The 115,861-nt window shown below is 41.6% G+C and overlaps 1 protein-coding gene across 5 annotated transcripts; it reads right to left on the reverse strand.

The window, feature by feature from the left end:
* Window positions 1-2,358: 2,358 nt before the first annotated feature.
* On the reverse strand, window positions 2,359-103,947 carry LOC105495929 (zinc finger protein 107). 5 transcript variants are annotated; one of them, XM_011765850.2, is made up of 13 exons: window positions 103,923-103,947; window positions 94,146-94,265; window positions 93,097-93,166; window positions 88,333-88,449; window positions 87,588-87,934; window positions 82,627-82,746; window positions 78,535-79,014; window positions 78,290-78,384; window positions 60,611-60,753; window positions 50,790-51,079; window positions 26,355-26,481; window positions 25,777-25,872; window positions 2,359-12,694 (listed from the first exon to the last, which is right to left on the reverse strand). In XM_011765850.2, exons 10-13 carry the CDS (start codon window positions 50,790-50,792, stop codon window positions 10,359-10,361), a joined length of 2,562 nt encoding a protein of 853 aa, XP_011764152.2. In that variant the 5' UTR covers window positions 50,793-51,079; window positions 60,611-60,753; window positions 78,290-78,384; window positions 78,535-79,014; window positions 82,627-82,746; window positions 87,588-87,934; window positions 88,333-88,449; window positions 93,097-93,166; window positions 94,146-94,265; window positions 103,923-103,947; the 3' UTR covers window positions 2,359-10,358. The 5 variants fall into 5 exon arrangements, with proteins under 5 accessions (XP_011764152.2, XP_070951330.1, XP_070951329.1 ...); XM_071095229.1 differs by having other exon boundaries at window positions 78,290-78,396; XM_071095228.1 differs by having other exon boundaries at window positions 78,290-79,014.
* Between the last annotated feature and the right edge of the window lie 11,914 nt (window positions 103,948-115,861).

Consider the following 115,861-nt stretch of genomic DNA (forward strand, 5'->3'; position numbering starts at 1 on the left):
ATGGGATGGCTGGGTCAAATGGTATTTCTAGTTCTAGATCCTTGAGGAATCGCCACACTGTTTTCCACAATGGTTGAACTAGTTTACAATCCCATCAACAGTGTAAAAGTGTTCCTATTTCTCCACATCCTCTCCAGCACCTGTTGTTTCCTGATTTTTTAATGATTGCCATTCTAACTGGTGTGAGATGGTACCTCATTGTGGTTTTGATTTGCATTTCTCTGATGGCGAGTGATGATGAGCATTTTTTCAAGTGTCTGTCAGCTGTATGAATGTCTTCTTTTGAGAAGTGTCTGTTCATATCCTTTGCCCACTTTTTGATGGGGTTGTTTGTTTTTTTCTTGTAAATTTGATTGAGTTCTTTATAGGTTCTGGATATTAGCCCTTTGTCAGATGAGTAGACTGCAAAAATTTTCTCCCATTCTGTAGGTTGCCTGTTCACTCTGATGGTACTTTCTTTTGCTGTGCAGAAGCTCTTTAGTTTAATTAGATCCCATTTGTCAATTTTGGCTTCTGTTGCCATTGCTTTTGGTGTTTTAGACATGAAGTCCTTGCCCATGTCTATGTCCTGAATGGTATTCCCTAGGTTTTCTTCTAGGGTTTTTATGGTTTTAGGTCTAACATTTAAGTCTCTAATCCATCTTGAATTAATTTTCATATAAGGAGTAAGGATCCAGTTTCAGCTTTCTACTTATGGTTAGCCAATTTTTCCAGCACCATTTATTAAATAGGGAACCCTTTCCCCATTTCTTGTTTTTGTCAGATTTGTCAAAGATCAGATGGTTGTAGATGTGTGGTATTATTTCTGAGGGCTCTGTTCTGTTCCATTGGTCTATATCTCTGTTTTGGTACCAGTACCATGCTGTTTTGGTTACTGTAGCCTTGTAGTATAGTTTGAAGTCAGGTAGCGTGGTGCCTCCAGCTTTGTTCTTTTGGCTTAGGATTGTCTTGGCAATGCAGGCTCTTTATTGGTTCCATATGAACTTTAAAGCAGTTTTTTCCAATTCTGTGAAGAAAGTCATTGGTAGCTTAATGGGGATGGCATTGAATCTATAACTTACCTTGGGCAGTATGCCCATTTTCACAATATTGAGTCTTCCTATCCATGAGCATAGTATGTTCTTCCATTTGTTTGTGTCCTCTTTTATTTTGCTGAGCAGTGGTTTGTAGTTCTCCTTGAAGAGGTCCTTCACATCCCTTGTAAGTTGGATTCCTAGGTATTTTATTCTCTTTGAAGCTATTGTGAATGGGAGTTCATTCATGATTTGGCTCTCTGTTTGTCTGTTACTGGTGTATAAGAATGCTTGTGATTTTTGCACATTAATTTTGTATCCTGAGACTTTGCTGAAGTTGCTTATCAACTTAAGATTTTTGGCTGAGATGATGGGATTTTCTAAATATACAATCTTGTCATCTGCAGACAGGGACAATTTGACTTCCTCTTTTCCCAATTGAATACCCTTTATTTCTTTCTTCTGCCTGATTGCCCTGGCCAGAACTTCCAACACTATGTTGAATAGGAGTGGTGAGAGAGGGTCTCCCTCTCTTATGCCAGTTTTCATGGGGAATGCTTCCAGTTTTTGCCCATTCAGTATATTGGCTGTGGATTTGTCATAAATAGCTCTTATTATTTTGAGATATGTTCCATCAGTACCAAATTTATTGAGAGTTTTTAGCATGAAGGGCTGTTGAATTTTGTCAAAGGCCTTTTCTGCATCTATTGAGATAATCATGTGGTTTTGTCTTTGGTTCTGTTTATGTGTTGGATTACGTTTATTGATTGGCATATTGAACCAGCCTTGCATCCCAGGGATGAAGCCCACTTGATCATGGTGGATAAGGTTTGTGATGTGCTGCTGTATTCGGTTTGCCAGTATTTTATTGAGGATTTTTGCATTGATGTTCATCAGGGATATTGTTCTAAACTTCTCTTTTTTTGTTGTGTCTCTGCCAGGCTTTGGTATCAGGATGATTCTGGCCTCATAAAATGAGTTAGAGAGGATTCCCTCTTTTTCTATTGATTGGAATAGTTTCAGAAGGAGTGGTAGCAACACCTCCTTGTACCTCCGGTAGAATTTGGCCATGAATCCATCTGGTCCTGGACTTTTTTGGTTGGTAGGCTATTAATTATTGCCTCAATTTCAGAGCCTGTTAATGGTCTATTCGGGGACTCAACTTCTTCCTTGTTTAGTCTTGGGAGAGTGTAAGTGTTCAGGAATTTATCCATTTCTTCTAGGTTTTCTAGTTTATTTGTGTAGATGTGTTTATAGTATTCTCTGATGGTAATTTGTATTTCCATGGGGTTGGTGGTGATATCCCCATTATCTTTTTTTATGGCATCTATTTGATTCTTCTCTCTTTTCTTCTGCATTAGTCTTGTTAGCAGGTCTATCAATTTTGTTGATCTTTTCAAAAAACCAGCTTCTGGTTTCATTGAATTTTTTGAAGGGTTTTTTGTGTCTCTATCTCCTTCAGTTCTACTCTGATCTTAGTTATTTATTGCCTTCTGCTAGCTTTTGAATGTGTTTGCTCTTGCTTCTCTAGTTTTTAATTGTGATGTTAGGGTGTCAATTTTAGATCTTTCCTGCTTTCTCTTGTGGGCATTTAGTGCTATAAATTTCCCTCTACACACTGCTTTAAATGTGTCCCAGAGATTCTGGTATGTTGAACTTTTATCTCTTTATCTTGTTGAATTGCTCTGGCTAGGACTTCCAAAACTATGTTGAATAGGAGTGTTTAGAGTGGATATTCTCATTTTTATTCTTATGAAGAATGTATACAGCTTTCACCTCTTCAGTATGATGTTGGCTGAGAATTTGTCATAGATGGCTCTTATTATTGTGAGATATGTTTCTTCAATGCCTAGTTTGCTGAGGATTTTTTTTAACAAATATTGGATTTTCTTGAGTGCTTTTTCTGCATCTATTGTTATAATGATCTGATCTTATGAGTTTAATTATCTTTACATGGTGAATCACACTTATTGACTTGCATATGATGAAACATCTTCGCAGTCATAAAATAATACTCACATGATTGTGGAAAAATAACTTTTTGATTTGCTTATGAACTCAGCTTGCTAATATTTCAGGAAGGATTTTTGTTTCAATGTTCACCAGGAATATTGGACTGTAGATTTTTTTGTTGTGTCTTAGACTTTCGTATCAAGATGATACTGATTTCATATAACAAGTTAGGAAGGAAACCCATTTTCATTTTTGGAATACATTCAGTAGAACTAGTACCAGATAATATTTGTATTTGTGGTAAAATTAGGCTGCAAATTCATCTGATCCAGGGCTTGTTACATTTTGTAGGGTTTTTATTACAAATTCAATTTTATTATACATTTAATACATTTTTGCTTTGTTCAAGACTTCTCTTTTTTCCTGATCCAATCATGGGTAGTTGTGTGTATTGACACATACGCCAATGGAGCAGAAAAGTGAGACCAGAAGTATATTCATGTATTTAGAGATAACTAATTATAGATGTAGGTGAACATTTCGTAGGGAAAAAATAGTATCTTCAACAAATGGTGTCAAGAAAACTTTACATCCACATGCAGAGAAATGATACCATATTACACCATATATAAAAATCAACTCAAAATAAATTAGATACTTAAACATAAGGCTTGAAACTCTGAAACTACTACGAGAAATATAGAGTGAATCCCTATAACATTGGTCTAGGCAGTGACTTTAGCTTAACCTCAAAATCTCAGGGAATCAAAGAAAAAATAGATGAGTCGGACCACTTCAAATTAAAAAGCTGCTGCACAGAATCTGATATGACCAACAGGATAAGACAACTAAAAAACAGGAGAAAATGCTTGCAAGTCACATGTGACAAGGGGTTAATATAAAAAAAAATAAAAAGCTCAAATGACTATACAATAAAAGACAAATAACCATTAAAAATGAGCAAAAGGCTTAAATATTGTTCAAGAAAAGACAGACATATGGCCAAGAGACATATAAAAAATGCTAAGTATCAATTATCAGAGAAAAGAAACCAAAACCCTATGAGATATCAAGTCAGTCCTGTGAGAATTACTTTATTACAAAGATAATAGGTTGTGAAGAAAACGGAATATGCTTGCACACTGGTTTGAATGTGAATGAGGACAGTCATTATAAAAAACTAAATAAGATTTCTCAAAAAATTTAAAATTAAACTACCATATAATACAGCAATTTCAGTCAGGCACAGTGGCTCATGCCTGTAATCCTAGTACTTTGGGAGACTGAGGGGGGTGGATCACGAGGTCAGGAGATCGAGACCATCCTGGCCATCATGGTGAAACCCTGTCTCTACTAAAAATACAAAAATTAGTTGGGCACGGTGGTGCATGCCTGCAATCCCAGCTACTCGGGAGGCTGAGGCAGGAGAATCACTTGAACCCAGGAGGTGGAGGTTGCAATGAGCCAAGATCGCGCCACTGCACTCCAGCCTGGCAACAGACCTAGACTCTTTTGAAAAAAACAAAACAAAAAAAACACCAATTTCACTATTGTTTATATATCCAAAACAAATGAAATCAGAATGAAGAAATAATTGCACTTCTATACGGCTTGCAACACTCTTCACAATTTCCAAAATATGGAATCAACAGTTCAACATTTAACGAGTAAAGACAATGTGGTACATACTATGGAATAAATCCTATTCATCTTTAAAAAAGAAAATTCTATTTTTTCAATCACATAAATTAAACTGGAGGACATAATATTTGTTGAAATGAGCCAAGTACAGAAAGATTATCATTTCATGATTTCACTTAGACATGGATTCTAAAAAACGTAATCTCGGCCGAGTGCGGTGGCTCATGCCTGTAATCGTAGCACTTTGGGAAGCCAAGGGGTTGGATTGCCTAAGCTCAGGAGTTCGAGACCAGTCTGGGCAACGTGGCAAATCCCTGTCTCTACTAAGAATACAAAAAATTAGCCAGGGGTGGTCGTGAACACCTGTAATCTCAACTACTCAGGAGGCTGAGGCAGGAGAATCACTTGAACCTGGGAGGCAGAGGTTGCAGTGACCCGAGATCGCACCACTGCACTCTAGCCTGGGTGACAGAGTGAGACTCTGTCTCATAAATACATAAACAAAATGTAATCTCATTGAAGTAGAGAGTAAAATGGTGACCACCAGAGGCCAAGGTATTTAGAAAAAAGGGGCGGGGGGGGTGGAAAGATGTCAAAGAATACGTAACTATAGTTGGATAGAAAGAAGTTCAGGAGGTTTTTTTTACAGCATGGTGACTATAGATTATAATAATATATTAGTATTTTTGGAAAATGCTGGCAATGTCATGTGCTCTCACCACAAAAATGTTAACTCTGTGAGGTAAAGCTTTAATGACCTAAAATTAGGCATTTGACAATGTATATATACTTCCAAACATAATGTTTTACAGAACAAATACACATGTATTTATTGCAGACGGTAATGGCATGAAAGACACTGAGAGTGTTTCTTATAGGTCTCATGATTAACTACTATGTTAACACAGTAAACAAGCTTGCATGCAAAATAACAGAAAACGTTTTAATCCAAAAGCTGCCATGATCTCCAAAAGTTTTCCAATAGAAAGTGGAAAGTAGAAAAGAGAAAGAAGTTGGCTAGTTAGGTGACTAACAATAAAAACTGCAGACTAAACTTCACTCATTAAAATAATTATATAAAATAAGAGAAATTTTTCTGAATTGTACTATCAATATAGAAAAGACGTAGTATTCCAAATATTGAATCAACAAAGGTCGTTATTTTGCAACCTTGAATATTCACACTTTAAAACATAAGATTCTGCAAAAAAAAAAAAGTATGCTATGCTGTATCATAGAAAATTAAATTTAAAATTCTTCACTTACCATTAGCTCTCTCAAAAATTTAATTTCTAAGATATATTTTCTAGCAAACAATATGTGCCACACTTTATGTAAGAATTTAATAAGATTTTCCTTTTAAAAACAGAGAAAAACAACGCTGATTTAATCCTCTCACCTGTGGACAGGGTATGCCTTTTATTTTAACTAATCTGAAAATTATGTTGATAAGCAAACTCTCTAGTTATAACCAATTTTTCAGTGCATTAAAAAATACCAATTTTCTCATCAAAACCTACAAAGTACCATGTGAATTGACATGGCATGAAGACAACAGTGAGAAAACTGTGGCAGTAACACAGAAAAAGAAGGATTGTGTTGAATACATGGAAGACACATAATAAGATAAACAAAACTGAAGATAATTAGGAAATTAAAAAAAAAAAAACCAGAATTTCTCTTTAAATTCAGCAAGATTCAGCTTTGCAGCCTGAAAAAAAAAGTTCTCTCCACATGAAAAATCAATGTTATTTCTTCACTATTAATATTTTCCATCTCTGACTTGTAGTTACAAACTAACACCAGTAGAAATACATATGGCTCATTATGGAGCACCTGTTACACAATAAGCAATGTCATGTTTGTTTGCTGCATTTATATATAAAAGCACTTTCATGACTTATGAAGTCGAAATTTCAAGTTCTTACCTGAACAAACTGGCTCAATAAATAAATTTACGTATGTCAATTATAATAAGACAAAAGAACACTAACTAAAGTAGGCTTATATAGGATTCTCCAGTGGAAAGAAGAAATAGAATGTTCTAACTAAATAAAATGTAATACACAAATTCTGGAAACACATCTAGAAGTTATTTTGTGTACACTGCTAAACTATAAAAAATCATTCTTATAATCCAAGACCAGCTCATATGATGAATATCTGATAAATTATAAAAGAGAAAAGCATAAGTAACAAGAAAATTATAGGTGTAGCATGAGTATCAGGCAAGTATAAACAAAAACTTTGCATGGGGAGATTCTAAATCATAAGCCAGATTTTACAGAAATGAATTCAATGCAAAGCAGAGGATACAGATTTGCTTCCAGCATTTTTGAGGTTTTCAGTTGTCTAGTAAATTAGTCATCTTTTAAAAATTATTAGTTTTGGCCTGTAATCCCAGCACTTTGGGTGGCCGAGGCATGCGGATCACGAGACCAGGAGATTGAGACCATCCTGGCTAACGCGGTGAAACCCCGTCTCTACTAAAAATACAAAAAAATTAGCTGGGCGTGGTGCCAGGCGCCTGTAGTCCCAGCTACTAGGGAGGCTGAGGCAGGAGAATGGCCTGAACCTGGGAAGCGGAGCTTGCAGTGAGCCGAGATCACGCCACTACACTCCAGCCTGGGCAACAGAGCAAGACTCCAGCTCAAAAAAAAAAAAAAAAATTATTAGTTTTGTTCCAATATTGCTCTTTTCTTCTGAAAATAGGTACAAGCTAATACACAAACACACTCATTTGCTCCATAATTTTCTTATACCTAAGGTTTTAGAGTAATATATGTGTATAGTTAAGTGTATGTAAATCAAAACTAAAATCCTGTATGTTTGCAGGCAGAGAGGTCACATGTTCAAAGAAAAATATATAACATTTTTAAATGTTTATTCAGAACTCAGAATTTCCTCATGATTTATTTATACTTGTATGTAATTTTATTACAACCATAAAATGACTCTGTAGTCAGTAACAATTGTACATTCTAAAGTATCTGAAAGTGTAGAATTGGTTTGTAATACAAAGGAGAAATACTGGAGTTGATCGTCTTTTGCCCTGAAGTGATTAATACATAAAATTATATGCCTGTATCAAAATATGCCATACATGGCATAAAGATATACATACACTATGTATCCACAAAAATTAAGAGAAATAAGTTTAAATTTTAAAAACAATAAAAATATAAACTATGGGAACAATATTCTTTATTAGTAATTTAAAGCCATTAGCAAAAATAATTACTAGAGATGTTAGCCCATTATGTTATCAAGTAGTATATTGTTACCCTCTTTTACCTAAACCCTTGAGTAATGCAGGACAGGTAAAGTCAGTGGCATGAAAACACTTCATTGAATGCACAATAGTTTTAACATGTTAAAAAAAAAAAAAGTTTAATAAAAAAACTAAGTTCATGCATAATCAAAAAATTTTTCACACACAATTTTATCACATAAAAGTGGTTAGTAAAATGATGTACTACTAATTAACTTTAACATTAAAAATTTTTTACCATAATGCAGAAGAATATTGCTCTGAACACCTACTTCATGGATCACTCAGTATTATAAGTTAAACACAAAAAGCTTCTTCACTCAGGTTTTCATCACGCATCTTACATTTTAATGTCCTTATTCTTTCATAGAAAGTGTCGTAAATAATACCCACCTAACAGAAATGATTTATCATATCTTTGATGCATGAAAAATTAATCACATGCTTTCATGTGTGAATAGGAATGAAGAGCATGAAGTAATTTGAGAGTTGAATTACATCATTTGCTTTTCAAAAACTAATTTTTCAAGAAAAAATATAATTTGAATGTAATAATAAATCTACAAAAAAATTCTACTTTTAAAGTTATATACAAATTATTTACCAACTTTAGCTTTAAATTATTTTCTATACTCAGCATTCTGATTTAGTGCAATGTCTGAAGTGTCAATACCTTAGATATTTCTACTGTGAATTCTCTGATATTTACATAGACTTAATTTTGGATTAAATTATTTTTATATTTACTGCACTTGCAAAAATATATTTTAGTATGAGGCCTCTGGTATTTTCTAAGCTGCAGTTTTTTAAAAACGTTTTTCCAAATGCATTACATTTACAGTGTTTTTCTCCAACATAAATTTTCTGGTGAACAAAGTTTGAGCAACTGCTTCAGGGTTTTCCTCTAGTACAAAATGGGTACAACAATATCTGTGATACAAGTAAAGGTACTAAAACCCTCTCGTATTTGTAACGCTTGTCTTCAAAATGAATACTAATGAATACTTTTGTTTTGTTTTTGAGACAAAGTTTTTGCTCTTGTTGCCTTGGCTGGAGTGTAGTGGTGTGACTTCAGCTCACTGCAACCTTTGCCTCCCAGGTTTGAGCAATTCTGCTTCAGCCTCCCAAGTAGCTGGGATTACAGGGGCGTGCCACCATATGCAGCTAATTTTTGTAAAATTTTTAATGGAGATGGGGTTTTGCTATGTTGGCCAGGCTGGTCTCAAACTCCTGCCCTCGTGATCCACCCACCTCGGCCTCCCAAAGTGCTGGCATTACAGATGTGAGCCAGCATACCTGGCTCCTCTTCTTCACTTTAAAGGCTTATATTTTCTGAAAGATCTCTTGACAAAAATTGCATTTGTAATGTTTTTATTAAGTACTCTCTAATGTTGAGTAACATGTGAGCAGATAATAATGGCTTTTCCACATTCCTTGTATTTGTACAATCTTTCAGAAGCATAAATGATTTCCTGTGCAATAAGGGGTGAGCATTTATTAAAAGTGTCACCACATTCTTCACACTTCTGGGAGTTTTCTTCAGTATGGATTATCTTACCTACAATCAAGTGTGACAACCATTTAAAGGCTTTGTGACATTTTTCACATTTCTAGGATTTTTCATCAGTATGATTTATGTTAGGAAGTTTGAGGTGTTGTCAAAATTATTGTCACATCATTCAGGTTTGTAAAGTTTTCAGTATTATGTTTAGTGAGGTTTGAGGATTGGTTTAAAGTGTTGCACATTATTCACATTTGCAGGGTTTCTCTCAAAGTATAAATTGTCTTATGTGTAGCAAGGTGTGAGGACCAGTTAAGGCATTGCCACATTTTTTACATTTGTAGGATTTCTCTCCAGTATAAATACTCTTACATGTAGTTAAGAGTTGAGAATCAGTTAAAAGCTTTGCCACAGACTTCACATTTGTAGGGTTTCTTTCTAGTATGAATTTTCTTATCTGCAGTAAGGGTTAAGGAAGGTTAAAAGCTTTGCAACATTCTTCACAACTGTAGACTTTCTCTCCAGTATGAATTTCTGTACGGTAAGGTATGAGGATTGGTTAAAAGCTTTGCCACATTCTTCCCAATTATAGAGTGCCTCTCCAGTATAAATTTTCTTAAGTGTAGAAAGGTGTGAGGACTGATTAAAGGCATTGTCACATTCTTCTCATTTGTATGGCTTCTCTCCAGTATGAATTACCTTATGTTTAGTAAAAGTGAGGACCAGTTAAAGGCTTTGCCACATTTTACACATTTGCAGGATTCTCTCTAGTACGAATTTTCTCACGTTCAGTAAGGTTTGAAGATTAGTTAAAAGCTTTTCCACATTCTTTACATTTGTAGGATTTCTCACCAGTATAAAATATCTTCTGTGTGTAGAAAAGGTTGAAGACTTGTTAAAGGCTTTAACACATTCTTCACATTTGTGGAGATTCTCTCCAGTATGAATTTTCTTATGTGTAGTAAGTTTTTAGGATCAATTAAGTTTTGCCACATTCTTCACATTTGTAGGGCTTCTCTCCAGTATGAATTTTCTTATGTGTAGTAAGATTTGAGGATAGGTTGAAAGCTTTGCCATAATCTCCACATTTGTAGGGTTTCTCTCCAGTATGAATTATCTTATGTATATTAAGAGATGAGAACTGGTTAAAGGATTTGCCACATTCTTCACATTTGTAGGGTTTCTCTGAAGTATGAATTTTCTTATGTGTAGTAAGGTTTGAGGATTGGTTAAAAGCTTTGCCACATTCTTCACATTTATAGGGTTTCTCTCCAGTATGAATTTTCTTATGTGCAGTAAGGGTTGAGGATAGGTTAAAAGCTTTGCCACATTCTTTACATTTGTACGGTTTCTCTCCAGTATGAATTATCTTATGTCTATTAAGGGTTGAGGAGCAGTTAAAGGCTTTGCCACATTCTGCACATTGGTAAGGTTTCTCTCCCGTATGAATTCTCTTATGTATAGTTAGGTTTGAGTATCGGTTATAAGCTTTTCCACATTCTTCACATTTGTGGGGTTTCTCTCCAGTATAAATTATCTTATGGTTAGTAATGTTTGAGAATAGGTTAAAAGCTTTTCCATGTTCTTCAAATTTGCAGAGGTTCTCTCCAGTATGAATTATCTTTTGTGTAGTAAGGTGTGAGGACTGGTTAAAAACTTTGCCATGTTCTTCACATCTGTAGGGTTTCTCTCCAGTATGAATAATTTTATGGATAGTAAGGTGTGAGGACTGTTTAAAGGGCTTGCCAAATTCTTCACATTTGTTGAGTTTCTCTTTAGTATGAATTACCTTATGTCTAGTAAGTTGATAGGACTGATTAAAGGCTTTTCCACATTCTTCACATTTATAGGGTTTTTCTCCAGTATGAATTCTCTTATGTTTAGTAAGGGTTGAGAATCGGTTAAAAGCTTTGCCACATTCTTCACATTTGTAGGGTTTCTCTCCTGTATGAATTTTCTTATGTTCAGTAAGGTTTGAAGACTGGCTAAAAGCTCTGCCACATTCTTCACATTTGTAGGGTTTCTCTCCAGTATGAATTTTCTTATGTCTAGTAAGGGTTGAGGATCGATTAAAAGCTTTTCCACATTCTTCACATTTGTATGGTTTCTCTCCAGTATAAATTTTCCTATGGTTAATTAGGTTTGAGTGTTGGTTAAAAGCTTTGCCACATTCTTCACATTTATAGGATTTCTCTGCAGTATGAATTTTCTTATGTTCAGTAAGGTTTGAAGATTGGTTAAAAGCTTTGCCACATTCTTTACATTTGTAGGGTTTCTCTCCAGTATGAATTATCTTATGTCTAGTAAGAGTTGAGAACTGGTTAAAGACTTTCCCACATTCTTCACATTTGTAGGGTTTCCCTTCCATTAGAATTTTCTTATGTGCAGTAAGTTTTAAGGACTGGTTAAAAGCTTTGTCACATTCTTCACATTTGTCGGGTTTCTCTCCAGTATGAATTTTCTCCTGTTTATTAAGGTTTGAGGATATGTTAAACCCTCTGCCACATTCTTTACATTTGAAGGGTTTCTCCCCAGCATGAATTCTCTTATGGTTAGTAAGATTTGAGAATAGGTTAAAAGCTTTTCCACATTCTTCACATTTATAGAGGTTCTCGCCAGTGTGAAGTATCTTTTGTGTGGTAAGGTGTGAGGACTGGCTAAAGACTTTGTCACATTCTTCACATTTGTAAGGTTTTTCTCCAGTATTAATTATTTTATGTATAGTAAGGTGTGAGGCCTGTTTAAAGGCCTTGCCACATTCTTCATATTTGCTGGGTTTCTCTTCAGTATGAATTATCTTATGCCTAGTAAGTTGTGAGGACTGGTTAAAGGCTTTGCCACATTCTTCATATATGTAGGGTTTTTCTCCAGTATGAATTCTCTTATGTTTAGTAAGAGTTGAGAACCAGTTAAAGGCTTTTCCACATTCTTCACATTTGTAGGAATTCACTCTAGTATGAATTCTTCTATGCTGAGTTAGTTGTGAAAGAATGCAAAATAATTTGCCACATTCTTTACATTTGAAGTGCTTGTTTCCTGTATGTCTTCTCTTATATCTATTTGAATTTGAAAATTTATCAAAGACTTTCATATATTTATTACATTGGAATATTTTGCTTGGGGTAGCTGTCAAACATTGTTTAACTGTATTATGACCTCCTTTGTGCCCCATACACTCATCCACATGTTTATAGCCTTTTCTTAACTGTAAATTCTCATATTCACATCTTCCATATCTTCTCAGTGTCACTTTTTGGAAAGAATCTTTTATGTTCTGCTCTGGCCAAAGGTCTTGGGCAAAATGGAAAGACATTACTGAAAGAAATCAAAATAAGAAATTACTGCACTTGCTAGACTCATAAATATACTTTACAAATCTAATCTATAAAATTGTACAAACTACATAAGCAAGATTGCATAGTAAAATACCACAGGCTCTAATTTCTTCATAGACACATAAATGTAACAAAAACATAATGACCAAAATACATTTGTGGAAAATGTATACATGAGTTCGGTGTGCAGTGCCCCAGGTGAGCACAATGCAAAGAGCCACAGAGAAGACACAAGTCTGTTTTATTTACCAACAAAGTTCTTTCTGTTCCCCAATATAACACAGTGCCTTTAGAAGTAAATTGCCTACTCCTAGTTTTTCTTTTTTAAAGAAAAGAAAAATAATAACAAACATATACATCTTCATTTCTGGCTTCTACATGCCTTCGCAGACATTGGTTTCTGTCTCCCATGACATAGAAGGCTGAAAGAAATGGTGGTATGCTTTGGAATGACATTTTGAGTCTGCTGAGATCAAAGGTAAATGTTACAGCAGTGAAGAGACTGCAGTACTACAGACAGGTAACAGTTGTAGCAAGTGATTACTGACTATCAAGAAGAAACATGAACAAACTCTTTTAACTGAAAAAAAAAAAGCTAGAAAATTTCAGACAAGACACATCCTAAGAACATGTCTGAAAGACTCTCAGAATCACTATTCGAGACAAATGGTTTCTAACTATGCCAGGACAAAGCTACATTATAAAGATTGTGACAAACAACTTGTTTTTAATTTACAAATTTCAATTAAAGATTACAATGTACAAAAAATATTAGGGCAATACAGCCCCACAAAAATTATGCAATTTTCAGAAAGCAACCATTAAAAACTAAAAATATACAAATTAATTTTTAAAATTTAAAATAAATTGAATAATACTCCGTGAGTGAATAGGAATACAAACTATGGAAAATCAGAAAAATGAGAACACCAACAAAACTATTAAAAATAGCAAAAAACAAATTGTGGAGGTAAAAATACAAAAAAACCAAAAATATCAAAGAAAAATTAATGTAAAAATAAAGACAACAAACTAGAATACACACAAAGACGTATATAAACATATATAAGCAAAATTTCAAAAGTAACAGACAAGAGAATCTTGGGAACCGCAAGATGAAAGTGATATGTCATTTATAATAATAGTCTTATAAGATAGCCAGTGAATCAGGCCAGAAGGGAAGTGTGATACAGTCAAAGTGCTGAAAACAATAGCTGTCAAGTGAGAAGAACACTTGACAGAAGTGTTCTTCTGACAGAAGAACAACTGTCCTGCCAAATAAAAGAAAAACGCCTTCCAAAATAACAAAATTCGGCTAGGTGTGATGACTCATGTCTGTAATCCCAGCACATTGGGAGACCAAGGTGAGTGGATCACTTGCGGTCAGGAGTTCGAGATCAGCCTGATCAACATGGTAAAACCTCATCTGTATTAAAAATATAAAAAATAATTAGTGAGGCATGGTGGTACACTCCTGTAATCCCAGTTACTTGGGAAGAGACAGAAGAATCGCTTGAACCCAGGAGGTGGAGGTTGCAGTGAGCCGAGGTAACACCACTACACTCTAGCCTGGGCAACAAGAGTGAAACTCCATCTCAAAATAAATAAATAAATAACAAAATTCTGAAAATGTATTTTGGTGCTGCCTATGCCCTACATATCGAAGATGCTGAAAGGAGTTCCTTCCACTGAAAATAACATGATACAAGAAAACGGCACATAATCATGAAAATACATGACTTTTGGCCAGGTACGGTGGCTCATGCCTGTAAACCCAGCACTTTGGGAGGCTGAGGAGAGCAGATCACAAGGCCAAGAGATTGAGACCATCCTGGCAAACATGGTGAAACACTGTCTCTACTAAAAATACAAAAATTAGCTGGGTGTGATGGTGCATTCCTGTAATCCCAGCTACTCAGGAGGCTGAAGCTGGAGAATCACTTGAACCCGAGAAATAGAGGTTGCAGTGGGCCAAGATCACACCACTGCACTCTAGCCTGGCGACAGAGTAAGACTCCATCTAAAAAAAATAAATAAATAACTTTCTGGGAAAGATATGCACATACACGAAAACAGAATTTCACAGCATTATCATAATGGTGCATAAAGCATTTTTAATTATTCTCTAAAATGTGAAAGATAAAAAAGCACAGAAATTATTATAAACACCTGCTAATGAATATACAACATATAAAGATATAATTAACAACATCAATGACAAAGTTGAGGGCAGATGTAATGAATAAGAATTTTCATATGCAAATAAAGTTGATTTTTTACTAGATTATAATATACTGTTTTATCTTGTAGAGGTTTTATGTAATCCCCAAGGAACCACAAAGAATATATCTGTGTAGATACACAAAACCAAGTAAGAAAGAAATAAAAGCATATAAATACAAAAATCAAAAGACACAAAGGAAGAAGGAAAGAGAGAAAACAAGGGACAAGGATACAAGAATCAAATTAAACAATAAGGTTACCAAGTCTTTCTGTTTCAGAAGATTATTTAAATATACACATAACCTTATTTAAATATCTACATATTAAATCAAGAGACAAACATTTGGCCAGGCATGGTGGCTCACACCTTTAATCCCAGCACTTTGGGAGCTGAGGCAGGTGGATCAACTGAAGTCAGGAGTTCAAGACCAGCCTGGCCAACATGGTAAAACCCGATTCAACTGAAAATACAAAAATTAGCTGGGCATAGTGGCGGGTGCCTGTAATCCCAGCTACTCAGAAAGCTAAGACAGGAGAATTGCTTGAACCTCAGAGGCAGAGGTTGCAGTGAGCCAAGATCATACCACAGCACTTTAGCCTGGGCAACAAGAGCAAAACTCCATTTCCCAAATAAATAAATAAATAAATAAAGACATACATTCAATAATGGGATTAAAAATTTTTGAAAACCAAGATCCAACTTGATTTTCTACAAGAGTCAGCTGAGACCTAATTATAAAACAAGACTGAAAGTGGCATGATGGATGTATATATTCTACACAAATATTAACAAAATGAGAAAAGATGTCCAAAAAATTACACAAGCTACATCTTAAGTCAAAAACTGTCATATTTTATAAAATGTACTTTAAGTCAAAACTCCAAAGAGAAACATTAAACAATAATAGATTCATTTACCAGGAACCTATGACAAATTTGTATATACAATGTATGTTGTGTGTGTGTGTATCTCACATTATGGTTTCAAACACATAAAGCAAATATTAACAGAATAAAAGAAACACATAGAGAGCAACATAATTATAGTAGGATATTTCAATACCCCACTTTCTGTAATAAAAATAAAGACAGAATATAAGGGAAAAGAGGACTCAAAGGTAGTAAAAAACAGATATATTTAACAGAAACATAGAGAACACTTCTCAAGAACATTAGGATGTCACACTTTTCAATAGCTTATAGAACATTCTCCTTGACAGACCACCTGGTAGGCCAAATAAGAAGTCTTAACAAATTTTATAAAACTGAATTTTTATGGATTACTTTCTATGACAAAAATGAAATGAGAATATAAAACAATAATAGAAAAAAACTGAAAAACTGGCTGGGCGCAGTAGCTCACGACTATAAGGGAGGCCAAGGCGGGAGGATCACGAGGTCAGAAGATTGAGACCATCCTGGCTAACACGGTGAAACCCCGTCTCTACTAAAAATACAAAAAAAAAAAAAAAAAAAAATAGCTGGGCATGGTGGTGGGCGCCTGTAGTCCCAGCTGCTCGGGAGGCTGAGGCAGGAGAATCACTTTAACCTGGGAGGTGGAGGATGCAGTGAGCCAAGATCACACCACTGCACTCCAGCCTGGGTGACAGAGTGAGACTGTGTCTAAAAAAAAGAAATTGAAAACTTTTACAAATACATAGACATTAAACAACACACTCTTGAGTATGCTCTTGTTCAAGGGCTGAAATAATTAATATTGTGAAGATATCCATACTGCTCAAAGTAATCTACTAATTTAATGCAATGTTTTTTAAAATTTCTCATCACATTTTTGAAGAAATAGAAACAGGAACCACAAAAGTATATAAAATCTCAAGAGACAATAAAGTACCCAAGAATCTTCCCCCCCCAAAAAAAAAGAAAAAAAAAAAGCAATGTTAAAGGCATTACAGTTCTTGAATTCAAAACACATTACAAAGCTACAGAATTAAAACAATTTGGTAGGAGCATAAAGGTAAAAAAAGGTTGACTAATAAAGTAGAATGCAGTACATATATAAACTTACACATATATGATCATTTGCATACCAATAATTATTGTAGCATTGTCACTGAAAGCACATAAGTAAAAACAATGCAAATTTCTGTCACCAAATCACTCAGTAGATATAATTTGAAATACAGAAATATTGGAATATCACCCAGGATTGAAAAAGCAGGAAATATTTTAACAACTATAAAGACAAAGCTAGAAGACATTATGCAAAATGAAATGGGCCAGCCACAAAAAGATGGAGATTATATGATATATATAAAGCAGTTACACTCTTAGAATCAGAAAACAGAGTGGTGTTTGTGAAGTGTGACAAAAATGGGAAAAACTGGTAGTTGTTTAATATGTATTGAGCTTTAGTTGTGCAAGATAAAAACATTCTAGGGATATGTTGCATAACACTGTCAATATAATTAAGATGACTAAATTGAATATTTAAAAATACTTGATTATAAATTTTGTTATGTGTTTTTGACAAGTAAAAATAAACAATCATACCTAAAAAAGATAGAGTTATGACAGTTTTCAAATTATCTTTCAATCCAAACGTTTCCTCCCACACAAAAATACGGATTCAAATATAACTAAATGTTGAAATTAGGAGAATTTTTATGACTGCTCACTTAGACAAAATTAAACAACCATTCACAACAAACCTGTACCAGAAAAATACAAGTCATTAAAAAAACAGGGATAATATTTATAAAGACAGATAATTATATTGGCAGTAGACAATGAATATGGCTAATTTATAGTTGATTTTGCTCCACACTGTCTTAAACTGCAGAGTTAAATATTGTCATATACAATTAAAATATAAACTAAAACATCAAAATACAATTAACTGGTGTGAGATGGCACATCCTAAAATATACAACACAAAAATATTAAATTGCAAAACAAAATTACATGGAATGTAAAACTTATCAAACGCCATCAAGTATGTCAATATATTCAAGAAAGAAATATTGGAAGAAGAATATAGGAAAAAAGTAATAAAAAGGTTACCTGAAGACATAAAAGGCAGAGAACTTCCCAAATTTTGATGTAATAAAAAATTTTAACCAGTAAGACTTGATTCAAAATTATTTTACTTCAAAGAAAAAAATATAAATAAAGACTTTCCAAAATAAGAGGTCGGCTGGGTGCGGTGGCTCACACCTATAATCCTAGCAGTCTGGGAGGCTGAGGCAGGCGAATAACCTGAGGTCAGGAGAGTTCGAGACCAGCCTGACCAACATGGAGAAACTCCATCTCTACTAAAAATATAAAATTAGCTGGATGTGGTGGCACATGCCTGTAATCCCAGCTACTCAGGAGGCTGAGGCAGGAGAATCGCTTGAACCCGGGAGGTGGAGTTTGTGGTGAGCCGAGATCGTGCCATTGCACTTCAGCCTGAACAAGAGTGAAACTTTGTCTCAACAACAACAAAAAAAGCACATGAAAAATGAAATATTAATCTGTTAATAAATATACAATATAAAATAATTTGTAATATCAACAACTGAAAAATACAGAGGTATAGTTTTTGTACTTAATTGAAGTTGTTATGAGATTAAAAACATTGGCCGGGTACAGTGGCTCATGCTTGTAATCCCAGCACTTCGGGAGGCTGAGGTAGGTGGATCATGAGGTCAGGAGTTAAGACTAACTTGGCCAAGATGGTGAAACCCTGTCTCTACTAAAACTACAAAAATTACAGCGAGCCTGTAATCCCAGCTACTTGGGAGGCTGAGGCAGGAGAATCACTTGAACCTGGGAAGCAGAGGTTGCAGTGAGCCAAGATCACGCCACTGCACTCCAGCCTGTGTGACAGAGCGAGATTCCGTCTCAAAAAAACAAAAACAATTGTTTTAACTTTAAGATGTTTTATGTAATCTCCATTTTTCATGACCATTATGAAAATAATATATATAGAATGTATGAAAAAAATTTTAAAAATAAAGCATGTCACTACACAATTAAAATTTAAATTGAAGAAAACAGAAGAAAAAACATATCTAAAGGAAACACATAAAACAATAACAATAAAACTGATAACAGTAACTTCATTTATTTAAACAATCATTTTAAATATAAATTAACTAAACAACTTAATAAAAAGAAATGTAATCCCAGTATTTTAGGAGTCCAAGGTGGGCTGAACACTTGATTCTACGATTGCAAGACCAGCGTAGGCAACATAACAAAACCCTGTCTCTACAAAAAATACAAAACTCTAGCTGAGTGTGATGGTAGTCACTTGTAGTGGAGCTACTTGAGAGGCTGAAATAAGAGGATTATCTGAGTTTGGGAGGTTGAGGCTGCAGTGAGTTGTGATTACAACATTATGAGCCAGCCTGATTGACAGAGTGAAACCCCATCTTAAATATAAGTGAATAAGTAAATACATTTAAAAAAAGAAAAAAAGAAAAAGCCTGAATGACTTAAGAAAAAAGCATACAATATGCTGCCTATACGAGACTAATTTTAGGCCTGGCACAGTGGCTAACACTTGTAATCCCAGCACTTTGGGAGGCAAAGACCAGCCTGGCTAACATGGTAAAACCCTGTCTCTACTAGAAAAAAAAAAAAATACAAAAATTAGCCAAGCATGGTGACACACTCCTGTAATCCCAGCTACTCAGGAGACTGAGGCAGGAGATCCCCCGAACCTGGGAGGCAGAGGTTGCAGTGAGCCAGCCTGGGTGACAGGGCAAGACTGCATCTCAAAAAGAAATAAAAATGAAACTCATATTAGCATTGAGTCAAATAGGTTGAAAATATCAGAATGGGGAAAATATCTTTATTCTATACAAATAGTAACTACAATTGGGTGAGGTAGTCATAATTATATTAGACATAATATGCTTTAAGTGAAGACTAGCATGAGACGAAGATTGATATATAATAGTATAATGAGTTAATCCACCAGGAACATGTAACTATTATATTTATCTATATGTATACGTATATATAACAGTAAGGCTTCAAAATATATAAAGAAAATATTTACGGGCCGGGCACGGTGGCTCAAGCCTGTAATCCCAGCACTTTGGGAGGCCGAGACGGGCGGATCACGAGGTCAGGAGATCGAGACCATCCTGGCAAACACGGTGAAACCCCGTCTCTATTAAATACAAAAAAACTAGCCGGGCGAGGTGGCGGGCGCCTGTAGTCCCAGCTACTTGGGAGGCTGAGGCAGGAGAATGGCGTGAACCCGGGAGGCGGAGCTTGCAGTGAGCTGAGATCCGGCCACTGCACTCCAGCCTGGGTGACAGAGCGAGACTCCGTCTCAAAAAAAAAAAAAAAAAAAAAAGAAAATATTTACAAAAGTGAAGCAAGAAATACATAGCCACATAATAATTGTAGACATCAAGACCCCATTTTCAATAATAAATAGTTCAGATAAAAGATCAATAAGAAAACAGCAAACTTAGAAAACATTATAGACTGTATTAATTTTTTTACATATAGAAGAATACCTGAGAGCGGATAATTTATAAAGAAAAAAATGGCCAGGCGTGGTGGCTCACACCTGTAATCCCAACACTTTGGGAGGCAAAGGCAGGTGGATCACCTGAGGTCAGGAGTTCGAGACCAGCCTGGCCAAGATGACAAAACCCTGTCTCTAATAAAAATACAAAAATTAGCCAGGCGTGGTAGCAGGCACCTATAATCCCAGCTACTCCAGAGGCTGAGGCAGGAGAATCACTTGAACCCAGGAGGTGGAGGTTGCAGTGAGCTGGGATCACACCATTTCACTCCAGCCTAGGCAACAGAGGAAGACTCAGTCTCCAAAAAAAAAAAGGTTTACTTGGCTTAGTTTGACAGACTGCACCTGTACAAGAAATGCATGACAGCATCTGCTTCCAGTGAGGGTCTCAGGAAGCTTACGATCATGGTGGAAGGCAAAAAGTAACTGAACATATCACATGGTCATAGACAGAGGAAGTATGAGGTGAAGGAGCCAGTTTCTTTTAATGAACCAGCTCTCATTTGAATTAACAGAGTATAAACTTTTTGATTACCAAGAGGATGATGCTAAGCCATTCATGAGGAATTTGGCCCCATAGCCAAAACACTTACCACCAGGTTTCACACCCAACATTGAAGAGTACATTGCAGCATGAGGTTTGCAGAACATGGACATGCAAACCATATTACAGACTAACTAAGCTTAACAGACATGTACAAAACTTTTCAGTCAAAAGCAAGAGAATGTACACTTTTTTTTTTTTGAAACAGAGTCTCACTCTGTCGCCCAAGCTGGCGTGCGGTGGCGCGATCTTGGCTCACTGCAAGCTCCGCCTCCTGGGTTCACTCCATTCTCCTGCCTCAGCCTCCCAAGTAGCTGGGACTACAGGCGCCCACCACGATGCCCGGCTAATTTTGGTATTTTTAGTAGAGACGGGGTTTCACCATGTTAGCCAGGATGGTCTCGATCTCCTGACCTCATGATCCGCCTGCCTCGGTCTCCCAAAGTGCTGGGATTACAGGCGTGAGCCACCACACCTGGCCCAAAATGTACAATATTCTTATTTGCATCTGGTGTATTCTGTTAGGAATCATACCAAGTCTTATGAAATTTAAAAATACCAGTGAACTGCAGGGGCTCATGAGACCAAGGTGGGAGGATTACTGGGCCAGAAGTTTGAGACCAGCATGGACAACTTAATGAGGCCCTGTTCCAACAAATAATCAAAATATTATCCAGACATGGTGGTCCCATAGTATGTCTGTAGTCCCAGCTACTCAGGAAACTGAGGTGGAAGAATCACTTGAGCCCAGGAAGCTGAGGCTGCAGTAAGCCAGCCATGCCACTGCACTCTAGCATGGGTGACAGAGTAAGATCCTGTCTCAAAACAATGACACTTCAATAGATTTAAAACTGTATATTTTATATAATGGGTTTTTACAACAATATTTTAAAGAAAAACTGAAAAAAATATAGAATTATAAATCTTTTCAAAAATTGCCTCAAATCACAAAAGTGTTTCTCTCACACAAAGGAAATATAAATTCATCATTAAACACACAGTGAAAAAAGATGATTTCCATGACTACTTAGACAAAACAACCATTTAAAATCAGCTAAGAAAGAATATAAACAAGATAAGCCATAACCAAAATTTGGGTCATATTTATAGATAAAACACACATATATAATCTGATTGTAATAGACATATGGCTAATTTTTTAAACCCCATATTGACTTAAAAGTGTACAAACAGAATTGCAAATTGTCTAAAATTATGTAAGTAAAACAAAACACCAATAATCTGATGTTAAGAAACCTACACTGAAAAACCACACTAATATGGAACTACAAAACAATAAGGGAAATGTTTATTCATGAAATCTTTTTTGCAACATTGATGTACCATTAAGAAAGAATTTGTCTAGATAACTGCAATATTTAACTGTGTACTCATGGAAGACAGGTATTTTGAATCAATGGCATGTGTCGTGTGGCAGTAAAAGTTCAGAGAAAATGCAGTATAATCATAAATAGAAAATGCTAATGAGAAAATTTTAATAAATGAGCATTTAAAAGGAAGTGGAGATAATTCTGATATTTAAAATATATGCTATTCTTACACAAAATAAAACTTCTGTAATCTGATTTTAGAAGCAAAGAATACCCTTACACTGCTAAATAAAGAGAAAATAAGAATGTGTATGTATATATTTGTGTATGTAATATATATTTATATGTGTAAGTGTGTGTGTGTGTGCGCGCACAGAATATGGTTAGAGTCTCTAATATATAAAAGAAGTATTTGAGAATAAATTATGCTATTACTTAGATATAGGCTGAAGAAAGTGGGTGAAAATCCTATGATTTGTTTATACCAACAGCTCAAATTTGTAAGTAACTATTTTAGTAAATATGGAATGCCTACTAATTATCTAATTTACTTTAGGCATAACTTGTAAATTCTAGTATATTGCCCTAAATGTCTGAATCTAAAGTTACAGACAAATTTAAAGTAGGAAATAAAAAACAAAAATGTATACAGAGAGTAACATCAGTAAGATGGAAAAATAAAAGGTGCCCTATTTTCTTATACCCCAACAGCAAAAACATTTATCAGCTATCTCTGACCAAAAAAAAAAATGTGTTTCTGAGAGAGCCAGGCATCATGTATCACACCTGTGATGACAGCTACATGGTATATTCAGGTTGAAGAATTGCTTCAGACCAGAATTTAAAGACCAGCCTCGGTTATAAAGCAAGAACCCATCTAAAAAATAAGTGCCTTTAAAAATAAACAAACAAACAAAACCAAAAAAATAGAAAATAAATAAATACATAAAAAATAAGTGCCTTTAAGAGAGCTCCGAGATGCAGGGAGGGACTTATGAAACTGCTAGAGCCAAAGATTGAGAAGTGTTCCTTTTCAGAAGGTGGGCCCTCATTCAGGAGGCAAACTACAAGATCCCTGTACTTGGCTACAGACCAGGAAATGGCCCTCCCAACTTAATCCGACTAAGAATTCTGAACTTACTCAGTCATCACCTCAAATTTCTCCTAGTCACATTCTGCGAGAGGTCTTGTCTTTCCAGAGGCCTGGAGGAGAACACCCCTTTGTAGCCATGCAGGCAGGCCTGCAGACCTTGGCCTTTACTGTGGTCCCTGAAACAGTTCAATGACTCAGTTCCAGCTCCCTGATCCACAGTTCATGGTCAGTTCTGCCTGTAGACATAGAAACCCACACAGTGGCTGGGCGTGGTGGCTCATGCCTATAATCCCAGCACTTTGGGAGGCAGAGACAGGTGGATCACCTAAGGTCAGGTGTTCGAGACCAGCCAGACCAACATGGTAAAACTCTGTCTCTACTAAAAATACAAAATTAGCCAGGCATGGTGGCAGGGGCCTGTAATCCCAGCTACTTGGGAGACTGAAGCACAAGAATCGCTTGAACCTGGGAGGCGGAGGTTGCAGTAAGCCGAGATCACGCCACTGCAGCCTGGGCAACAAAAGCGAAACTCCATCTCAAAAAAACAAACAAAAAACCCACACAGTGACCTGGAAAAATCCTCGCTGGTATTCAGTGAAAGCCATACTCATCCACATCCCGATATGAGGCCCAACATATGCAGACCCAACTGCAAAAACATGCCCTAATATCTGCCCTACAGAGCAACGTCCTGAAGGACATTCAGCCTATCCAAAACTAAAATGGGAATTAAAACTACCCAAGCTTCTAGTAACAAGCTAATAACGGTGGACCCTAGTGCAGACCCAGCATCCTTGTGACTAAGCTACAACCCCTCTCCACAACAAACCCAGAGGGCATCCCGTCACCTGGGGGCTCAACAAAAGAAGATCTTTACCTCCTAAAATTAGTTTATAAAAACTTAAAGAGGTTTTTGCTCTTTCAAATTCACAGACACCAGTGCAAAACTATATTGTACCTATTGTCAATGCTTTTATCATAGCACTGAAAGTATGTGGCAAAAGAATTAGTTTAAAAAAAAAAAAAAAAAGCAGCCACACACGGTGGCTCACGCCTGTAATCCCAGCACTTTGGGAGGCCAAGACGGGTGGATCATGAGGTCAGGAGATCGAGACCATCCTGGCCAACATGGTGAAACCCCATCTCTACTAAAAATACAAAAAAAAAAAAAAATTAGCTGGGCATGGTAGTGGGCACCTGTAGTCCCAGCTACTCAGGAGGCTGAGGCAGGAGAATGGTGTGAATCCAGGAGGCGGAGTTTGCAGTGAGCCGAGATAGTGCCACTGCACTCCAGCCTGGAAGACAGAGCAAGACTCTGTCTCAAAAATAAATAAATTAAAATAAAATAAAATAAAACAACATTGAAATTGAAGACAAGTAAAAAGTTGCTGTTTGCAGATCATATAATCTTACATATACAAAACCATAAACAGTATACATTAAAACCCATCAAAACTGATAAATATACTTAGTAAATTACCAAAATATAAAATTAACATACAAGTATAAATTATGGTTCCATCCACTCAAAACAAACTATCTGATAAAACAGAGGAAGAAAACAATGCTATTTATAATAGCATTAAAATAATATATTCTTGAGAACAAATTAAACCAAGGAGGTAAATAAAATTTACAATGAAAGAAATTAAAGACACAAATAAATTTTAAAATATTTTATGAATATGGATTGAAGCAGTAAATATTGGTAAAGTACCATGTTTTCCAAAGTGATCTATAGATTCAATAAACTCCCTATTGAAAGTCCAGTGGCATTATTTTTACAGTAATGAAAAATATAATTCTAAAATTTACATGAAACTACAATAAGCTTTGAAGAGCCAAAGCAATTTTGTGAAAAAAAGAAAAAAGCAGAAGAACATCATAGTTTACAATTTCAAACTATATTTCAAGACTATAGTAATAAAAACAGAATGGAATGTGCAGAAAAATGAACAAATAAATTTTTAAAAACCCAATGGAACAGAAACCACTACTCACACATTTCAGATATGATGCAAAAAATAACTTAAAAAACAGTTTAACATAGAAGTTTTCAAAATTATGCAGATATATGTGTCCCCCAAAACAAAAGAGTCAGATTGTGCAGTCTCTTATATGCCATGAAAAGAACTTTGGCTCTCACTGCGAACTTGAAGGAAGATCACTGAAGGGAAAGCAGAATCCTTAGAGAATTTAAAAGCATAAGACAGAAGACGCCCCTATGTAAGAGCAAAAGAAAAAAAAAAAAACACTCAGGGTTTCCAGAAAGTATTTCCTTTGGAATACAGCTACCCAAATCACATGTTAAGGACTGGCTTTTTCTTTGACCTTTGACCTTTAATCTTTGTCATCTGTTGTATTCACTTTCACTCTCACCTACCTGGGGGCCTGGCTACCATCTCATGTCTTTTTATATTCCAGGGCTCTTTTTTTTGCTCCAGACAGGTGATCAGATATGGCTTAGAGACAGCAATACCTGTTTTATTAAAAATAAATAACATGAATCTTAATCATATTCTCCAATTACCAATCCAGTAAGGTGCTCAGTAAAGAGGATGTAATAGAATAAATACTAATTTATAACATAAATTTCTAAATATTTAGAAAATATTTTAAATGTGTAGGTTTTAAATTTTACTATCTGGTACTATTGAATCAAAAATTGGTGTCGGAAATTAGATTTAAAGGCATGGACAACAATATTGCATGCCACTAAATTTCTGGAATTATCACTAATCTAGAGTGAAAAATACAGATTAGCTCACTAATGTGAAAAGCTCAGGTCAAAATGAAACATCTTGAAGGAATTATTTTCTACACAAATCTCAAAGATTTTCTTGAAAACAGAGATCTGAAACTCATTTATGCAAAGCATAAATTACCAGAAAACAGTCTACAAAAATAGAGAAATAAAACTTTAAGGGTATTTTAGGAATTGTGTATTGAAGTTATCCTCACCCAAAAAGACCAGGTTTCTGTAGTTCTCTAACAACACATTCCTATATAAATCCCGCTGTGCAGTATCCAGGCATTGCCACTCCTCCAGAGAGAATTCTATGGCCACATCTTTAAATGTCAATGGTTCCTGAAAAACACAAACACACACACACTTACCAAGTGGCCATGAGCTGTCACTGAATTTTTTTTAAATGTATAGGATAGCCGGGTATGGTGGTTCATGCCTGTAATCCCAGCACTTTGGGAGGGCAAGGTGGGCAAATCACGAGGTCAAGAAATCGAGACCATCCTGGCCAACATGGTGAAACTCCGTCTCTACTGAAAATATAAAAATTAGGCCGAGCATGGTGGCTCACGCCTGTAATCCCAGCACTTTAGGAGGCAGAGGCAGATCACCAGAAATTGGGAGTTCAAGACCAGCCTGATCAACATGGAGAAACCCCGTCTCTACTAAAAATACAAAATTAGCAGGGTGCGGTGGCGCATGCCTGTAATCCCAGCTACTCGGGAGGCTGAGGCAGGAGAATTGCTTGAACCGGGGAGGCAGAGGTTGCAGTGAGCTGAGATCACTCCACTGCACTCCAGTCTGGCAACAGAGTGAGACTCTGTCTCAAAAAATAAAAAAAATGTATAGAATTTAAAAAGTATGCTAAATACAGACAGATGAGAGGGCTACAGATAAGAACAGTTGAACATGGTTTAGAGAAATTTTCATTGTGTTTATATTTACTGTTTTGTGACTTGTGGGAAACTACTGGATCCGCAGGAATAGAAAACATGTTGTTAAACGGAATGTCTCTGCAAGCACTGGTTTTAATAAAAAATTTTAAAAATTAGGACTCTAAAATGCATACTTTTTTTTTCCCATTTATCTCCTTGTGGAATTCGGAAATTGTTATCACCCACTCTAGAAAGGCACCAGCCAAAACTCTGTTCTCTTCTTATCAGTTCTGTGAGGCAAGACTCCAGGGTGGGGCCAGACCTAAATAAGGCCTCCAAAAAGGGTGAATCTGAACAGAACTGGAGCTGGGAGTAAACCCTATATATTACTCTGCTCACCCCATCAACTGTATAAATATACTAATTAGCCATTTAAACAAATCTCCTAGGGTTTTCTAGGGTAATTTTAAGATAAATACGCATTCTTAGCAAAGTAAAAGAAATAAAAATATTTAAAACTCTTGGGTCCATAAACATTCATTCAAATGATGACCTCGGAAGTCACAACAATATAAAGAAAGTGGCCCAAATAAAGCCCACACGTTTTCCCACACATCTATTCACTTTGCCAACCATACGATGCTTAATTCAACCATGTATTCACTTGCTAGTCTAGACTAACTGTTCCTAGATGGTAGGGACCATGACTGCTTTATCTATTTTTCTAATGGCCATATGAAATGGTAGCAATTAGTTTATCTGCTTGAGTCTCCAGACCTCCTCCTTGTTTTTTACCCAACTACCAGGAAACTGGAAAACTCTCAACTAGATACCAACCAAAGACATCTCTTGTATGAGGGGAGGAGCAAACACAGGATGACTAATTTCTCTTACACTGAGACAGAGGCACAATTAACCACTTTTGTCAACCTGACACAATTCTGCTCTGGACATCCTCAAATATCTCAAAGATGCCTAGGTGATTGTAAGAGAGTTCCCAGTGACCCTGGGCTGATGGCCCAAGGATAAGGCAGGCAGGAGAGACTCAGGCTGATTCTAAATAGAAAATCGAACTGCCGCAGTGGAGCTCCAGATTACGGGTCCTGATTAGCTAGCTCTTGGGCAAAAGGAAAGACAAAAATACTCTACTCCAGTATTACATTTTATGGGTAGGTATAATTGTGATATAATGACTCTCAATACTTTGTGGCCTTCATCTCTCACCCCTAAGATGCTTGTTTACTCTTACAGAATCTGTCATCAGATTCTATTTACACCTGGACCCTCTCACATAACTGTAGCAAGTCACTGAACACGATCTGAAAAGTTTTAAGAGCAACACTCTCAAAGGGAAGCTTTAAGACGTCTATGTTGACATCTCACAATGCAGAAAATGCCTCCTGTTGGTTTCCTATACATTCTCAATCCAGAGTCTGGCCCTGTCTTGTAAATTCCAGGTAGAGGCCAGACCTTACAGATTCTAGGTGGGATCAGCCTGCTTCTGCATTCTTGGGTGTTACAGCAAGTAGAGTACAACCAAAGGAGAGATTGCCTCATAGGGGCTGCTCTAGCACATTCTAAATAATACGTCTACTTGAAAGGAAAAAGCTGAAGCTACATGAATATAAGTAGAGAATTTATTTGGGCCAAGACTGGGAATTGTAACCAGGGATCAAAGATTCAAGTTGCCAGGAATCTACACTTTGATTAGCGCAGTTACAAGTGGATTTGTAAAGGCAAAAAGAGAGGGACAGAGAGTGGGCTGATACAAAGTTGCCTGTCAGAAACTCTCATTTGTTTACAAAAAAAAAACATTGATTATCGATTGGATATACATTGTTAAGCTATAGGGTGTGGGTTACAGGATCCAGTGTGTCATTATTAATTTAAATTTATAGCTACTTGTGGCAATAGCAAGCAGTTTCAAGAGATAAATTCATAGCTCAAAGAACAGAGAAATACATAATTGTGGTATTATTTTAATGTATCTGAACCTTGTAACTAAAAGAATTTGCATTTCTCAAATAAAAGGTTTTCTTTTTTCCCAAATCTTAAGTCCCTGATTCAGAATTTGGAGCTGCAAATTTAGTTCCTAGGTGGGTGCAGTAGCAGTAGGTGTCATCCACACATTTGTGGGTATTTTAAGAAGAGGAAGAAGGGGTTGGGTGTGGTGGCTCATACCTGTAACCCCAGCACTTTGGGAGGCCGAGGTAGGCCGATCACCTGAGGTCACGAGTTTGAGACCAGCCTGGCCAACATGGTGAAACCCCCCCCTTCCACTAAACATACAAAAATTAGCTGGACGTCTTGGTGCACACTTGTAATCCCAGCTACTCAGGAGGCTGAGGCAGGAGAATCATTTGAACCCAGAAAGTGGAGGTTGCAGTGAGCCAAGATCATGCCATTGCACTCCAGCCTGGGCAACAGAGTGAGACTCCATCTCAAAAAAAAAAAAAAAGAAAAAAAAGAACAGGAGGAAGGGAAAAAAATGGAGATTATCATGTCTACTTAATGCACACACGTTACTCTGGGTTTCTGGGCCCCATGGTCTCTGAATTCAGCTTCTGGTCTAAAGATACAAGAGTCATTTAAAGAGGTAAAATGGTTAATTGCTGCCCTGTGAATTATGTAGAAATCTGGCCTAGCCTCTCTAGAGGTGACTGTAGAGGACTATAACACCAAATAGGCAGAGACACAATTCTGCCTGCATATTTAGGGGACAGCATGCATTTTGCAGCACAATCGTGAGTTGACTGAAAGCCTGAAAGGAAAAGCCTCCTCTAGGTTAAAGCTTGGTTGGCACCTTATATGTTTATATGATGTGTGGCAATTCTAGACAGTGTTTGGAAAATATAACTAAAAGAAAAATTTTGTCCAGCTCCAGAGTAACTCCACAATGACAGAACAGAAAGAAAACCATTTTATTACACAATTAAACCAGAATGTGACATGTATCACAGTCAATCTGCTTAAGAGATTGCAAAGACAGAAAGACAGTCACAATAATTAGTCCACAAGTAGAAAAATTTACAGCACATGTCATACATAGTTCACCCTAAATTCACCTGGTAATTGGGAAGGCCATCCATATATGCTAATTGGTTATAATCAATGACAAAATAAACTTTTCACATCTTCATGACAAGAGGTAATTCTGCAACTTAAAGCCAGGTGCCTCCTGCCTGCCATCTCCTGGTGGCTTGTGTCCTCTCTTGACTCCTACCATCTGCCACTGAGGCAGAGTCCATAGCACAGAGCTCACACCTGGCACCCTATATATAACCCCAACTGCCACAGCAGCACTTCAATGCCACATCAGAGAGTGAAGCCTGAGCTGCAGGAGGAAAGCCTGCAGGACTCCTGGGTAGAACTGCACCTTCACAATAATGGGAATAGGTGCAGTGTTTAAACCGCAGTTTTTTATTTATAATGGTGACACGGAAATCACTCTGCTAGATTTCCAGCAAGAGTCCATATAGAGATAGCTCCAAGAGTTCTCACTGTGACAGCCCACCTCATTCACAGACACCATGGGATAGTAATAGGGCTTCCAAAACAGACACCCAATGCATTCAAGAGAAAAACAACTAAAATGATTATATTGAGAGAAAAAAAAAAGATAAAAGCATCTTTAGAAAAAAACTCAGATTAGATGATTGAACAAGTCAGTCAGAAAATATTCCCCTAAAACACATTTCTCTGTAAAAACCCAAAGTGTACAGCTACCCTCAGTGTGAGAAACATGAGCATAAAGAATAAAGGCGGGCATATTCTCAGCAGAATTTTGTAAGTGTGTGTTACAGCATGGTCTGGATTGAAGACCCAAGCAGATTTTGTGTGAGCAACAAGGCTGTTTATTCACTTGGGTGCTAGTGGGCTGAGTCTGAAAAGGGAGTCAGCCCGGAGGCGTGAGGGAGAGCAGGTCTTTATAGGGCAAAGTGGCGGATGGAAAATTACAACACAGTTTTGGGACTTGTTGACTCAAGAAGTTGATCAACCAGTTGGGACAGGAACCCGCTGTTCTTCTTTTGTGGTTTTTGGTTGTTGCAGGTTTTCTGGTTCCAGGAAGTCTGGAGGCATATGTGCCGTTCACAGAGTTCTTAATGGCCCACTGTAATAATGGCCTGCTGGCAATAGTGCAGCCATATTTTTGGGATATGACATTCCTGTCTTTTTGTTTTAATAAGAAAAGAAGTGGACGCAGAGATGTTTCTCAGGGATTCTTCAAGCGGGACTTGGGGTGGCATGGACTCCTAATCGGGAGAGAGATCTTGGGGTTGAGGTGACATTCAGGGGCAGTTAGGAGTAGCATTTGCCGCATAGATTGACTGGTAACAGCTTGAATGAGATTTTGTAGGAACTGAGAGGCTAGTCAGAAGAGACAGGGTCTGAACAGGAGAAGGAGAATGATGGAAATGAGGAGCCAAGCTTTAGGGAGAAGCCACAATGCCCAGCTCCAAAGACTGGTGTTAAGAGTCTGAAAGACGTTGCCTGATTTTAGAAGATTTTTCATTTAACTGCTGGGCAGCATCTTGTACTAGTCCAGACTGGTTGGTGTAAAAACAACAATCTTCCCCTAAAAAGGTGCACAGACCACCTTTTTCGGCGGTTAGGAGGTCTAAGCCACAGTGGTTCTGGAAAGTTACTGCTGCTAAGGAGTCTATTGGGGATTGGAGAGTAAGGGTGGATTTTACTATGTCTCGGAGGCTGAGAGATCCTTTGAGAGTGCACAATAGTAGGACAGGGAGGGGACAAACCTGCTATTCCTGTTCCTGTGGCATTGGTAATTCCTAGTCCTATAAGCAAGGGTATTATCTGCACAGCCCTACACTGATGGACATGGGCTCTGACAGGGACTGGTAAGGTTTGGTTTCCAAGGGCAATGTCAATTTTGGGGCTTAGGAAGACTAGGGTACAGGTGCCTGTCCAGTTAGTGGGGAGGCAGACATAGGTTGAAGTTCCACACAAGAAGAATATGCCTTGGCTGGGTAGGCAGAACTGGCTGTGTATGTTAAAAAGGTGTGTGAATTTGTTGTTTTCATTTTCTAACACCCCTAGGGTACTTGCCAAGGTGGCCCCCGTGAGTGGCTGAAAAGGGATGTTTGGGATAAGCTGAGTGGCTCCCAGTTTTATTTTCCCATTGGAGGAAAAATCATTTTGTATCTACTAGAAGCCACTCAGAAGGGTAGCTGAAAGCGGGGAAAGGAGGCATTTGTCAGTGGTGGGAGTGCTGCTGCAGGGGGTCCAGGGGTGAATGGTCGGTCATGCAGTGTGTATGCCTGCCATTATAAAACCCGGATTGTTTGTTAAGCAGGGAGGTGCTGATGACTTCTGGGGGCTTTGAGAAGTGGACAGGCTGTTTGAATGTAGCCGTTTGGGAGACCTGGAAGTTAATGTAGTCAGATGGGGCTTGAAGCTGCGAGGTGTAGTTGCACTGATGGAACAGGAGGTGACCTAGGGGTAGGCCTGATGACAGGTTGTGTTGGATGCATAAAGGGGCTTGGAAAGTTAAGACAGTGTTTGTAGTCACAGGGCCGTGTATGGGTTTTTCATTTCTTGTGTAATGGGTGAGGCTGGACATGTAGGAGCCTAAAAGTTGAACTGCATGTCCTGTTGGGGTATTTTCGGTCATTTCATCGATGGAGAAGTCGGCCAATGACTGCATATTTAGGAGTTGGAAAGGGCTTTTTCCTTCATAACGAGGGTGGTAAGTTAAGTTAGTAACTACCCAGTTTTTTGTGGGAATGGGAGTGGCAACATAAGTGGTAGCTGATAGAGAAATGCAAAGCCAGCAGTCCTTTGCCAAAGAAGGCTTGGACTGGTTTAGCAGAAAGTGGGTTGAGAGTTTTCTAGAGGTAATTAGGCATTACTGGAAGTGGGCGTGCGGCCATGCGGGGCAGCCAAAGGAGCAGGAGGGATAGATAAAGTGAGTAGGAAGGTAAATAGAGGCGTTTCATCTGGGGAGAAGTCATACAGGGTGCCCTAAAAGATGAGACCATCTATCCGGTTAAAGAGAGAATCTAAGGTGGGAGTTTGGGGATGAAACCAGGACATGTCTTAGCAAATAGAGTGGAGGAAGAGGGTGAAGCAGCAGGGTGGACAGGAGCAGGACATTTAAGTTTCTTCAGGGATTCGGGTGAGTTTTAACGAGGTCGAGGAGAGTACTTGTAACTTCCAAGAGGAGGAAGAAGGGTCAGGCTGAGTGTCAGATGGACACAGCTTTACTCTGGAAGGATGAATCCACTGAGGAGGATCTTTGTAAGCGGACAGCTGTTGGGGTGCTATAAATGACCAGGAAGGGTCCTGTCCACCGAGGTTGTAGAGATCGGGGGGTTCAGCTCTTTATCAGGATGGGCTGTCCAGCCAGAGTGTCCTCATATGGCTGGGTATCTGGGGTGGGTTAGCACCTGATGGTTAGCAGCTTGACGAATTTCATTCCTAGCCTGTTGGAGGACTGGGTAAATAGTCCCCAAGAGGACTGGTGTCTGGGATGAGGTTGGGCCCGAGTAGAAAAGTACTACCATATAAGAGTTCGAATGGGCTATGCCCGGTAGGTTCATGGGCAGTGGCTCAGATCCGGAGGAGCACAAGTGGTAGGAGAACAGTCCAGTCCTTTCGGAGCTGGAGGGTGAGTTTTTAAGAGGCTGCTGGCTCTTTCAATCTTTCCTAAGGAATGAGGATGGTATGGGGTGTGGAGATTCCACTGGATGCCAAGGGCCTGGGAAACTGCCTGGGTGATTTGGCTAATGAAAGCTGGACCATTGTCAGACTGGATGGAAGTAGGGAAGCCGAAACAGAGAATAATATCTGTTAGAAGAGAAGTAATAACTGCTGCAGCCTTTTCAGATCCAGTAGGGAAAGCCATGACCCATCTGGCGAAGGTATCAACCCAAACTAGGAGGTACTTATATTTTTTGACATGAGGCATATGAGTGAAGTCAATTTGCCAATCTTGTGTAGTAGTAAACCCTCGGGCCCGATGTGTTGTGAAAGGAGGGGGCCTAAGAAAACCTTGGGGATTGGTGGAGTGGCAGATGGAACATTGAGAGGTGATTGCTTTAAGGATGGACTTCCACGATGAGAAATAAATAAGGGGCTCTAGGAGGTGAGCCAAAGGCTTGTACCCTACACGCAAGCAGTCATGGAGGGATGAGAGAATAGATTGCGCTTCTGAGGCAGGAAGAAGGAACTTTCTGTGATCTAAGAACCACTTGCCTTGTGAGTTGGAAAGGACAAGTAGAGCAGGCTTTCAGAACAAGAGTAGGTAGGGATGATAGATGAGAAAGAAACGTACTGGCCTTTTGGAGCACAGACTGGAACGTCTGCAGACACTGAGGCGTTTGCCACCTCTTTTGCTGTTTTATTGGCATGGGCATTTGCTTTAGCGACAGGGTCTGTCGGTTTTTGGTGTCCTCTGCAGTGGACACAACTCCAGCCTTGGCAGGCAGGAGAGTAGCCTTAAGGAGGAACTTTGTGATAAAGGCATTGATAATGGAAGACCCTTGTGTGGTTAGAAAACCTCTTTCCGCCCAGATGGCAGCATTGTGATGAAGGATGTGGAAAGCATACTTGGAATCAGTATAAATATTGATGAGGGGACATTCGGTACCCTTTAGAGTCTAAATGCTGAAGGAGTAGGAGGATATTCTGTTGGGAGGATTCCTAGGAGGGACTGCAGAGAAGATCATCAACATATCAGATGAGGTAGGAAAAGGAAGGCTGAAAAGAGAGTAGGTTGCAGGCAAGGGCTTGGCTAAAATAATGAGGGTTATCCCGGAAGCCCTGGGAAGAATGGTCCAGCTTAGTTGTTGGGACTGATGGGTGTCAGGGTCAGTCCAGGTGAAGGCAAAAAGAGGTTGAGAGGAGGGGTGTAGGGGAATGGTGTAGAAGGCATCTTTTAGGTTGAGAACGGAATAATAGGTAGTGGAGGGAGGTACTTTGGACAAGAGAGCATATGAGTTTGACACTATAGGATGGATGGAAAGTACAATCTGACTGATGAGACAAAGGTCTCGAACTAATCTGTAGGACTTGTCTGGTTTTTGAAAGGGAAGGATGGCAGAGTTAACAGGTACTAAGATGCCACGTTGTAAAAACCAGGTAAAAAGGCTTTAGGCCTTTTAGGGGTGGCATAGGGATAGGGTACTGGCATTGGGCAGGGTGAGAATGGTTTGGCTTCAAAGGGATGACGAGGTGGGAGTGATCTGTAGCAAGGGAGGGAGAGGTGATATCCCAGACCTTGGGGCTAAGGAAGGGAGACATTAGAGGAGCTTGTGGGGTTGGTGAGGGGTTGGGGAGAAGGCTGGCAAGGAGATGTGGCTGTAGCCCAGGAATAGTGAGGGAGGCAGACAGTTTTGTTAGGATGTCTCGGCTGAGCAGAGGGAATGGACAAGTGGGGATGACTAAGAAGGAGTGCAAAAAGGAGTGCTGACCTAGTTGACACCACACCATTGGAATCTGGAGAGGTCTGGAGGCTTTGCCGTCAATTCCCACAACAGCAGTCATGGAGGCTAAGGAGACAGGTCCTTGAAAGGAGGGAAGGGTGGAGTGGGTGGCCCCCATATCAATCAAAAAGGGGATGGACTTACTCTCCACCTTAAGAGTTACCTGAGGTCCATGATGGTCCGGGGGCCTTTGAGGTATTCGGGCAGTGTCATTCCTCAGCCACCAAGCCGATGACATCAGGGAAGGAGTCAGCCAGGGGGCTGTGGGGTTGAGCTCCAGGAGCTCTAGGGATGGCAGCTTGAGTTGGACAGTCTGACTTCCAGTGAGGGCCAGCACAAACAGGGCATGACTTAGGAGGTATCCCAGGCTGCAGGCATTCCTTGTCCCAGTGGCCATTTTTATGGCACTTGAAGCATGGCCCTGGAGGGGCTGCTGGGCGCTGCGATCTGGACACCTTGAAATCCCTACGGGCTATTGGTGTGGTTGGGGTTCATCTAACAGCGGAGGCAAGCATCTGTAATTCAGAAATACGCTGCCACCGGATAGCCTCTTCCCTGTTACTGAACACCTTAAAGGCAAGGTTAATTAAATCCTGTTGTGGGATTTGAGGGCCAGATTCTAATTTTTGAAGTTTTTTTTTAACATCGGGAGCTGACTGGGTAATAAAATGCACATTAAGAATAAGTTGGCCTTCTGGTCCTTCAGGGTCTAAAGCTGTATACTGTCTGAGAGTGGCAGTCAGACAGGCCATAAACTGGGCTGGATTTTCGTCCTTGCCATGAGTGGTTTAACTTATCATAATGACTGCCTTATATGCAGCTTTTTGGAGTCCCTCTACTAAGCAAGTGATCATATAATCTCGCCTGGCCATACCAGGAGATCCTGTTTGATAGTTCCACTGGGGCTCTTCATGGGGGACCTCCCTGGCATCTTCCTGGAGACCTAGTTCAAGGCGCCAGTGGTCATCTGCTTAGGACTGAGCTAGGGCCCAAACTCGCTCCCTTCAGGAGTGAGTGTAGAAGTGAGGATGACATTTAAGTCACTCCAGGTGAGGTTACAAGACTGAGTTAAATATTGAAATTCCTAGATATATTTAGTGGAGTCTGATGGAAAAGAACCTAAACACTGGCTGACCTGAGACAGGTCAGACAGGGAGAAAGAAACATGAACTCAGACTATTCCTTCAGCTCCAGCCACCTCTCAAAAGGGAAAGAGAGGGGTGGGAGGAGGGGGATTAGAAGTGGGACCAAATTGTAAGCCAGATCGGGTATGGGGCGGAGTGGGGACAGAAGGGATATAGGGAGGCGCAGTATGGGTAGAAGGGGGACTGGGGTCTGGAGAAGGGTTGGGACCAGAGTTGGACGGGCAGGAAGGAGAAATATCGGAAGGGTTTGTGGACAGGGAGGACTCGCTGTCGCCAGAGGGTGGTAGGAGAGCAGACAGGAAGGACAGAAGGAGAATTTGAGATGAATCACATTGGGAACAAGGGCTGGGGAGGGACAGAAGTGTAAAACACGCCTGGATGTATGGAACCTCAAACCATTTGCCCATTTTGTGACAAAAGTTGTCTAAGTCCTGCAAAATAGAGAAATTGAAAGTGCCGTTTTCCAGCCACTGAGAGCCACTGTCTAATTTATATTGGGGCCACGTCATATTACAGAAGAAAATGAGATGTTTAGGTTCCAGATCAGGTGAAAGACACAGGGGTTTTAGATTCTTAAGGACACAGGCCAAGGGAGGAGGAGGAGGAATGGAGGGCAGAAGGTTGCCCATGATGGACAGTGGAGGACTAAAGAAACAGAGAGACAGAGAGAGAGAAATTAGGAGGAGAGCAACCACAAGGACCTTCAGCAGGTGTCCCCAACTGGAGTCTTGAATTGTGCAGTGGATGAGTGACCAAGACGCACGTCCCTGTGGTTGACCACTCACCTAGGGAAGACTATCTTCCCGGAGATAATCCATGACCAATGTTAGATTTAGGAAACACAGACAGCGAGTGTCCTCTGCTCTCTCTTTTTTTTTTTTTTTTTTTTTTTTGAGACGGAGTCTCGCTCTGTCGCCCAGGCTGGAGTGCAGTGGCGCAATCTCGGCTCACTGCAAGCTCCGCCTCCCGGGTTCACGCCATTCTCCTGCCTCAGCCTCCCGAGTAGCTGGGACTACAGGCGCCCGCCCCTGCGCCCGGCTAATTTTTTCTATTTTTAGTAGAGACGGGGTTTCACCATGGTCTCGATCTCCCGACCTTGTGATCCGCCCACCTCGGCCTCCCAAAGTGCTGGGATTACAGGCGTGAGCCACCACGCCCGGCCCTCTGCTCTCTCTTTAAGAAAAGGAAAGTTTGAGAAAGGACAGAGGTCTCTTACCGATTCGAAGGCAGAGGCGGGGCTTTTACAGAGCCAGTCCAAGGTACCGAAGTCGCGACTGGGTCTCTTCAAGAAGTCAGGGGATGGGGTTAGGGGACACGACTCCCAAAGGAGTTCCCCTATCCCAGGTTTCGGCATCAAATGTGTGTTACAGCGCAGTCTGGATTGAAGAGACGACCCAAGCAGGCTTTATGTGAGCTCGCGCCCAAGTGAATAAATAGCCTCACTGCTCACACAAAGCCTGCCTGGGTCACCTCTTCAATCCAGACTACAACTTAACACAAAGTAAGGTTCCTCTTTCATTTCTGCTGCTCTCTTATCTTCTAGCCATTGAATGGGAGATCTATACTGGAATATGCCTGACAATTTCCACCAAAACATTTTGATGAACAATTGGAATAGGACTTTGTTAATATAGTGGAATATATTTGAGCTTGCATCATGGCTAACTGAAGAGCTATTACGGTTTTTGAGTGGCCACATCACCCTTGTTTATTTGTCTTGTAATAGCAGCATTCCAATTTAGTGAAACAAGAGATACTAAAATCATGCTTCCCTAATATTATCTCTACTGAATAAATCAGTAAGCATTCATATCCACTGTAATAATTTGGTAGTAAATTTTCTTTCATATTGGATAAAATATCTAAGCATAAATAATTTTAATGTACTAGTCATACTATACATAGGATTTTAAAATATTGTATGTAACCATAATTAAAACACTTTATATTTCAAAAGTATGAATAACAATATTAAAATGACTAAGGGATTCACTCAAAATAAATAAATTCATTCAAAATAAATAAATATTGAATATTTATTTTGAAATATTCATTCAAAATAAATATTCAATATTAAAATGACTAAGGGATTCATTCAAAATAAATACTAGTGTAGAAAATACTGTTTAATTGATATGAATGCAGTTTGTCTACAAATGCTACACCTAACTAGGCTAATTGTTCCGAAGTAATAAATAGAAACCAAACAACAACTACATACTCCACTGTTCAGTTCATACACTGAACCTCGCTTTTGCAATGGAAGTATTTCAGTCTGCAAATAATAGATAATTACCTTGGATAATCTGTTTTCTGTCAAAGGAATTTACTCAGCATTTTTTAGTCTTCGTCATTCTGTATTGCTAAATTTAATACTATCTTTGTGCTCAACTTTTGTGTGCTCTTAAAATGAGTTTTGATTTAAACAAATCTGTGTCTACTTTAAAAGATTAAAAATTTTACAAAAAATTGGCCAAAGCAAAAACAAAGCAATAAATCTGAGGTCTTAGAGACAATCCCAAATCAAGAACAATGACCAAAAATTTATTTAGCTATTAACATAATTTACGTATCTTTCAAAACAACAAAGACAAAAATCTACATATAATTTAAATCCTTTAAGAAAAAAGAGATTAGCAAAATATCCTCCGTTATTTTCACATGGGAGAATAAAGCCTCTTATTTTTAATTTTCTCCTACAACAGACAGGTCTCTGGACATGTTTTTGAATTCTTGGACAATTTTTTTTGTTTTTTTGGAGACGGAGTCTCGCTCTGTCGCCCAGGCTGGAGTGCAGTGGTGCGATCTCGGCTCACTGCAAGCTCCTCCTCCCGGGTTCACACCATTCTCCTGCCTCAGCCTCCCAAGCAGCTGGGACTACAGGTGCCCGCCACCACACCCGGCTAATTTTTTGTATTTTTAGTAGAGATGGGGTTTCACTGTGTTAGCCAGGACGGTCTTGATCTCCTGACCTCATGATCCACCTGCCTCAGCCTCCCAAAGTGCTTGGGATTACAGGCATGAGCCACCGTGCCCAGCTGAACTCTTGGACATCTTAATTTTGCACACTGTGTGCAACTGAAAGAATGTTAACAGAAAAAAAAAAAAAAAAAAAAAAAACGGAGAGAGAAAGGTGTTATAAAAAATCCAGCGAGGTGCGGTTGCTCATGCCTGTAAAACCAGCACTTTGGGAGGCCAACGTGGGTGGATCACCTAAGGTCACAAGTTTGAGACCAGACTGACCAATATGGCAAAACCCCGTCTCTACTAAAAATACAAAACTTTGCCAGGCATGGTGATGCATGCCTGTAATCCCAGCTACTTGGGAGGCTGAGGCAGGCGAATGGCTTGAACCTGGGAGGCAGAGGTTGCAGTGAGCCAAAATCATGCCACGGCACTCCAGCCTGGGCAACAAAAGTGAAACTCCACCTCAAAAAAAAAAAAAAAGAAAAATCTATGGGTTTGTTAATCAACAAAAATGACAAGAGAAATCTCAATCATTTTAGGAGTTTTTTTTGCCAAAGTTAAGGATATGTGCCCTGGAGACAAGTCTATGTCTTTCTTCCAAGATGATTTTGAGGGCTTCAAGTTTACAGGGAAAAGGGTGGGATACTGGTAAGTACACAATTTTCATGTAAGAAGAGGATAGAAAAATACAGTCATTCATGCCTTTGTCTGGCTCAGTGAATCTGCATTTTTTTTTTTTTAAACATCAGATGACATAGACAAATAGGGCAGAAGAAAAATGCAGGGAACCTGAATTTTTACATAAGATAACACAGACAAAATGGGGCAGAGGAACAGATAGGCATTTGAGTCTGATGGAAAGGGAAGTGACTGAACCTGTAAACTATGAATTTACATTTCTATGATAAAATTTTAACAGAAACACTTTGGGGTAAAGATCTGCAGCTCACTAGGAATTTTATTGTGGACACCTATCGGGGGAGGTATGCAGCTTTTCATTTTGTAGCCATCTTATTTAGGAACCAAAAGGGAAAGGCAGGTTTGTGTGACCCAGTTCTCAGATTAACTTTTCTGTTTGGCTTACTGAGTTTGGAGCCCAAGATTTAATTTGCTTTCACATGTGCACATGAATAAAGCAATTTCTTAAAGATGTATAGAGAGACTTAGATTCTGACACAATAATAGTGGGAGACTGCAACACCCCACAGACACTAATAAATCATTGAGGCAGAAAATTAACAAAGATATCAGGACCTAAATGCAACACTTGACCAAATAGTCCTAATAGACAGCTATATACATTTTTCTCATCACCACATGGCACATACTCTAAAACTGACCAATTTTTAATCAGAATAAAACAATTCTCAGCAAATCCAAACATCCCATAATTATACCAACCACACACTCAGATCACAGCCTGATGAAAATACAATGGAATACAAAGAAAACCACTTGAAACCATACAATTACATACAAATTAAAAAACCTGGGCCGGGCATGGTGGCTCACGCCTGTAATCCAGCACTTTGGGAGGCAGAGGCAGGCAGATCACTTGAGGTCAGGAGTTTGAGACCAGCCTGACCAACATGGTGAAATCCCACCTCTATTAAAAACAAAAAAATTAGCCAGGCATGGTGGTGGGAGGCTGAGGCAGAGAATCATTTGAGCCTGGGAGGCAGAGGTTGCAGTGAGTCGAGATCATGCCACTGCACTCCAGCCTGGGTGACAGAGTGAGACTCTGTCTCAAAGAACAAACAAACACCTGCACCTGAATGACTTTTGGGTAAATAATAAAATTAAGGGAGAAATCAAGAAGTTCTTAGGAACAAATGAGAACAAAGTACTGCAACACAGCTGACCTAGTGTTAAGAGGGAAATTTACAGCACCAAATGTTCACATTAAAAAGTTAAAAAGATCTCAATTTAACAAACTGACATTATAAATAAAAGAATGAGAGCAGCAAGAGGAAACCAACTTCTAAACTAGCAGAGGGCAAGAAATAACCAAAATCACATCTGTACCAAAGGAAATTTAGACATGAAAAACTATACAAAAGATCAAGAAACCTAGGAGTTAAATCTTTGAAAAAATTAATGAGTTAAATAAACCACTAGTTAGATTCATGAAGACAAGATCTAAATAAACACAATTAGAAATGACAAAAGAGGCATTACCACTGACCCCACAAAAATACAAATAACTGTTTAAGTCTGCTATGAACACCTCTATGCACACAAACTAGAAAATCTAAAAGAAATGGATCAATTCCTGAACAAATACATCCTCCCAAGACTGAGCAAACATAGAAATTGAATCCCTGAATAGACCAATAACAAGCTCCAAAACTGAATTACTAATAAATAGCCAAGCAACCGAAAAAAGACCGGGACCAGAGAGATTTACAGCTGAATTTTACCAGATGTACAAAGAAGAGCTGGTACCATTTCTCCTAAAACTATTCCAAAAAATTGAGAAGGCACTCTTCCCATCCCACTATATAAGAATAGTATCATATGATACCAAAACCTGACAGAGACATAACCAAAAAAGAAAATTTCAGGTCAATATCCTTGATGACCATTTATGCAAAAATCATCAGCAAAATACCGGGAAATTGAATCCAGCTAATCATAAAAGCTAATCCACTATGATCAAGTAGACTTTATCCCTGGCATATGAGGTTAGTTCAACATACACAAATCAATAAATGTGATTCATCACATAAACAGAAATACAGACAAAAACCACAAGATTATCTCAATAGATGCAGAAGAAGCTTTCAATAAAATTTAACATCCTTCGCATTAAAATAAGTAAAGGCCCTCAACAAAGTAGGCATTGAAGGTACATACTTCAAAATAATGAGTTATCTGTGAGGAACCCACAACCAACATACGGGATGGACAAAGCTGGAAGCATTTCTCCATGAAAACTGGCACAAGACAAGGATGCTTTCTCTCACCACTCCTATTCAACATAGAACTGGTAGTCCTCACTAGAGCAATGAGGCAAAAGACAAAAATAAAAGGCATCCAAATAGGAACCAAACAAGTCAAACTATCCCTGTTTGCAGACAACACATCAAGAAAAGCCTATAGTCCCCACAGAAAAGCTCCATAAACTGAAAAGTAACTGAAGCAAAATTTCAGAATACAAAATAAATGCACAAAAATAAGTAGCATCCCTCTACATCAACAACATCCAAGCCGAAAACCAAATCAAAAACACAATCTCATTCACAATTGCTACAAAAGAATAAAATATTTAGGAATACAGCTAACCAGGGAGGTGAAAGATCTCTACAATAACAATCAAAAACACTGCTTAAAGAAGTTAGATATGACACAAATAAATGGAAAGTCATTTTATGCTCATGGATAGAAAAGATCAAAATTATTAAAATGGCCATACTGCCCAAAGAAATGTACAGATCTAATACTACTCCCATCAAACTACCAAAAACATTCTTAGCAGAACTTTAAAAAAAAAAAAAAAAAAAAAGATTTTAAAATTTATATGGAACAACAAAGAGCTCGAATAGCCAAGGCAATTCTAAGCAAAAAGAACAAAGCTGGAGGCATTGCATTACCTGAATTCAAACTATACTTCAGGGCTACAGTAACCAAAGAAGCATGGTACTGGTTAAAAAAAAAAAAAAAAAAGACAAACCACCACAACAACAACAACAACAAAAACCAGACCAATAGACCAGGGCAACAGAATAGAGCCCAGAAATAATGCCACACATCTACAGCCATTTGGTCTTTTGACAAAGCTGACAAGAGGAATGCAGGAAGAATTCCGTATTTAATAAATGATGCTAGAATAACTAGCTAACACTATATAGAACATTGAAAGTGGATACCCTTCCTACACCATATATAAAAATCAACTCAAGATGAGTTACAGATTTAAATGTAAAACTTAAAATTATAAAATACCCTGAAAGATAACCTAGGAAATACCATTCTAACATACAAACTGACAGAGATTTCATGATGAAGATGTCAAAAGCAATTGCAACAAAAGCTAAAATTGACAAATAGGACCTAATTAAACTAGCTATTTCACAGCAGTGGAAACTATCAACAGACAACCTACAGAATAAAATAAAATATTTGCAAACTATGCTTCTGACAAAGGTCTAATATCCAGTATCTATAAGAAATTTAAAGAAATTTATAAGAAAAACACAACCTTATTAAAAAGTAGGCAAAAAAATATGAACAGACACTTTTCAAAAGAAGACATACATGTGGCTAAAAAGCAAATTTAAAAAATGCTCGGTCAGGCATGGTGGCTCATGCCTGTAATCCCAGCACTTTGGGAGGCCAAGGCGGGTAGATCACGAGGTCAGGAGTTCGAGACCAGCCTGACTAAGATGGTGAAACCCTGTCTCTCCTAAAAATACAAAAATTAGCCAGGCACGGTGGCAGGCACCTGTAATCCCAGCTACTCGGGAGGCTGAGGCAGGAGAATCACTTGAACTCAGGCAGGAGAGGTTGCAGTGAGCCGAGATCATGCCACTGCACTCCAGCCTGGGTGACAAAGTGAGACTCCATCTCAAATAAATAAATAAATACTCATCACTGGGCCAGGCGCGGTGGCTCAAGCCTGTAATCCCAGCACTTTGGGAGGCCGAGACGGGTGGATCACGAGGTCAGGAGATCGAGACCATCCTGGCTAACCCGGTGAAACCCCGTCTCTACTAAAAAATACAAAAAACTAGCCGGGCGAGGTGGCGGGCGCCTGTAGTCCCAGCTACTTGGGAGGCTGAGGCAGGAGAATGGCGTGAACCCGGGAGGCGGAGCTTGCAGTGAGCTGAGATCCGGCCACTGCACTCCAGCCTGGGCGACAGAGCGAGACTCTGTCTCAATAAATAAATAAATAAATAAATACTCATCACTAATCATTAGAGAAATGCAGAGAAAAACTGCAATGAGATACCATCTCACACCAGTCAGAATGGCTATTGTTAATAAGAGATGCTGGCAGGTTGAAGAGAAAAGGGAATGCTTATACACTGCCTGTGGGAGCGTAAATTAGTTCAACCATTGTGAAAAGCAGTGTGGTGATTCCTCACAGAACTAGAAACAGAATTATCATTTGACCCAGATACCTCATAATTGGGTTTATACCCAAAGAAATATAAATTATTCTGTCATAGAGACACATGCACATGCATGTTCACTGCAGCACTATTCACACAGCAAAGACATGGAATCAACCTAAATACCTATTAATGGTAGACTGGATAAAGAAAATATGGTATGGTAGGGCATGGTGACTCACACATGTAACCACAGCACTTTCATAAGCTGAGGCATGTGGATTTCCGGAACTCAAAAGTTCAAAACCAGACTGAGCAATGTGAAAGAACCACATCTTTACAAAAAACACAAAAAGAAAAATTAGCCGGGCATAACAGTACACACCTGTTGGTACACACTTGGGGGCTGAGGTAGGACTGCTTGAGCCAGGGAGGCTAAGGCTGCAGAGAACCAAGATCACACCACTGCACTTCAGCCTGTGCGACAGGATGAGACCCTGTCTCCAAAAATAATTATAATAAAAATAAAATACAACAAAATATTTAATACAAACAAAATATGATACATCAACATCATGGAATACCATGTGGCGATAAAAAAGAACAAGAGCATGTCCTTCGCAGCAACATGGATAGAGCTGGAGACCATTAGCCTTAGAAAACTAATGCAGAAACAGAAACCCAAATATATTTTCTCATGTATAAGAGCTAAATAATAAGAACATACGGACACAAAGAGGGGCACAACAGAGGCCTAGTTGAGGGTGGAAGGTGAAAGAACAAAAAGGGTCAAAAAAATACTTGTTTGGTGCTATGCTTAGTATTTCAGCGATAAAACAATCTGCATACCAAACCCCCACGACACAATTTTACCTATATAACAAACCTGCATGTGTACCCCAAAACAGAAATAAAAGTTAAAAGGAAAAAAATCCATGGGTGTGAGAGAATGCAATGTAGGTGGGAGGACTGGTTTGTGCTACAGAGAGTGGCCCAGATGGAGCTGTCCTCTGATTTATCTGTGTCCATGCAAGCAGATGAGATTATGAACAGGTGGTCCAGAACCCTTGGTTGGTAGAGAGAGCAGTTTGCTCTGCAGATTCAGTGTCTGGGAATAGCAATATGCCAGACTTGTAGACACTTTTGTGGGTTTTTGGCAAAAAACACTAGAATAAAAAAATGCTGTAGTGAAATAACTGAGGGCGGTGCCTAGTCCTGAGAGGAGGGTGGACACATCAATGTCTAGTGGGTATGTTTGTGAGTGGGTGGAAATTCTGGGATGGCAGCTGCAAGAAAAGTGGGTCTATAATCAGAGCACCTTTCCTCTAAGTTTTCAGTCCTCTCTCACCATGGCAGGAGACCTGGAATCACAGGACAATGGGCAGTGTGACAGTCTGTGTGCAGGAAAGTAGAGCATCCCATTCCCAGACACCCAGAGTTCCACTCCAGGCCAGGCCTGTTTGATATCTTTCTTCTGGCACCAAATCTGTAAAGTTTGCTTAATATCAAGCAATTCTCCAAAACTAACACATTGTTTAACATTTGAATTCCGACCCCAGAGTCAGCAGACCCTGATTCAGGGCTCAGTCCCACAACACTGTCCTCACTGCAGATGCCAAACACCATATGGGCCAATCTGTGCTTCTAAAACTACTGTTTGAAAATTTAGAACACCCATAAACTCCCTCCAGTTCAATAATTTGATAGAGCTATTCAAAGAACTCAGCAAACACTGTAGTTATGTTGACCAGTTTATTATACAAGATACAACCCAGGAAAATTTAAATGGAAAAAATGTACAGGACAAAGAAAAGAGGTAGAGAAAGATGAAGCACATAGATAATCCTGGTAAATAGCTGTGATTAATAAAATTCCCCATCCTTTGTGTTCTCCAGGAACAGTTTATGAAAAGAAACACCCTTCCCATTATGACTTCGATGGTGTTCTTTTTCTTAACTATTTAATAACCAAACACTCACTCTGCGTATTTTGTTCTTTTTCATATTAAAAAATTAGCTGAATTTTTCTTCAGTGGTCAAAATAAAATTCTTCTTAATCAAACTTCACTTATCTCCTTTCCACAGGCTCCTGAACTTTGAGCTACCCTCAGTCTGAGCCAACATACAACCCCATTTTTTGTCCCTCCTAAAAACTTGATGACTTCAGGATAAAACATTTTCTAATCTAGTATATGATTTTTTCACCTTTCATTTGCCATTCCCCTGTGATCTTCTTTCTAAACTTCTTTGCTCCTCCCTAAGAAAAAAAGTCTTCATCTGCATAAACTTTGCAATTCTTAAAGATCTTATAGTTGGTACTTCCTTCTGTTGCAATACTCCTTTAAAATTCAAAATTTTTTTAGAGAAACCTCATTCTGTTTTTACAAAGTAAAAAAAAAAAGTAAAATACTGCCTCAAAACGATAACAACTTCATCTTTAGTAAGACTCTCCCATTCCTCTTCCATCTTAATGTTAACTGCATCTGCCTGTGGGTCCCCCGATGTCCAGGGCTCTGTAGCTTCTCTCAGAATAAAGGCTTCTTCCATGGCTGGGGTGAGCAGGGGAGGCTTCCAAGAAAGAACTAACTGGGCTTTTAATAACCTCCCTTCCCTTTGCAGGCTCAATATTAGCCTTAGCTTGGAATCACTGGACACAAGCTTTAATTTCCATGTCAAGGTTATTCACTTGGGTTTTGAAACAGCTTTAAAAATTCAGCAAAATTATGCACAGTATTTATATATGGGAAGGAATTTATTATTATTATTATTTTGAGACAGAATCTTGCTCTGTTGCCCAGCCTGGAGTGCAGTGGTACACTCTTGGCTCACTGCAACCTCTGCCTCCCAGGTTCAAACGATTCTCCTGCCTCAGGCTAACGAGTAGCTAAGACTACAGGTGCCCTTCACCCATGAATGACTAACTTTTCAGTAGAGACAGGGCTTCACCATGTTGGCCAGTCTGGTCTTGAACTCCTGACCTCAGGTGATCTGCCCACCTCAGTTTCTCAAAGTGCTGGGATTACAGGCATGAGCCACTGCACCCAGCCAAGGGAAGGAAATTTTTTTTTTTTTTTTTTGAAACGGAGTCTCGCTGTGTCGCCCAGGCTGGAGTGCAGTGGCCGGATCTCAGCTCACTGCAAGCTCTGCCTCCCGGGTTCAGGCCATTCTCCTGCCTCAGCCTCCCGTGTAGCTGGGACCATAGGCGCCCGCCACCACGCCTGGCTAATTTTTTTTTGTATTTTTAGTAGAGATGGGGTTTCGCCATGTTAGCCAGGATGGTCTCGATCTCCTGACCTCGTGATCCACCCGTCTCGGCCTCCCAAAGTGCTGGGATTACAGGCGTGAGCCACTGCGCCCGGCCAAGGGAAGGAAATTTTAAGGTGCTTACATTTCATACCTCAATAAGAAATGCAAAAGTATTTATTCCTTTCAGATGATAAATGTATTATTTTATGATTTTCATTAAAAATTATGTAGTAATCAATTGGTCATATGGGAACACTTCTAGGAGGTACCAACTTTCATCTTATAAAATTTAGCATTAACCGGCTGGGTGCAGTGGCTCATGCCTGTAATCCCAACACTTTGGGAGACCAACACGGGCAGATCACTTGACGTCAGGAGTTCAAGGCCAGCCTGCCCAATATGGTGAAACCCTGTGTCTAATAAAACTACAAAAATTACCCGGGCATGGTGGCACATGCCGGTAATCCCAGCTACTGGGGAGGCTGAGGTAGGAGAATTGCTTGAGCCGGGAAGGCAGAAGTTGCAGTGAGCCGAGATCGCACCACTGCCCTTCAGCCTGGGCGACAGAGCAAGACTCTGTCTCAAAAATAAAATAAAATAAAAATGTAGCATTATCCTTACAAACCAAGATGACAGGATATAGCACAGAGGTATTCACTGTAACAAACATACCCTGCAAAAAGAGGAACTGCTGTTTTCATAAATCTATGTAATTCATCAATTATCTACCACATTTTCTTGTAAAAATGTATTCATTTTCTACAGCCAAAATGGAAGAGAGGTTTTTTTCCTTTTTGTTTCCCTGGTAGCACTCTAAAAACTAAGCCTTGGAATACTGTTGGACATCACACAGGCATAAAAAACACACCTGAGAAAATTCCTAAACGAAGTCTGGGAAAGAAAAAGGTAAATTAGAATTCTTAATAAATGGAATATATGATTAGATATTATTTTTTTCTGAAACTCACCTCTTTTATGCTCTTTGTAAATATTTTCTTACCTTTTAAATCCTACTAATAAAATGCAAGTTACAGTTATAAACTGAAATCAAAATAAGTGAACAAATCTTTTCAAGGTGACAAACCCAGGGAGTGGCGGTGCTGATTAAAAAACAGATGTGTCTGACTCATGTGTCAAGTCAGGCCACCCAATCACTAGAGAGATTCTCCCACCCCATCCTGCTCACTTAAGTGCTCAGTGACCACCATGCATTTCACTTTGCAAGTTCTTGTACCATCTCACTGGAGTCAAGTTTGAATTTTTTTTTTTTTGTCTTCTGGGATACCATTTTTTGTTTCACAAATCTTAAGAGAATCCAGGGGGCAGAAATTATTTCTGTGTTTTCCTCTCAATACCAGCATCTGATTGGCTGACCAGCAATATGCCTCAGAAATGGAAGCTGGGTTGAGCCAACACAATCTTAATGCCTCAAAGAGTTAGCTTTCCAAAGGAAGGAGATTCCTCTCAGCCCCGGGGCATCCACCTGCTCCCTTGAGAGGCTACACTCCAACCTCAGATTGTCCTATGTCTCCCATTCCCAGATACCCAGAGTTCCATTCCAGGCCAGGAGCTGAAATTTACCAGAGATTCTTGCATACACAGCCACAGTAGATATCTTGATTTATCCACAGTACTGAAATCCAGGACCAGGAGAAAACTGAAAGGTGGCTGAGGACACATCACCCCATAAAGTTTCCAAAGGGAACCCCTGACCCAAAAACATTCTGATAAGATCTCTGTGCCTAGGGACGACAAAAGGAAAATAGGCACAGACTTTTTTTTACAATACAGTGTCAGGGGATTATTTTTTGTTTTCTTCTCATTGGAAATATTTTCAAACAGCAAACAATTTTTTTAAAGTGTCACCCAATAATTTGTCAACAATGATTAATTAAAATACAGTATCTAAAATGTACACTAAAGGACAAATAGTTGATAATGTGAATTAGGGAGTGGAAGTTGGCATTTGGGAATGTCAGAAGAAACTGGAAATTTAGCATTTCACTGCAAGTCAGTTAGACTAAAAGAATGGGGAATAAGGAGTAGTCTTGAGACCCTGCTTGAGACACATGTGAAAGTTGCAGGGGAAAATCTGTCCCCTGTGGAGTGTGAAAATAATTAAATGGCAGACAATTAGACTGAGGTGGCTCTAGTCCCAGGGTTTTTACTTTTAAAAAAGTCTAACTCAAATGCATTCTTTTGTAAATTACTACATTGGGGAAAACAAAATTTAGGCTTAATCAACCATAAACTGCCAATTAAGCTCTGATTACGTGACCAGAAAATTTCCACCTTGATCTAAAACTAAGAAACTACATAACTCTCCCTAACCAATTATTGAATTTGCTTTCCTTTATCATGCACCTTATAGTAGTATTTTCTTAAGTCCCTCCCATGGAAAACAAACTACAAACCACAGCTGGGTGTTCTACAATTCTTGAATTACTCTTTGATTAAATTCTTCAATATTTTTGCGATGACTTCCACAGATTTTTAAGAGAAAAAAGATGGACTAGGAACTCCACAGACTAAAGCTTTTAAACATTCATGAACCCCGCATCCCGACTCAGGATTCTCTCCTGATGACCCCCCCGGCAACCCTGCACAATCGGGTAGAGATGCGGCGCTGCGGGTGCTGAGCCGCCCAGAGAGGGCTCCAGGCCAGGGCACAGTCACTGCGCAGGGAGAAAACAGAACGCCCAAGGCCCCGGCTGTCAGCCCAGCCGCCATCTTACGGCTGAAGGGGACTAAGGACCGAGCTGCGCCAAAGAGAACTCCGGGCCGCGGGAGACTGAGGGCCAAGCTGCGCCAAGAACTCGGGGCCGCGGATTTTGGAGGCCCGAGTCCAGCCACAGCCACTTCCGACCGGTTCCAACCAGCCCCTCCCCCTCTCTCGGGATGTCGGATCCAGCACTCTCACCATCTCTGGGTTTCCAGGGGGTCCCGGCGTCTTAGCTGTGGATCTCCCAATATCTGCAGGTCACAGGGACACTGAGGCTGGGCCTCTAGGAGCAGAGGACACTGAGCAGTGAAGAGAAAACCAGGAGCTCCGGCTGCTGGAGAGACAAAGGCCCCGCCAAATCCCGGAAGCCGTCCTGTCCACTCCAGTTGCGTGCCTGATTGGACGGTTCCCAGCCCAGCGATGCTGATTGGATAACGTTTGCTGCTCCGCTCCCTCAGGAGTGACAGAAGATACGCTCAGATGCTGGGCTGGAAGAAGATAAAGTGAAACCTAAGCTGCAGCCTTTTCAGGCAGGGCTTCCTCCCTGAGTTGAGCCAGGTCCACCAGAAGGCATTTGCATTTAATCTGCGTATAAAGTCATATGCATTTATGAATAATGTATTATGTGGCTATTCACACATGAAAATAATGTAACAATTATTTTAAAATTCCAGATTTTATGTCCTTTCTGAATTTGGTCCTTTGAGCAGGCCAATTGAGAGTTTAAAAAGGAGGCAATCCTCTGAAATAAAACGTGAGCCACATATGTATTCTGAATTTCCTAGCAAACTTTAAGAAGGAAGAAGAAACAGGTGGAATTCATTCTAACCATTTAATTAACCCACTATATCAAAAATATTATATTAATATCTGAGCAATATGTAATTATTAATGAAGTGTATATATTTTTGGAACTAAATCTTTAACTCTGTATTTTACCTTTCTAGCACATCGCAGTTCAGACTAGCCACATTCTGGACGCCCAGTAGCCATACATGGCCAATAGCTGTCACATTGAAGTGCAGCTTCGACAACAGGGGGTTGAAGGGCCTGAACATTCCTTTTCTGCCAGAGGTGAGGGAAGATATTGGCCTCTCCCGACCAATATCTCTCTTTAGTTCTGAGGTGGAACAGACCGTGGCCATAAAAAGAGCAGAGGGCAGCAGGTATAAAATAACCCAAGGCTGTTAAGAGTTAACGTAATTAATATGGATATAATTAAAACTACTAGATGTATGAAAAACAATTCTGCATAATATATAAACAAAGGCAAAATATGCTTTTAATGAAGAAAGTTAGAAACATTTTATCTAGTTTGAAATTACTTAATGATTGTTTCAAATTAAAAGAAAAAACCAAAAATATAATATTTGAAAAATTTATTATAACAGACTATAAAACATTTATGAAAATCTACAGTAGCCAAAAATGACACATTTGATGGATTTATTTATAAGGTTTTATTAAAATTAGCTTTAGTATTAATAATACACTAATACAAAAGTAAAAGTTGATTTTCTTTCGAACAAAAATTTTACATATCAATATGACATAGTAAAATATTTTTGTTCACCTTTTGAATAAAGTTTAAAATAAAGAAAGTAGAAAAGAGATAGAATTTTTCTCATGCTATCGTTCTCAGATTTTTTGACTGGAAAACTGAATTTCCTGTATCAAACAGTAAATGATTTTCTTTTTTAAATCTTTTAATTATCACTTTGGATAAATAAATGGCTATTATTTTATAGTGATCTGTGATCCTATATTTTAGTGAAGTGTTTTAACCCTATAACATATTTGACAGGCTTCCCAACATGAAATTTTGCTTAAAAAGTGTCTTTTTTTTAGACCCCGAACTTTTGGATGCTATAGAGTGTCAATGCAGCATGCAAAAGAGTGATAAACAGGCAGGGTGAGGTGGCTCATGCCTGTAATCCCAGCACTTTGGGAGGCCGAGGTGGGCAGATCACAAGGTCAAGAGATGGAGACCATCCTGGACAACATGATGAAACCCTGTCTCTACTAAAAATACAAAAATTAGCTGGGCATGGTGGTGAGTGCCTGTAATCTGAGCTACTCAGGAGCAAAACTTCGACTGAAAAAAAAAAAAGTTAACTTACCTGGAAGCATTATCAAAATAAAAATAATGTTTGCCAGGCTTGGTAGCTTATGCCTGCAATTCCAGCATTTTGGGAGGCAGAGGCGGATGAATCACCTGAGGTCAGGAATTCAAGACCAGCCTTGCTGACAGGGCAAAACGCTGTCTCTACTAAAAATACAAAAATTAAGCCAGACGTGGTGGTTGGTGCCTGTAATCCCTGCAACTCAGGAGGCTGAGGCAGAAGAATCTCTTGATCCCAGGAGGCAGACGTTCCAGTGAGCCGAGATTGTGACATTACTCTCCAGTCTGGGTAACAGAGGGAGATTCCGTCTTTTAAAAAAAAAAAAGTGTGTGTGTATATATATATATATGTGTGTGTGTGTGTATATATATGTGTGTGTATATATATATTTGACCTCCTTAACTTATATTTTAATAAATGTTATTAATATTTATGTCAAAATTGTATGAAATTTCTAAAAATCAAATATATCTGAGTATATACTCATTCATAATTATGGTTATTATGATAAATTATTGTAGGCAACAGATATAATTAATTTCTTTTAATTTGTTTCTTTGCAAACATGTAAAGTCATTTCCACAGCTAATGGCTTAATTCTGATGTAGTTTCTAAAAACTTTAAAAGCATGAAAAATCCTAGAATACTGTGTCTTCAAGGAGGTTCATGAAAAGATGGAAAAGGCCCAGATGAGTTGAGTACAGATTTCTGATAACGTTAGAATTATATTGTTTGAATTAGGTAAAGATTGTGAGAATTCGGCCGGGCATGGTGGCTCACACCTGTAGTCCCAGCACCTTCGGAGGCCGAGGCAGGCAAATCACGAGGCCAGGAGTTCTAAACCAGCCTGGTCAACATGGTGAAACCCCGTCTCTACTGAAAATACAAAAAATTAGCTGGGCCTAGTGGTGGGCTCCTGTAATCCCAGCTACTCAGATGGCTGAGGCAGGAGAATTGCTTGAACCCAGGAGGCGGAGGTTGCAGTGAGCCGAGATGGCGCCTCTGCACTCCAGCCCAGGCGACAGAGTGAGACTCCATCTCAAAAAAAAAAAAACAAAAAAAAACCTGTGAGAATTCTAATGAAGAGACTAACACACAAAACTGCTAATTTAGGGAAAACATAAATTAATTGAACATCAGGTAAATACTCTGCCACATTTTTATGCTAAATCAGCTAGCACTAAAATTTTTGTTTTTACATTAGTTTTTTTTAAATTGTACTTTAAGTTCTGGGGTACATGTGCAGAATGTGCAGCTTTGTTACATAGTTATGCACATGCTATAGTGGTTTGCTGCACCCATCAGCACATCACCTACTATCCGTCCCCAGCCGTCCACCCCAAAACAGGCCCCAGTGTGTGATTTTCCCCTCCTTGCGTCCATATGTTCTCATTGTTCAGCTCCCACTTATGAGTGAGAACATGCGATGTTTGGTTTTCTGTTATTTTGTTGTTTGCTGAGAATGATGGTTTCCAGCTTCATCCATGTCCCTGCAAAGGACATGAACTCATCCTTTTTTATGGCTGCATAGTATCGCATGGTGTGTAAGTGCCACATTTTCTTTATCCAGTCTATCATTGGCAGACATTTGGGTTGGTTCCAAGTCTTTGCTATTGTGAATAGCGCCGCAATAAACATACATGTGCATGTGTCTTTATAGTAGCATGATTTATAATCCTTTGTGTATATACCCAGTAATGGGATTGCTGGGTCAAATGTTATTTCTAGTTCTAGATCCTTGAGGAATCGCCACACTGTCTTCCACAATGGTTGAACTAATTTACACTCCCACCAGCAGTATAAAAGTGTTCCTATTTCTCCACATCCTCTTCAGCATCTGTTGTTTCCGACTTTTTAATGGTCACCATTCTAACTGGCATGAGATGGTATCTCATTGTGGTTTTGATTTGCATTTCTCTAATGACCAGTGATGATAAGCATTTTTTATATGTTTATTGGCCACATAAATGTCTTCTTTTGAGGATTGTCTGTTTATATCCTTCACCCACTTTTTGATGGGGTTGTTTTCTTCTTGTAAATTTGTTTCAGTTCTTTGTAGATTCTGGATATTTGCCCTTTGTCAGATGGATAGATTGCAAAAATTTTGTCCCATTCTGTAGGTTGCCTGTTCACTCTGATGATAGTTTATTTTGCTGTTTAGAAGCTCTTTAGTTTAATTAGATCCCATTAGTCTATTTTGACTTTTGTTATCGTTGCTTTTGGCGTTTTAGACATGAAGTCCTTGCCTGTGCCTATGTCCTGAATGGTATTGCATAGGTTTTCTTCCAGGATTTTTATGGTTTTAGGTCTTACATTTAAGTCTTTAATCCATCTTGAGTTAATTTTTCTATAATGTATAAGGAGGGAGTCCAGTTTCAGTTTTCTGCATATGGCTAGTCAGTTTTCCCAGCACCATTTATTAAATAGGGAATCCTTTCCCCATTGCTTGTTTTTGTCAGGTTTGTCAAAGATCAGATGGTTGTAGATGTGTGGTGTTCTTTGTGAGGCTTCTGTTCTGTTACATTGGTCTATATATCTGTTTTGGTACCAGTACCATGCTGTTTTGGTTACTGTAGCCTTGTAGCATAGTTTGAAATCAGGTAATGTGATGCCTCCAGCTTTGCTCTTTTTTCTTAGGATTGTCTTGGCTATGCGGGCTCTTTTCTGGTTCCATATGAAGTTTAAAGTAGTTTTTTCCAATTCTGTGAAGAAATTCAATGATAGCTTGATGAGGATGGCATTGAATCAATAAATTACTTCTTCACGATATTGCTTCTTCCTATCCATGAGCATGGAATGTTTTTCCATTTCTTTGTGTCCTCTCTTACTTCCTTGAGCAGTGGTTTGTTGTTCTTCTTGAAAGGGCCTTCACATCTTTTGTAAGTTGTATTCCCAGGTATTTTATTCTCTTAGTAGCAATTGTGAATGGGAGTTCACTCATGATTTGGCTCTCTGTCTGTTATTGTTGTATAGGAATGCTTGTGATTTTTGCACATTGATTTTGTATCCTGAGACTTTGCTGAAGTTGCTTATCAGCTTAAGGAGATTTGGGGCTGAGACAATGGGGTTTTCTAAATATACAATCATGTCCTCTGCAAACAGAGACAATTTGACTTCCTCTTTTCCTAATTGAGTACCCTTTATTTCTTTCTTTTGCCTGATTGCCCTGGCCAGAACTTCCAATCCTATGTTGAATAGGAGTGGTGAGAGAGGGCATCTTTGTCTTGTGCCAGTTTTCAAAGGGAATGCTTCCAGTTTTTGCCCATTCAGTATGAGATTGGCTATGGATTTATCATAAATAGCTCTTATTATTTTAAGATACGTTTCATCAATACCTAGTTTATTGAGAGTTTTTAGCACGAAGGGGTGTTGAATTTTGTCGAAGGCCTTTTCTGCATCTATTGAGATAATCATGTGGTTTTTATCATTGGTTCTGTTCACGTGATGGATTACATTTATTGATTTGCATATGTTGAACCAGCCTTGCATCCCAGGGATGAAGCTGACTTGATCATGGTCAATAAGCTTTTTGATATACTGCTGGATTCGGTTTGCAAGTATTTTATTGAGGATTTTTGCATCAATGTTCATCAGGGATATTGGCCTGAAATTTTCTTATATGGTTGTGTCTCTACCAGGCTATTATTGAATTATTGCCTCAATTTCAGATCTTGTTATTGGTCTACTCAGGGATTCAACCTCTTCCTGGTTTAAACTTGGGAGAGTGTATGTGTCCAGTAATTTATCTATTTCTTCTAGATTTTCTAGTTTATTTGTGTAAAGGTGTTTCTAGTATTCTCTGATGGTAGTTTGCATTTCTGTGGGATCAGTTGTGATATCCCCTTTATCATTTTTTATTTCATCTATTCGATTCTTCTCTCTTTTCTTCTTTATTAGTCTAGCTAGCAGTCTGTCTATTTTGTTGATCTTTCCAAAAAACCAGCTCCTGGATTCATTGATTTTTTGAAGGGTTTTTTGTGTCTCTATCTCCTTCAGTTCTGCTCTGATCTTAGTTATTTCTTGTCTTCTGCTAGCTTTAGAATTTGTTTGCCCTTGCTTCTCTAGTTCTTTTAATTGTGATGTTAGGGTGTCAATTTTAGATCTTTCCTGCTTTCTCTTGTGGGCATTTGGTGCTATAAATTTCCCCCTACACACTGCTGTAAATGTGTCCCAGAGATTCTGGTACATTGTGTCTTTATTCTCATTGGTTTCAAAGAACATCTTTATTTCTGCCTTTATTTTGTTATTTACCCAGTAGTCATTCAGGAGCAGGTTGTTCAGTTTCCATGTAGTTGTGCGGTTTTGAGTCAGTTTCTTAATCTTGAGTTCTAATTTGATTGCACTGTGGTCTGAGAGACTGTTATGATTTCCATTCTTTTGTATTTGCTGAGGAGTGTTTTACTTCCAATAATGTGGTTGATTTTAGAATAAGTGTGATGAGGTGCTGAGAAGAATATATATTCTGTTGATTTAGGGTGGAGAGTTCTGTAGATGTCTTTTAGGTCCACTTGGTCCAGAGCTGAGTTCAAGGCCTGAATATCCTTGTTAATTTTCTGTCTCATTGATCTGTCTAATATTGACAGCGGAGTGTTAAAGTCTCCTACTATTATTGTGTGGGAGTCTAAATCTTTTTGTAGGTCTCTAAGAACTTGCTTTATGAATCTAGGTGCTCCTCTATTGGGTGCATATATATTTAGGATAGTTAGCTCTTCTTGATGCATCGATCCCTTACCATTATGTAATGCCCTTCTTTGTCTCTTTTGATCTTTGTTGGTTTCCAGTCTGTTTTATCAGAGATTAGGATTGCAACTCCTGCTTTTCTTTGCTTTCCATTTGCTTGGTAAATATTCCTCCATCTCTTTATTTTGAGTCTATGTGTGTCTTTGCATGTGAGATAGGTCTCCTGAATACAGCACACTGATGGGTCTTGACTCTTTATCCAATTTGCCAGTCTGTGTCTTTTAATTGGGGCATTTAGCCCATTTACATTTAAGGTTAATATTGTTATATGTGAATTTGATCCTGTCATCATGATGCTAGCTGATTATTTTGCCCATTAGTTGATGCAATTTCTTCATAGTGTTGATGGTCTTTACAATTTGGTATGTTTTTGCAGAGGCTGGTGCCAGTTGTTTCTTTCCATGTTTAGTGCTTCCTTCAGGAGCTCTCATAAGGGAGGCCTGGTGGTGACAAAATCTCTCAGCATTTGCTTGTCTGTACATGTATTGTATTGTATTTCTCCTTCACTTATGAAGCTTAGTTTGGCTGGATATGAAATTCTGGGTTGAAAATTCTTTTCTTTAAGAATGTTGAATATTGACCCCCTTTCTCTTTTGGCTTATAGGGTTTCTGCCAAGAGATCTGCTGTTAGTCTGATGGGCTTCCCTTTGTGGGTAACCCGACGTTTCTCTCTGGCTGCCCTTAACATTTTTTCCTTCATTTCAACATTGGTGTATCTGACAATTATGTGTCTTCAGGTTGCTCTTCTCGAAGAGTGTCTTTGTGGTGTTTTCCATATTTCCTGAATTTAAATGTTCGCCTGTCTTGCTAGGTTGAGGAAGTTCTGGATAATCTCCTGAAAAGTGTTTTCCAACTTGGTTCCATTCTCCCCGTTGCTTTCAGGTACACCAATCAAATGTAGATTTGGTGTTTTCACATGGTCCCATATTTGTTGGAGGCATTGTTCACTCCTTTTTATTCTTTTTTCTCTAATCTTGTCTGCTTGTTTTATTTCAGTAAGTTGATCTTCAATCTCTGGTACCCTCTCTTCTGACTTATTGATTCAGCGATTGATACTTGTGTATGCTTCATGAAGTTCTTGTGCTGTGTTTTTCAGCTCCATCAGGTCATTTATGTTCTTCTCTAAACTGGTTATTCTAGTTAGCAAATTGTCTAACCTTTTTTCAAGGTTCTTAACTTCCTTGAATTGGGTTAGAACATGCTCCTTTAGCTCAAAGGAATTTGTTATTACCCACCTTCTGAAGCCTGCTTCTGTCAATTCATCAAACTCATTCTCTGTCCAGTTTTGTTCCCTTGCTGGCAAGCAGTTGTGATCCTTTGGAGGAGAAGAGGCATTGTGGTTTTTGGAATTTTCAGTCTTATTGCGCTGGTTTCTCCCCATCTTTGTGGATTTATCTACCTTTGGTCTTTGATGTTAGTGACCTTCGGATGGGGTCTCTGAGTGGGCGTGCTAATCCTTTCTGTTTGATAGTTTTCCTTCTAACAGTCAGGGCCCTCTGCTGCAAGTCTGCTGGAGTTTGCTGGAGGTCCACTCCAGACCCTGTTTGCCTGGGTTTCACCAGAGGAGGCTACAGAACAGCAAAGATTACTGCTTGTTTTTTCCTCTGGAAGTGCCAGAGGGGCACCTGCCAGATGCCAGCCAGAGCTCTCCTGTTTGAGGTGTCTGTCGGCCCTCACTGGGAGGTGTCTCCCAGTCAGGATACATGGTGATCAGGGACCCACTTGAAGAGGCAGTCTGACCCTTAGCGGAGCTGAAACGCTGAGCTGAGAGGTCTGCTGCACTCTTCAAAGCCGTCAGGCAGGAACGTTTAAGTCCGCTGAAGCTGCACTAAAATTTTTTAGATGTGCCATTTGAATAAACTCTGTAGTCCAAGTCAAATTACCTATAAGAACCCCTCATTTATCTGTGCTATGCTCCTAATTTGGAGACACAAACTTGGTACTTAAGAGGACATAAATTTAATGTTAAGTGTGGACCCATGAAGAACCTAGACAGCCAATAGCCACTTGTTCATTCCTGAGTTCCTAAAGCTTCCATTATTAAAAAGCTGTGCATTCCATTATCACTATGGAAGAGATAAAATAATCTGCATAAAATAAAAATTAGGCCAGGTGCAGTGACTCCCGCCTGTATTCCCAGTACTTTGGGAGGCTGAGGCAGGTGGATCACTTGAGGTCGGGAGTCCGAGACCAGCCTGGCCAACATGGTGAAACCCCATCTCTACTAAAAATACAAAATTAGCCAGGTGTAGTGGCACATGCCTGTAATCCCAGTTATTCGGGAGGCTGAGGCAGAAGAATCGCTTGAACCCGGGAGGTGGATGTTACAGTGAGCCAAGATCACACCGTTGCATTCCAGCCTGGGCAACAAGAGCGAAACTCCATCTCAAAAAAAAAAAAAGGAAAAAAAAAAAAAGAAAATAGTCACATCATCTACATGTTGAGGCCACAGATATGTATATGTATTGATATGTATCAATAACCCTTGTTGGCAGAAACACATCACCTGTGTGCTGGTCTCTGTGATAAGTCCCTCTTTATCTGTGGGTATGGCCCAAGTAGAAAAAGCAAGCCAAATCACCTGGTGCAGGGCCCAGAGATATGTCACAATATCTTCTATAGGCACAGGTAACAGAGGAGAGTCACATCAAATAGTTGATGGACCCAGAGATATGTCACAATGCCCCTGTAATCAGGGTCCAGGTAAGAGACTCAAATCACCTTTGTTCTGGGCTCCACAATATGTCACAATGCTTTCTCCATAACTGTCATACAAAGAGGAGACCCCGGCTCTTACCTAACTCACGAAGCCTTGCTATGACAGTATCTCTTACATTGGCAGGTTTCTAGGAAGAGGGTCATCATCTCTCCTGTGAGCTGGACCAAGATATATATCATAATCCCGCCTATGGGTAGAGAGCAAGCAGGAGAGTCACATCACCTGGGTGCTGGGCAAGGGATATGTTAAAATCTTCCCTGAGGACAGGAACCAGGCAGGAGAGTCACATTACCTGGGTGCTCAGGGAGGGATCTTATTTGACAATCCACTCCTGAAAACAAGGCACAGAATGCATAGTCACATCACATGGGTTCTGGGCCCAGTAATATCTTACGATGCTCAGTATGAGTGATGACCTCTCAGGAGAGGCAGATTACCTTAATGGTGGACCAAGCGATACGTCACAATCTTCTTTGTGGGCAGGATGCAGGAAGAACAAAAGTCACATCTTCTAGGTGATGGATGCAGGGAGATGTAAACAGTCCCTCTGTGGGCAGGGCCAAGGTAGAAACCTCCAATTCTATAAATGTAGAGCCCAGTGATTTGTCACAATACTAAACACATGCAAAGCCTAGGCAAATAGGAGAGTCATATCACTTAGCTGCTGGGTCAAGTAATATGTCCCATCCTCCCTTTTGGCATGGCCCAGGCAGCAGAAGAAAGTGACATCACCTATGTAATGAATAAAGAGATATGTCATAATACACCTGTGGACAGGGCCAAGGCAGGAGTCACATCACTTAGGTGTTGGTCCCAGCCATATGTCAAAATACACAAAGTATGCTGGACCCAGGTAGGAGAAGAGAGTCATGTCACCTAGGTTCTGTGCCCAGGCAGAGCCCAAGCAGTAGAAGAGAATTACATCACCTAGATACTGGGTCAAGAAATATGTCACGGTACTTTCTGAGGGAAACAGTGAGGCAGGAGATTCACATCACCTAGGTGAGGGGCCCAGAGATATATCACAATGACTTTTGTTAGTAGGACTCAGGAAAAAAAAAGTTATATAACATAGGTGCTGGGCCAAATGATATGTCACAGTTCTAACCATAGATAGATCCCAGTAAGAAGAGAGTCAAATCATCCATAAGATGGCCCCAAGGTAAGTCAAAATTACCTCTGTGGGCAGGGACCAAGCAGAAGAATCACATCACCTGCGTACTGGTGATAAGTCACCTTATTTTGTAGGCATGGCCCAGGTAAGAGAAGAGAGTCACATCACCTAGGTTCTCAGCCCAAAAATATGTCACAATCTCTTTTATGAGCAAACTCAAGGTAAGAGAGGGGAATGACATCAAATAGTTGTGGACATGCCACAATGCCACCTGTGGGCAAGGTTTACATGGAGACTCACATCACCTTGGTGCTAGGTTCAGCAATATGTCACAATACCTTTTGAGGGCAGGGCTGAGCAAAATTCAGCTCTTTTTTTTTTTTTTTGAGATAGAGTCTTGCTCTGTTGCCCAGGCTAAAGTGCAGTGGCGTGATCTCGGCTCATGCAAGCTCCACCTCCCAGGTTCAAGCAATTCTCCTGCCTCAGCCTCCCAAGTAGCTGAGATTGCGGGCACCTGCCACCATGCCTGGCTAATTTTTGTATTTTTGTAATTTGTAATTTTGTATTTTTAGTAGAGACAGGTTTTCACCACCTTGGCCAGGCTGGTCTCGAACTCCTGACCTCATGATCCACCCCCCCCACTTGGACTCCCAAAATGCTGGGATTACAGGCATGGGTCACCATGCCCAGCCAGTAATGTCAGCTTTTTGTTGGGCCTAGCAATATGACACAATCTCCTCTATTGGCAGGACCTAGGAAGACAAAAAGAGTCTCATCAACTAAGCACTGGGACCAGTGAAAGATCACAATCCCCTCTGCTATCAGGAAGAAGGCACAGAGACACAACACCTGGGTAATGGGTACAGAGATACATCACAATGCCCTCTGTAGGAAGAGGCCAGCAGCAACATAACACTAGTTATGGACCAAGCAGTATGTTACAATGGCCACAGTGGGCAGGGCATGGCAGAAAAGTCACATAACTTGGGTAAAGGGCCAAGTATATGTCACAACATTCTTCTGTGACCAGCACCAAGGCAGGAGAGGAGACTCAAATCCCCTGTGTGCAAAGCCCAGCGATGTTTCAAAATGCCTCCTGTGAGCAGCATCAATGCAGGAGAATAGTGTCACATTAAGTAGATGGCGGGTCCAGCCATATGTCACTATTCCATCTCCAGGCTGGGCCTAGGCAAAAGATTCAATCACTCAGGTGCTGAGCAGAGGTATATTTCACAATCACATCTGCAGGAAAGTCCAGGGATGAGACTAACAATTCCGCACATGTCCTGGTTGTAGGTGTGAGTATTAGCACCTTCTGTGCTTTTTGTCTAACTATATGAGATACAGTCTCATTGGTAAACTGTATCTGTGCATGAGAGCCTCAATCCTTTCTGCAGATTGTGTTGCTTTAGTGGAGTCACAGCCTCACAGGTGTGCTGAATTTGTTTCTGAGAGTACCAACTAACCTGGAGATCAGATCCAGGTATAAGAGGCAATTTTAAAACTTTTAACTGCTTAAGTGTCTGAAATTTAGAACCTCAATAATGGGCTGTGTTCATGTGAAGGATGACAAGTTTTACTGTCAACTTAGTTTGCATACCAGTATCACAATCTCACCTGTGTGCTGGGCCTTGTTAGGACACTCTCTGTTCCACTCGAGGGCTTTATATAATATACGTGAGAGTCACAATAACAATATGCTCTGAAACATTCATGCTGGTACAGATCAATGATTGTACCTGTGGTCCTAAGCCCAGGTATGAGAGTCAACATCTTTTCAATTGGCTGGGTAAAAATAACAGTCATCACCTGCCCATAAGGTAAGTTTAGAAATGAGTCACCATTCAAACTGTGGCCAGATGTTAACAAATGACAATCACAATTCCAATTGTGAACTACATCTCCGTGTAAGATTCAGGACCTCACCAGTAGGATCTGTCCATGTTTGAGGGTGACAATCCTTATGGTTGGTGGTGTGTGCATACGAGAAACACAATCTCACCTGTGTGCTGGGCTCTGGCATGTCACGCTCTACCACCCAAGGACTTTATGTGATATGCAAAAGAGCAGTAGTCTTGAATAACCTTCATACAAAGAGAAGACCCAGGATCTTACCCATTTTTCTAAGCTAGCTATGAGTAACAGTATCTCTCCTATTGGCTGATTTGAGGTATGAGAGTCATCATTGTACTTGTGAACTGGCCCCAGATATATGTCACAATCCCACCTGTAGGAAGTGGGCAAATAAGAGTGTCACATTATTTGGGTGCTAGGCTAGGGATATGTCACTATCTCCCCTGAGGACAAGGACCAAACCCAGAAAACATCATCCGGGTTTTTGGCCAGGGATATTTTGCAATCCCCTCCTGAAAGCAGGACACGGGCCAGCAGTGTCACATCACCTGGGTGCTGGGCCCAGTGATATTTCACAAAGCTCCCTGTGAAAAAGGCCAAGGCAGGAGAGACATACCACCTGGTTATTGGGTCTAGTGACATGTCACAATCTTTCTTGTGGACAAGGTACAGGCAGAAGAGGGGAGTCAGATCCTCTGGGTGATAGATGGAGAGACGTTTCACAAGGTTCTAGATCAGCAGAACACAGGCAGAAGTCTTTTGTTCCCCACATATTGGGTCCAGTGATGTGTCATAATTCCCAGTATATGCATTGCCTGGGGAAAAAGGCAAGTTATGGCACCTAGGTGCTGAGTACAGTGATATGTCACAATTTCCTCTTTTGGCAAGGTCCAAGCAGAGGAGTGGGGGTCACATCACCTGGGTGATGAATGAAAAGTTTTGTTATAATACCCCGGTGGGCAGAACCAATGCAAGAGAGTAGCATTACCTAGTTTGCAATCGAGCCCCTTGTCAAAATACATAATGTATGCAGGGACCAGCATACATTGCTCAGTTCAGCAATTCATCGCAATTCTCTCATGAGCAGAGCCCAAGCAGTAGAGAAGAGTCACATCACCTATTTGCTGGGCCCAGAGATATTTAATAGTCTCTTCTGTGAGCAAAGTCCATGTAAGAGAAGAGAGTTACATCAAATAGTTGATGGGCCCAGAGATATGTCACAATGCCCCATGTTGGTAGTCTAGTAAGAAGACATATCATTTTGACGCTGAGCTAAGAAATATGTCACAATGTCTTCAAGGGAAGGTCTAAGGCAAAAGTGTCACATCACCTTCATTTTGAGCACAGCAGTAAGTCAAAATATCCCTTGTGAGCAGAACCTAAGAACAAGAAAAAAGTCACAATAGCTAGGTGCAGGGTGCAGCAATAGGTAAAAAGCCTCTTGTGAGCAGAAACCAGGCAGGAAAAGGGATTCAGAACACCTGAGTAATGAGTGCTAAGATATGTCACAATGCTCCCTATAAAAAGGTCCCAGGCAGGGAAGTAACATCACCTGGGTGTTGGATACTGCAATATGTAAAAATGGTCAATGTGGGCAGGGCACAGGCAGAAGAGTCACACAACCTGGGCTCGGAGGCCAAGCAATATGTCACAAATGTCCTCTCTCTGGGCAGCTCCAAGGCAGGAGTATAGATTATGTTGGGAGCAAGCCTCCCCAAAATCTGGCCATAAACTGGCCCTAAACAAAATCTCTGCAGCACTGTAACATGTTCATAATGACCCTAATGTCCACGCTGGAAGGTTGTGGGTTTACAGGAATGAGAGCAAGGAACACCTGGCCTGCCCAGGGCAGAAAACCACTTAAAGGCATTCTTAAGCCATAAATAATAGCATGACCGATCTATGCCTTAAGAACACGCTCCTGCTGCAGTTAACTAGCCCAACCTATTCCTTTAATTTGGCCCTTCTCTTCATTTCCCATAGGGACACTTTTAGTTAATCAAATATCTGTAGAAACAGTGCTAATGACTGACTTGCTGTTAATAAATATGTGGGTAAATATCTGTTCGGGGTTCTCAACTCTGAAGGCTATGAGACCCGATTTCCCACTTCACACCTCTATATTTCTGTTTGTGTGTCTTTAATTCCTCTAGCACTGCTGGGTTAGGGTCTCCCTGATTGAGCCGATCTCGGCAAGTGGCGTCCATCCGGGGGCTCGAATCCAGGCGAAGGGTCACTGGAGCGATGGTTGGAATGGAAAACTAGCTGGAAGGCACCCCAGTACTCTTAAAGCAATCCCCATGGTGAGTAAGAAGGGGAGCTCAGAAGCATCAGGGTAACAATGGGACAGGTGTGGGGTCTAGTTCGTACCACTTTGGAACTTTTTCAGTGATGATGAGGAATGAGAGTATAATGAAGTAACAAAAGAGGTTACGGACCAGGTTTATTTGCCAGCTAAAGCTAAAGCGGCAAAGGAGGGAGAGGTTCATCCCTACCCTTCTGCACCCCCTCATTATTTTGAAGAAAAAGACCCTCCAGATCTTCCTTTTCCAGAGGACACTGGGTGAAAAGTAGTTGCCCCAGTGACTGTTTGAGCAGTGCCTGGAGCGACCACTCTTAGTTCTATTCAGGCAGAAATTCAGCAAGCTAGACAAGAGGGTGATTTAGAGGCTTGAGCAGAGCCCAAGCGGTAGAGAAGAGTCACATCACCTATTTCAATAGGCGAATAGTGATGTAGAGAATACACACACCCCAGATCAACAGGGAAATATTATAGCTACTTTTGAGCCTTTTCCTTTCAAATTACTCAAAGAATTTAAACAAGCTAAAAATCAGTATGGACCGGGTTCTCCTTTTGTAATGGGACTGTTAAAGAATGTTGCTGTTTCCAGTCAGATGATTCCTACTGACTGGGACACTCTTATTCGAGCTTGTCTAACTCCTGCTCAGTTCTTACAATTTAAAACTTGGTGGGCAGATGATGCTTCCATTCAGGCTGCTCACAATGCCCAGGCCCAACCTCAAATTAATATAACTGCAGACCAACTTTTGAGGGTTGGTGGCTGGGTTGGTTAAGATGCACAACTGGTCATGCAGGATGATGCCATAGAACAGCTTAGAGGAGTGTGCATTAGAGCTTGGGAAAAAATCACTACAAGTGGAGAACAATACCCTTCCTTTAGTGCTATAAAACAGGGACCAAGAGAACTATATGTTGATTTTATAGCTTGGTTACAGGAGTCTCTTAAAAAAGATAATTGCAGATTCAGCTGCTCAGGATATAGTGTTGCAATTATTAGCTTTTGACAATGCTAATCCCGATTGCAGGCTGCTCTGTGACCTATTAGTGGGAAAGCACATTTAGTTGATTATATCAAGGCCTGTGATGGTATAGGAGCTGATCTGCATAAAGCTACCTTGTTGGAACAGGCAATGGCAGGACTGAGAGTGGATAAAGAAAATACTCCATTTCCTGGAGCTTGTTTTAACTGTGGGAAGCATGGTCATACTAAAAAAGAATGTAGAAAAAATCAGCGAGTCAGCCTGCCAGATAGGGGAAAAAAGAAAACTGCTGATCCTGAAATATGTCCAAAATATTAAAAAGGAAAACTTTGGGCTAATCAGTGTCACTCTAAGTTTGATAAAGAAGGGAACCCGATTTCGGGAAACGCCATTAGGGAACCATCCCAGGCCCCGTTCTAAACTGGGGCATTTCCAGCTCAGGCCATTCCCTCACCCCTGTACAATGTCTGTCCCCTGCCACAGCCGGTGGTGCTGCAGTATATTTATGCTGTACGAAAGCTGTGAGACTTCTGCCTGGGGAATCCCCACAAAAGGTCCCAACAAGGGTCTGTGGACCCTTGCCAGCAGGGACAATAGGATTACTTTTAGGAAGGTCTAGTTTAAGTTTAAAAGGCATACAAACACATACAGTGATTCAGATTACAATGGGGAAATTCAAATTGTTATATCTACTTCTGTTCCCTGGAAAGCAGAGACAGGAGAGCACATAGCACAGTTCCTGGTTGTGCCGTATGTGGGAATGGGAAAAAGTGAAATTAAATGAACAGGAGGATTTGGAAGCACAAATAAACAAGGCAAAACAGCTTATTGGGTAAATCAAATTACTGATAAACGTCCTACCTGTGAAATAACTATTCAAGGAAAGAAATTTAAAGGTTTGGTAGATACAGGAGTGGACATTTCAATCATTTCTCTACAGCACTGGCCGTCTGCATGGCCAATTCAACCCACTCAATTTAACATAGTTGGAGTTGGTAAAGCTGCTGAAGTATATCAAAGTAGTTATATTTTGCATTGTGAAGGGCCCGATGGACAACCTGGGACTATTCCACCAATGATAACTTCTGTACCTATAAATTTATGGGGAAGAGATTTATTACAACAATGGGAAGCACAAGTTCTAATTCCAGAAAAATTATATAGCCCTCAAAGTCAACATACAATGCATGAAATGGGGTATGTCCCTGGTGTGGGACTAGAAAAAAATTTGCAAGGTTTAAAAAGTTCCCACCAAAGATTAGGATATCATTTTTGATGGCAGCCATTGTTAAGCCTCCAGAATCTATACCTTTAAAATGGTTAACAGATAAGCCAATTTGGATAGAACAATGGCCACTAAGTAAAGAGAAACTGGAGGCTTTAGAGAAATTAGTTACTGAACAATTAGAAACTGGGCACATAGCTCCAACATTTTCCACTTGGAATTCTCCAGTTTTCCTAACTAAGAAAAAATCAGGTAAATGGAGAATGTTAACTGACATAAGAGCTATAAATTCAGTTATACAACCTATGGGAGCATTACAGCCAGGATTGCCTTCTCCTGCTATAATTCCAAAAAATTGACCTTTAATAGTCATAGATTTAAAAGACTGTTTCTTTACTATTCCCTTAGCTGAGCAAGACTGTGAACAGTTTGCATTTACAATTCCTGTGGTAAACAACCTGCAGCCTGCTAAGCATTTTCATTGTTTTACAGATGGGTCTAGTAATGGTAAGGCTTTTTATTCTGGCTCAAGAAGTAAAGTTTTCCAGTCACCCTATACTTCGGCTCAAAAGGTGGAACTTCTAGCTGTAATTGAGGTATTGACTGCTTTGGTATGCCTATTAATGTGATTTCTGATTCTTCATACGTGGTTCATTCCACACAGTTAATTGAAAATGCTCAGTTATGATTTCATACAGATAAACAACTGATGACTTTATTTATCCAATTGCAAACAGCAGTTAGAAGTAGAATGCACCCTTTTTGCATCACTCACATTAGGGCTCATACACCTCTTCCAGGACCTTTAACTGAAGGGACTCAAATGGCTGATCACCTAGTTGCTAATGCAACATCTAATGCTAGACACTTTCACAATTTAACCCATGTTAATTCCTCTGGTCTCAAACGCAGATAAGCATTACTTGGAAAGAAGCTAACGCTATTATCCAGTGATGGCCAACTTGCCAAATGGCACATTTCTCATCTTTTACAGGAGAAGTTAATCCTCGATGATTGGAACCTAACTCTCTTCAGCATATGGATGTCACACATGTTCCCTCGTTTGGGAGACTAGCTTATGTACATGTATGTGTGGACACCTTTTCTCACTTTGTCTGGGCTACATGCCAAACAGGAGAGTCTTCTGCCTGTGTTAAATGTCACCTTTTGCAGTGTTTTGTGGTGATGGGCATTCCAGCTTCTATTAAAACAGATAATGTCCCAGGCTATACTAGCCAAGCTGTAGCTACATTTTTCTCTATATGGAATATTAAACACATTACTGGTATCCCATACAATTCTCAAGGACAAGCCATAATGGAAAGAATGAATCTCTCCCTAAAACAGCAGTTGCAAAAGCAGAAAGGGGGAGACAGAATATGGAACCCCATAGATGCAACTGAACTAGCATTATTAACTTTAAATTTTTTGAGCCTGCCCAAAGGCCAGATGGTATCAGCAGCTGAACAGCGTCTAGAGAAACCACCTGCAAAGACAGAAAAGAACAACTGAAATGGTGGAGAGATCCAATAACAAAAAATTGAGAAATACGTAAAATAATAATTTGGGGTAGAGGTTATGCTTGTATTTCTCCAGGCAAAAATCAACAGCCAATTTGGATACCATCAAGACACCTCGTTGGCATCTTGAGCCACATTATCATGAGCCAGATGCCGAGGAAGAGACTCTGGGAGGATCCCAAGGACCCCCCAGTTGCAGCCATGTCGAGACTGACACTGAGGAGGACCCCAACTGTCATGAGCAATACCCATCAAACACAGCCACCCACCTGGGAACATATAAGGAAGCTGTCAGCCGGGCACGGTGACTAACACCTGTAATCCCAGCACTTTGGGAGGCCGAGGCAGGAGGATCACAAGGTCAGGAGATAGAAACCATTCCGGCTAACACGGTGAAACCTCATCTCTACTAAAAATACAAAAAATTAGCCAGGTGTGGTGGTGGGCACCTGTAGTACCAGCTACTCGGGAGGCTGAGGCAGGAGAATGGTGTGAACCTGGGAGGCGGAGCTTGCAGCGAGCCAAGATCGCACCACTGCACTCCAGCCTGGGTGACAGAGCGAGACTCTGTTTTAAAAAAAAAAAAAAAAAAAAAAGAAGCTGTCACAGATGGTGGAAGAAAACCTGAGGAAAGCAGGACAACCAGTCACAATGAATAATTTAATGGTGGCTATGATAGCAGTTATCACCGCTGCCATGAGTATTCCTTCAATAAGGGCTGACACAGAGAACAGTTACACTTATTGGGCATATTTATCAATCTTGGCTGACAATGATGCCTGGATGCAATCTATGACACATGCTTTCTGATCTCAGTATTTACCATAATAAATCTGTTCCTATAACTGAGGCATATCGCCCTCAAAAAAATATTTGTAAACAGGATTATATCCAGTTAGAAAAAATGAACGTACTTGTTTAGGAAGATTGCATTGCAGAACAGGCAGAGGTGCTGCACAACGATTCCTATGGAATCATTATTAATTGGTCCCCTAAGGGGATGTTTAGATTGAATTGCATCTCTCAGTCTGTGTGCCACGATAAGAAGTATGGCAAACGTTCCTATTATCTGGAACCATAGCAGTATAGTGGCACCTCAACCTCAAATGATATGGCCCACTCTAGGAGCTTAACATAAGGATTTAAAATTTAAAGAACAAATATTTAAAGCATCCCAGGGACACCTGATCTCAATGCCAGGAACTGGAGTGCTTAAAGGAGCTGAAAATGGATAAAAACATTTGGAAGCTCTGTGTTTTCAATGATGATTGTGCTTTTAATCTATGTTGCTTGTCTTTGTATAGTCTGCAGATGCAGATCCTGACTCCTGCAAGAAGCAGCTCACCATGACAAAGCTGCCTTGGCTTTTATCAATTTGCAAATCAAAGAAGGGGGACATATTGGGAGCAAGCCACCCAAAATCTGGTCATAAACGGGCCCCAAAATTGGTCATAAACAAAATCTCTGCAGCACTGTAACACGTTCATAATGGTCCTAACGCTCATGCTGGAAGGCTGTGAGTTTATGGGAATGAGGGCAAGGAACACCTGGCCTGCCCAGGATGGAAAACTGCTTAAAGGCATTCTTAAGCCATAAACAATAACATTAGCGATCTGTGCCTTAAGGACATGCTCCTGCTGCAGTTAGCTAGCCCAAACTATTCTTTTAATTTGGCCCATCCCTTCTTTTCCTATAAGGGATACTTTTAGTTAATCAAATATCTATAGAAACAATGCTAATGACTGGCTTGCTGTTAAAAAATACGTGGGTAAATCTCTGTTTGGGGCTCTCAGCTCTGAAGGCTGTGAGACCCCTGATTTCCCACTTCACACCTCTATATTTCTGTGTGTGTCTTTAATTCCTCTAGCACCACTGGGTTAGGGTCTCCCTGACTGAGCTGGTCTCAGCAGATCACATCACATAAGTTTTGGGCCCAAAGAAATATTAAAATTCCATTCATGGGCGTGCCCTAGGAAAGGAAGTAGGGTCACAGCCTCACACGTGTGCTGAATCTTGGTCTGAGGGTCACCAACTCACATGTGGACCAAATCCATGTATGAGAGTCAATTTTCATCTGGACATGGTGGTTCATGTCTATAATCTAAGCACTTTGAGAGGCCAAGGTGGGTGGATCATTTGAGGCCAGGAGTTTGAGACCAGCCTGCCCAACGTGGTAAACCTCCATCTCTACTAAAAATACAAAAGTTAGCCAGGTGTGGTGGTGTAAGCTTGTAATCACAGCTGCTTGGGTGGCTAAGGCACAAGAATCACTTGACCCTGGGAGGCAGAGTTTGCACTGAGCTGACACTGTGCCAATGCACTCCAGCCTGGATGAGAGAACAAGACTCTGTCTCAAAAAGAGAGAGACAGGAGTCAATTCTCCAGATTTTCACAGTTTCTGGGTGGAAAATTCAGAACCTCAAAAATGGGCTGTGTTCATGTGGAAGGATGCCAGTTTTTACAGGCTAGCTGCACATGAGTGTCACAATCTCAACTCTGTGCTGAGCTCTGTAAGAACACTCCCTTTATCACCCAAGAGCTTTATACAGAATGCACGAGAGTTGCAATTTGGTCTGATATCTTTGTACTGGCCCCATGATCATACCTGTGGCTCTAAGCCCATGTGTAAGAGTAAAGATTTCTAATCGGCTACTTTCTTTCTTTCTTTCTTTCTTTCTTTTCTTTCTTTCTTTCTTTCTTTCTTTCTTTCTTTCTTTCTTTCTTTCTTTCTTTCTTTCTTTCTTTCTTTCTTTCTTTCTCTTTCTTTCTTTCTTTCTTTCTTTCCTTCCTCTCTCTTTCTTCTTTCTTTCTTTTTTTTTTGGGTGGGGGGTGGTGGGGGATACAGTCTTACTCTATCACCCATGCTGGAGTGCATCTCAGCTCACTGCAACCTCTGTCTCCCGGATTCAAGCAATTCTCCTGCCTCAGCCTCCTGAGTAGCTGGGATTACAGGCACATGCCACTATGCCCAGCTAATTTTTGTGTTTTTAGTAGAGATGGGTTTTTGCCATGTTAGCCTGGCTGGTCTCAAACTCCTGACCTCTGGTGATCTGCCCACCTTGGTCTCTCAAAGTGCTGGGATTACAGGTGTGAGCCCCCACGTTCAGCCTAATTAGCTAGTTTCTGATAAAAGAGTTCACACTTACCTATGTCCTGGGTTTAAAAATAAGTTGCCATTTCAACTGTGGCTGGATGTTCACATGTGAGAGTCAAAAAATCCAGCTGCGTACTGCATCTATGTGTGAGATTCAAGACTTACCCAATTTGTTATTTTCATGTGTGAGGGTGACAATCCTAACATTCAGCTGGGTATGCATACAGAAAAGACAATCTCACCTGTGTGCTTGGCCCTGTGGTGACACTCTCTGTATCGCTGAAGGGCATTATGTGACATGTGAGAGTGGTAACCCCCTATAACTTTTTTTTGGGGGGGGTGGATGAAGTCTCGCTCTGTCACCTAGGCTAGAGTGCAGTGGCGTGATCTCGGCTCACTGCAATCTCCATCTCCCAGGTCCAACTGATTCTCCTGCCTCAGCTTCCCAAGTAGCTGGGACTACAGGCATGTGCTACCATGCCCAGCTAATTTTTGTATTTTTAGTAAGGACAAGGTTTCACCATTTTGGCCAGGATGGTTTTGATCTCTTGACCTCAGGTGATTGCCCGCATCGGTCTCCCAAAGTGCTGGGATTACAGGCGTGAGCCACTGCTCCCAGCTCCCATAACTTTTTTTTTTTTTCTTGAGATGGAGTCTCGCTCTGTCACCTAGGCGGAAGTGCAGTGGTGCAATCTTGGCTCACTGCAACCTCTGCCTCCCGGGTTCAAGCAGTTCTCTGCCTCAACCTCCCAAATACCTGGGATTACATGTGCCCTCCACCATGCCCAGCTAATTTTTGTATTTTTATTAGAGATGGGGCTTCACCATCTTGGCCAGGTTGGTCTTGAACTCCTGACCTCATGATCCACCCGCCTTGGCCCCCCAAGGTGCTGGGATTAGAGACCTGAGCCACCGCACTGGGCTGCCCATAACTTTTATATAAAGAGGAGACCCAGGGTCTTACCCGTTACACTAAGCCTCAGTACAAGAGACAGCATTGCTCATATTGGCCGGCTCAAGGAACAAAAGACATCGTCACACCTCTGAGCTTGGACAAGATATATATCAGAATCCCAGCTGTGGGTAGAGAGTAAGCAGGAGAGTAACTTTACCTGGGGACTGGGAAAAAGACGTGTTATAATATTCCCTGAGGACTGGCACCAGGAGAGTCACATCACCTGGGTACCAGGCCAGGGATATGTCACAATTCCTTCTGGAAATCAGGACAAAGAAAGCAGTGTCACAATACCTGCATGCTGGGCCCAATGATATGTCACATTGCTCCCTGTAGGCAATATCCAGGCAGGAAAGATACATTTTCCCAATCATGGACCCAGCAATATGTCACAATCTTCCTTGTGGGCAGGATGCAGGCAGAACAGGAGAGTCACATCTCAGTGACAGATGTGGGGATACTTTACAATGCCCCCCTGTTGGCAGGGCCAAGGCAGGAGTCTTAAATCCCACTCCTGTAGGGCTCAGCCATAGGTCTCAATACCCAATATATGCAAGGTGCAGGCAAATAAGACAGACACATCACCTAGGTGTTGGGTCAAGTGACACACTCCAATCCCCTTTTTTGTCAGGGCCTAGGCAGAAGGAAAGAGTCACATCACCTAGGTGATGAACAAAATAATATGTCATAATACCCTTGCAGGCAAAGTGCAGGCAAAAGAGTTGCATCACCTAGGCTTTGATCCCAGTCATATGTCACAATGTAAAATGTATGCCGAGCCTAGGCAGGAGAAGAGAGTCACATCACCTAGCCTCTTGGCCCAGTGATACATCACAATCCCTTGGACAGAGCCCAAGCTGTAGAAGAGAGTCACATCATCACCTAGGTGCTGGGTCCAGCAATATGTCACAATAAACCCTAAGGGGAGGGCCCAGGCAGGAGAGTCACATCACCTAGGTGAGAGGCCTAGAGGTATATCACACTGCATCCTGCATTAAGACTAAGGAAGAAGAAAAAGAAAGTCATAAAGCCTGTGGGATAGACCAAGTTATATTTCACAATCATCCTAGTGAATATGGTTGAGGCATGAGTGGACAGCCACATGATGTAGGTGCTGAGCCAAGTAATTTGTCACAATCCCCTCTGTGATTAGGGACCAGGCAAGAGAAAAAAGTCAAATCACCTGGGTGATGGGTGCAGAGACATGTCACAATATGCCCTGTAGGCAGGGCTCAGACAAGAGAGTAACATCACTTTGGTGTTGGATTCAGAAATATGTCACAATGCCCCATGTAAGCACGGCACAAGCAGGAGAGTCAGAAAAATTGAATGCGAGGCCTGCTAATATTTTATAATTTCCACTGTGGACAGGTTCAAAGAAGAAAAGGAGACTTACATAATCTAGGCTATAGGCCCAGTGATATATCATCATTACCTCTATTGACAGGAACCAGGCAAGAGTATCACATCACCTTTGTGCTAGGTGATTTGCTAGGTCACATCACCTAGGAGATGAACAGCAATATATTACTCTTTCTTCTCTGGGCATGGCCCAGGCAAGAGAGAAACATCACATTACTTAGGTACTGGGCCCAGAGATATATCACCATATTTCTTTTCTTTTTTTTTTTTTTTTTTTGAGATGGAGTCTCGCTCTGTCACCCAGACTGGAGTGCAGTGGCAAGATCTCGACTCACTGCAACCTCTGCCTTCCAGGTTCAAGCAAGTCTGCTGCCTCAGCCTCCTGAGTAGCTGGGAACACAGGCATATGACACCACACCTAGCTAATTTTTGTATTTTTAGTAGAGACGGGGTTTCGCCATGTTGGCCGGGGTGATCTCAATCTCCTGACCTTGTGATCCACCTGTCTCAGCCTCCCAAAGTGCTGGGATTACAGGCGTGAGCCACCACACCAGGCCAACACTATATTTCTTATAGGCAAAGACATGGTAAGCAGGGAGAGTCAAATCAAATAGTTGATGGTCCCAGAGATATGTCACAATGCCCCCATGTGGGCAGGGTTCAAACATGAGACACAGGTCACCTTGGTGCTGGTAACAGCAATATGTTACAATGCCTTCTGAGGGCAATGCTTAAGAAACAGAGTAACATTACCATCATGTTGGGCCCAGCATGATGTCACAATCTCCCCAATAAGCAAAACCTCAGAAGAGGAGAAGAGTCACATCAGCTAGGTACTGGACCAAGCCATATGTTACATTTTCCCCTGTGAGCCAGGACCAGGCAAAATAAGATAGTCGTATCATTTGGGTGATAGGCCCATGATATGTCACAATTTTTGTATAGGCAGGGCTTAGGCAAGAAAGTTAAATCAAATGGGCATAGGACCAAGTGATATGTTACAGTGCCTCCCGTGGGCAGTATCAAGGCATGAGAGGAGACACATGACCCGGGTGCAAGTCTCAATGAAGTCAAAATGCCCTCTGTGGGCAGTGCCATGGAAGAAAAATAGAGTCACATGACCTAGGTTCTGTTATATGTCACAATCTCATATGTGGGCTGGGTCAAAGCAGTAGAGTCAAATCACTCAGGTATTGGACTGGGGCCTATGTAGCAATAACACCTGCAGGAAGGTCCAGGGATGAGGTTTACAATTTCACACACCACAGTTCTATGTATAAGAGTTAACATCTCCTGTATGATGGGTCTAAGTGTACGAGTTACAGTTTCAATGGCTGACAGAATCCATGCTTGAGAACCCCATTTTGTCCTGTGCACTGTGTCTTTTTAGTGGAGACACAGCCTCACAGGTGTGCTGAATCTTAACCTGAGTGTCATAAACCCACCTGTGGAACAGATCCACATATGAGAGTCAATTTTCCAACTTTCAACCACCTCAAGGTGTGAGATTTAGGACCTCAACAGTGGGCTGTGTTCATGTGGGAGAAAGACAATCTTTACAGTCACCTAGTTGTGCATATGAGTGTCAAAATCTCACTTGCGTGCTGGGCCCTATTAGAATACTTTCTGTACCACCTGAGGGCTTTATACAACATGCATAAGAGTCAAATTTTGCTCTGATTCCTTCATGCTGAAAAGGACCCATGATTGTACCTGCGGCCCTAAGCCCAAGTATGAGAGTCAACATCTTTCCTATTGACTGTGTCCAGAAAGGAGAGTCCTCACCCGCTCATAAGCCTAAACCCAACTTATAGGCAGGTGAGGACTCTCCTATCTGGACACAGACAATAGGAAATGAGTACCCATTCCAATTGTGGCTTGTTTTCCAGATATGACAGTCACAATTCAAACTGTGGACTGTGTTCGTGTGTGAGTTTCAGGACCTCAGCAGTAGGCTGTGTTTATGTCTGAGGGTAAAAATTCCAATGGCTGGTGAAATGCACATATAATAACACAATCTCACTTGTGTTCTGGGATCTGCAATAACACTGTAGTACCCAAATGTTCTATATGATATAGGAGAGTGGTAACTTACTATGACCTTTCCACAAAGAGGAGACCCACGATCACACTCATTTCCCTAAGCCTAACTATAAGAGACGGTATTTCTCCTATTGGTTGGTTCGAGGTATAATAGTCATTATTGCACCTGTGGGCTGGAACAAGATATATGTCACAATCCCTCCTCTCCGTAAGAAGTGAGCAGGACAGCCGCATCACCTAGGTGCTAGGCCATGAATATTTCACAACCTTTCCTGAAAGCAGAGACCAGACAGGAGAGTCACATCATTTGTGTGTGTGGCAGAGAATATTTTAAAATCTCTTCTTGAAAGCAATGCAGAAGAAGCAGAATCATTTCATCTGGATGCTGGGCCCAGCAATATGTCACAGTGCTCCCTGTAGGAAAGGCCCGGGCAGAAGGGATACGTCTATCGGTTGCTGCATGCAGAAATATGTCACAATTTTTCTTGTTGGCAAAATGCAGGCAGAAATGAAGAGTCACAACTTTTAGGTGATGGACGCAATTTTTAGGGAATGGATGGATTTCACAAGGATCCCTGCAGGCAGGGTTCAGGCAGGAGACTCACATTCCCTAGGTTCTGGGTCTAGCAATATGTCATAGAACCAAAAATATGTGGGGCAAAGCAAAAAGAGGGGAGTTACATCATCTAGGATTTTGGTCCTCCAATATGTCACTGATATTGTTTGGCTCTGTATCCCCATCCAAGTCTCATCTTGAATTGTAATCTTTATAATTCCCACATGTAAAGGGAGGGACCAGGTGAGGGTAATTAAATCGGGGGGTGGTTTATTCCATGCTGTTCTCGTGATAGTGAGTTCTCACAAGATCTGATGGTTTTATAAGGGGCTCTTCCTTCTTTGCTTAGCATTTCTCCTTCGTACCACCTTGTAAAAAAGGTGCCTTGCTTTTCCTTTGCCTTCCACCATGATTGTAAGTTTCCTGAGGCCTCTCAAGTCATGCTGAACTGTAAGTCAATTAAACCTCTTTCCTTTATAAAGTACCTAGTTTTGGCAGTTATTTATAGCAGTATGAGAATGGACTAATAAAGTCAGTATCCTCTTTTGGCCATGCCCAGGCAAAAGAGAAGAGTCACATCTTCTAGGTGATGAACAAAAATATATGACAGAATGCCCTTGTATGTAGGCCCCATGCAGAAAATTCATAAAACCTAGGTGTCAGCCTCAGTCATATACCACAATATGCAATGTATGCAAGGTCCAGGCAGTAGAAGAGAGTCACATCACCTGGATCTGAGCCCAGCAATATGTCAAAATCTCTTATTGGACAAAGCTCAAACAATAGAAGAGAGTCACATTGCCTTGGTGGTATGTCTAATGATACATTACAATTCTTTCTTGGTCAAAGCCCAATCAGTAGAAGAGAGTCAATTCACATAGTTTTGGGTTCAGCAACATGTCACAATATCCTTTGAGGAGAGGGCTCATGCAGGAGAGTCACATCACCTGAGTGACAGGCCCAGAGATATGTCACAATTTACCCTTTGGGAAGGGCTCAGAAACAATGGGAGAGTCACATAACCTAGAGGCTGGGCCCAGCTATATGTCACAATCACCCCAGTTGGCAGAGCCCAGGCATAAGAGAAATGTCACGTCATGTAGTTGCTTACCTAAGAGATGTGTCACAATTTTCACTGTGAATAGGTCCCAAGAAGAAGAGTCACATTATCCAGGTAATGGATCCAGAGATATGTTACAATGCTCCCTGTGGGTAGAACTCAGAAAAAAAGGAAAATTACATAACATAAAGGCTGAGTTTAGCTATGTCAATTATCTCAGTGGGCAGGCCCAAGGCATGAGAGAAAAATCACATCATTAGTAAGTGCAGGGCCAGGTGAAATGTCACAATACTTACCATGTACAGGACGCAGAAAGAAGAGGAGGGTCACATCATTTAGGTGAAGGGCCCAGAGTTAAGTCACAGTGAGTTTTGTGGGGAAGGACCAGGCAAAAGAATCACGTCACCTCACTGCTGGGCCCAGCAATAAGTCACTTTCTCTTCTGTGAGCACCATCCAGGCAGAAGAGGGAGTCATATCACGTAGGTGCTGGGCCCAGAGTTATGTCCCCACTTGGCCTCCCAAAGCACTGGGATTTGCCTCTCTTACAGTCAAAGCCAAAGAAAGAGAAGAGAATAACCTCAAATAGTAAATGGGCCCAGAGATATGTCACAATAGCCCCTGTGGGCAGGGTCCAGGCAGGAGACTCACATCACCTTGGTGCTGGGCCCAGCAATATGTCACAATGAACTTCAGAGTTCAGGGCCAAGGCAAAAGTGTAGCTACAACTTAGTGTTAGGCCCAGTGATATGTCACAGTCTTCCCTGTTGGTAGAACCTAGGAAAAAGAGAAGAGTCACATCAGCTAGGTGCTGGGCCCAGCAGTAAGTCACAGTCTCCTCTGTAAGGACCAGGCAGGGGAAGAGAATCACATCGCCTGTGTGACAGATGCAGAGGTATGTAACATGATGCCTCCATTAAGCAGGGCTGAGGCAGGAAAGTTACATCATTTGGGTGTTGGATGTAGCAATATGTCCAATTTTTTTTTTTTTCTAAACAGAGCCTTGCTCTGTTGCCCAGGCTGGAGTGTGATGTCACGATCTCAACTCACTGCAACCTCCGCCTCATGGGTTCAAGCAATTCTCCTGCCTCAGCCTCTTGAGTAGCTGGGATTACAGGTGCATGCCAACACGCCCAGTTAATTTTTGTATTTTTAGTAGAGACGGAGTTTCACCATGTTGGCAAGGCTGGTCTCAAACTCCTGACCTTGTGATCCACCCACCTTGACCTCTCAAAGTGCTGGAATTACAGGCATGAGCCACCGCACCCAGCCAACATTTTACAATTTTCCTGGGAAGAGGGCACAGGCAGAAGCCATCTACTACCAAGATGCAGAACCCAGCAACATGTGGCAATGCCCCTGTTAGCAGTGCCAAAGCAGAAGGGGAGGCCCACATAACCTTGGTGCAAAGCCCAGCGATATAGCAAAATGCCCCTGTGGGCAACACCAAGGCAGTAGAATAACGTCACATCATGTAGTTTCTGGGTTAAGCAACATGTCTCAATTCCACCTGTTGTGCCCAGCTAGGAAAGTCAAATCACTCAGGTACTGGGCAAAGAAATGTTTTACAATCACATCTGCATAAAGGCCCAGGGACAAAATTAACAATTATGTACATGTCCCAGTCCTAGGTATTAGAGTCAACACCGCCTGTATGTAAGGTCCAAGTACATGAATCACAGTCTCAACAGGCAACTGGATCCATGCTTGGGAGCTACAATCCCTCAAGTCCACTGTATATTCTTCATAGAGTCACAGCCTCACAGGTTTGCTGAATCTTGGCCTGAGAGTCACAAACCCACCTGTGGACCAGATCCATGTATGGGAGTCCATTTTCCAACTTTTGACTGCCTCTGGGTATGAGATTCAGGACCCCAACATTGGCTGTATTTATGTGGTTAAATGACAATCTTTATTGTTGGCCGGGTGTGCATACAAGTGTCACAATTTTACTTGTGTACTGGACATTGTAGGGACCCTCTCTGTCTTACTGAGGGCATCACACAGTATGCATGAGAGTTGCAATCTGCTCTGAAACCTTTGTACTTGGATCCAGAGATATGTCACAATGCTCTAGGTTTATAACCGTATTTGGGCTTATAACCACTATCTTACCTGTGATTGTAAGCACAGATATGAGACTGAACATCTCTTAAAATGACTGGCTTTAGATAGGAGGGTCTTTACCTGCCTACAAGCTCAGTTTAGAAATTAGTAACCATGGGCTGGGCGTGGTGGTTCATGCCTGTAATGCCAGCTCTTTGGGAGGTCGAGGTGAGTGGATTGCCTGAGGTAAGGAGTTCGAGACCAGCCTGGCTGATATGATGGAACCCCATCTCCACTAAAAATATAAAAATTAGCCAGGTGTGGTGGCAGGCAGCTGTAATCCCAGCTACTGGTGAGGCTAAGGCAGGAAAATCCCTTGAACCTGGGAGGTGAAGGTTGCAGTGAGCCAAGATTGCGCCATTGCACTCCAGCCTGGGCGACAAGAGCGAAACTTTGTCTCAAAATAAAAAGAAGAAGAAAAAAAAAAAGAAATGAGTAACCATTCCAACTGTGGCCAGATGTTCAGATGTTCACATATGTAATCACAAATCTAATTGTGGACTGCATCCATAAGTTGGATTGAGGATGTCACCATTGGGCTCTCTTCATGTGTCAAGGTGACAATGCTAATAGTTGGCTGGGTGTGCACATGAGAAGAAAAATCTCCCCTGTGTGCTGGGCCTGAATTTACACTCTCTGTATCACCCAAGGGCTTTATACAATGTGGGAGAAAGTGGTAATTCTTTATGATCGTTGTACAAAGAGGAGACTCAGCATCTTACCTCTTTCCCTCAGCCTAGCTATAAGATAGAGTATTTATTTTTACTAACTAATTTGAGGAATGAGAGTCATCATCACACATAGAAGTTAGGCCAAGATATATGTCACAATGTCATTAGTTGGTAAGGATTGAGCAGGAGAGTCACATCAACCGGTGGCTGGGAGAGGAATATGTCACAATCTTCCATATGGGCAGAATGCAGGCTGAAGAGGGGAGTTACATCTCCTTGGTGACAGATGCAGATATATATTACAAGGCCCTGTGTGTGACGATGCAGGTATTTATCACAAGGCAGTGCCCAGGCAAGAACTTCCCATTCTGAAAGTTTTGGACCCAGCAATATGTCACAATATCCAAAGTATATGGATTTGAGAAAAAAAGAGAGTCAAATCTCAGAGGTGTTTGGTCCACTGATGTGAGGCCCAGGAAGAAGAGGAGAGTTACGTCACCTAGGTGATGAATAAAAAAAAAGTGTCATAATACCCCTATGGCCAGATCCCATGCAGAAGAGTCTCATTGGACCAAGCCATATGTCACAATACATAATATATACAGCACCCAGGCAGAAGATGAAAGTCACATCACCTAGGTGCTAGGCCCAGTGGTACATCACAGTCCCTTTCAGGGCATAGCTCAAGCAATAGAAAAGAGTCACATAAACTAGGTGCTGAGTTTGGCAATTTGTCACAATACCCTTTGAGGGTAGGCCCCAAGAAAAAAACTCACATCGCCTAAATAAGGGGGGCATAGATATGCCGCAATGTCCCCTGTGGGTATGGCTCATGAGGAAGTGAGTCATGTAAGTTTAGGGCTTGCCCAAACTAGATATTACAATCGCTCCAGTGGGCAGTGCTGAGAAATAAGAGGAGAATCATAAAAGGTAGGTGGTGGGCGGGCGCGGTGGCTCACGCCTATAATCCCAGCACTTTAGGAGGCCGAGGCAGGCGAATCACCTGAGGTCAGGAGTTTGAGACCAGCCTGACCAACATGGAGAAACCCCATCCCTACTAAAAATACAAAATTAACTGAGTGTGGTGGCGGGTGCCTGTAATCCCAGCTACTTGGGAGGCTGAGGCAGGAGAATCGCTTGAACCCAGGAGGCGGAGGTTGCAATGAGCCAAGATGACACCATTTTACTCCAGCCTAGAAATCAAGAGCAAAACTGCATCTCAAAAAAAAAAAAAAAAAAAAAAAGGTAGGTGCTGGGCCAAGCCATATGTCACAATCCCTGCTGTGGACAGGTCCCAGAAAGAAGAGAAGAGTCTCATTATCCAGGTAATTGGCCCAGAGACTTGTCACAATAACTCCTGTGGGCAGGGATCCGGCAGAAGAATCACATTACCTGTGTGCTGAGCCCAGGAATAAGTCATTCTCTCTTCTGTGGAAATTGCCCAGACAAGAATAACAAGTCATATCACCTAGGTACTATGACCAGAGATATGTCACAATCTTCCCTATGGGCAAATCCCAGGAAAGAGAAGAGAGACACATTAAATAGTTGATTGGCCCAGAGATATATCACAATGCCCCTGTGGGCAGGTTTCAGGCAGGAGACACATCACCTTGGTTCTGGGCTCAGCTATATGTCACAATGTCTTCTGACGGCAGGGCCAAGGCAAAAGAGTAATGTCACCTTGGTGCTGGGCACAGTGATATGTCACCATTTCCCTTATGGGCAGAACCTAGAAAAAAGAGGAGAGTCACATCAGCTGGATTCTGGGCGTAGCAATATGTCACAATACCTGCTGTGAGCAAAGACAGGTAGAAGAAGAGTGTGGCATCATGGAGCCTCCTGTAGGCAGGGTCATGGCAAGACAGTTACATTACCTGCATGCAAGGCCTAGTGATATGTAACAATGTCTACTTTGGGCAGTGCCAAAGCAGAAGAGAAGACTCATATCACCTGGGTGCAAGGCCCAGTGATATGTCACAATGCCCACTGTGGGCAGTACTGAGACAGAAGACTAGATCACATTACCTAGGTGCCGGGTCCAGCAGCATGGCACATTTTGAACTGTGAGCTAGACCCAGGCAAGAGAAATCACTTAAGACCTGGGTAGAGACTTATTTAACAATCACACCTGTAGGAAGGTACAGGGATGATATATTAACAAGCCCACACATGTCTGGGTTCTAGGTACGAAAGTCAACACCTCTTGTATGTTGGGTTTAAGTATATGAGTCACCATCTCAGCAGTGGACTGGATCAGTGCATGGGAGCCTCAATCTTTTCTGCAGACTGTCTCACCTTAGTAGTCATAGTCTCACAGGTTTGCTGAATCTTAGCCTGAGAGTCACCAAAACACCTGTGGACATGATCCACCTATGAGAGTCAATTTTCCAACTTTTGACTGCCTCCAGGTGTGAGATTCAGAATCTCAATAGTGGGCTGTGTTCATCGGAAATAACAATCTTTACTGTCAGCAGGATATGCATATGAGTGTAGGGTCAATCCTCTTGGGAGAGATTGACCCAACATACAAGATATGTTGACACCCCCACCTAGAACTGGGACATGTGCGGGATTGTAATCTTATTCCTGGACCTTCCTGCAAGTGTGATTGTGACATACACCTCTACCCAGCATGTAAGTGGTTTGCCTCTGCTGCCTGGAGTGAACTCACAGATAAAATTGTGACATATTGCTTGACCCTGCACCTAAGTGGTATGACTCTATTCTCAAGCCTTGGCACTGCCCACATGAAGAACTGTGACATATTGCTGGGTCTTGCACCCAAGTTATGTGAGTCTTTTCTTCTGCCTTGATGTTGTATACAGGGAGCATTATGACATATTGCTGCACCCTGTCTCAAGGATTTGTGGTTCTTCTGCCTGTGCCTTGCCCACATGGGCCAATGGGACATACTGCTGAGTCTAACACTTAGGTAATGTAACTCTCCTGCCTGGGCACTGCTTACAGGAAACATTGTGATATATTTGTGTACCTATCAACCAGGTTACATAAATCTCTTCTCCTTCCTGATTCCTGACGCTTAGGTAATAAAACTTCCCTGCCTGGGAACTTCTTACGGAGGACATTGTGATACATGTGTGTACCCATCAACCATGTTACATAAATCTCTTCTCCTTCCTGATTCCCGCTAACAGAGGGGATTGTGGCTCTTCTATTCTTTTTAGGTTCTGTCTTCAGGGAAAATTGTGACATATCACTGGGCCCAACACTAACACAATGTTACTCTTTTGCTTTGGCCCTGACCTCGAAAGGCATTCAGCCCTATTGCTGGGCCTAGCACCAAAATGATGTGCCTCTTTTGCCTGGAGACACATTGTGACATATCTCAAAGCTTATCAACTATTTGATGTGATCTCTATTCTTACTTGCACTTTGCTTATGAAAGATTGTGACATATCTCTGTCTCTGGGTCCCCTCCTTCTGGACAAACCCCCCCAGAAAAAAAAATATGACTTATTGCTGACCTCAGCACACAAGTGATGTAATTCTTCTGCCTGGTCCCTACCCATAGGGAGCATTGTGACATATTTTTTAATCTACAAATTTTTCATGCAACTTTTCTCTTTTACCTTAATCCTCCACATGGTCCCTGCCCACCCAGGGCATTGTAACATAGCTCTAGGCCCCTCATCTATTGGATGTGATGCTCTTTTCATACCTGGGCTTTGCCAAAAAGTGAGATTCTGATATATATGTGTGGGCTCAGCACCTAAATAATGTGACTCTCCTCCTTTGCCTGGGTCCTGTATTCATTGTGTGTTATGACATATGGCTGAGTCCAGTACCTACATGACGTGACTCTCCTGCCTGGGTTTTGCCCACAGGGTATTTTAAAATATCTTTTTCTTTATTACCTAGGTGATGTGACTCTCTTATTCCACCAGAGCCTTGCCAAATAGAAGGATTGTGACATATCACTGAACACAGCTCCTAGGTCATATGGCTCTCTCCTTTTGCCTGGGCCTCACATATTTTGGGTATTGTAACAAATTGCTGGGCCCCACCACTAGAAGATGGGAGGCTTGTGCATGGATCCTGCCTACATGGGGGCCTTTTGATATTTATCTGTATCTGTCACTTAGAAGATGTGACTTTCCTACCTGCACCGTGCCCACAAGGAAGATTGGGAACTATCACTAGGCCATGTGCCCAGGTTATGTAACTCTGCTGCCTGTGTTCTACTTTCAGGAAGAAATTGTCACAACCTCTTCTACAGGCAATGCCCAGGTAAGAGTAGAGAATTACATCAAATAGTTGACAGACCCAGAGATATGTCACAATGTCCCCTGTGGACAGAGTTCAGGAAAGAGATTCACATCATGTTGGTGCTGGGTCCAGCAATATGTCACAATGCCTTCTGAGGGCAAGGCCAAACCAAAGAGAAAAGAGTAATATCACTTTGGTGCTTGGCCCAGTGATATTTTACAACCCCCCCCCCATAAGCAGCGATCAGGCAGAATGAGAGTGTCATATCACCTGGGAGATGCACGTAGAGATATGTCACAATGCCCCCTATAGTCAAGGTCTAAGCAGGAGAGTTACATTACCTGGGTTTTGGACTAAATAATATGTTATAATGCCTTATGTGGGCGGGGCACAGGCAGGAGAATCACATACCTTGGGTGTGGAGCCTAGTGATATGTCACAGTGCCCCCTGTGGGCAGTGCCTAGGCAGGAGAGGAAATTCACATCACCTGGTTACCAGCCCAAGCAATTGGTCACGATATTTTTTTTTTTTTTGTGGCCAGGGTTCAGGCAGAATGAAGAGCTACATCTCCTAGGTGATAAACACAGAAACATGTCAAAAGGCCCCCTGTGGACAGGGCCCAAGCAGAAGCCTCCCACCACCTAGGTGTTGGGCTAAGAGATACATCACAGTACCCAGAATATGCTGAGCCCAGGAAAACAAGAAGAGTCATATTACCAAGGTGCTGGGTCCAGTTATATGTCACAATGCCCCCTTCTGGCAAAGCTCAGGCAGAAAAGGAGAGTCACATAACTTAGGCAATGAATAAAAAGATAATACCCCTAAGGGCAGGGCCCATCAAGGACAGTTGCATAACCTAAGTGTTGTACCTAACCCTATGTCTCAATACACAATGTATAAAGAACCCAGGTAGGAGGGGAGGGTCACATTGCCTAGGTGTTAAGCCCAGCAATACAACAAAATCCTTTTTTTAGGCAGAGCCCTAGCAGCAGAAAAGAGTCAGATCACCTAGGTACTAGGTCCAGCAATATGTCACAATATTCCTTGAGGAAAGAGCCGAGGTAAGATAGTAACATCATCTAGGTGAAAGGCCTAGCAATATTTCACAATCTTCTCTGGAGACAGAACCCAGAAATAAGAGGAGTCACATCAGCTAGGTGCTGGGCACAGTGAAATGTTATGTTGGGTATAACTACATGAGTCACAGTCTCAGTGGTGGACTGGATCCAAGCATGAGAGCCTCAATCCATCCTGTGGACTGTGTCTTCTTAGTAGAGAGATGGCCTCACAGGTTTGCTAAATGTTGGTTTGAGAGTCACAAACCCAAATGTGAACCCAATCTATATATGAGAGTCAATTTCCCCTCTTAACTGCCTTTGGGTGTGAGATTAAGAACCTCACCAGCAGACTGTGTTTATGTGGAAGGATAGAAGTTGATGCTATTGGCTGGGTATGCATGAGTGTCACAGTCTCAGCTGTGTGCAGTGCCCAGGCAGAAAAGAAGAGTCCAATTGCCTAGGTGTAGAAGTAGAGATTTTAATCTCTTTTATTAATGTCTTCTGATACTTCTATGGGCAAAGTCCATTGAGGAGAGCCACATAATCTATGTTTTGGACCCAGCCATATGTCACAATGCACAATGTATTCAGGGCCCAGGCAGAAGAGGGGAGTCAAATAACCTAGGTACTGGGCCCAGTGATACTGCAAAATACCTCCTTGGACAGGGCCTAAGCAAAGGAGGAGAGTCATATCACATCAGTGTGTGTGCAAAAATATGTCACAATACCCTCTGAGTGAATGGCTCAGTCATGAAATCCATGCCACCTAGGTGAGGGGTTCGATAATATGTTGCAATTTTTTCCGTGTGTAAGGCTTAGTAAGAAAAGAAGAGTCACATAACCTAGGGGCTGGGCCCAGCTTCATGTCACAATCACTCTATTTGGTAGAGCCAGAGAATGAGAGGAGTGTTACATCACACAGGTGCTGGGCTCAGCAATATGTCACAAATCCCGCTGTGGACAGGTCTCATGCAGAAAAGGAGAGTCACACCATCTAGCTGATAGGCCCAGAGATATGTCTTAATGACTCCTGTCAGCGAGAACCAGGCAGAAGAATCACATCACCTGTGTGCTGGTCATAAGTTACTCTCACTTCTGTCGGCACAGCTAGGCAAGAGAGGAGAGTTATATCACCTAAGTGAGGGGTCCATATATGTGTTCTAATTTTTTATTTGTGTAGGGCTCAGAAAAAAAAAAAGGAGAGTCACAAAACCAAGGGTTTGGGCCCAGTTATATGTCACAATCACCACAGTGGGCATAACCCCAGTATGAGAAGAAAGTTACCTCATGTAGGTGCTGGGTCTACCAATATGTCACAATCTTCACTGTGGACAGGTCCCAGGAAGAAAAGGAGTGTCATGTAATCTAGATCATGGGCCCAGAGATATGTCACAATATCTCCAGTGGGAAAAGCCTAGGCAAGAGAAGAGCACTCCATCAAATAGTTGATGCGTGTAGAGATACGTCACAGTGCTTCCTGCAGCCAGGATCCACGAAGGAGACTCACAGCACCTTGGTTCTGGGTCCACAATATGTCCCAATGCTTTCCTTTGGTAGGGCCAAGGCAGAAAACTTACATCACCTTTGTGTTCAGCTCAGCAATACGGCAAAATCTCTCCTGTGGACAGAACCTTGAAAAAAGAGAAGAGTCACATCAGCTAGTTGCTAGGCTAGTGATATGTCACAATCCCCACTGTGAACAGGGATAAAATAGGAGAAGAGAGTCATAACACCTGGGTGATTGGCATGGAGATATGTCACAATGTCCCCTATAGGTGGGACTCAGGCAGGAGAGTTAAATTGCCTTGATGTTGGACCCAGCAATATGCCCCAGTAACCCATGTGCTTGATGTTAGATCCAGCAATATGTCCCAATGACCCATGTGGGCAAGGCACAGGCTGGAGAGTCACACAACTTGGATGTGGGGGCCAGCAATATGTCACAATGCTGCCAGTGGGCCATGCTAAGAAAGGAGAGGAGACTCACATCACCTGGGTGCAAGGTCAAGCAACGTGTCACAATACTCACTGTGGGCAATACCAAGGCAGGAAAATAAAGTCACATCTCCCAGGTGCTGGGTTCAGCAATATGTCATAATACTGTCTGTGAACTGGGCCAAGGCAGGAGAGTCGAATCACTCAGGTGCTGGGGAGAGGCATATTTCACAATCACACTTGCAGAAAGATCAAGGGATTAGATTAACAATTCAATCTAGGTGATGAAAGAAAATTTATGCAATAACACTTCTGTGGGAAGAGGCCATTCAAAAGAGTCAGATCACTTCAGTGTTGACCCACCCAAATGTCACCATACACAATGTATCCAGGGTCCAGAAAGAGAGGAGAGTTACGTTACAAATTGCTGGGTCTAATGACAATTCTTTTTTCTTTTCTTTTTTTATTTATTTTTTTTGAACCAAGGCAGAGATTAATAGTCATATTGCATAGTTGATGGATGAAGAAACATGTCACAAGACCCCCTGTGGGCAGGACTCAGGCAGGAGCCTCCCATCCTTTAGGTGTTTTTCCCAGTAATATGTCACAATACACAAAATACAATAAACTGAGGCAAAAGAGGAGGGTCACATCACCTAGATGCTGGGTCCAATGATATGTCACAATCTCCAATTTTGGGAGAGCAAGGGTAGAATTGTCATATCACCTAGGTGATGAATGAAAAGACACATCATAATACCCCTGTGAGCAGGGGCCATGCAAAAGAGTCGAATCACCTAGGTGTTGGACCTAGTAGTATGTCACGATAACCAACAAATGTGGATCCCAGGAAGGAGAGAACAGGTACATACCTGAGTGCTTCACTAGCAATAAATCCCACTCTCTGCCTGGAAAGAGCTCTAGTAGTATAGGAGGGTTACATTGCCTAGGTGCTGGGTCAAGTCATATGTCACAATACCACCAGAGGTGGTGGCCCAGGTAGGAGTCACAATACCTAGGTGAGGGGTCCAGAAATATGTCCCAATTTTCCCCATGGGCAAGTTTTAGGGTAAAGGAGAGTAGCATAAACTATGAAATCAGGTCTTGGGCAAAGCAATATGTCACAACAACCACTGTGGACAGGTCCCAGGAAAAAGAGGAGTGTCACATTATCAAGGTGATAGCCCCAAGGTATGCAATACCTACACCTATCATGATGACCTCTGTGGGCAGGGACCAGACAGAAGTATCATATCATCTGTGTGTGTAGAGATAAGGTCACCTTCACTTCAGTGGGCATGTCCCAGGCAGGAGAGAACTAGGTGCTAAACCTAGAGATATGCCATAATCTTTCCTATGGGCAAATACCAGGTAAAAAAGGAGAGTCACACCAAATAGTAGATGGGCCCAGAGATATGTCACAATGCCTCATGTGACCAGGGTCAAGACAGAAGACTCATATCACCTTGGTGCTTGACCCAGCATTAGTTCACAATACCTTCTAAGGGCAAAGTAGAAGAGTAACGTCACTTTAGTGATGGGCCCAGCAATATGTCACAATCTCTTCTGAGGGCAGAAATTATGAAGAAGAGAAGAATCATCTCAACTAGTTGCTGAACCAAATAATATGGCACAATACTCCCCTGTGAGCTGAGATCAGGCAGAAAAGAAGTCACATAACCTGCATGATGAATGTAGAGATGTCACAATGCCCTCTCTAGGTAGAACCCAGGCAGGAGAGTTACATCACCTGAATGATGGACCCAGTCAAGTGTCGCAATGGCCCACGTGGGCAGAACACTGGCAAGACAGTCACATAAGCTGGCAGTGTGGCCCAGTAGTATGTCACAGTTCCCTCTGTGGGAAGCACCAAGGCAGGAGAGGCGAGTCGTCTTATCTAAGTGAAAGGCCCAGCAATATGTCACAATGCCTTCTGAAAGCAGGGCCAGTGCAGCAGAGTAATGTAACATTGGTGCTGGGCAAAATGATATGTCACCATCTTCCCTGTAGGCAGAACCCAGTAAGATGCAAATAACAAAATCACCTCAGCGCTGGGCCCAGTGATAGGTCACAATTACCCCTGTGAGTGGAAACCAGACAGGAGGAGAGTCACATCACCTTGGTGATGGCTGCAGTGGTATATCACAATGTTCTATGTAGCCAGGAATCAGGCAGGAGAGTAACATCACCTGGGTTCTGAACCCAGAAATACATCACAATTGCCCACGTGGGTAGGGGACAGGCACAAGAGTCACATAAAATCCATAACAATCCCATTTGTTGGTTGGGGCAGGCAAGAGTATTAAGTCACTCAAATGCTGAGCAGAGGCATACATCACAATCACACCTGCAGGAAGCTCCAGGAATAAGATTAACAATCTATCTTGCACATGCCCTAGTTCTAGGTATAAGAGGCACTGTCTCCTGAATGTTAAGTCTATGTGCATGAGCCACAGTCGCAATGGTGAACTGGATCTCTGCATGAGGGCCTCAATCCTTCCTATGGACTGTGTCTCTGTAGTGAAGTCACAGCCTTTATAGGTGTGCTGAACCTTGATTTGAGAGTCACCAGCCTACCTGTAGACCAGATCCACATATAAGTAAGAGTTCATTTTCCAACTTTTACCTGCCTCCTGGTGTGAGATTCAGAGCCTCCACAGTGGGCTATGTCTATGGGGAAGAATGACATCTTTTCTGTCAGCTGGGTATGAATACAAGTGTCACTATCTCATATATGTGCTGTTCCCTGTTATGACACACTCTGTACCACCCAAGAGCTTTATACAGTATGCATGAGAGTCACAATTTACTCTAGAATCTTCGTGCTGGTATGGAAACATTATTCTACCTGTGGCCCTAAGCCCAAGTATTAGAGTCAACATCTCCTTAATTGGCTGGGTCCAGATAGGAGAGTTTTTACCTGCCTACAAGCTGGGTTGATAAATGAGTCACCATCCAAACTGTGGCCAGATGTTCACATATGGCTGTCAGAATTCCAACTATGAACTGCATTCATGTGTGAGATTTAGGAACTCACCAGGAGGCTCTATGTGTGAGAGTGAAATGCCTAACAGTTGGAAGGGTGTCCATATGAGAAACAATATCTGTCTTGCGTCCTGGGCCCTGTAATGACACTCCCTGTACCACTGCAGGGCTTTACACCATATGTGAGAAAGTGATGATTTTCTATGAGCTCTGTACAAAGAGGACTAAGCCTAGCTGTAAGAGACCTGGGTGCAAGGTCAAGCAACGTGTCACAATACTCACTGTGGGCAATACCAAGGCAGGAAAATAATTTATTTCTTTTAATAAATTATTTTTATAAATTATTAATAAATTATTTAATTAAATAAATTATTTAATAATTTATTTCTTTTAAAAGAAATAAATAATAATTTTTTAAGTTCTTGGGTACACGTGCAGAGTGTGCAGTTTTGTTACATAGGTAAATGTTGTCATGGTGATTTGCTGCACTTATCGACCCATAACCTAGATATTAAGCCCAGCATCCATTAGCCATTTTTCCTGATTTTCTCCCTCCATCTGCTTCACCAGACAGGTTCTAGTGTGTGTTGTTCCCTACTGGTGTCTATGTGTTCACATGGCTCATTTCCCAGTTATAAATGAGAACACGTGGTGTTTGGTTTACTGTGCCTGTATTAGTTTGCTGGGGATAAGAGCTTCCAGCTCCATTTATGTCTCTGCAAAGAAAATGACCCTGTTCTTTTTCACGGCTGCATAGTATTCCATGGTGTATATGTACATTTTCTTTATCCAGTCTATCATTGATAGGCATTTGGATTGATTCCATGTTTTGCTATTGTGAATAGTGCTGCAATGAACATACACATGCATGTATCTTTGTAATAAAATAATTTATATTCCTTTGGGTATATACCCAGTAATGGGATTGTGGGGTCAAATGGTATTTCTGGTTCTAGGTCTTTAAGAAATTGTCAAAGTGTCTTCCACAATGATTGAACTAATTTACATTCCCACAGTGTAAAAACATTCCCATTTATCTGCAGCCTTGCTAACATCTGTTGTTTCTTGACTTTTTAATAAGTGCCATTCTGACTGGTGTGAGATGGCATCTCATTGTGGTTTGATTTGCATTTCTCTAATGATCAGTGATGTTAAGCTTTTTAAAAAATGTTTTTTGGCCACATAAATGTCTTCTTCTGAGAAGTCTCTGTTCATGTCCTTTGCCTAATTATTGATGGAGTTTCTTTTTTTAAAAAAAAAAGTGTTTAAGTTTCTTCTAGATTCTGGATATTAGACGGTCACATGGATAGATTACAAAACCCTTCTCCCATTCTGTAGGTTGCCTGTTCACCTGACAATAGTTCGTTTTTCTGTGCAGAAGCTCTTTAATTAGATCCCATTTGTCATTGTTTACTTTTGTTGAAATTGCTTTTGATGTTTTTGTCATAAAATCTTTGCCCATGTCTATGTCCTGAATGGTATTGCCTAGATTTTCTTCTAGGATTTTTATAGTTTTGGGTTTTACACTTAAGTCTTTAATCTATCTTGAGTTAATTTTTGTATAAGGTGTAAAGAAGGGGTCAAGTTTCAATTATATGCTTATGGCTAGCCAGTTCTCCCAGAACCACTTATTAAATAAGTAATCCTTTCCCCATTGCTTGTTTGTTTAAGTCTGTCAAAGATCAGATGGTTGTAATGTGCTGTCTTATTTCCGAGTTTTCTTTTCTGGTTTCATTGGCCTATGTGTCTGTGTTTCTACCACTACCATGCTGTTTTGGTTATGAGAGACAGTGTCTCTTTTATTGGCTGGTTCAAGGTAACAGAGTCATCACCGCAGCTGTGAACTGGGCCAAAGTGTATTTCACAGTCTTACCTGTGAATTGGGAGCATGCAGAAGGGTCACATCAGCTGGGTGCTAGGCCAGGAATATTTCACAATGCTCCCTTTGGGCAAGAACCAAGCAAGAGAGTAACATCACTCAGTTTCTGGGCCCAGCAAATTTTCTCTGTGGGCAGAGTGCAGGCTGAAGAGAAGAGCCATATTTCCTAGGTGATGGATGGAGAGATATGTCACAAGGTCCCCTGTGGTAAGGGCCCAGGCAATATCTTTCTATCTCCTAGGTTTTGGGCCCAGTGATATGTCACAAATACTCAAAATATGCAAGGCCAAGCCTAAAGAGGAAAGTCACATCACCTAAGTGCTGGGGCCAGCCACATATCACAATACATAATGTATTCAGGGCCCAGGCAAGAGGCAAGAATCACATCACCTAGGTGCTGGGCTCAGAAATACATCACAATTCTTAGGCAGACCCAAGTAGATGAGTAGGTTTATATCACCTATTGCTGGAACCAGCAATATGTCATAATACCTTTTGAGGAAGCGCCTTGGGCAGGAGAGTCACATTACCTTGGTGCGGGGCTCAGAGATACGTCACAATATTCCCTTTGGATAGGGCTTAGAAAGAAAAGTTACATAACCTAAAGATTATGCCCAGCTCTATGTCATCATCGGCCCAGAGGGCAGGGCTCAGGCGTGAGAGAAGAATCACATCACATAGCTGCTGGGCAAAGCAATGTGTGACAATCCCCAATGTGGTCAGGTTTAAGAAAAAAGAGGAGAGTCATATTATTTAGGTGATGAGCCCAGAGGTATATCACAATAATTCCTGTGGGCACAGGCCAGGCAGAAGAGTCACATCATGTGTTTGCTGGGCACAGTGATAAGTCACTTTCATTTCTGTAGGCATGGCACAGGCAGGAGAAGAGTGCCAACATCTCAGTGCTGGGCCTAGAGGTATATCACAACTTTTCTTATGGGCAAAGTTCAGGTAATAGAGGAGAGCCACATCAAAGAGGCAATGGGTCCTTAGGTATGTTACAATAGCTCCGAAACAGCATCCAGGGAGAAGGCTCACATCACCTTGGCACTGGGTCCAGCAATATGTCACAATGCTTTCTGAGGTCAAGGCCGAGACAAACGAGCAATGTCACTTTGATGTTGAGCCCAATGATATGTCACAATGTACTCTGTAGGCAGAATCTAGGAAGAAGAGGAGTCACATCAGTGAGGTGCTAGGCTCAGTGATATGTTACAATTCCACTTGTAAGTAGAAACCATGCAAATAAAGAGAGTCTCATTATCTGGGCCATGGGTGGAAAGATATGTCACAATGCCTTCTGTAGGCAGAGCACAGGCTGGGGGATTAAATCCCCCACAGGGGCCCGGTGGCCCCTGTGGGCAAGGCATAGAGAAGAGAGTCATATAACCTAAGTGTGAAGAACAGTCATATGTCAAAATTCTCCCTGTAGGCAAAACTAAGGCAAGAGAATAAATTCACATCGACTAAGTGCTGGGTGCAGCAATACATCACCATTCAATTTGTCGGCTGAGTCCAAGCAGGAGAGTAAAATTGCTCAAGTGCTAGGCTGAAGTGTATGTCACAATCGCAGCTGCAGAAAGGTCCAGGCATGAAATTAAGAATCCTGCACATGTCCAGGTTCCAGGAATGACAGGCACCACCTCCTGTATGTTGAGTCTAAGTGTATGACCCACAGTCTCAACACTTTACTGAATCCATCTACTAGAGTTTCAATCCCTCCTGCAGACTATGTCCTTTTAATGGAGTCAAAGCCTCACAGATATGCTTGATCTTGTTCTGAAGGTCACCTACCCACCTATGAACCAAAGCCATGTATGAGTTAATTTTTCAACTTCAACTTTTTTTAGATGTGAGATTCAGAACCTCAACAGTGGCCTGTGTTCATGTAGAAGAATGACAATTTTACTGTTGGCTGGGTGTATGTATAAGTATCATAATCTCACCTGTATTCCATGCTTTGTTAGGACACCCTCTGTAACACCTGAGGGCTTTATACAATATAAAGTCACAATCTGCTCTAAGACTTTTGTGTTTATATGAACCCATGATTCTACCGGTAGCCCAAAGCTCAAATAAGAGAGTAAACATCTCTCCAATTCAATGTGTCTACATAGAACAGATCTAACCTGCCAGAATTAGAAATGAGTTGCCATTTCAACTGTAGCTGGATGTTTACATGTGACAATCACAGTCCAAACTGTGAGCTGTGTCAACATGTGAGAATAAGGACCTCCCCAGTGGGCACTGTCTATGTGTGTGAGGGTGACAATATTAACAGTTTGTGGGGTGTACATATGAGAAACATAACCTCACTTATTTAGTGTGCCCTGTGATGACACTCTCTGTACCACTTGAGGGCTTTATATGATATGTAAGACTGGTAACTTTTTATGACCTTCATACAAAGAGGAGACTTATCATCTTACTTTATTTCCTAAGTCTAGCTATGTAAGACAGTATCTCTTCTATTGGCTGGTTTGAAGTATGAGAGTAATCAATACACCTGTGAGCTGGCTAAAATGTATGTCACAAACCCACTTGTGGGTTGTGAGAAGAATCATACCATGTAGGTTTTTGGCCAAGGATATGTCACAGTCTTCCCTTAGGGCAGAAATCAAGCAGGAGAGTCATATCACCTAGGTGCTCAGCCTGACAGATATGTTACAATCCTCTCCTGAAAGCAGAGCACACGCAGCAGTCATAGTGAAGTGGCTTCACTGTCTGGGGAAACACCCGAAGTTTGTTGTCCTGCTCTGAGAAGAGTAATGACTCGAACACACACACGGAATGAGTTTAAGGAGCAGAAAGTTAAATACACAAAAGACAGGAGAGAGGGAGAGAGCTTCCTCCGGTGGAGAAAGTGGGTCACCATAGCAGGTTTCCAGGTTTGGAGCAGAATGTGATCAATTTTATAGAGAGGCTTGAGGAGGTGGTGATTGATTTATATATGGCCCAGGAAATTGGTTTGACCAGGTGTGGCATTTACTTAGCACACGAGGAAACTGGCCCTCCCACACTAATCTTATTATGCAAATGTGGCCTCTACCTGGCCGGTACCATGACACCCACACACGGTGACAAAGTAAAGGGAGAGGGAATCACCATTTTGAGTGTACTTGGCTTTTAGTACAGCTGCCCGTATTTACATATGCAAACTTCCAGCTTGCTTATCTATGCTTGCAGTTTGACTTTTCAGGCTGCTTTCTTTTAGAAAAGAAATGGTTTTTTGGTTGCTTTTCATTGAAGGAAAATTCCCCCGAGAACTCTTGTACCCTTGTTAACTGCCTAAAATAATTTTTTTTAACTCCTATATTATTCACCCCTCAGAAGATGGTATTCTAACTGCTATTGGGGGTGTTGGACAATGAATCTTTCTGGCTACTTCCTGCTGAAAAGGGGTGTCGTGTGGGGGAACAGCAGCTGAGACTCCTCCTGAGGTTTATTTAAGTGTTCTCAGAAGAATGACATGTCCACAGGTGGTTCTGTTTGCAGCGCCATTTGGAGTTTTCTTCTAGGTAAAAAGAGACAAATTTTACAAGAAGTTTTAGAATATAGGGTTTTAACATGAGTATTAAAATTATTATTATTAGTGAGAGTATTATAGGTCATAACTATGACAGTAGAGTTTGATACCTGTTATTTCAATAGATTTGTAATAGGGGTAGGCCTCCACTAGATGTTGCTATACATTACCAGAAACATTAATATAAAAGTAACATTTGTCTTTGAGAAACACATACATTTATCCCCTTGGCTTGCCATCAGGAGATAATTTTAGGTTCAGGCAATTTTTTATAACTTGCAATATGATTGAGAGAAATACACTATTCAGTGGCTAAAGTAACTTGTGTTAATCTAGGCAATTTCTCTCCTTTATTAAGTTCATTCATGACTTCCACAGATTATCTTACAACATTCTTAAACTTTCTGACTTGTCTTAAATATCCTTCCTTTTAAAACCAGACTTTTTAGAGTAAGAATTTACCATACAAGCCTTGCTTATAAAATCTCTCTTATTTATAACCTTCTTTCCATAGCTTAGAGTGCATCATATTGCCAATCATTAATAAAAAGTCGTATCAAGCTCAGTGATAGTATAACTTTCCTGCTTATTTCTTGTCTGTAACTATTACCCTTGCTATGAGGATAATAATTAAGCAAAGCAACCTTGACTAAATTTTTTCTACAATTATTCAATTATTATTCCTTTTATAAAAATGAATATTAGGCAAAGTATTATGGCAATTCAAATTTTACAAGTAGAATTCCACACTGTGAGTGCCATAGTGTATAGTTCTACTACAAATAGAGTGAGTTTAGCAGCTCCCACAAGAGTGATGTAGTAGATAATTTTTATTTATAAATTTTATTCGTCAAGATATAGAATTTCCCTTTGGGGTTCTATGAAGTTATGAATGCAATCCTATGAATACTTAAAATTCTCTTGTAAATATGTGTTAAAAGAGAAGTTTTAATAGTTGATGGCAATCTTGGAGAGGAAAAATAGAAATGACAAAAAGTATCCGATGAGGTAGCAGTGAGTAAGATGAGTAGCCCTCAGTTACTTATCTTTTATGATTTTCAGCTTAAGATTTTCTGTTTCTTCACACTGATATTCAGGACATTCCTCTGGGCTTGTAAGGGGTTGCTCCCTCAGTTCTTCAGGCCTTGACTTGAGTGTGATGTATCCAAGAGTTGATATCTGTAATTTTTCTTTTTTTTTTCTGAGATGGAGTCTTGCTCTGTCACCCAGGCTGAAGTGTAGTGGTGTGATCTTGGCTCACTGCAACCTCAGCCTCCTGGGTTCAAGTGTTTCTCCTGCCTCAGCCTCCCGAGTAGCTGAAATCACAGCCCCGCACCATGCAGCCCAGCTAATTTTTGTATTTTTAGTAGAGACGAGGTTTCACCATGTTGGCCAGGCTGGTCTCAAACTCCTGGCCTCAGGTTATTCGCCCACCTTGGCCTCCCAAAGTGCTGGGATTACAGTTATGAACCACCACGCCCAGCAGATACCTGTAACTTTTATTGCCAAGGGAAGAGGGGGTTGAAAAAAGAACAGTGTAGGGCCCTTCCCAGCTTGGGCTTAAGGAAAGAGAGAGAGAGATGTGAGATTTACTAATAGCAAATATCCTGGGTTAAATAAAGGTGGTCCTATTTCTTGGGGTTAGGCTACTGCTAGTTGTGTTAATTTTTGTTGGAAGTGAGCTAGAGAGGTTATATACTTAACCAAATTAAGTTTTCTGTTTTAATAGAAAAATCATTGGTAAGAAAAGGCCATTTATAGAGCTTAGACCTAATTTTGTTTTTATTTGTTTGTTTGAGACAGAGTCCCGCTCCATCTCCCAGGCTGGAGTGTAGTGGCACGATCTTGGCTCACTGCAAGCTCCGCATCCTGGGTTCACGTCATTCTCCCACCTCAGCCTCCTGAGTAGCTGGAACTATAGGTGCCCACCACCATGCCCAGCTTATTTTGTTTCTGTATTTTTAATAGAGATGGAGTTTCAACGTATTAGCCAGGATGGTCTCGATCTCCTGACCTTGGGATCCACCTGCCTCAGGCTCCCAAAGTGCTAGGATTACAGGGCTGAGCCACCATGCCCGGCCTAGACCTAACTTGGAAGGCATATTTCTTATCCAAAGTAAGGCCATGGGAAGAGTGACAAGTTTTTTGAGGTGTCTCTTGATAATATTATTTGTTCTCTACCTTTACTGAGAATCGGGGTTTTTAAGCACAATGGAGACGATATTCTATGCTTAGCACATTTGAGACCCCCATGTGACAGCTGCCTTAAATGAGGGGCCATTGTCACTTTGAAGGTATTTAGGTAGACCAAAGCAGGGAGTTTGTTGGTTTGTTTTATCTTTTTCTGAGACAGAGTCTTGCTTTGTCACCCAGGTTGGAGTGCAGTGGTGCAATCTCAGCTCACTGCAACCTCTGCCTCCCAGGTTCAAGCAATTCTCCTGCCTCAGCCTCCTGAATAGCTACAGGTGTGCACCACCACGCCTAATTTTTTTGTATTTTTAGAAATGACGAGGTTTCACCATGTTGGCCAGGCTGGTCTCAAACTTCTGAACTCATGATCTGCTCGCCTCGGCCTCCCAAAGTGCTGGGACTACAGGCCTGAGCCACCGCGCCTGGCTGGAGTTATTTTATTAATTAACACTTTTGTTACCTTAGAGACCTTTGGGCATGGAAATGCTTCCACCCAGTTAGCAAAAGTATATACCCATAACAGAAGGTATTGGATACCCTTTGTCTTTGGCATGTGGGTGAAGTCTATCTGCCAGTCCTCCCCTGGATAGCTTCCTATTTGGGGGGTTTTAGGAGGAAGGAGCCACCTGTTCAGGGAATTATTTTTAAGACAGACTTCATGGGAATTAGCAACCTGTTTGACTGTTTTTAGTAAGTTCTCTCCTGAAAACAATTAAAGGAAGGAAGGTAATCCAAACAGTCATTTAAAAATATGATTAGTATGGCTACTGCTCTTGAAGACTCAAATGTGAGGCTTACTGGGGAGAGGATGAACCCCCCGCAATACACACATTGGTCATGCTTTAAACCAGTTTTCTTTCATGGAGGACCTAGTCATTACATGGGGCTGAGAGAGGTTTTGGAGCAACTGAAAATTTCAGGCCAGGGCACACCCTGGTGTTATCCAAAGGCTTCTGGACTAAAGCCAGCCTCTAACCACCCATCCAGGTGTTAGCAAAGAGAATCTCCAGCTATCCTGTTGCAAAATTTCTCCTTTTCTATCTGTAGTCACCATGTCTTTTATCTTTTCTGTGTATGCAATGTGCAGGAATTTTTACAATTCAGGGAAACAGTTCTGTTAGGAAACATCGGCAAATACCATAGTAACCCAATAAGCATCTCTCTCTACACATCCTCTGGTGAGCACATGGTATTTCTAAGCCAACAGCACCCCCTAGTGGAAATAGAAATTCTCTCCATGAGGCACATTGTCACTCTTCTGCAATACACTGTAGCTTCCCAATTCTCTTTTTGCACCACTAAAAATCAGGCTCTATGCCCTTCTGTGAGTGAGAGAATGCTGCCTTTAACAATTAAGAGTAAAATGTCCTCCATAGCCAAATTTTAGTTTGAATACTGTCCTATCAGCAGAAAAATGCCATCAGGTCCCTACTGTTCTTTAAGGCACCTATTCTGTCTTTAACTAAAATAGTACTTAATTAGTAAGGGGACTTTACATCCAAAAGCTAACCAGAATCATTTTCTAAGGGTAAATGATTTAGCATGGGGCATAAGAGTAGAATACAGAGTTCCATCTAGCACAATCCCTCCATTAAATGAGCCTTACCCAAAGGCAACTATTACATACTCTTTCCCGAAATCCATTTTTTGGGGTGGCACACAGATCACACAAGTCTAGAAAGTCAAAGGGAAATCACAAGTGGACAAATAAGGCTATGTGGGTAATTGTGGCTAAAACCATCACCTAGTTCATCTGGTTTCATGGCTTGGAGAGGTCACACCCACAACCATGAGTGACACATTTAACATGGTGCCAGGAACCAAGGAGAGAAAAGAGTAGAGGTGACACTCCAACTGTTTTCCCCTTCACCCTTGGTCATACCCAAAAAAAGGGAGACTAAAAGGACTCTTTTATTCTCACTTTTTCTAGATGGGCAACAGACCAACTTCAGCTTGCACCCTTCTAGAGTGCATTCTATAACACTGGAACTTCTTTAACCTTGGGACTTTGAAGAATAAAGCAACTCATTTTCTTTTGCACATGGGCATGGCATTTATACTAAACCTTTACAAGCGTTGTAAGATCAACCCAGCTTTTTAAAAAGTCATATCAGGCAGGCTTATAGAAAATTATTTACCAGAACTAGAAAAGCAAATTCCAGGGAAGCCATCTGAGAATCCCCCTTATTGAGAGCCACCTCAAGTTCTCTTAATACAAGACCTTAGCCAAATAAAGGAAGACATAGGCTGATTTTCTGATGACCCCCAGTAAGTATATAGAAGCTTTCCAAAATTTAACTCAGGTGTTTCACCTTACATGGAAGGATGTTACGCTGCTCCTAAACCAAACCCTAACTGCAGATGAAAAGCAGGCAGCTCTACAGGAAGCAGGGAATTTCAGAAATGAACAATATGTAGCCTACAATGCACTCAGGTATGAGAGGAGAGTCACATCACATAGGAGCTGGGCCAAGCAATATGTAGCAAATCTCCACTGCAGAAAAGTCTGAAAAAATGAAGGGTCACATCAACTAGGTGATGAAATCAGAAATATAGCAAAATGATTCCTGTGGGCAAAGACCGAGCAGAAGAAATTACACCATGTATGTGATAAGCTTAGTAATACATCACTCTCTCTTCCTTAGGCATGATTCAAGCAAAAGAAAAGTCACATTACCTAGCTGTTAGGCCCAGAGTTATGTCACAATCTCTATTATAACAGAAGCTCAGGTAAGAGTCATATCAAACAGATGACGGTCCCAGAGGTATGTCACAATGCCTCTTGTTAGCAGGGTACAGGCATACCAACTCACATCACCTCGGTGCTGAGTTCAGCAATATGTCACAATGCTTTCTGAGAGCAAGGCCAAAGCAAAAGGGCAACATCACCTTGTTGTTGGGCCCAGTGATATGTCACAATGTTCCTTGTGGGCAAAACCTAGAAAGAGGCACATCAGCTAGGTGCTGGGCCTAGCAATGTTTTGATACACCCTGTAAGGAGAAACCAGGCAGAAACAGTCTTATTACCTGTGTGATGAGCAGAAAGATATGTCACAATGCTCTCTGTAAGCAGGGCCTAGGCAAGAGTTATATCACCTGGGTGTGGACCCAGCAATATGTCACAACAGCCCATGTGGGCAAGGCACAGGCAGGAGAGCCACATAACCTGGGTGGTGGGTGCAGCAATATGTCACAGGGTTCCCTGTGGGCAGTGCCAAGGCAGGAGAATAGATTTACATTAGTTAGGTCCTGGGTTCAGCAATGTTTCAATCCAATCTGTGGACTGAGCCCAGGCAGAAGAGTTGAATCACTCAGGTGCTGGGCAGAGGCATATGTCACAATCACAGCTGCAGGAATGTTCATAAATGAGATTAACAATCCTGCACATGTCCAGATTCCAGGTATGAGAATCAACACCTCTTTTATGTTGGGCCTAAGTACATGATTCACAATCTCAACAGTGGACTAGATCCATGGGCAAGAGCCTCAATTCCTCTCACAGACTGTTTTCTTAGTGGAGTCACAGTCTTTCAGGTATAGTGAATCTTGGTCTGAGAGTCAATAACCCACCTGTGGACTGAAATAAACAATGTTCAACTTTTGGCACTTTTTTGATTGTGGGATTCAGAATCTCAACAATGGGTTGTGTTCATGTGGGAGGGTGACAATCATTACTGTTGGCTGGGTATGCTTATGAGTGTCACAATCTCACCTGTGTCCTGAGGTTTATTAGAACATTCTCTGTCCTACTTGAGGGCTATGTACTGGGAGTTACAATCTTGTCTGAGACCTTCATGCTGGTATGGACCCATAATTGTACCTGTGGCCCTAAGCCCAGGTATGAGAGTCAACATGTCTCCAACTGGCTGAGTCCAGATAGAAGATGCCTTACCTGCCTGTGAGCTGGGTTTAGAAATGTTTCACCATTTCAACTCTGGCTGAATGTTCACATATGACAGTCACAATTTCAACTATGGACTGTGTTTGAGATTAAGAACCTCATCAGTGAGCTCCATCCTTGTAGGAGGGTGACAATACTAAGGGTTTTTAGGTGAGCATATGAGAAACACAATGTTACCTGTGTGCTAGGCTCTGCAATGACACTTTCTGTACCATTCAAGACTTTTACACAATATGCAAGTGGCATTTATAATCTTTATAAAGAGGAGGCCCGTGAACTCACCTATTTGCCTAAGCCTTGCTAAGAGACACAGGATCTCTGCTATTGGCTGGTTTAAGGTATAAGACTTATTATGCCATCTGTGAGCTGGGCCAAGATAAATGTGACAATTACACCGGTGGATAGGGAATAAGTAGAGTCACATAACCTGTTTTTTTGGAGCCAGAAATATGCCATAATCTTCCTGGAGGCCAGGGACTAGGCATCACCTGTTTGCTGGGCCTGGGAATATATCACACTGCTTTCTGTCAGCCAGGCCCAGGCAGGAGAGACACATCACCTGGTTGCTAAGCCCAGTAATATGTCACAATTTTCTTTGTGGGCAAGGTGCAGGCAGAAGAGGAGAGACACATTTCCTAGGTGATGGATAAAGAGATATGTCACAAGGCCCCATGTGAGCAGGGCCCAGGTGGTACTCCCATTCCCTACATGTTGAGCCCAGCGATATGTCAGAATACCCAAATACACAGGGTCCAGACAATAGAAAAATGTCACATTAGCTAGGTACTGGCCCAGCGATACACCACAATTTTTTTATTTTTTGCCAGAACCTAAGCAGTAGAGGAGAGTCACATCACCTAGTTTCTGGGTCCAGTGATATGTCACAGGACATGGCCCAGGCAAAAAAGTAAAATTATTTATGTGAAAGACCCAGAGATATGCTACATTGTCCTCTGTGTGTAGGGCTAACAGAGAAGAAAAGTATTACATAACCTAGGTGCTCATGCCACCTGTTTCACAATCACCCCAAGTGGCAGGGCCCAGTCATGACGGTCACATCACATAGGTTCTGGACCAAGTGATATGTCACAATATTCTCTCTGTACAGTTTACAGGAAGACAGTCACATAATCTAGCTGATGGGCTTAGAGATATGTCAAAATAACCCCTGTGGGCAGGGACCAGACAGAAGGATTACCTCACCTGTGTGCTGGGTTTGGCAATAAGCCATCTTTCTTCTGTGGGTATGACCCTGTCAGAAGAGAGTCACATCACCTAGGTTTTGGTGCCAGAACTATGTCACATTTCTTCTTATGGGCAAAGCCCAGGTAAGATGGGAGAGTCACATCAAAGAGTTGATGAAGTCAGAAATATGTCACAATGCCCTCTGTGAGCAAGGCTCAGGCAGGAGACTCACATCACCCGGGTGCTGGGCCCAGCAATATGTCACAATGTCTTCTGAAAGTAGGGCAAAGGCAACATTAATGTCACCTTAGTGTAGCGCAAAGTGAAATGTCACATCTTCATGTGGGTGGGCCTTAGAAAGATGGGAAGAGTCCCATCAGCTAGGTGCTGTACCCAGCAATAGGCAAAAATATCCCATCTGAACAGAAACCAGACAGGAGTCATATTACCTGGGTGATGAGTGCAGAGACACATCACAATGCTCGCGTAGGCAAGGCCAAGGCTGAAGAGTTACATTACATGGATGTTACACTAAGCAGTATGTCACAATGGCCCAGGTGGGCAGGGAAAAAATAGGAGAATCACATAAGCTGAGTTTTGAGCCCAGGAACACCCCAGTGTCCCCTACAGGCAGAGACATTAAAGAAATGGTGACTTACATCACTTGGATGCAAGGCCCAGGGATATTCCACCATCTCCCCTGCGGGCAGCACCAAGGCAGGAGTATGGAGTCACATGTGCTGGGTTCAGTGATATGTCACAATTGCACCTATGGACTGGGCCCAGACTTGAGAGTCAAATCACTAAAGTACTGAGCAGAGACATATGCTACAATCACACCTGCAGGATGGTTTAGAGATTAGATTAACAATCTCACACATGTCCCAGTTCTAAATCTGAGAGTCAACACCTCCTGTATGTTGGATCTAATTACAAGAGTCACAATCTCAATGGTGCACTCAACTTGTTTATGAGAGTCTGAGGTTTTCCTTCAGACTATGTACCCTTACTGGAGTCACAAGACTCACAGATGTGCTAAATACTGTGAACTGAATCCACATATAAGAGTCAAGTTTCCAGGCTGGGGGTGGTGCCTCATGTCTATAATCCCAGCACTTTGGGAGGTCAAGGCAGGACTTGAGGCCAGGAGTTTGAGAGCAGTCTGGGCAACATGGTGAAACCGTGTCTGTAGTAAACATACAAAAATTAGCTGGGTGTGGTGGCACATGCCTGTAATTCCAGCCACTCAGGAGGTTGAGGCACGAGAATTGCTTGAACCCAGAAAGTGGAGGTTGCAGGAGCTGAGAGTGCACCACAGCACTCCAGCCTGTGTGTCAGAGTGAGTGAAACTCTTAAAAAAAAAAAAAAAAAAAAAAAAAAAAAGTCAAATTTCCAACTTTTGACTGTTTTCATGACAGAGACTCAGGACCTCAACAGTGTGCTGTGTTCATGTGTAAAGACAACAATTTTTACTGTTGGCTGGGTGTGTATATGAGTGTCACAATTTTGCCTGTGTTCTAGGCTCTCTCAGTACCACACGAGAGCTTTCTACAGTATTAACGAGAGTTGCAAACCACTCTATGACCTTCATGATGGTATACACCCATGATTGTACCTGTGTCTCTAAGCCCAGGTATGAGAGTCAGCATCTCTATCACTGGCTGGTTCCACATAAAAGAGGACAGGCATGGAGGCTCATGCCTGTAATCCCAGCACTTTGGGAGGCCGAGGCAGGTGGATCACTTGAGGTCGGGAGTCCGAGACCAGCCTGGCCAACACGGTGAAACCCCATCTCTACTAAAAATACAAAAATTAGCCCGGTGCGGTGGGGCACATCTGTAATCCCAGCTACCCAGGAAGCTGAGGCAGGAGAATCAATTAAAGCCGGGAGATGGAGGTTGCAGTGAGCCGTTATTGAACTACTATACATCAGCCTGGGTGACAGAGTGAGATTTTGTCTCCAAAAAAATAAAATAAATAAAATAAAAATGAAAAATAAGAGTCCTCACCTGCCTCGGAGCTAGATTAGAAATGAGTCACCACCCCAACTACAGCCAGATGTTCACAAATAACAGTCACAATTTCAACTCCATCCACATGTGAGATTCAAGACCTTACCAGTAGGCTCTGTCCATGTGTGAGGGCAAAATCCTAATGGCTGATAGAGTGTGCATATGAAAAACACAATCTCACCTGTGTCCTGGGTCCTGTGATGAGACTGTCTGTGCCACCTGAAAAAGTTATATATGTGAGAGACTGGTAATCCACTATGATATTCATACAGAGGAGATCCAGGATCTTACTCATTTCCCTAAGTCTAGCTTCAAGAAACAGTATCGGCCGGGCGCGGTGGCTCAAGCCTGTAATCCCAGCACTTTGGGAGGCCGAGACGGGCGGATCACGAGGTCAGGAGATCGAGACCATCCTGGCTAACACAGTGAAACCCCGTCTCTACTAAAAAAATACAAAAAACTAGCCGGGCGAGGTGGCGGGTGCCTGTAGTCCCAGCTACTCGGGAGGCTGAGGCAGGAGAATGGCGTAGACCCGGGAGGCGGAGCTTGCAGTGAGCTGAGATCCAGCCACTGTACTCCAGCCTGGGCGACAGAGCGAGACTCCATCTCCAAAAAAAAAAAAAAGAAAGAAACAGTATCTCTCCTATTGGCTGGTTTGAGGCATGAGAGTTATCATCTCACCCATGAGCTGAACAAGGATATATTTTACAATCCCACCTGTTGATAGAGAGTAAGCAGGAGCGTGACATCACCTGGGCACTAGGCCAGGAATATGTCACAATTTTCCCTGATGGCAGGAACCAGTCAGAAGAGTAACATCAGCTGGGTGATCAGCCAGGGATATGTTACAATCCTGTTCTGAAAGCAGGGCACAGGCAGCAGAGTCACAGCATCTGGGTGCTGAGCCCAGAGACATGTCACAATGCTCCCTGGGAGCAAGGCCCAGGAAAAGGAAGCACATCACCCTGTTGCCGAGTCAATGTTATTGTCACATTCTCCCCTGTGGGCCAGGTGCAGGCTGTAGAGGAGTCACATCTCCTTGGTGAGGAATACAGAGATATGTCACCAGGGTCTTGAGAGTCATAGGGCTAGAGCCCTGTTTGCAGGGCATAGGCAGGTACCTCCCAAATTCTACATGTTTGGCCCAGTGATATGTCACAGTACTCATATGTGGGACCCATGAAAGAGGAGAGTCACATCACCTAGGTGCTAGGTCCAGCGATACATCACCATCCTACATGTTGGCAGAGACCAGGCAGAAGGAGAAGGCCACATCACCTAAATCATGAATGTAAAAATATATCATAATACCCTTTGGGCAGGACCCATGCAGGAGAGTCACCTTGCTTAGGTATTGGACCCAGCCATATGTCACATGCAGTGTGACAGTAGGTAGCTAGTCTGGTATAAGCAGGGCAAGAAAGGGCGCCCCACTCCACACACACCAGAAATGTCAGGTGGCAATCAGGTAATGGCCAGGCAGTTAACTGTCTCGCTAAAGTAATAACTGGTGACAGCTGTTGCCAGGGAACAGCAGTCTCCTAATAGAAAACACCTAAAACTGGTCATCAGTAGCTTCCCAGTGAGATATCAGGAGTTGGGTGGGTTAGGAGAACTAATGCAAGACCCTAGAAGTATGCCAACACATAAAATCCCAAGAGAAGAGAGTCACATCATGACAGTAATGGCAACAGAGATATGACACACAATGACCCTGTAGGCAGGGCCGAGGCAGGAGAGTTACATCAACTGGGTGTTGGACCAAGTAAAATGTTACAACGGCGCCTGTGGGCAGGGCACAGGCAGGAGAGTCACATAACCCGGGTGTGCTGCCCAGCAATGTGTCACAATGTCCCCTATGGAAAGCACCAAGGCAGTAGAGGAGACTCACATCACTTGGGTGCAAGGTCCAGCAATCTGTCAAGATGCTCCTGTGGGAAGTACCAAGGAAAAAGAACAGAGTCACATCACCTAGGTTGGGGTTCAGCAGTATGTCACAATTTCCATCTGCGGGCTGGGTGCAGGCAAGAGTCTAATCATTCAGGTGCTGAGAAGAGGCATATGTCATAATCACACCTGCAAAAAGGTCTAGGGATGAGATTAACAATCTTGTACATGTCCTAGTTCTTGGTAAGAGTCAACATCCCCTGTATTTTCTTTCTAAGTATACAAGTCACAATATTAACAGTGGATAGATTCGTGCATGAGAGCCTTGATCTCCCCTGTGGACTGTGTACCTGTAGCAGAGTCACAGCCTCACAAATGTGCTAAATCTTGGTCCTGAGTCACTCATCATTCTGTGAATGGAATTTATGTAGGGGAGTCAATTTCCCAACTTTCCACCACCTTCAGATGTGATATTCAGAACCCGAGCAATGAACTGTGTTTATAAAAGATGACAAACTTTACAATTGGCTGGGTATGTATACAAGTAACACAATCTGACCTGTGTGCTGGGCCCTGTTAAAAACACACTCTGTACCACCCAAGGGCTTTAGAATGTGGCAATCTGTTGGCCAGGTGCGGTGGCTCACACCTGTAATCCCAGCACTTTGGGAGGCCAAGGCAGGTAGATCACGAGGTCAGGAGTTCAAGATCAGCCTGGCCAAGATGGTGAAAGTCCATCTTACTAAAAATACAAAAATTAGCTGGGTGTGGTGGTACACGCCTGTAGTCCCAGCTACTCAGGAGGCTGAGGCAGAAGAATTGCTTGAACCCAGGAGGCAGTGGTTTCAGTGAGCTGAGATGACACCACTATACTCCAGCCTCTCAAGAGAGAGACTGTCTCGAAAAAATAGTAATAACAAAACAAAAAAATAAATTTGGTATGAGACCTTCATGCTGGTATGGACCCATGATTGTACCTGTGGACCTAAGAGCAAGTAGAAGAGCTAACATTCCTTCAATTGGCTGGGTTCAGATATGAGAGTTCTCACCTACCTATGAGCTGGGTTTATAAATGAATCATCCTCTCAACTGCAGCAGGACGTTGATATATGACAATCACAATTTCAACTGTAGACCTCATACATGTGTGTAGTTTAGAACCTCATGAGTGGGCTCTTTCAATGTGTAAGGGTGACAATCCTAACAGTTGGCAGGGTGTGCATAGAAAAAACAATCTCACCTGTGTGCTGGGCCCTGTAATTACACTATCTGTAACACTTGAGGGCTTTATAAGGTATGTGAGTGAGTGGTAATTCTTTATGACCTTCATACAAAGAGGAGACCCAGAATTTTACCTATTACCCTAAGCCTAGCTACAAGAAACAGTATCTCTCCTATTGGCTGACTCAAGTTACAACACTTACTATTGCACCTTGATCTGGATCATAAAATATATCACAATATTCCCTGAGGGCAGGCACCAGGCAAGAGAGTCACATCACCTAGGTGCTCGGCCAGATATGCTACAATCCCTTCCTGAAAGCAGGGTACAAGCAGCAGAGTCAAATCATAAAAGTGCTGGGCCCAGCAATATGTCTCAATACCTTCTGTGGGCAGTGCCAAAGCAGGAGGATAGTCATATTACCAAGGTGCTGGGTCCAGTGATATGTCACAATCTCATTTGCAAGCTGGACTCAGGCAGGAGAGTCAAATCACTCAGGTACTGAGCAGAGGTGTATGTTAAAATCACACCTGCAGGAGGTCCAGGGACGAGACTATCAATCTCACACCTTTCCTGGTTCTTAGTATGAGAGTCACTGCTCACTGTAGGTTGGGTACAAGTGAAGTAAGAAATTAAGAAAATGACAAAATAATAGCATAAGTAATAATGGTAAAGATTAGAGTAATAGACAAATAATAATAGCTCATAGAATGAATTGTATTAACCAAGGCTGAAAAAAATTTACATAGCCCCCCACAAAGTTAAAGTTTAAAAAAAATATTAACTGCCTGTCCCAAAAAACATTAACCATATGTACGCTCCACATATTTTGTAGGGTCTATAAGCTCGTTCCTTTCTTAGCTGCAAGGTCACAAAACAAATAAGCATAAGCTACAAACCAAGTTTTCCCAAAGATGTAAGACATGCTGCAAAAATATCACAGCAGCCTTTGTTCTTGCTTCTGTTAGCCTGCTTCCTGCTTCACATAGTGCCCGCCTCAAAATACTTAAAAGCAACTGAGTTCTTTGTTCGGGGCTCAGACTTTCAGGACACATGTCCACTGAGCCAGTACACACCTTAAACACTTCCTGCCCTTCATTCGATCTCTCCAGTTCCTTAATTTCCCACAACATAAGTACACAAGTCACAATCTCAGTGGTGGACTAGATATGTGTTTGGGAGCCTAAATTTCTCCTGCAGACTTTGTCTCCTCCATGGATTCACAACATCACGGGTGTGCTAAATCTTGGTCTGAAAGTCAGCAACCCACCTGTGGACTGAATCCACGTATGAGATTCAGCCACGTATGCAGTCAATTTTCCAACTTTCGACTGACTTTGGGTGTGAGATTCAGAATCTCAACAGTGGACTGTGTTCATGTAGAATGACAACAATCTTTACTGTCTGTTGAATGTACATCTAAATGTCACAATGTCACCTGTGTGCTGAGCTCAGCACTCAGCACTATTCAAGTGTTTCATACAGTATGCATGAGTCACAGTCTTCTTTGCAACCTTTGTGATGATATAGACAAATGATCATACCAATGGTTCTAAGCCTGGATATGCAAGTAAATATGTCTCCAACTGGATAGATCTAGATTGGAGAGTCCTCACCTGCCTGTGTGCTGGGTTTAGAAATGAGTCATCATTGGCCGGGCGCCTGTAATCCCAGCACTTTGGGAGGCAGAGGCAGGTGGATCACAAGGTCAGGAGTTCGAGACAGCCTGGCCAACGTGGTGAAACGCCATCTCTACTAAAAATACAAAAATTAGCCAGGTGTGGTGACGCGCGCCTGTAGTCCCACCTACTCGGGAGGCTGAGTCAGGAGAATGGCGTGAACCCAGGAGGCAGTGCTTACAGTGAGCAGAGATCATGCCATTACACTCCAGCCTGGGCAACACAGCGAGACTCCATCTCAAAAAAAAAAAAGAAAAAGAAAAAGAAATGAGTCACCATCCCCAGCCAGGCGCGGTGGCTCACGCTGTAATCCCAGCACTTTGAGAGGCCGAGGTGGGTGGATCACGAGGTCAGGAGATGGAGACCATCTTGGCCAACATAGTGAAACCCCGTCTCTACTAAAACACACAAAATTAGCTGGGGGTGGTGGCACGTGCCTGTAATCCTAGCTACTTTGGAGGCTGAGGCAGGGGAATTGCTTGAACCCGGGAGGCGGAGGTTGTGGTGACTGAGATCGCGCCACTGCACTCCAGCCTGGGTGACAGAGCGAGACTCTGTCTCAAAAGAAAAAAGGAAGAAATGAGTCACCATCCCAACACAGTCTTCAGTTAAAATTGTTACTGTCTTGTGGCTGGATGTTCACATGTGACACTCACATTTCCAACTCTGGACTGCATCTATATTTTAGATTTGGGACCTCTCCAGTGGGTTTCATCAATGTGTTAGGGTGAGAATCCCAGTGGTTGGTGTGCATGTGAAAAGCACAATTTCATCTGTGCTTTGCACCTTTTGGTGACACTGTGTGGACTACCGGAGGGCTTTATATTATATGCAAGACAGTGGTAATCCTCTATGACCTTTGTGTGAAGAAGAGATTCAGAATGCTACCCAGTTTTTAAAGCCTACTTATGAAAGACAGTATCTCTTCTATTTGCCAGTTTGAGGTATGAGAGTCCTCATCATACCTGTCAAGTTTGCCAAGGTATATTCAAAATCCCACCTGTCCACGGAGAGCCAACAGAAGAGTCACATCACCTCAGTGATAGGCCAGGGATATGTCACAATCTTTCCAGAGGGCAGGGGTGAGGCAGGAGGGGTCACATTACCTGGGTGCTCAACCAGGGATATGTTACAATTTCCTCCTGAAAGCAAGTCATATGAAGCAGAGTCCCATCACCAGTGTGATTGGCTCAGGAGTATGTCACAATGCTCTCTGTTGGCAAGTCACAAGCAGGAGTGACACATACCTGGTTGCTGAGCCCAGTGATATGTGACAATTTTCCCTTTGGGCAGAGTGAAGGTAGAAAAGAAGAGTCACATCTCCCAGATGATTGATGCAAAATTATGTCACAGGGCAACTGTGAGCCAGGCCCAGGCAAGAGCCTCCAACTGCCTAGGTGTTAAGCTCAGCAGTACGTCACACTATCAAAAATTCTAAGTCCCAATCATAAGAGGAGAGTCACATCACCTAGGTGCTGGGTTCAGTGAAATGTCACAATCCCTTTTGGCAGGACAAAAGCAAAGAGTCACATCATGTAGGTGATGAATGGAAAGATATATTATAATCCTGAGGGCAAATGGGGCTGTGCTGGAGGGCAAAATCACCTAGGTGCTGGACCCAGAAATACGTCACAGTACACAATATATGCACGGCCCATGCAGAATAGGAGAGTCCTATTACCTAGGTGCTAGATATAGGCATATATCATAATATAGCCTGAGTGAAGGCCCAGAAAATAGAGGCACATCACCTAGGTGACGGGCCCAGAGATATGTCACAATGCCCATTGTGGATAGGGCTCAGAAAAAAAGAGGAGAGTCACATAACCTAAGGGCTGAGCCCAGCTGTATTTCACAATCACCTCCGTGGGCAAGGGTCAGGAAACAAAAAATTGTATCATTTAGGTGATGGGCTCAAAAATATGTCATAATTACTTCTTTGGGAAGAAATCAGAATAATTACATTTGTGTGCTGGTTCAGGCAATAAGTCACTCTCCATCTCTGGTCATGGCTCAGGCAGGAGAAGAGTCAAATCACCTAGGTGCCGGGCCCAAAGATATGTCAAAATCTCTTTTATTAAAAAATCTCAGATAAAAGTACAGTCGCATCAAATAGTTGATGGGCCCAGAGATAAGTCACGATGTCTTCTGTGGGTAAGTTTTAGTAGGAAGACTTAACATAACCTTGGTTTTGGGCCCAGCAGTATGTTATAATGTCTTCTGAGAGCAAGGCCAAGTCAAAAAAGTAATGCCACCTTGAAGTTGGGCCCAGCATTATGTTACAATCTTTTCTACAGGCAGAACCTAAGAAGAGAAAACTTACATTAGCTAGGTGCTGGACTTAGCAATACATCAAAATCCCCCCTGTGAGCAGAGACCTGGCAAGAAGAGAGTCAAATCACCAGAATGATGAGTGCAGAGATATTTCACAATGCCCCCTGGACTTAAGGCAGGACTCAAGCAGGAGAGTTACATCACCTGGGTGTTGGACCCAGCAATATGTCACAATAATCCATGTGGGCAGGGCACAGACAGGAGAGTCACAGAACCTGAGTGCAGAGATTAGTGATATGTTACAATGTGTTTTGGGGGCAGCCCCAAGGCAGGGGAATAGGCTCACATCACCTGGGTGCAATTCCCAGCAACATGTCACAATGCCCCCTATCGGCAGCACCAAGGCAGACAAATGGAGTCACATTACTTAAATGCTAGGTCCAGTGATGTCACAGTCCCATCTGTTGTCTGGTCCCAGGCAGAAGAGTCAAATCAGGTGATGGGCAGAGGCATATGTCACAGTTCCATCTGCACAAAGGTCCACAGATGAGATTAACACTCCCAGACACATCCCAGTTTTCAATACGAGAGTAAACACCACCTGTATGTTGAGACCAAGTACAGGAGTCACAGTGTCAGTAGTGAACTGTATCTGTGAATTCGTGCCTCAGTTTTTTTGTGCAGACTGTTTTAGTGGACTCACATGCTCACAAGTGTGCTGAATGTTGGTCTCAGGGACACCAACCCACCTATGGATAAAATCCATGCACGAAGCCGGGCGCGGTGGCTCAAGCCTGTAATCCCAGCACTTTGGGAGGCTGAGACGGGCGGATCACAAGGTCAGGAGATCGAGACCATCCTGGCTAACACGGTGAAACCCCGTCTCTACTAAAAAATACAAAAAACTAGCCGGGCGAGGTGGCAGGCGCCTGTGGTCCCAGCTACTCCGGAGGCTGAGGCAGGAGAATGGTGGGAACCCGGGAGGCGGAGCTTGCAGTGAGCTGAGATCCGGCCACTGCACTCCAGCCTGGGCAACAGAGCCAGACTCAGTCTCAAAAAAAAAAAAAAAAAAAAAAAAAAATCCATGCACGAGAGTCAATTTTCCAACTTCTGACTCTTTCTGGGTATCAGATTCCAAACCTCAACAGGGGGCTGCATTCATGTGTGAGGATAACAATCTTTACTGTTGGCTGGGTGTGCATACAAGTGTCATAATGTTGCCTCTGTGTGGGGCCATGTTAAGACACCCTCTGTATTATCTGAGGGTTTTATATGGTATGCATGAGAGTTGGAAATCCACTGAGACCTTCTTGCTGGTATAGACCCATGTTTGAACCTGTAGCACTAAGCCCAAGTATGACAGTCAACATCTCTCCAATTGGTTGGGTCCAGATATGAGAGGCCTTGCCTGCCTATGATCTAGAAATGAGTCACCATCCCAACTTTAGCCAGACGATTACATATGACAGTCACTATTCCAGCTATGGACTGTGCCCAGGTGTAAGATTAAGGACCTCACCAGTGGGTTCTTTCCATGTTTAAAGGGTGACAATCCTAGCACTTGGTGGAGAGTGCATACAAAAACCACAGTCTCATATTTTTGCTGGGCTCTGTGATAACATTCTCTGCATCAAATGAAGGTTTTATACAACATGCACAAGAGTGGTAATCCTCTATGACCTTAGTATAGAGAGAAGACCCAGAATCTTACCCATTTCCTTAAGGCTACCTAACATAAATGGTATCACTCTTATTGGCTGGCTCAAGATACGACAGTCCTCATTGCATATGTGAGCTGGGCTAAGATGTGTTTCACAATCCCATCCGTGAGCATGGAGCAAGCAGAGAGACACATCGACTGCCTCTCTGCCAGGGATATATCACAATCTTCCATGAAAGCATGGACCCAGCTGGAGAGTCCCATCTCCCAGGTGCCTGGCCAGAGATATGTTACGATACCCTTCTGAGAGCAGGGAACTGGCAAAAGAGTCAAATCCCCTGGGCACCAGGCCCAGCAATATATTCCAGTGCTCCCTGTGGGCAAGGCCAAATGAGAAGAGACACATCACCTGGTTTGCTGGGCCCTGTGATATATTGCAATTTTCCATTTGGGCAGGGTGCAAGAAAAAGAGGGAAATCACAGCCCCAAAGTGAAAGATGCAGACATATGTCACAAGGGCTACTGTAGACAGGGCCCAGAAAAGTCTCTCATCCCTTGGGTGTTGAGCTCAGCAGTACGTCACAATACCCAAAATATGCAGGCTCCAGGCAAAAAAAAAAAAAAAAAAAAAAAAAGCACCAAGGTGCTGGATCCAGTGCTATGTCACAATTCTCTTTTTGGTTAGGGTCCAGGCAAATAAAGACAGTCACTTTGCCTAGGTGATAAATAAAAGGATATGTCATAACACCCCTTTGGGCAGGGCCCATATAGAAGAATCTTATTACCTAGCTGCTAGACTCAGCAATACATCACAATTTCACTCTGAGCAGAGCACTAGCAATAGAGGAGAGACACACCACTTAGTAAAATATCTCTTGACCTACCACCTATCTTTCTTTTGGGCAAAGCCCACATCAGAGAGGAGAGTTCTCATCAAATACTTGATGAACGCAGAGATATGTCACAAACCCCTAAGAATAAAACCCAGGCAGAAGAGCCACATCACCTGGGTGCTGGGTTCAGCAATATGTCACAACCAGGCAGGAAAGTCATAATTACTTGGATGCTAGGTCCAGCAATATGTCACAATGTCCCTTGTGGACTAGGCCCAGGCAAGAGAAGAGTCACATCACCTAGGTACTGGACCAGGCAATTATGTCACAATCCTCCCAGAAAGCAGGGCAAAACAGGACAGTCAAATCACTTAGTTGCTGGGTCCAGTA

This window comes from Macaca nemestrina, chromosome 4, assembly GCF_043159975.1.
Source record: "Macaca nemestrina isolate mMacNem1 chromosome 4, mMacNem.hap1, whole genome shotgun sequence".
NCBI lineage: Eukaryota > Metazoa > Chordata > Mammalia > Primates > Cercopithecidae > Macaca > Macaca nemestrina.

Bases quoted from the DNA above. Each gene is read 5' to 3' on its own strand.
- LOC105495929 (XM_071095231.1), bottom strand. The intron at 25,873-26,354 runs GTGAGGATAACT...TTAATAAAACAG, and splicing joins CAGAAACCTGGTCTTTTTGG to GTATTGCTGTCTCTAAGCCA. The intron at 12,695-25,776 runs GTAGGTGAGAGT...GATTTCTTTCAG, and splicing joins GATGGTAGCCAGGCCCCCAG to TAATGTCTTTCCATTTTGCC.